The sequence below is a fragment of the Microtus oregoni genome, unplaced genomic scaffold, assembly GCF_018167655.1.
Source record: "Microtus oregoni isolate MIOR12 unplaced genomic scaffold, Mior012 000048F_ref0000485, whole genome shotgun sequence".
NCBI lineage: Eukaryota > Metazoa > Chordata > Mammalia > Rodentia > Cricetidae > Microtus > Microtus oregoni.
Window position 1 is genome coordinate 582,727 of NW_024543222.1, and position 113,692 is coordinate 696,418.

The following is a 113,692-nucleotide window of genomic DNA, read 5'->3' on the forward strand; positions in this document are numbered from 1 at the left end:
AATTTAACCCATCTCCATTAATCTGTGCATCACCACATGACAGTGGCTTAGTGGCTAAAGTTTCGGCATGTCTGTTTTCAGCAGTTCCATGGTGTCTATCTGATTCTGCCTTTCTTTCTCCCAGCATACAGCCTAAGTTTCCCTGCCTAGTTCTGTTCTTCCCTGCCATAGGCTCAAAGCAGTTCTTTAATCATTAACCCATAAAAGCAACACATAGACAGAAGGACTTCCCTCACCAATACTCTTATAAAAAGGGACAGAGAAAAATTGCCTTTATGGCACCTACATATAATAATTCTCTTTCTACTAAGAGATACCAGTAGATCTTTCTCCCAAAGGGAGTGCTCAATAGCCCCACCCTGTGCCAATATTTTGTAAGTCAACCATTGGAAATAATACATAAAAAATTGTCTAAATCTACAATTTACCATTATATGGATGGCATTTAGCTAGCTGATTCAAATGGAGATACCTTAGAAAGCATGTTTGAAGAAGTAAGAAAGATTTACCTAAATGGGGATTATAAATTACTCCTGAAAAAAAAATACAAAGAGGAGGGCTGGAGAGATGGCTCAGCGGTTAAGAGCACTGACTGCTCTTCCAAAAGGTCCTGAGTTCAATTCCCAGCAACCATATGGTGGCTCACAACCATCTGTAATGAAATTTGGCGCCCTCTTCTGGCGTGCGGGCATACATGGAGGCAGAATGTTGTATACATAATAAATAAATCTTTAAAAAAATACAAAGAGGAGATTATATCAATTACCTAGGTTATAAAACAGGTTTACAGAAAATTAGAAGACAAAAATCTCAAATTATGAGAGACTGACTGGAAACAATGACTTTTTTCTTTTTTTAATCATTTTTTATTACTTTATAAATAATACCAATCAAAATTTCCACTTCCTTCCCTCTTCCAACTTCCCTCCTGCTCCCCCACACATCCTCCCTCCTCCCCCTCCAGACATGAGAGAGGGCAAGGTACCCTGCCCTGTGGGAAATTCAAGGCCCTCCACCCTACATCCAGGCTTAGAAAAGTATACATCAAAATAGAATAGTATCCCAAAAGCCAGTACATACAGAAGAGACAAATCCCAGTGCCATTATCATTGGGTTTTCAGTCTGCCCCAATTTTCAGCCACATTCAGAGGGTCCAGTTTGATCCCATGCTCATTCAGTCCCAGTCCAGCTGAATTTGGTGAGCTCCCATTAGCACAGGCACACTGTCTCAGTGGGTGCACCCCTTGTGGTCCTGACTTTCTTGCTAATATTCTCCCTCCTTTTGCTCTTCAACTGAATCTTGGGAGCTCAGTCCAGTGCTCCAGTGTGGGTCTCTGTCTCTATCTCCATCTGTCGCTGGACAAAGTTCTATGGTGATATTCAAGATAGTCATCTGTCTGACTACGGGGCAAGGCCAGTTCAGGCACCCTCTCCTCCACTCCCCAGGGTCCTAGCTGGGGTCATCCCCATGAACTCCTGGGAACCCCTCCAGAGCCAAACCTCTTGCCAACCCCAGAATGGCTCCCTCAATTAAGATATCTCCTTCCCTGCTCCCATATCCATCCTTCCTCCATCTCAACCATCCCACTCCCCCAAGCTCTCCCCAATCCTCCCCTTCTCCCTTCTCTCTCCCTCTCGTCTTTGCCCCACCCCACCCCACCCCCATGCTCCCAAATTTTGCCTGGTGATCTTGTCTGCTTCCAACTTCCAGGAGGATCTATATGTTTTTCTGTGGGTTCACCTTATTACTTAGCTTCTCTAGGATCATGAACTATAGGCTCAATGTCCTTTGTTTATGGCTAGAATCCACTAATGAATGAGTACATACCTAAGCTTTTATGGCTCTCCAGCAGGGTTTATTCCCTGCTGCTGGCTTTCTTTGCCCCATTCCACTCTGCTCCTAAGCCCGCCTTTTCATCTGCGAGGTCTTAATGACTGTCAAAGATTGTTAGGAAACATTTCTAATCTATGACCCACTGTGAAGACAACAAATGATTTAATAATTCATTTAAACCAAACCTTTGATGGTGACAAAGACATAAATAGTCCCAGAAAATTAACAGCTAAAGCTGAGAAAGAATTAACTTTGGTTGAAGAGAAATTACAGGAGGCACATGTGGGTTGGGTGAATCCAAATCTTAATGTCATTCTAGTCATATTGCCTTCCAGAATTTTCCCTACAGGAATTTTAATGCGGAGGGATTATATTAGAATGGATCTTTTTACCACATAAACTGATTAAAAAATTAAAAATTTATGTGGAAAATATCTCTGAATTAATTATAAAATGAAAATTGATACTTCATCAACTAGCAAGAATAGAGTCAGTAGGGATTATAATGCCTTTTACTACTAATGAAATTAAAAAATATGGGAAGACAGTGAACCCTGGCAAAGAGCTTGTGGTAATTTCTTAGGAGAGATTAATAGCAATTATCCCAAAAGTGATAGAATTATCCTTATAAAGAGAATTACTTGGACTCTTCCCTGCATTATACATGACACACCAACAGCAGGAGCTCGTACATTTTATATTGATTCAAATAAATCAGGAAAAAACAGGTTACAGATCAGAAGATTTAACTAAATTGGAACCAATCCTTATAGTTCTGTCCAGAAGGCAGAATTATATGCTATTCTCATGTTACTAAGATTTTAAAGAAGCTCTCAGCATAGTTAATGATTTGTAATATACAGAAAGTTATTTTGCCTATTGAAACCACTGAATTTATACCAGATCATACAGAATTGTCTTCATTATTCATTCAAACTCAAGATATAATCAGGAATAGTCTTTGTCCCATATACATAACACACATCTGACCCCATACAGGTCTACCTGTATGCGAGTACCCCGCATTCAGCACAGTGGGTCAAGTGACCTGAAATCTGACCCCTTGCTGGCTGCTGTCTCAGGGTCACACATTGTTGCTGGATCAAACTCTGCTGACTGCCCAGCCAGGCTCCACACTAGCCCTCCCTCATGAGGCTGTGGTCTGCTCCTGGAGCCAGCAGTTCATAGAGAATCTCGCACAGCTGCTTTTCTATGGACACGCCTCAGATTGGCTTCAAGTACCCTCACACCCTTCCATTTGCCTCCCACCAGGGATCACTGCAGACATTTCCATGACACACAGGCTCCTTCCCCCATCTGAGCCAGCTGTTCTGCTGCGTTCTAATGATTTGTTTGCATTTGCTTATTCCATTGCTCTAGACATCTGCAGAGCACACAGTCTGTGATTTATCTTTTAGCATTCTGCTCTAAAATCAGAATTCAGACTGGCCACGGGTGAATTCACATGTACCATGTACCACTATGCTCCGCTGGATTAGTTTTGTAGGTGGCCCATGACACCTACTGGCAGGTTACAGTTCTTGCACCTAATCCAGCTAATTTAACCACAGGTAGAATTTAATATCCTAAATATAGGAGGCAGAGGCCAGCCTGGTCTACAAGAGCTAGTGCCAGGACAGGAACCAAAAAGCTATGGAGAAACCCTGTCTCGAAAAATAAAAAAAAAATATCCTAAATATAGACCATAAGTGGCTAATTTAAAGGGGCACTTTGTCAGACAATCTCACCGTCCAAGGTTTCCATACCCTCTTTACTTGCACCATGTGCAAGGTTTTACAAGACTTCTATGATGTCCCTTCTACATCACTATTTTTGTTTCTGGGGATTAGTCTTCTACTAAATATTTTTTTTTAAAAAATGGTTTGACAGTAGGGAACAAATGAGGCATTTTTAGAAATGGTGCAGTCTTTTCAGACTAAAACCACACTTTTCAGGAAAGAGGTTGGAAATCTGAAGAAGGATGCAGCCAATTTAACTGACAGTACTCAGTCAACTGAGATACTCTTGGAAATGGTACAGACTAATAGTAATTTATTTAAAGAAAGATTCAGCACTCTGGAGAAGGAAACAGCTGATTTGGCACATAAAAACCAGTCAATGACAATAGATGCTGAAACATTATTTGAGAGAATTCGCACTGTTGAAAGTATTAATCGGACTCTATCAAAGGGGTATGACAGATTGACTGATGGAACGTCTCTCCAGGAAGGTAATATGCATGCTCTAAAGTTTATGTCCAAGGATGAGACATTATCTCTACTGGACAGACTTCATACCTTGGAATCCTCAATGAGGGCATCAGAGCAGAACACTGGACAGGAGCTTCAGACATTACAAAAGGCAGTGGTAAACAGATTTGAAAAGATTGAGGAAATTATCGAATTTGTTGACCAGAAACAAAAGGTACAAAGGCAAAATTTAACTTTGTTGGTACATAAAAATCTCTGTGATAGCTTCCCCAGAGTTCTGCCTGCCTTTCCAGTAATAACCACAGAAAAAGTATGTAGTGCCAAGTACCCTAAGGTTGTCAAATAATATACATGGGAGCAATTGTAGTTGAAAAACTACATTTGTCTTTTGTTAGGGAGATGTCAAAACATGGGCTTTCAGTAGCAAAGCCTCAAGATTGGGCTCAGTTAATCTCAGCAGTCCTAGAAAGTGGACAGCAATTACTTTGGAGATGCTTTTTTAAAAGAGGAGGTAAGAATTTTAGAACAACAAGAAAAAGCAAATGGACTTGAGATTTCCCTAGATCAAATTCTAAGACCTTACTCTGATCCTAAGGATCAAGCTCTTTACGATGACCACACCTCATCCCTATGTAGCACAGCAGCTTTAAAGGCTTGAGACAGGATTCAGGAACTAGGAAAGAGAGTTGAATCATATCTTAGGGTTTAACAGGGTCAGAGAGAACCTTTTAGTGACTTTTTGCAAAGACTAACTAGGGCTGTACAAATAGGGGTAACTGACTCGGCAGCTAGACATATAATAATTGAATCTTTGGCTTAAGAGAATGCCAACATTGAGGGCAAAGGGATCCTGGGGCCTTTAAAGATCACATCAGCACCCATGGATCTTGCATATACCCATGGTCTTGCATACAATGAATGTTGAGACACTTGACTATGGTACTGAAGTGTGAGTAGGAGAAGCAATTTCCAATGGTAAGAGAAGACATCAAAATACCAAATGCTTTAATTGTGGTATAATGGGACATCTGAGAAGGGACTGTAGACAACGGATTCCTAGGAATAATACCTCCTCTGGGAATGGCAGAAATAGGAGGACTCAACCTTCAGGTTTCTATAGGAGGTGTGACGAAGGCCACCATTGGACCAATGAAGATAGACAAGGCAACCCGATACCACTGGGAAACACGTGGGGGGCCTCTCGCAGGCCCCCATGATGAATGTGGTCCGGTTATTCCCAGTGACAGTGGAGAACATGTCTCACCAACAAAATTAAAAAATCCAGTGCCTGCTGTAAAAAGCAATACTGGTCTGAATGATGAGTTTATTTTTTTAATATTTATTTATTTATTATGTATACAATATTCTGTCTGTGTGTGTCTGCAGGCCAGAAGAGGGCACTAAATCTCATTACAGATGGTTGTGAGCCACCATGTGGTTGCTGGGAATTGAACTCATGACCTTTGGAAGAACAGGCAATGCTCTTAACCACTGAGCCATCTCTCCAGCCCCCTGAATGATGAGTTTAAATGTAGAGAATTATTTAAAAAAAAATCCAGTAGGACAGAGGAAATGTATATTTTGGCAGACTTCTATAAACGATCAAAGACCAAAGCTATGAGTTTGTATAAATGGCATTTTAATTGAAGGATTATTAGACACAGACACGGAGTAAGTATCATTACTCCAGAATCTTGGCATTTGAATTGGCCTCTTCAAGAGGTAGATGTTCAGTTCCTGGGAATTGGAATCCAATCTCAGATAAAACAAAGCACAAGATGGGTTGATTGCATAGGGCCAGAAGGGCAAATAGGAAAAATAAGGCCATATATAGTCAATATTGCAGTGAATTTGTGGGGGTAACCTATTGCAGCAATAGAATGCCCTGATTAACATTCCTGCAAAGCCAAAAACGTATATTTCTGAGGAAAATATTAGAAGATATTATAAATGACAGACGCCACCCATTTGGGCTATACAAGAACAAAAAGCAATCGATAAACCTTCAGAGAGGTACCAATAGCCCTACCTTCAAGATGGTTAACTGAGAAAACAGTATGGGTTATGCAGTGGCCTCTAGCTGAGGAAAGTTGCAGGCTTTAGAACAGCTGGTACAAGAGCAACTAGATGCTCGACATATAGAAGAATCTACCAGCCCTTGGAATTCTCCTGTATTTGTTGTTAAAAAGAAATCTGGAAAATGGAGAATGGTGACAGATCTAAGGGCTATCAACAAGGTTATTTAACCTATGGGCCCTCTACAACCTGGAATTCTTCTGCCTTCTCTGTTACCAAAGGCATGGCCTCTCATAGTTATCAATATAAAGGATTGTTTCTTCACTATACCTTTACAAGAAAAGGATAGAGAAAAGTTTGCCTTCACAGTGCTTACTTATAATAATTCTCAGCGTACTAGAAGAGATCAATGGACCGTCCTCCCACAAGGAATGCTCAATAGCCCCGCCCTGTGGCAATACTTTGTCAGCCAGCCATTGGAAATAATTTGTAAGCAATTTCCTAAATCTATAATCTACCATTATATGGATGACATTTTGTTATCTGATTCAAATATAGATACTTTAGAAAGGATGTTTGAAGAAGTAAAGAATGCCTTGCCTAAACGGTGATTACAAATTGCTCCTGAACGGATCTCTGTGAGTTTGAGGTCAGCCTGGTCTACAAAGGGAGCTCCAGGACAGGCTCCAAAGCTACAGAGAGAAACCCTGTCTCGAAAAACAAAAAAAAAAAAAAAACAAAACAAAAAAAAAAAAAAAAACCAACCACAAATTGCTCCTGAAAAGATTCAAAGAGGAGATTCTGTTAATTACATTGGTTACAGATTAGGTTTACAGAAAACTAGAACAGAAAAGGCATAAATTCATAGAGATCAGTTGTGGACTCTTAATGACTTTCAAAGATTATTGGAAGACATTTCCAGTATAAGGCCTGCTGTTGGGATAACACCTGATCTAATAATTCATTTATTTATTTTTTTTATGGTTTTTTTTAATTTATTTATTTATTAAGGATTTCTGCCTCGTCCCCACAACCGCTTCCCATTTCCCTCCCCCTCCCCCGATCAAGTCCCCCCCCCTCATCTGCTCAAAGAGCAATCAGGGTTCCCTGACCTGTGGGAAGCCCAAGGACTGCCCACCTCTATCCAGGTCTCGTAAGGTGAGCGTTCAAACTGCCTAGGCTCCCACAAAGCCAGTACGTGCAGTAGGATCAAAAACCCACTGCAATTGTTCTTGAATTCTCAGTATTCCTCATTGTCCGCTATGTTCAGCTAGTCCGGATTTATCCCATGCTTTTTCAGACCTAGGCCAGCTGGCCTTGGTGAGATCCCAATAGAACATCCCCATTGTCTCAGTGTGTGGGTGCACCCCTCGTGGTCCTGAGTTCCTTGCTCGTGCTCCGTCTCCTTCTGCTCCTGATTTGGACCTTGAGATTTCTGTCCGGTGCTCCCACGTGGGTCTCTGTCTCTGTCTCCTTTCATCGCCTGATGAAGGTTAATATTCCTGAGGATGCCTATGTGTTTGTCTTTGGATTCACCTTATTTAGCTTCTCTAGGAACATGAATTATAGGCTCAATGTCCTTTATTTATGGCTAGAAACCAAATATGAGTGAGTACATCCCATGTTCCTCTTTTTAAACAAAACATCATCTTTAAAAATTCAAGAGACCCTGGATGTTTGGATACTGACAGAAGGAAAATTAGCTAGGCACCAGGGATCATCGAGAAAAAGAATTTTGATTTATGAGATCAGGTAACTGATATATATATATATATATATATATATAATATATATTCATATGTATTTATGGATATATAGAGCTGATTTTAGAGTTCGACAATGGCTCTGTCCTTCTCTCAATCCAAGCATGTTGTTAAAAGAAAAATTCAGAGTTTCTGTCTCATGTCAAGAGCCATATGATTTAGGACAGAAAAAAAAGAATTTAAAAAAAATTTTAAATTCATATCTATTTTTGTCTCTATCTTACTTTTCATTGAATATATATGTCTGTATATGTCTATGTAAATAATGTTTAAGCTTTCCATGATCAACTATAGATTTTCCTACAGATCCTTTTCCTACAGTAATCTTGAAGTTTCCAGGAAGAAGATAGGGCCTCACAGCAACCACTCCACCTAATTGAGATGATGTTGTGATGTAGATAGTGCTAATATAAGACAGCTGATGAAATGGTGCACCTTCTCATATTCTGGCCAGAACTCCAAATGAGAACTTTGAAAAAAGAAAAAAAGAAAAACAAGCAAACAAACAGCAACAACAACAAAAAACCTATTGACTGCTCAGAAATTGTTTGCAATTATACTAGACAGTAATTTTTGGAACTTAATGACCACCTATTTTTTTTTTTTTTTTGGCTTTTCGAGACAGGGTTTCTCTGTAGTTTTGGTGCCTGTCCTGGAACTAGCTCTTGTAGACCAGGCTGGCCTCGAACTCCCAGAGATCTGCCTGCCTCTGCCTCCCGAGTGCTGGGATTAAAGGCGTGCGCCACCTCTGCCCGGCACACCACTTAATTTTTGTAGGACCCCAATAAGAGAACCTCGCCCCCATGACAGCGGGAAGCAATTCTAGAAGGCAACACCCCCTATCCAAAAAAGTTTGTTCATGGTGTTGGGAACACTGTTTAGGGGTTGTTGATTATTACTTGTACTAGATAGAGGGTTGGGGAGAAAACTATGTTTGTTCAAAAAAAAGGGGGGGGATAGTAATAGTGAGTAATAAAGTGAATACTTGTGAGCTATTATTCATGGATAATTTACATTGGTATAGTTTTGTATATTGATACAATTTCAAATTATATTTGTTACTTTTGTTTACATTATTTGTACATATATACAAAGGTATTTTGTCAGATTGCATATTTGCATGTTTCTACCTCGGTTTAGGACATTTTGTATATTTATACAACTTTTAGGGTATATTTTCATAGTATTATAGTTCATGTTTGTTGTACATACAGTCAGATCAATTAGGTTCTTTAGATACATAGAGATTGTATTCTGTCTAGATAGGGAATCTTCAATCACTTCAAGGATCTGTGGAACTTGGTATTTAAATGACTTAGGGTTCTGTTGACATGAAACATGAATGCTTCTGACAGCATCCCCAGAGAATGTTGAGCACAGAAGACACTCCACTTGGAGCTTGTTTTCTTCTTGGCAAAAGTGGTCTTTCAGCAAGGCAATGCCTCAACCACTGATAAGTTACATAGTATCCAGAAATGGATAAGCAGGACTGTCAAATCTTGCCACGATAGGGTAAAATGGTTTTGAAAATTTTCCTGCATCTGAAAATGGTCTGTCAGTTACACTAGGCCTTAGCCAAAGTTGGTTGCTTCAACATTGCAAAATGAGACTTTGGGTGATTGTTCAGGTAGCTGGTTTTTTGGGATCCTAGTCTATTTGGATGCATAACTTCCTAAGCCTGGATGGAAGGGGGAGTGTAGGGATAAGTCCCGCCCCTAAGGGGGCGTGTTCGCCTCGGGCTAATGTTTGCCTATAAGTTTGGCGAGCGTGCTCCCAGCTGCTGCTTCTGCTTTCCTGGTCTCCACGGACGGTGGTTCTGTAAGTCTATTTCTCCATTAAAGCTGTATATATATTTTTACAATCTGTCTGCATTCGCTTACGCCGTTACAGGGGAGGGCCTTGGACTTCCCATAGGACAGAGTACCTGCCCTCTCTTAGGATTGGTAGGGTGTGTGGGGGAGCGGGAGGGAAGTGGGACGAGGGGAAGAAGTGGAAATTTTGATTGGTATTATTTATAAAGTAATAAAAAGTAAATAAACAAAAAAACCCCAAAATACAAAAACAAAACAAAATAACCTCCCCCCAGGAAAGAAAGAAAGAAAGAAAGAAAAAAAGAAAGAAAGAGAGAGAGTGAGTGAGTGTCCGGCTGCTTCTGAGTGGCAAGTCCATGTTGGAGAGGAGGCTGCTCACTCAAGAACAGGAATGGTTTGTTAAGATACTGACAGTCTGTGCTATGCATTTTCTGCTCTTGTATATAAGCAAGTTCTGGAATAAACTCTGGTCTATTTGGCTGCTTGTTTTGACTAACCAGCTGCCGGAGAGACCTCCAGGTTCTATCCTGTGTCTTCTGCCTCAGCTTCTCTCATCTGACTTGAGGATCCCCACTCCAGGAAACCCCGCTGACATTGTGAGAACGGGCTTCTACAACCACCCACCCAGGTGCAGCATTGTCTACAGTGGGCTGGGCCCTTCCATATAATCACTATTCAAGAAAATGTCCCACAAACACATCTGGTCCCAAGAAATACCTAAAGACTGGCATTTAGACATAAACCAGCAAGTCCCCACTCCACTTCTCTCCCCCCCTCCCATGGGAACTTGGGAGTTTATCACTATTTTTATGTCTGGCAAAAAGAGCCTCTGGATCTTCCATTAACATCTATTGAGATGCCTATTAATATATCAAGGTCTATATCAGCTTCTGTGTCCCTTGAATCTGTACTCGACAAGTACCTGTTCTACACTTCTAAGTCCCACACCCCAGTTTACACATTCCCCTCTTCCCAGCTACTTGCTCCTTGGTACCACACCCTCCCCTAAGGCTTGTTTTTCTGGGGGCTGATGAGCGATTGAGAATATCTCAGTTACTTTTCTATTGCTGTGCTAGAACATGGCGTATAAAGGAACAGTTTTACGGGACATATGGGTTCCAGAGGGATGGAGCTTATGATGTTAGAGCCAGGACACAGAGCTGCGGGCTCACATCTTGATGTGACAGCAGGAGGCAGAGAGCACTGCGGATGGAATGGGCTTTTAAAACCTCAAAGTTGCCCCCCCTCCCCCGGTGACCTGCCTCCTCCAAAAGGCCACACTTCCTACTCCTTCCCAGACAGGTCCAACAACCGGGGCCAGGTATTCAAACATAGGAGCCTATGGAGACCATTCTCATCCAAACCCCCAGAGAGGAGGGAGGAGCTCACCAAGGAAAGACAGCAAGGAGCAGAGTAAGGCACAAAGCAGCTCCAGAGAACTGGGGAAGAGTTGGAGAGCTGCAGGGAGGAATGGGAACTTAGATCAGTTGTTAGAAGCCCTGCTTGCCATTCCCAGCACCGCAGAAAGCCAGGCATGGTGGCACACACGTGTATTCCCAGCACCTAAGACATAAGCAAGGGGGGGATGGGGTGGGGGGTGGGGAGGGTGGGGGAGTGGGGGGGATGGAGAGGTGGCTAGGCACACAGACATATGTGCAGGCAGAACACCAGTGCACATGAAATAAAAATATGTTTTTAAATAAGACATATGCAGGAGAATCAAAAGTGCAAGGTCATCCTCACTGCTGTGGAGGTTTGAATGAGAATGGCCCCACAGGCTCACGTGTTTGAATCTGAAGAGCCCTGGAATATGAAAAAAAAGTGTACGCGTGTAGCCTCTACACATATTAGGACTGATAGCCACCTTGACCCTCTGCCCTGCATTCTGCCAGGTAGGAAAAAGACAATTTAAAGGAACCCACGACTATGTAAACATTTTAAACTAACACCCTGTAATCAGAAACTATAAATCCCTGATATCCCCCTCCTCATCTCAGAGGTGCCCAGAGAGTGCTAGCTCAAGAGATGCCCAAAAAATCATAAATTCCAATTTGTACTCTCTGCCTCCTGTATAACGTTTGACTATAAGAAGGAATTTGCAGCCCTCCCTCGTGGCTACAGGGTCAAATAATTCTTGTTAGTCCTAGTTAGGACTACTAGTTAGTTAGAAGCCTTTCTGTCCCCGCTGTGTTTTTGAATAAAGATGTTTCTGGTTTTATAGACTTCTGTGGTCTGTCCCGTTATTTACACAATTCCAGGACCCAAGAAACGCTTTATCTGTCCACACGTGCTAGAACGTAAAGCTTTGGGTTGAGGTGGGGGGTGGGGGGCACGTCTGTGAGATTCCCCAAGTGTGGTTATTCACTAGCGGTGACTACCGCCAGTAACCTAGGTGGACCTCCAGGTGGTGGGTTGGTGATCTCCAGTTTGCATCCTAGAGACCTGTAGACAGCGGTACCTGTAGACTCCCTGATGTCTTTCAGGTCCTTCTGAGGGTGGCCTCGGCTGGTCTAGGTCCTGGACACTGTCCAAGGTGCTGGGAGTCCGGACCTAGGGACTCGCACCTCTTAGAGCTCTCCGTCTCCTCATACTGCTATGGTTGGTGCACTCTGGGAAATCCTGATGAGAAATCGTGTTAGATTCCGAGTGTTGAGGGCTGTGGACTCCAGACCCTGAATTTCCTGCAAACAACTTGTTATGCTTGCAGCTGCTCTGAGCAAAACAACTTGTTTTCCTGTGTTTGTGGCTACTCTGAGCTTGAGACCCTCAGGAGTTCCTGATGGCAGGGGAGTGGTTTCTGGTGGGTTTGGCTGGGGCGTGGCTATCAGTTAAGAATTCCTATATAAGCGGCTCTGGAACACAATAAAGGGACACAGTTGTTTCAAGGATGACCCATGTCTCTGCCTGTGTGTCTTTGTGTGTTTAAATCTCCAGGCCCTTGCCCAGCTCGCGAATGGTCCTGTAGTGCAGGCTCTGCACTACAGGCTTAGTACCGTAGTACACGTAGTAGCATGGACGCTACATCAGAGGGCAATGGGCGCACTGTGGCTGTAGTGGCCTCCCGGAAGACAGGCTAGTTTGGCGCCAACGGGCAGAAATTCGCGCCAGGAAGCGCGCCTGGGAGGCAAAGGGGCGGCGCCGGGCCCTTGATTCAGCACCGGAGCGCCAGAGATTGAGAGACGGCACGGGCTCTGCAGGTGCGAACCAGAGGCTTTCAGGCTCCTGACGGTGATGCGAGGACTAGGATGGGGGTTTCAGGGACACCAAGGGTCCCCAGGGACCGGGATGCAAGGTTCTACTGGGCAGGGGGAGGGTGTCAAGGGCCAAGAGTCCTAGGGGGCGACCCGCGGAGCTTCAGATGCCTTTTCGCTGGGCGCTGGTTATGCTAGGGGAGCCCAAAGCGGTCCCGGGTTTGCAGCTCTGCCCCGGAATCCGCCCTCACCAACTGCAGCCAGAACTTTTAGTAGCCAGGCTCTGCCCAGGGCGCTGACCTTTCCGTGGATCAAGGTTGGAGTCAGGAGGCTGGGGAGGCTCCCTGTCGCTGGAGTCGCAGCTAGCAGTGAGCGGTGAGAACGCGATTGTCCGACTGACCGGTCCAAACCCATCTGCTTTTCTTAGTCTAGTCTCAGGGCGAAGAACCCAGGAAGAGCCGCTTGCTGGCTGAATGGAGAGGCGTTGATACTCGCCGCTCGCTTCTGCGGGGCTGTCGCTAGTCTTAGCTGAAGACCCTAAGGTGCTTCGGAGTTTCCTGAGCAGCACTGGAGAACTGACTTTAGGTGTTTTGACTCAGGATTCACCACCCCCAAAATGTGGTAGGAGATAACTAACCACCCGAAAATACACTTCTAAGGCGTGGTTTCAGATATGAGAAATCCATGGTTTGAGAAGCAAAACTTTCATTTTCTTCTTTTTCTTTTTGGCTTCTTCGAGACCGGGTTTCTCTGTGTTTCCCTGACTGTCCTGGAACTCACTCTGTAGACTAACTAGACTGGTCTCAAAGTTAGAGATCTGCCTGCTTTTGCCTCTGGAGTGTTGGGATTAAAGACCTGTGCCACCACTGCCCAGCTTGTTTTAGTTTTAAGGAAGAGTCCTCTCTAACCCTGTCAGGCCTTGAACTACTAATTGTCCCATCTCTACCTCCCAGGGACTGGGGTTACCAGGACATTGCACTATGTCCAATTTTGTGCACCCCCGATTTAGTGTATAGGTTAAACAAAGCATCTAGAATCGCAGGTCTAACTGTGATCTAGGCAAAGGTGGCTGCCAGGACAGGGGCTGGGAGGAGGGAGGGACCAGCAGCAAGCCCAGGAGGGAGCAGTGGAGTTGGAGCCCACAGGGTTGGCACCTGCCCCTTCAGGGTGGACAATGGCAGCCGTCCCTGAGGGGTGACAGTAATTGTGTGATTGGATTTCTTCCCTTGAGCCACAGGCTCCCGGGTCAAGGACAAGAGCTGAGAGGCTGGTCCCCATCCCTCCCCAGAGTGGCCTGGAGTCAGGGTTCCCACCCTATCCCTGGCCCAAACCACCCGTGTCCTGATTTGCCCTGGTTTGGTGCCCTTTGCTAGGAGCCCTGAGCAGACCTGGGCTGGCCTCGTGCTTCCCAAACTGCTCTCCAGCAAGGCCTCCACCATCATCTTCAGTTGCCTTGGGGTGGGGAGGGGGTGGGGGGGGCGTGAAGGACACAGCAGCAGGGCAGACTTTCTCAGGTGGCTACCAGCCTGTCCTTAGGTCAGGGTCCTCAGCTGGCTGGGGCTCTGCAGAGTGCACTTTCCTCCAGTCCCCTTTCTCTTCACAGCTTCCTTTGAGCTGCCTTCAGCTTTAGTGGTGGACAGTGAAGTGGGGGAGGGGCAGCAGGGGGTTGGGACTTCCTGCTTGAGGGAGGAGCTGGTTAGGGAGGTTTGGTTTTGTTTACTCAGAACCTTCCTGGTCCCAATTCATTTCACTTTCCTAGAAAAATGAAACTGAAGTGGGCGGGAGTCACGTGACAACATTGAGCTTTATATTGTGCTGCCTTAGCCTCACTTCTCTCTGTCCTGCAGGGCTGTGGATAACAGCATGGAGTGTCCTCACTGCAGGCATGTGTCCCGAGAGGAGTCACCCAGGTTCTGTAGCCAGTGTGGAAAGAAACTGTCTCCTACAGCTCCCGTACAAGGTGAGGTGGGGAGAGCACAGTGGGACTCCAGGATGGAGTAGGGTCCCTTCCTTCTCTGGTGGGCTCTAGTGGCTGAGCTTTCCTGAGAACTTGTGTTTTCCTCAGAGCAGGCTGCTCTGGTTCCAGCTACACGTGCCTACAACTTTAAAAGAAAAGTTGGTTTTGGTTTCAGTTCTTGTTGAGAGCCTTTGCCAGGAAGGAGCAGCCACTGTTGAGACAGGGACCCTGAGGATGGAAGCCTTGTCCAGCACTACGTGGTGGGGGGTTAGAGGGGGGTGTTCAAAGTTCAGGATGACCGTGAAGTATCACCAAACTTGTGAGTCACAACCTGTGCCCACCTATCCTCAATAAGCCGATTAAAGGAACCAAATTGCAAGTGGAAAGCAGAGGGGCTGGAGAGATGGCTCAGCAGTTGAGGGCACTGGCTGCTTTTGCATAGGAACCAGGCTGGGTTCCCAGAACCCACAAAGTGGCTACAGCCTCCGGTGACTCCTGTTCCAGAAGATCTGATGGCCTCCACTGATCTCCACAGGGACCAGGCACACCTGTGACAAACAGACATACATGCAGGCAAAACATTCATACAAGAAAAATGTACAATTTTTAGCTGGGTGGTGGTGATGTACGACTTTAATCCCAGCACTTAGCAGGTAGAGGCAGGTGGATCTCTGTGAGTTACAGGTCAGCCTGATCTACAGAGATAGTTTCTGGACAGTTAGGGCTGTTACACCAAGAACCTTGTTTCAGAAAACCAAAAAAACAAACAAATAATACACATACACACACAGAGAGACAATTTTTAAAAATGTTTAAAGAGAAAGTAATGTGTAGGAGGAGGGGTCACTTGTTCTTCCCAGGCGCCCAGCTAGCTTAGACCAGAAGAAATCACACAGAAAACTGTTTTAATTAAAGCACTGCTTGGCCTATTAGCTCTAGCTTCTTATTGGCTAACTCTCATATTAATTTAACCCATTTCTATTTATCTGTATATTGCCAGGTGACAGTGCCTTACTGGCAAAGTTTTGGCAGTCTGACTCTGTTGGTGGCTCCAAAGCATCTCTCTGTGTCTTCCAACTCCCTGAGTTCAGTCTAGTCTCCCCCCCCCCCCCCGCCCCCGCCTACCTAAGTTCTGCCCTATCAACAGGCCAAGGCAGTTTCTTTATTCATTAACCAATAAAAGCAACACATAGACAGAAGGACCTCCTACAGTAAAGAGGCAGAAAAAGGAGATTCATTCAATGTGTCCACACCAGTAAGTGGGAACTTACCCAGTTACATAGTCAGAATCTGAGCCCTGTGCAGCTTGGGCCTGCGGTTCAGGTCTTGCTGGCTTCAGTGTGGAGGGGACCTCGGGGTGCTGCTGTGGCTCCTTGGAGGAGTCCCTGCTCACAGGTTTGCAGTTGGCTGGTTATAGCTAAATATTATCATGAAGGTGAGGGACAAGTTAACATTTATCTTCTGTGATCTGGTGGTCTCCTGTTCTTGTTTTTTATTTTGGGTGAGCATATTGACAGAATATGCCAGCAACCAATGGATTTGCCAGGAGAATGGGGAGGATCCCTTGGTTCCCAAGTGGAGTGCCCACCTTGCCTCCGCTGCTTATCTGACCCCTGAAGACAGATGCTGGCTGCAAAGCTCATTTCCCGTTTCACCCTCCATGCCTTCTCCAGTGCAGAATTTACTGCTAGGTGGTGTCTGCTTTAAGGCCACAGCACAGCCCCTGGCATCCATATATCCAAAGAGTCTGGAATGTTTTGGTAGAAGTTCCATCCATTCCCAAGTGCTCTACCTCTGGGAGTCGCCTCAGTCCTGACTCCACACCCCCCATGCCAGAAAGCCCACCAAACAATGACCCCGGCTCCTCTCTGCTTTGCTGGAAAGACCTCCGGGAGGATTGGTATCCATTAAACCTGGGCTTTTTCTAATTCAGTTTGATTTGGTCTGATTCAGATTATTACATTTGTGGAGAGGTTTATCAGGGTGCAGAAACTTTTCAGGTGGGTGCTGGGTAGTGGAACTTGCTGAGCAAGGCTCTGGTTCTTCCCCTGGATCAGGGAAGACTAGCATCTTTGGGGTGAAGGTTCCTTGTGTTCCTTTGACTTTCAACTGCCTGAGTTTTACTTGAGAAGGTTGGCTACTTTTCTTCTCACTGGCATCCACAGCCCCTGCCCCGCCCCTAGCTCAGCAGAGGTTTGGGGTTCAGGTGTGGGGTTTCCTGCTCCTTTCTCATCCACAGCTTTGCTCCCAGGCTGATGGCTGAATGGGCAGGTGGGTTTACAGCTGGATCTGCTGGCCTCTCAGAAATAGGAGGCCAGGGCCCTCCCATGAGCTTGCCTATTGGTCCTCCTTGTCTCTTAGGTTAGAGAGATGCCAGGTGTGGCTGGTCAGGCTAGCAGGGGTGGGGGAGGTGGGAGACACATTCATCCTGCTCTGTGGGACGATGAGTCAGCAGCTGTGAGAAAGTAGGAGCTGCTCTGTGTGGACTGCAGTCTCTGCAGCGTTTCCCCTTACTTGTATGTGTGAGCATGTGTGTGACTTTGTAAATGTATGTGTGCATAAGTATATATCTGTATGTACACACATGTATATGTATGATGTGTCTTTGTAAATGTATGTGTGCATGTATCTATCTGTGCATGTGTATGTATGCACACGTAAATGTATGTTTATGTCTTTGTAAATCTGTATGTTTTCATGTATATGTCTAAGCATTTGTATATGCACGAGTATATGTATGTATGTGTCTTTGTAATGTATGTGAACAATGTATGCGAATGTGTACATATGCACATGTGTATATGTATGTGTGTGTATGTATTTTCACGTGTATGTTAAAGGAAGAAACTTTCTCTGGACTAAAAGGGGGAGATGTTCGGATAATCTGTACACGGTGTGAAGATGTGTCTCGGTGTTACCTCACCTGCCTAACGCACCTTCTGACTGGTTTACTAAAAAGCTGAATGACTATTAGCTAGACAAGAAAGGACAGACAGGACTTCCAGGAAGAGACAGAAACTCTGGGAAAGTGTACAAGGCATAGGAGATTCACCAGTCAGACACAAAAAAGTTGGATGTAAGGTAATAAAGAGAGGTCATGTAGCAGAATGTAGGTTAATATAAAGGGGTTAATTTAAATTTTAAGAGCTAATTGGGAACAAGTCTCGGCTAAGGTCAAGGTTTCATACATAGTAAGTCTGTGTCATTGTATGGGAACTATGGGTCCAAAGAAAGACCTGTTATATGTGCGTGTTCATGTATGTATGTGCATTTGAGGATTTTTTTAAAAGACGGGATCTCATTGTATAGCCATACCTGGCCTGGCACATAGAGAGATCCTCCCGCCTCTTCTAGGGATTAAAGGAGCATTTTGTCACCTGGCCATTTAGATGATTTTTGCATCAGTCTGTTAGGTAGCATCCTTACTCAACAGAACCTGACTTTCTCCTGTGTCCAGGCACTGGGTGCTCCCGTGGGAACCCGGGCAGTGTGTCCCTGCCTTCCAGATCTGCATGTGGACGGCAGTGAGCAGACAGTGTGAGGAGAAGGGGATTGGTAGGGGCTCAGGGAGGAAGTGGATCCACAGGAGCATGGGGCCTTGGAAGCCGGGCTAAGAGAAGGTTCCAGGCACCCTATGGTGTGAGGCAGAGCCAGAGCTCAGAGACAGCCAGGTTTGAAAGCAAACATTGTAGGTAAAATTCAGACTCAGGTTTGATGTTTGAAGTGAGTGTGTGGGACACAGCTCTGGATCCGTGCGTATCTGATGTCACCAGCTCTGAGACACGTGACTGGACATTGCTGGCCTGAGGACCCCTCAGAGGTCATGTGTGGATTATATTTAGGTGCAGCCATGTCCTTGACCTCTGCCACAGCAGAGAGTAAAACAAAACAAGTGAGTGGCTGGGTGACACAGGGATACAGGACTCATTCGAGGAGAGAAAGGTACTCAAGGGCCTGTGCAGTTATTGTCACAGAATTTGGGGGCTTTGAAGCTGCCTAACCTGTGTGTGTGTGTGGATGTGGGTGGGGCTTCTCTGAGGAGCCAGTGGGAGTCCTCAAGATTAGACATTGGTGCTGGTGTCCTCCTTGTTCTCCACAGCTCTGTGCTTGACTGGGGGAACTGTTTTCAGTTTACCCTGCAGCTTGCAGCCAGACAGGAGTGTTATCGGAGATAAATCACTAATCATAGGGATCCTTATTTACCCATAGGTCACATGAAGGCTGTACCCTGTGTCTGGTTCCTTTGGCATTTTGTGGGTTTTCTAGCTAGTTGTGCTGAAGCTTCTAGGTGTCATCTAACAAGATAGGCAATGCAGGGAGCCCAAGCTATTGCTCAGAAGGGTGTTTGGACTAGGGTGCCCATGTAAAGAAAGATTGCGAGTGTTTGGTGGGGGAAGGGGAACAAATCATGCTACAGGCATCCTGCATGCACTGGGGAATCCACTGGTGTAGACACTGAGAGTGGGTGGGCATCCAGGCCATACAGTTTTGTTTTTCCATCCTATTTGTCCCCTAGTTCTGCAATCTCTGGTCCTGCCCTGTGAGGCTGGGAGCAGATAGAACACACAAGGCCTCAGAGAAGGTGGCTCTCAGGGGATATTGGTGGAGGCAAGGGGTCCTGTTTGCCCTCCCTAGAACTTGCTGCTCTTCCCTGGTGTGATCATACCTTCACTTGCCCCAGCAGATTCTGAGAACAACAATGTCTTCGTGGTGGCTTCATCCTCAGAGGGGAAGACTAAGCAGGGAGAAGCGTGGAAAGAGGAGGAGTCCCCAGGCTCCAGCAAGGAGCTGGAGAACCCAGAGGAGTCTGGGGCCTCCTGGACCATCCAAATGGTGAGCGAATCACACCTGCTTTGCCTGTCTAGATGCTTCTCGCACCCTCTGCTCTGCCTCAAGCTGTTTCCTGATGTGACTTCCTTGGTTCCTGGGGGTGGTTACCTCTCAGTCACTAAACAAAAGAACCAGTGAGTTCTGATCTTATCAGAGGACAGAGAAGACACAGGAGTAAACCCTAGACTCTAGGGTGTGAATACACTCGGAAGAATAGATGTATGATCTCCTCGCAGGGAAAGGAAGAAGTCCAAACCAAAGGCTGTCTATCTGTCACCAGAATAAGTCTTAAAATAACTAGAAAGCCTCAGTATGACAGCACACAGGAAGTGCAGCCTGGGAAAACCGTGGCCTGGGTGTGGCGGTGGCGCTTACCTGTGAGCTCAACTCTCAGAAGGCAGAGGCAGGAAGATGGAGCGTTCAAGGCCAGTCTTGCCAGCCTGGGCCACTGTGAGACTCTGTCTCAACCTCCTCCAAACCAGGTGCCTGTAGCAGCTGGGTGTGGTGATGCCTGTCATGCTGTCATTCCAGTGTTTGGAAAGAGACAGGACGCTGAGTCCAGATCAGCCCCAGCTACATAGTAACAGAAAAGACTTTGTATCAGCATCAAACCAAGCCAAAGGGGCAGTTAGTCTGTATTTATGAATTAGAGGGAAGAAAGTAGCTGAAGGAATCATTGTCAAACACTTGGCAAATTTGTTTTTAAAAACTCAATTTTAAGCTGTGTGTGGCTGCACACCTTTTATTCCAGCACTGGAGAGGCAGACACAGGCAGATCTCTGAGGTCAAGGCCAGCCTGGTTGACAGGGCAAGTTCCAGGAGAGCAAGAGCTGCAAAGTGAGACCTTGTCTCAAAAAACAAGACAAAACAAATAAATCAGTGTGACTGGAGAGATGACTCAGCCCTTAAGTGCAATGGCTGCTGCTCTTCCAGAGGACCCAGGTTCAAATCCCAGGGTGGCTCACAATTGCCTGTAACTCTGTTTCTAGTGAATTGGATACCTCTTCTGGTCTCCATGGGCACAAGGCATACATGTAGCGCACATACATGCATGCAGTAAAAACACCCAATACATAAAATAGTAAAAATAACAATAGTCATAATAAATTAAAATGTAAAACCAACAAAAACCAGACTCCCAGAGGGAATGTTGAAGTGGTCCATGAGCAGCCGGCCACACACGAGGAATTCTTCGTTGTGTAACAGGCAGTTTCTAGCCAGAAAGCACAGAGTCGCAAAGACAATAGGATGGACTATCCAAAATGAGAGAGAACAGTGAAGCTGTTCTAGAGAAATCCCTGTGCTGGAGGTGCAACATAGGGCAGAGTGCAGTCCAGCCAGTATGCACAAGAGCCTGGATTCGAACCAGCACCACAGACAGTGCGCAGTTCTGTCTACCCCAGTGGATAGTTCCCGGATACCAACTATGAAGTGGGTGCCTCTCAGGAAGAGGGGTTGGTGTTGCCTCTGACTAGGTAAGGGGAGGGGCGTGATCTGGTTGGAGCTGCATCTTTCAGCTGATGAGAACGGGAACCTATTCGAGAGAGGTGGTGACCAACAGCACCATGATTGCTGAATCTCACGGAAGTGGTCACTCTAAGATGGACGGGGGGCTGGAGAGAAGAATCTGCTTAGCAGTTAAGAGCACTTGCTGTTTGAGACAGGGTCTCTCTCTGTCTAGCTTTGAAGTCTGTCCTGGAGCTTCTCTGTCGACCAGGCTAGTCAGACTCACAGAGGTCCGTCTCTGCCTCCCGAATGCTGGGATTAAAGGCGTGCGCCACCATCACCCGGCCGACTCCGTCTTTTCTGTGGGTAGCTTCTTTGTGCTAACAGGGTGCTCACTGCTAACTTTCCGCTTCTTCTCGGGCGAGCGGGTTTGTGCATCTTGCAGGAAGGGAAGGCACCAAGTGCCAGGTGCGAGGTGCATTGTGTGGAAGAGCCCTGCTAGCTCTCCCTCCCAGGCTGCTCGATGTAAGGTAGTGGGTGCTGACTGCAGGGGAGGCATTCCATCTGTGTCTGCTGAGAGGCCAGGCTCTGGAGACCTGGCTCGGGTCTTTCTTTGGTGACCTACCTGTCTAGTATCCCTGAAGTATTCCATCGAAGCAGACGAAAGCCCCTGGGACCAGGCCCCAAGCTTGTTTACACTGGACATTGCCTGCCCATCAGTGCACCACGCAGACTTGTTCTGAACACCCTCAGAGCCCTTCCTTAGTGTCCCTGCACCTCCTGCCATTGGTGCCAGACTCTCAGAGATGCTGGAGAGCTGGGTTGGTCCCTGAAGGAAGTGGCCTTCCTGGGCTTTTTCCGAGGTGGAAGCTCCTTTGGATCTTGCAGGAGCAGAGCAGGAGGTAACCCTCCCCTGTATGAAGGTGGTCTTGTCTTAACAGGAAGTGGACCCAGCGGTCTTTGTAGATGCTTCAGGGGACACAGCTGGTGGCCCAGAAGGTGCTCAGTGCTCTCCCAGAAAGAGGAAGAAGAAGGAAACAGCCGGGTTTGAGGTCGTGGATGCTGAGCAGGTAGCTTGAGCACACAGTTGTTGAGTCACACCCCCATGACCCCCAGCATTTGGATGCTGAGTCGCTTCCACACTCCGAGTGCCTGTCTCAGACAGCTGAGGACGGCTGAGGAGCTGAGCTGTCTGTAATAGATTTGCTGAAGGTCCCTGGTAGCTTGTTGTCGGGTCGAGACCATGCGACAGGTCCCCAAACCAACGTGGCTGGTCCTTAGCCATGTGGCGGCTGAATGGTCCCCGGCGAGTGGTGTGGGCGGCTGGTGGGATGCTGTGAGTCTCTGGGACTGCTGGGGACACCAGCACACATGTAGGCAGAATTCTTATACACAAAATAAGAATACAAAGAAGGTGTCAGTGCGATAGGTCTAAGGCATGGTTTGGACCCCCAGCTCCACCTGCTTGAGGTTTTGGACAGAAACCTGGAGGGGAAGAGCTGGGGTATGGAGTCTAAGGGTAAACAAACATCTCTCTGTTTAGAGTAAAAAGAAGAGGAAGAAGAAAAACCAGAGCACCACTTTCTCAGAGGTGGGTTCCTTGCCTTCCATGTTTTCTGGCCTCTGGAGTCTGGATATGCCTTCAAGCCTTGGATCCCAGAACTCAACCTTGGCCCAGAACCAAGTCCAGCAGGCTGGTGTGGGTAGCCAGCCTGGCCAGTCACAGCGCACGGTGACTATGCCAATGGAGAACGGCTGTGTGCATGCTGCAGGCAGCAGCCTCCCTCTGCAGGGTCACAGTGGGACAGGCACAGACAGTGGCATTGGAGGTGGGACTCAGAGGAACCCTGATCCCAGTAACCACACAGAAGTTAAGGGCCTCAGCACTTCTAAAGCTTCAGTGAACAAGGACCTGCCTCAAGAGGGGCACTGTGGCCCAGCTCCTTCTGCCTGCAAAGGTCCCTCTAAGGTTACCCATGCTGTCCAGAGTACCCCATTGCCTGAATCTAAGGGGCAGAAGTCTGGACACAAGGAAGAAGGGCCTGTGGCTGCAGAGCTGGCTGCCTCAGAGGTGAGCCGCTGGGCGTGGTGGCATGGGAGTGGGGGGTGTCCTGCTCCCTGGACAGGGCAGGCAGGGCTCCCCTCTGAGTTACTCACCTTGTGGCTGGTACTGACTGAAGCCACAGACTCAGTGTTCGTTTTATCACTATGACTTAGGGTTTGGGTGATCCGTTTCTTCCAGCCAATTGATGCTACAGTCGAGGCAGCCAATCCAGAGAAGGATGGGAGAGAAAAAAGAGACAGTGGTCAGAAACAGAAACCATCCCCTGTGAGTCCTGCTGCCGCCAAGCACCAACACCAGGTATAGGCTTGACTTGCCAAGAGGTGTCCAGTATGCAGGGCTCCTGTCTGTCTGCCCTGGAGGTCCTTCCTCAGCCCGCCATCTCTCGATGGCTGCCCAGTGTTAATGGTGATGTCGTGTGGGAGGCAGAGCCTGTCTCCATGGAACTCCTATGCTAGACAGAGGCGGGAAGGAAAAAGTTCCCTGAGGAAACAAAGGTCTGATAAGGGTCCTGAGAGAAGGCAGATCCCTCCTCTTGGGTGGCTGGGTGAGACCTGAGGAGATGCTGTGGGAATAGAATCCAGGAGTGAGGGTTTAGCCACAGACACGGAAGGCATGACAGGGAATGGCATGAGCCCAGGCCCTAAGGTAGAATGTGGTGAGCCTGTTCTCAGAGAAAAGGGAAGTTGGGGAGGGATAGAGAGGCTGTGGACAAGGTTGAAGAGAGGCTCCTGCAGGCCATGGTCAGCTGACCAGAAGACTGCCCAGTTCTGAGCAAGGACGGCTGTGGCCCCGGCTGCTGTGAGACCTGTCTTAAGCACTGGGATTTAATTGTTTGCTCTAGGAAGCGAAAGGCAAGATGGCTGATACTGGGAGGAACAGGGGTGAGATTGCGAACACCCCGGCAGAAGACCAGAAGAAGCCAGAAGAGAACAGAAATTACGCAGCTGCTTTGAAAAACCAAAAGGAGCAGAGAAACCAAAAGGCTGCTGCACCAGAGGCTGCAGTGAGGTGGGACGTGGCCTCCTGCAGCGCCTGTGTTACAGCTTTGCCAGAGCCATGCAGCTCCTGTCATGCCCAGCCTGCATCTCTTCTCAGTGCCTTTGGCACGTTCATTTTTGGGAGGACAGCCCTGGGTGGGCCCACCCGGGACACCAGTCCCAAACCTCTTTCCTGTTGGTCCCTGGGTGCCTCACAGTCAGTGTGACCCTAAGGAGCTCTCCTGGATGACTCCTAACCCACCCCACCCCCTCGATCACTAGCACATTGGAGCTGAATGTTCTCCTTACTAGATGGGAAGCGGAGGCAGCCTGCTGGGGGCGCTGTGTCTGAGTCTGAATGCCTGATACTTAGGGGTGTCGACATACATCAGAGAAATAAGCATGGTGTGTGTGCGTGTATGTGCACTTGTGCATGGGTGCTTATTCCTGATGTGTGCACGCACCCCGGCAGCTGGTGTTTCCTTCTCACTCTTCCCAGAACACTTAGCCCAGAGGATGGAGTCACCGTGTACTTCCACGCCATTGTCTCCCGTGTCATTTCATTCAACCCTGACAACCACAGAGTGTGTGTCAGAGGGGGAGAGGGGCTCGGGAAGAAACCCTGGACTGATGCTTGCGAGATGAACTACACCAAGTGAGTGTGTGTGTGGGGGGGCTGGTGCTGTCCTCGTCAGTAGTCATGTGACCAAAGCAGTTGGGCGCACTTTCTTCTTCCTTTTCTTCCTTTACTTTTTTTTTTCTTTTTCTTCTACTGTTTTGGTTTTTGAAATAGAGTCTCACTTTGTAGTCCTGACTGCTTGGACTCATAGTAATCCTCCTGCCTCCTACCATGATTGGTGGAAAATGGGTTGTTTTTTTTTTTTGTTTGTTTATTTTAACGTATTCAGTGTTCTGTATGAATGTCTGCCAGCAGGCCACCAGATCTCACTAATGATGGTTGTGAGTCACCATATGGTTGCTGGGAATTGAACTCAGAACTTCTGGAAGAGCAGCCAGTGCTCTTAATCTCTGAGCCATCTCTCCAGCCTGTTTGTTTGTTTTTTGAGACAGGGATTCTCTGTGTAGCACTGGCTGTCCTGGAACTCGCTCTGTAGACCAGGTTGGCTTTGAACTCACAGATCAGCCGGCCTCTGCCTCATGAAAGCTAGAATTAAAGGCATGAACTACCGCTGCTGATAATGAAGGAATGCTTCAGACACATTCTCCTGCATGCATCCCCCTCCCTCGCATCTTAGTGTGGCTCCTTTGTCTGGGCTCTGGCAGGAAATCGTGTCCTGTTGTAAAAGCACTGTAACCTTGTGGCTATGCTTCACGACATGTGTCCTCTGGTAAATGACATATTATGTTACTCCACAGAGACCTTCGTGAGCTCGGGTCTCTCGTCGAGGGCAGCATGGTCATTCCCAGGCAGAGCCTGAACAAACCCATCCCTTATAAGTATGTCATTCACCATGGTGGAAGTAGCAAGGATTCCGTAGACTACGAATTTATCTATGAGGAGTCAAAGAAGAAAGGCGAGCATGTGAACCGCAGTCTGTTGGTGTATTCTGCCTGCTTGGGCACTGGAGGAGGTAAGCCATCGAGGGGCCTGAGTGGGTCAGCCCAGCTCCTGGGTCTCTGGGTCCTCTGCTTGGCACTGCCTGTCTTTGCCTGGATGCTGAGTAAAGCTGCCTTCGGGAGTGGATTTGACTCAACCTTTTACTGTGTTAATGTTTTTTTTTTTTATTTTTTAAATTTATTTATTTATTAAGGATTTCTGCCTCGTCCCCACAACCGCTTCCCGTTTCCCTCCCCCTCCCCCGATCAAGTCCCCCTCCCTCATCTGCTCTAAGAGCAATCAGGGTTCCCTGACCTGTGGGAAGCCCAAGGACTGCCCACCTCTATCCAGGTCTCGTAAGGTGAGCATTCAAACTGCCTAGGCTCCCACAAAGCCAGTACGTGCAGTAGGATCAAAAACCCACTGCAATTGTTCTTGAATTCTCAGTATTCCTCATTGTCCGCTATGTTCAGCTAGTCCGGATTTTTCCCATGCTTTTTCAGACCTAGGCCAGCTGGCCTTGGTGAGATCCCAATAGAACATCCCCATTGTCTTAGTGTGTGGGTGCACCCCTCGTGGTCCTGAGTTCCTTGCTCGTGCTCCGTCTCCTTCTGCTCCTGATTTGGACCTTGAGATTTCTGTCCGGTGCTCCCGTGTGGGTCTCTGTCTCTGTCTCCTTTCATCGCCTGATGAAGGTTAATATTCCTGAGGATGCCTATGTGTTTGTCTTTGGATTCACCTTATTTAGCTTCTCTAGGAACATGAATTATAGGCTCAATGTCCTTTATTTATGGCTAGAAACCAAATATGAGTGAGTACATCCCATGTTCCTCTTTTTGGGTCTGGCTTACCTCACTCAGGATAGTGTTTTCTATTTCCATCCATTTGTATGCAAAATTCAAGAAGTCCTTGTTTTTTACTGCTGAGTAATACTCTAATATGTATATATTCCATACTTTCTTCATCCATTCTTCCGTTGAAGGGCATCTAGGTTGTTTCCAGGTTCTGGCTATTACAAACAATGCTGCCATGAACATAGTTGAGCATATACTTTTGTTGTATGATAGGGCCTCTCTTGGGTATATTCCCAAGAGTGGTATTGCTGGATCCAGGGGTAGGTTGATCCCGAATTTCCTGAGAAACCGAAACACTGCTTTCCAGAGTGGTTGCACCAGTTTGCATTCCCACCAGCAATGGGTGAGTGTACCCCTTTCTCCACAACCTCTCCAGCAAAGGCTATCATTGGTGTTTTTTATTTTAGCCATTCTGACAGGTGTAAGGTGGTATCTTAAAGTTGTCTTGATTTGCATTTCCCTGATCGCTAAGGAAGTTGAGCATGACCTTAAGTGTCTTTTGGCCATTTGAAGTTCTTCTGTTGAGAATTCTCTGTTCAGATCAGTGCCCCATTTTATAATTGGGTTGATTAGCCTTTTACGGTCTAGTTTCTTGAGTTCTTTATATATTTTGGAGATCAAACCTTTGTCAGTTGCAGGGTTGGTGAAGATCTTCTCCCAGTCAGTGGGTTGTCTTTTTGTCTTAGTGACAGTGTCCTTTGCTTTACAGAAGCTTCTCAGCCTCAGAAAGTCCCATTTATTCAATGATGCCCTTAGTGTCTGTGCTGCTGGGGTTATACATAGGAAGTGGTCTCCTGTGCCCATGTGCTGTAGAGTACTTCCCACTTTCTCTTCTATCAGGTTCAGTGTGTTCGGACTGATATTGAGGTCTTTAATCCATTTGGATTTGAGTTTTGTGCATGGTGATAGATATGGATCTATTTTCATTCTTCTACAGATTGACATCCAGTTTTGCCAGCACCATTTGTTGAAGATGCTCTCTTTTTTCCATTGTATACTTTTAGCTCCTTTATCGAAGATCAGGTGTTCATAGGTTTGTGGGTTAATGTCAGGGTCTTCTATTCGATTCCATTGGTCGACTTCTCTGTTTTTATGCCAATACCAAGCTGTTTTCAATACTGTAGCTCTGTAATAGAGTTTGAAGTCAGGGATGGTAATGCCTCCAGACAATCCTTTATTGTATAAGATTGTTTTGGCTATCCTGGGTTTTTTGTTTTTCCATATAAAGTTGATTATTGTCTTCTCCAGATCTGTGAAGAATTTTGATGGGATTTTGATGGGGATTGCATTGAATCTATAGATTGCTTTTGGTAGAATTGCCATTTTTACTATGTTGGTCCTCCCAATCCAAGAGCAAGGGAGGTCTTTCCATTTTCTGGTGTCTTCTTCAATTTCTTTCTTCAAAGACTTATAGTTCTTGTCAAGTAGATCTTTCACTTCCTTGGTCAGGGTTACCCCAAGGTATTTTATGCTATTTGTGGCTATCGTGAAAGGTGATGCTTCTCTGATTTCCCTCTCTGCTTCCTTATCCTTGGTGTATAGGAAGGCAACTGATTTTTTGGAGTTGATCTTGTATCCTGCCACGTTACTAAAGCCGTTTATCAGCTGTAGGAGTTCTTTGGTAGAATTTTTGGGGTCGCTTATGTACACTATCATATCATCTGCAAATAACGAAAGCTTAACTTCTTCCTTTCCAATACGAATCCCCTTGATCTCCTTATGTTGTCTTATTGCTATTGCTAGAATTTCAAGCACTATATTGAAGAGGTATGGAGAGAGTGGACATCCTTGTCGTGTTCCTGATTTTAGTGGGATGGCTTTGAGTTTTTCTCCGTTTAATTTAATGTTAGCTGTTGGCTTGCTGTAAATAGCTTTTATTATATTTAGGTAGGACCCATGTATCCCTATTCTCTCCAAGACCTTTATCATAAAGGGGTGTTGAATTTTGTCGAATGCTTTTTCAGCATCTAGTGAAATGATCATATGGTTTTTTTCTTTCAGTTTATTTATATGGTGGATTACATTGATAGATTTGCGTATGTTGAACCAGCCCTGCATCTCTGGGATGAAGCCTACTTGATCATAATGGATAATTTTTCTTATGTGTTCTTGGATTCGGTTTGCCAGTATTTTATTGAAAATTTTTGCGTTGATGTTCATGAGTGAGATCGGTCTGTAATTCTCTTTCTTGGTTGGGTCTTTTTGTGGTTTTGGTATCAGGGTAACTGTAGCTTCATAAAAGGAATTTGGCAATGACTCTTCTGATTATATATTGTGAAATACATTAAGGAGTATAGGTATTAGTTCTTCTTGGAAGTTCTGGTAGAATTCTGCATTGAAACCATCTGGTCCTGGGCTTTTTTTCGAAGGGAGATTTTTGATAACCATTTCTAATTCTTCGCGAGAAACCTGTCTATTTAGATCATTCACCTGGTCTTGGTTTAGCTTTGGTATATGGTACTTATTTAAAAAAATGTCCATTTCTTTTGTATTTTCCAGTTTTGTGGCATACAGGCTTTTGTAGTAAGATCTAATGATTCTCTGAATTTCCTCTGTGTCTGTGGTTATGTCCCCCTTTTCATTTCTGATCTTATTTATTTGCGTGTTCTCTCTCTGTCGTTTAATTAGTTTGGATAGGGGTTTGTCGATCTTGTTGATTTTCTCCAAGAACCAGCTTTTTGTTTCATTGATTCTTTGGACTGTTTTCTGGGTTTCTATTTTGTTGATTTCAGCCCTCAGTTTTATTATTTCCAGTCTTCTACTTCTCCTGGGCGCGTCTGCTTCTTTTTTTTCTAGAGCTTTCAGGTGTGTTGTTAAGTCCCCAATGTATGCAATTCTCCGTTTTCTTTAAGTGGGCACTTAGTGCTATGAACTTTCCTCTTAGCACTGCTTTCATCGTGTCCCATAGGTTTGAGTATGTTGTCCCTTTATTTTCATTAAATTCAAGGAAGACTTTAATTTCTTTCTTGATTTCTTCCTTGACCCAGGTGTGGTTCAGTAGTTGACTGTTCAGTTTCCATGAGTTTGTCGGTTTTTTGGGGGCAGCGTGGTTGTTGCCTTCTAACTTTAATCCGTGATGATCTGATAAGACACAGGGGACACTGATATTTTTTTGTATCTGTGGAGGTTTCCTTTGTTTCCGAGTATGTGGTCAATTTTTGAGAAGGTTCCATGAGCTGCAGAGAAGAAGGTATATTCTTTCCTATTTGGGTGGAATGTTCTATAGATGTCTGTTAAGTCCATTTGCTTGATTACCTCCAATAATTCTCTTAATTCTCTATTAGGTTTCTGTCTGATTGACCTGTCCATTGCTGAGAGAGGTGTGTTGAAGTCTCCTACTACTAGTGTGTGTGGTTTGATGTCTGCCTTGAGTTCTAGTAATATTTCTTTTACATAAGTAGGTGCTTTTATATTGGGGGCGTATATATTCAGGATTGAGACGTCCTCCTGATGAATTGTTCCTGTTATGAGTATAAAGTGACCGTCTCGGTCTCTTCTGATTGATTTTAGTTTGAAGTCAGTTTTGTTAGAAATTAGTATGGCCACACCTGCTTTTTTCTTAGGACCATTTGCTTGAAACACCTTTTCCCAACCCTTTACTCTGAGTAGGTGCCTGTCTTTGTGGTTGAGATGTGTTTCTTGCAAACAGCAGAATGTTGGATCCTGTTTTCGAATCCAATCTTTTAGCCTGTGCCTTTTTATAGGTGAATTGAGCCCATTAATATTAAGTGATATTAATGACCAGTGGTTGTTTACTCCGGTTATTCTTATTGCTTTTGGTAGTAGAGATTGTGTGTCTCCCTTCTTTGAGATGTGCTCTTGAAGGGTCATTAGATGCCTGGGTTATTGTAGGCAGTGTTGGCAGTGTTGGATTCCTTGGGTTGCGATTTTCCTTCTATTACTTTCTGTAGGGCTGGATTTGTGGCTACGTATTGTTTAAATTTGTTCTTATCCTGGAATGTCTTGTTTTCTCCATTGATAATGAACGATAGCTTGGCTGGGTATAGTAATTTGGGTTTGCATCCATGGTCTCTTAGCTTCTGCAGAACCTCTATCCAGGACCTTCTGGCTTTCATAGTTTCCATCAAGAAGTCAGGTGTAAGTCTGATCGGTTTACCTTTATAAGTTACTTGTCCTTTTTCTTTTGCAGCTCTTAATATTCTTTCTTTAACCTGTATATTTTGTGTTTTGATTATTATATGGCGAGGAGATGTTTTTCTTTGATCCAGTCTGTTTGGTGTTCTGTATGCTTCTTGAATATTTAAATGAATATCTTTCTTTAAGTTGGGAAAGTTTTCTTCCATAATTTTGTTGAAAATATTTTCTGGGCCTTTGAGCTGTGACTCTTCTCCTTCTTCTATTCCTATTATTCTTAGGTTTGGTTTTTTTATTGTGTCCCATAGTTCCTGAATGTTTTGTGTTGAGAATTTGTTGGCTTTGCTGTTTTCTTTGATCTGTTCGTTTATTTTCTCTATGGTGTCCTCAGCATCTGAGAGTCTTTCTTCTAGCTCTTGTATTCTATTGATTATGCTTGTTTCTGTAGACTCTGCTCGTTGGCCTAGATTTTCCATATCCAGCTGGTCCTCAGTTTGTATTTTCTTCTTTGCCTTCATTTCAGTTTTCAATTCTTGAACTGTTTCCATTACCTGTTTGATGGTTTTTTCTTGGTTTCCCAGGGTATCATGTACGTATTTACTCATTTCTTCAAACTTTTTGTTATACTTCTCATCCATTTCTATAAGGGCATTTTTTACATGTTGTTTAAGGGACTCTATTATCTTCATAAAGTTGATTTTTTCCACTTCTTCTGTGTTAGGTTGTTCAAATACTTCTGTTGTAAGATCATTGGGTTCTGATGTTTTCATGTTGTTTTTCGGATTATTGGGTGAATTCTTGCCTTGGCGCCTGCCCATCTCCTCCTATTGATCCTATCCAATGGGTCCTTTAAAAACCGGATCAGGTTTCCCTGCTGGCCAAGGGCTCCGCTTACAAAATGCCCTCACTCTCTTTTGTGGTTCCTGCTGCAGGCCAAGAACCCTCTCACCCCTCCGAAGGATCTTCAGGACAGGACCAGGCTCCCCTTGTGCCAGTGACCTGGCCAACCAAAGGCCTACCTCTTTGATTCAATTGTAGTAGGGCGATCTGCTCTCCTTATTGCACGCCTGTCCCCGCCACTTGGGTCTGCCGCTGCGCCGGTCCCCGAAAGCCTCTTCCTGTATGCGGTGTTGCTCCGCCGCGTCTGGCCGCCGCTGCTCCGCCGCCTACTGTGTTAATGTTAATGTACAAGGGAAAGTCTCCCATCAGGGAGCTGGATGGAAGGCGCTGTATCAAGGGTTGGTCGGATGGAAGGTGATTGAGGGTGGGGCAGGAGGGGCGGAGGTCTGCTTTGACAGTGACATTTAAAGCGTCTTTTCCATGTTCACGATCTGTCTTCATTCACGTACGCTGCTTATGTAACTCCATTTGGCTGGGGCATTTGGAAGGGCACCTTCATCCCCCTGTGTTCTGCTGTTCGCTGGCCTTGTCCTCCTGGGCTCACAGCGTGATGTCCTTCCATGGAAGGGCCATAGAACTATTGAGGACCTGCACAGGCACCTGCCACAGTTACCTCTTGTCCCTCTGTCAGAGGCAGAGCCCTGAAAGGGTTACTTTCCTCTGTGTGTGTGTGTGTGTGTGTGTGTGTGTGTGTGTGTGTGTGTGTGGTTTAGCTGCTGAAGCAGCTCCAGACCTGTGAGGGGCGGGTGGACTCCTGCCGAGTCTCTTCAGACCGTCCTCCTGCCTTTGCTCAGTGTGGACTTGGTTTTTTCCTGGTACTGAGGGTGGAACCCAGGCTCTCAGCATTGACATAACTTTAGAAGTATTTTAATACATTGATTTGTACATGTGTGTAGTTTCTGCGGGCTTGTTGCTGCTCCCTTTGTGCGATCCCTGTTTCCCAGCAGGGGTAGGAAGACATGGAGGCCACAACACAGACTCCAAGAGATTCCAATGCAGAATTTATTTATTGTAAAAAACGTCAGGGCTTTCCTGGAGTTAGGGAAATTAAGCTGCGGCAGGAATGGTTCTGGTTGGTCCCTTTCAAACTGACGGTCGCTGCTGGTATGGGATTGGCTAGGAGCGCATCATTAGTTACTGCACTTTTGGTCCTCTGATAGGCTGTCCTAGCCAATTTCACTTCCTCACTGCGAGTTTGCATGTGCTTGCTCCTGCTTGTGCTGTTGCCCTGCATCACGTGCGAGTGTGTGTGCGTGTGCGTGTGCACGTGCCATGGCGTGCTTGTGGAGGTCAGAGGACAACCTTCTCAGCTGTGTCAGCAGGGACTCAACTGTCCCACAGCTCCCGTGATTTTGTTTTGGAGACAGGGTGTCTGTAACAGTCCTGCCCATTCTGGAACTTGCTTTGTAGAGCAGACTGGCCTCGAACTCACTGAGATCTGCCAGTCTGTGCCTCCCGAGTGCTGGGATTGAAGGCGTGTGTCACTACCACCCGCCTTTCCCATCATTTTTTTAAGGCCAGGATTTGACTTGTTACCCATGTTGGTCTTTAAAAATTTTAAAGAGAGATTTATTTTTTATTGTATGTTTATGTGTGGGTACCTATATAGTATTTGTAAAAGGAAAATGACCAAGGTCATCAGAGCTAAATCAGGCAATGTGAACCCGGTATTCCTCAGATACCTTAGGATTAATAACCAAGAAGAAGGGTTAGGTCCCCAGAAACCTCAACCTTGGCTCTTTTGAGGTGCTGGCTCAGACCTCGATTGGCTTTGCCAAGTCCATTTGGACAAGGACCACAGAAGTAAACTTCCCTTTGTCCTCTCATCAGGGCCTCTGAGAAAGTTTCTTGTCCTGTCTAAACCCAAGGCTAGCACGCTCCCTGTGATCTACATCCCAGGGCGTTATACATGCTAACAGCCCCCTCCCAGTGATCCCTCCCAGGGCGTTATTCACGCTACCAGCACACTAACAGCCCCGGCTGCACAGGCACCCCTTGTCCTAGCTGATAGAGTGGGCTGATCACCTGGGCTTTCCTTTCTCCCTGCCTCGGGCTGCTCCCCCGACATTTCTGCCTTCTAGGGGAGACCAGGTCTCAGCCATTAGGAGCTCGCCCACATGGGGTGTCATTGTCCCCACAGACTGGCATCAGTATGACGACATAATCTGCATGAAGCCTCCTGGGATGATCCAGAGAATTTTAGATTCCTTCACTGATGTCACAAGAAAGGACCTGGTGAGAGGGAAGATGATTGCCGCTGCGGTCATGCTGGACCGCATCCTCAGTGTCCTCCATCCCTGGAGTGCCATCAACCTACAGAGCTTCATGACCCAGTTCCTGCAGTTTTACTCCGTGGTCCGAGTGCCTATGGTCCATGAAGGACGAGCTAGGCGGCCATGGTCCAGTCTGCAATATAAAGAGAAAGAGGTACCCATTCCCACTGTCACCAGCAGCTCTGGAGTAGACAGGCAGTGTCCCTTGACCAACTAGAGGCTAGGTGACCCCTGGACTCAGTGGGCCAAGTACGGATGGGGGCAGGACGACGTCACGACATCTTTCTGAAAGGTTCCTCTGTGCCCCACCCTCAGCATTGGTCCTGTGCTCTCCCAGAAGGGGTGGGCTCCTCGTTACACCTTACACTGGTGTGGCTGTCCATAGGATGCCTCCTCCTGTACCTCCACCCTGAAGGGCTAGAGACTGAGCATCTGTGCTTCAGTGGTGAAGCCCAGGAGAGAGGCAAGTGAAGCCCTCCCTACCACTTACCTTGGTCCCTGCCACGGTGCCCCAGTCCCTGGCACAGTGCCCAGCAGCTGAATGTCCCCTGCAGAGCTCACACATATTTCCCTCCCGGTACCAGATGAAGGCGCACCTGTGGGAGCATGTGAAAACCCTCTTGGCACCTTTCCTGAAAGGGAAGAGCGGGGACTCTCTGCCTGCCGACTGCCCTGTGAAGAGTGGAATGAAGCTGGGCCTGACCGTCCTTTTCATGGTGGAAGAAGTTGGCTTTGTTGTCCTTAAAAATGACCTGGACACGCTGTGCTACCTCCTCACCCCAAGCACTGGCTCACCAGAAGCTCTTCACAGTGACCTGAGCCCCACCCTCAGCAAACCTCAAAAGTATTTCCTCTTCATTTCTATTTTATGTGTACAGGTGTTTCACATGCACATATGTTTGTATATCGTGTGCATGCCTGGTGCCTACGGAGGCCAGAAGGTGTTAGAGACAGGTGTGAGCCAACCTGTGGCTACCGCAAACAACCTGGGCTCTTCAGGAACATCTCTCCACCCTCCGCACCATTTCTGTTTTGTGTTTGTTTGTTTGTTTTATGACAGTTTCACTACATAGCCCAGGCTGTCCAGACTCGTGAGATTTCTGCCCTCAGCTTGCCGAGTGCTAGATTTGGGGCATGAGCCCCATACCTGCTCATGGAGCTGAGGGTCGAGGTGCCTGTCTGTGGTCCCTGGTATGTGGCAGACCAATGTGGGAGAATCCTCCTGAGCCCATGAATTTGAAGCCAAACTGGGCATCTTGTAGTAAAGGAACACGCCGAGTGCTTCTGTACACGTGTCTCAGCATCTGTGGAAGCCCCAGGGATGTGTTCCCTCCAGCTCTGCCTGTGCCACACAGATTAGAAAGTGTGTTCTCACTATAGGGTCACAGTGAGTTTGGAGGTGACCTCTTTGCACCCAGTGACCTTGCCTTGTGGCGGCTGGTGTGGTTTAGCAGCTCTTACTGGACACTGGCATTTGGCTTGATGTTTTAGACACCCAAGTGATTGATTCAGTTTGTGAAGATACTCCTCAGCTGTGTGGTGTAGACAGAGATGACTCTGGCGGAAATCTGCTGTGGGGAGTCGTGAGGGTCCGCAGGGTGGGGCTGGGATTCCGTATCTTTATTGTGACCCATCTCCTGGTGTGGGCCCTGTCCAGCCACACAGAGTTCCCTGTTCTCTGCAGATGGTGGTCATAGACCCCTGGGGCACCTTCCCCTCACTGACACCTCCGTTCCCTTCTAGATGGCGTGCGTACTTGGCAAGCCTATGCTGCAGGTGCATAGACAAGAGCGTGGACCACTGGCTGGGCATCTTACCCATCCTGCACTACTGCATGCAACTGTCCCCACCCAGGAGGGCCTCTAAGAGCCAGTCCGAGGACACCTGGGCAGGCCTTGAAGGAATCTGCTTCGCACAGTTTCGGGAGAAAGCACCCACTAGGTGAGTTGAATAGCCACACTTACTATGCCAATTCCAGACCCTGAGGCGGTTGACTCTGGGCAGCCAGTCCCCTGTTCTCATTGGAGTCATTTCTTCTTTTTATTTACTAGGGGCTTCGATAACCATGCTGTTGTAATAGGAGAGGCGGGGCTGCGTCCCCAGCACCCCAGCCGCCCCAGCTCCTGGCCGCCTGGCTAGCTTATGCCCCGAAATAACAACACACAAATTGTATTCTTTTAAACACTGCTTGGCCCATTAACTCTAGCCTTTACAGGCTAATTTTCATATTCCGATCAACCCATCTCTAATAATCTGTGTAGCATCAGTCTTACCGGGAAAGATTCAGCATGTCTGACCTGGCAGCTTGCTTCATGGCGTGTGCCCCCAAGAGCTGAGCTATGGCGTCTGTCTGAGGCGTCTTACCTCACTTCCTCTTCCTCCCAGCATTCTGTTCTGTTTACTCCACCCACCTATGTTTTAACCTATGAGGCCAAGCAGTTTCTTTATCACTTAACCAATGACCTTCCTCCATCACCATGCTTCTAACTCTGCCTAATTCTTTCGTGTGTATACATGTAGCTTGGAGGGCAGCCTCCAGTACTCGTCCTTCCTACCAGGTCTCTGCTCTTCTTTTCTGACTATGTATGCCCAGATGACCGGCACATTAATTTTGGGTTATTTTCCTGTCTGGTCTGAATGTCCCATGTCCTCACAGGACCGCTGGGTCACACATGCTGCTACTATGTGTCTTTTGCACGTGTCTGAACTCAGGTCCTCATGTGCACAGGAAGCATTTTTACACAAGCCATCTCCTCGTCCCTGCCTCGCCCAGGTACCTACAACAGACAGCGCTGCTAGAGAGAAGGCTCTGTTGCCGGCCTAAGTAGACCAATTCTGGGAACGTATTTCCACACAGGGCCTCCCCTCTGATAAGAAAGTCTTACCAGAAGTTCTGTAGAAAACTTAGATTCTAGGCATGAAATCTATACTTTTCTTTTTTCTTTTGTTTTTCTCCCTCCCCCACTTCCTCCCTCTCCTCCTTCCCCCACTTCTTCCCTCTCCTTCCCTCACTTCCTCTCCTCCTTCCCTACTTCCTTCCTCTTCTCCTTCCCCTACTTCCTCTTCTCCATCTCCCTTCCTCTTATTCCCTCCCTTTCCCCATATTGGAGAGTTAACCCACAAAATTTTCAACTCCATCCAGCTCTGCCACTGCTCTCAGTGTGGGATGAAGGGGAGCCCCTCGGGGTCTGGAGGAAAAAGTCCGGCAGCCACCCCGCCCTTGCAATCCCTCCCTGCCCTCGCTGTCATTCTACTCCTGACCAACTTTTGTTTCCTGTGGGCGATCACAAACCTCAAATCAGATTGTGCAGCTCCTGCTTCTGTCCCCTCCACGTCAGTTCTGACTGCTGCAGCCTCACCACACCTGTGCTGTCTCCTCAGGAGCAGGGTTCTCCAGTTCATGCAGTCTAAGATGGCCCTGCTGCAGGTGGATGACTTCCTCTTCCGCTCCTGGTTCAGCCTGGTCCCGCTGGAAAGCTTGACTTCCTACTTGGAAAACTCGACAGAATACTTGAGTCTTCTGCCTGCCCGCGTCCTGGATTGTTTTCAAGGGGTTTCATACCGGCTTCGAGGGCTGGGGAAGATCTCTGACCAAAACCTAGAGGTGTGTTGTGGGGATCAGACCAGCAAGTGGTGTCTGAGCAAGAACAGGTTAACCCCTAAGGTGCTGGGAGTGGCCTGTGGGAGAGGGCTCACTTCATGTGTGGGTCTCACCCTCAGGGCCATGAGCAATGAGGGGGTGGGGAAGGACTGAGAGTGAGAGAGAGATTTATCTAGAGGTGGGGAGGTTTATGTAGCCAGGTGTGCTGAGGCTTTTTTAGACAGACGTGGTGACATTTCCTATACAGGCAAAGGCTGACTGGCCTACGTCTACTCTACTTCAGTAAATAGAACTTGGGAAAGTCAATAGCTTTTCTCAGTTCTATTTTAAGTGTTTTACAGTTGTGCTGGGCAGAACTACAAGGCAGTTAGGGTGTGAGGTTGTTCCATAGCTGCTGTCTTCCATCCTTCCTACATGGCTTTAGATATAGAGACTTGTGGATGTTGGCCTGGGAAGATGATCATTTGGTAAAGTGCTTGCCAACAAGCTTGAGGATCTGAGTTCAATCCCCGGAACCACCAAGAAATGCAGGTCACTGTGGCCTGCCCTTTACTCCCCAGGGGGAGTGGCGATGGGCAGATCCTCACAAGCCAGCCTAGTCCAATTGTGATCTCCAAGCCAATGAGAGACACTGCCTCAAAACAGGGTGCACAGCTCCCGATAAGAGCACAGTCTCCACACATGTGTGCTTGTGGTCATGCTCAGAAGACAGCAGTGGGAATTCTGTGCCATGAATTTAATCATGAGAAGCTATTCTTCCCAAGAGCAGCCGTGTTGATGGAAGGAAAGACGAAGCCAGTGTTTGTGTGCACACAGGCGTTTCTGGCTCACTCACAGCGTGATCACACTTCTTCTATTGTCCTAGGATGTCAAGCGGGTCTTTACAATGCTGATTCACCTTGTGGACATTTATGAGACCACGTAAGTAGGAAGGCCAACGGCAGCCTTGGCTTCCACACAGCTCTGGGTGGCATGGTGGCTGCCCCCGCTGGCCTCAGCTTCCCACACGTGCTGTCTCCGTGGGGAGGTGGAAACTAAGCCATGCTTTCCACGCTATTAGGTGACTTGTCCAACTTCAGGTCTGAGATTTTGCCCATGGTCCCTTGCTACATCCCTTCACTGTACCTGTTACATCTGAGTTTGCCTTTAGCAAATCAGATCACAAGACAAATCAAACGTATTACTGTTTCCCTGGCTATGACAAGCACCTGACAAAGGCTGCTGGAGAAGGGTCTGTTGTGACTCAGTGTTGGGCACAGTCCATACTGTCGGGGGTCACAGTCCATACTGTCGGGGGTCACAGTCCATACTGTCGGGGGGCACAGTCCATACTGTCGGGGGGCACAGTCCATACTGTCGGGGAGCACAGTCCATACTGTCAGAGCACAGTCCATACTGTCAGAGCACAGTCCATACTGTCGGGGGGCACAGTCCATACTGTCGGGGGGCACAGTCCATACTGTCGGGGGGCACAGTCCATACTGTCGGGGGGCACAGTCCATACTGTCAGAGCACAGTCCATACTGTCGGGGGGCACAGTCCATACTGTCGGGGGTCACAGTCCATACTGTCGGGGGGCACAGTCCATACTGTTGGGGGGCACAGTCCATACTGTCGGGGGGCACAGTCCATACTGTCGGGGGGCACAGTCCATACTGTCGGGGGGCACAGTCCATACTGTCAGAGCACAGTCCATACTGTCGGGGGGCACAGTCCATACTGTCGTGGGGCACAGTCCGTACAGGTGGAGGGCACAGCTCATACTTTCTAGCATGGTCCATACAGTTGGTTGGGGGGAGGCATAATCTGCCTCCCGAGTGCTGGGATTAAATGTGTGCACCACCACCACTCGGCCTGCTGTTCTTCCAGAGGTCCTGAGTTCAATTCCCAGAACCCACATGGTGGCCTAATTTAACCTTTATTTCCCCCTCCGTCTTCTCATTTGTCAACCATTTCAATGATTTCTCCACCTCTCTTTGTGGATAGGATTCTTGGGGAGACCCTGTTACAGACCTATTTACTTGAGTGTCTGACCCTCCATGAAACTGTCTGCAACATCACAGCCTATGTAAATTTCTATGAGGTTCCTGCCCTGTCGGCTGAGCTTGTCTGTAAAATGCTTCAACTCAAACCCACAGGGGTAAGTGAGATTCGCACATCTGAATACCCAGTACAGCCTGGGATGCTGTATTGGAGAACTCAGCTTTCTGCAGACAGTGAAGCCTGGGATGCTGTATTGGAGAACTCTGCTTTCTGCAGACAGTGCAGCCTGGGATGCTGTACTGGAAGGCATGGGCTTCCTGCAGACAGTGCAGCCTGGGAGACTATATTGGAGGGCATGGGCTTCCTGCAGACAGTGCAGCCTGGGAGACTATATTGGAGGGCATGGGCTTCCTGCAGACAGTGCAGCCTGGGAGACTATATTGGAGAACCCAGCTTCCTGCAGACAGTGCAGCCTGGGAGACTGTATTGGAGAACCCAGCTTCCTGCAGACAGTGCAGCCTGGGAGAGACTGACATACAGACAAAGACACAGAGACAGCACCATGGGCATGGGTGTGGAAATCAGGACACCTTGTGAGAGTCAGTTCTCTCCTTCCCCCACGTGGGTCCTGGGGATCAAACTCAGGTCATCAGACTCGAGGGTGACCTTAGATTCTGTAATCCCTTTCTCGCATGCCCACAGGCTGCCACAGAGGGGCTGGTTGCTACAGATAATGAAGACTTGCTGACAAACATCTTCCAGGGGGTCCTGAGCACCACAAGAAACTGTCTGCACAGCATGTTTAAAAAAAGCATCTTCTATACCAGTCTAGACACTGTCCGCTTTACCTATCCTGAGGAGATGGCGGTAAGGCTTCCTGGGAGCTGTGAAGCTGCCAAAGGCACATGGGTGTGGACATAAGGGACTGGGAGCCATCACTACCGTCCCAAGAGCTGTGACCACGACCTGAAGCCTAGCCACTGTGCTCCTTCTGTACAGAGGGGTCTCGTCAATCGTGGCCGGATGGAAAGTGCTGTCGGCCCTGGCTGGGCCAGGTGATTGGGACAGCAGTGTCAGGAATGCTGCAGGAAGCAGAGGTGGCGGTGGGGGCGTGGGGGTGTGAGGTAGTAGTTGCAGCTGTGAGCCAGATGTGACACTGGAAATGGAGGCAGAGGTGAGAGACCAAGTTCTTTTGTAGGTAAACAGCCAAATGTTCCCTCAGAATGGTGGGAAGCGAAGGTCCTGCAGGTTGGTTGGGTTTGGCCAGTGTGGTTGGTAGTTCTTGTGCTCACATGGACATGCTCCAGAGTCACATGGTATCCCCAGCTACCACGACAGTCGCTGTCCCGAGACTTACAGAGGAGCTAGTGAGCCTGTATGAAATTGGAATTAGCCAGTCGGCTTTCATTTTCAGTCCTGATATTGTGCCTCACTGTGTGAGATATGACCAAGGAGAGGAATCAGGCCGAGCCCTGTGGTCCTCTGTGGCATTTCTGAATGGCCAAAAGTACTCTGTATTTTGAAATGAATACATTGAAGACTTTCAAATTAGCTAATTCTGCATCAGTGCATATGTGGGGTGGGCTAATCTGTACTTGAAATATATTTTATAGAAGGTGAAATACAAAAGTCTTTTGAGGGGATGTTGTTTGGCTCATTTTTTCTTTTTGGGGAGGCTCTTTTTTCTTTATTTGAGACAGGGTTTCTCTATTTAATTCTAACTGTCCTGGAACTCATTATGTAGACCATGTTGGCCTCAAACTCACAGAGATCCTCCTGCCTCTGCTTCCCAAGTGCTGGGAGCTGGGATTAAAGGCATGTGCTACCACACCCAATGGTTGTATTCTTTCATGGGAAAATGGTGGCTATGGCTCAGTAGAAACCAGCTCCATAGCCTTTCATCGGGATTAGGCAGGAGTGCTGAAGGCAGCAGCCAGGTCATCAGGCCAGGATCTTGCTGCATGTGGCATTTTAACCCCAGGAGAAAGAGCATTTTAATAGAGGATTTGGCACATAAGTTCTGCGTGGGTTAGCTTGACCATGATCACAAAACGGTTCTATGAGCCACCTTGACCAGGCTGAATGGCAGCCACACCCTGAGCTGTTTAGTGAGGAGCTGTGGAAAGGTATGGACACTGACCATCAGGGACCTACAAGTTTAGTTTCATGCGGCTCAGTGTAGTTATGTCTCTGCCAAAAAGACATTAATTATGGGATCACAGAAAGTGATATCAAGAGAGCCTTTAAAATGATAGTCATGAATTTTTCAAAGCTGCCAGTGTCATAAACGAAGGAAAGGCGCTTCCCTAGAAAAGAGGACAGGATCCCTCAGTGAAATGTCTAAGCCCTGTCTGGACTGTGGAGCCAGACGGCACAGCACAGCAGAGGGGCAGCTCACAGGTCCTCTCTCCTCTCAAGGAGGGTTCCCAGTGAGTGAGTGCTCTTCAGGGAAAGAGAGGCCTGCCCAGGCATTTTGGAGCAGCTGCTGTGATGTCTATACCTCACCTCCTAGTGGCAGGAAGAGAGAGAGAGAGAACACTGTGTTCAGAATAAAACCCCGGGGCTTTAGTGGAAGGAAGTGTTTCTGTTCTCCCTGCTATCTTGTCTGTTTGAAACTTTTTAGGATAAATATTAGGGGACTCCCTTCTCCAAACAAAGAGTGCTCACACTACTGGGAGGGTGGTGGTGACTTCATGGGCCAGAGTGGGTCATGTTGCCGGACTCACCGCCAGCACAGTTTACCAGTGACATGAAGAGCTGAGAGCCCCACCATTCTTGAGGCTTGGTGCCCTCGCCCTTCACACTGCCATAATGGTTTGCCCCTTTCTTACTGCTCTTGAGACAAGGTCTTCCCGTGGTCTCCAGGCCAGCCCTGAACTCCTGGACTTCAATAGCCCTCCTGCCTCAGTTTCTCAAATACCTAGGACCTCAGACCTGTAACACCGCACCTGCTTGTCCACCTTATTTGTCCATGCTGTGGCATTAAGTCATTGCTGACGTTGTCACTTTTTGATTGTGCAGCTGTGGCGACGGCTGGTGGAAATCGACTTCCCCAGGAAGTATGGCTGGAAGGGGTCGCTGCTGGGAGACTTGGAAGGGAGGCTCAAGCAGGTACATCCCCAATTGTTATGTATGGTACACCTGAGTGCAAGACTGATAATGGTGGTGAGGCAGGGGGTCAGCTATGAGTTTGGATATGTGACTTGGCCACTATCTTTTGACTTCAGAAGAAAGTCGAAGGTCTTGTGTGATACCCTTAGAAGAACAGGGACATGATGGGGACCCCAACCATATACGGGGAAGCACACATGCAGACACCGCACTGGCCACTTATGGAACAGCATCAAAATGAAAAAAAAACTAAAATGCACAGAAAAATGCTCGTTAGTGTGAATGAAGGCTGCTGACATGGAAATCCAACTTTACATGATATGAATGCTTCATTAAAAACTAAGATAGATGCTAGGGAAGCAGAAGGGGAGGAAAATGGCTTATTTCTCAAAATTTACCTGTCCTTCTTTCACAAGCTCCAGTGCTGGTGTTTTGTTTTGGTATTTTTTGGGGGTGTTGTTTTTTATTTATTGTGGGTTTTTTTGTTTTTGAATACAGGATTTTTCTATCTCTTTGGGGCCTATCCTAGAACTTGCTGTGTGGCTCAGACTGGCCTCGTACTTACAGAGATCCGCCTGTCTCTGTCACCCAAGTGTTGAGATTTTTTTTCCTTTTGCAGAGGGTTTGGAACAAAAGACTTTTTAATTTTTGAATATTTGTGACAGATTCTCACTCTGTGTCCCAGGCCAGTCCCAAGCTCCCAGCAATCCTCTTGCCTTGGGCTCTCTAGTGCTGGGACCAGAGCTACATGCCTAGCTACAGAATCTGTTTTCATTAGTTCATTGGATAGTGCGGTCCTTGTAGACGTGCTTAGTGCCTGTGCAGAGAAGCTCTAATCACGGGGTGGTGAAGACACTTGGTTTTTCCCTGGCGTGTAGTAGTGAGGAACCCCACAGCCTTTACATCTCCCTCCTTGAGCACACACAGCCCTCACGCCTCCCTCTCTGTCCGCAGGAGCATCCCCGTTTTCAGATCTCCATCTTCTGTAGCAGTCAGTGGCAGGACCGTGGACTCCATGACAGCGTGGCCAGGAGCTTTGAGAAGTGTGTCATTGAAGCCGTGAGCTCTGCTTGCCAGGTCGCTAGCCTTTCCTTGTGGGCTCACAGGGGTTTTCTGATATGGCCTCCCAAAGGCTGCTGAAGCCTGCTTGTTCTGAGACCCTACAGGGTCTGATCAGCCCCCTTTGTGCCCAGAGCCATGTCCTGAGATCCAGAGTTCTCATCCAACTCCTTGAGAAGCAGTGTGGCTTCCTGTTTCCTGGGTGGTTAAATGCCATGCAACGCCACAATTCCTAGGCTAGGTGTGGTGGCACACACCCCTAACCCCAGTACTCGGGAGACAGAAGCTGGTGGGTCTCTGAGTTCAAGACCAGCCTGGTCTATGTAGTGAGTCAGACCAGCCAGGGTTACATGGTGAGAACCTCCCAGCTGCTCACACAGCCTCGCCCAGCATCTCATAGGCTGAGCCCCAGTCACCCCTGTGAGCACTGCTGCTGGCGGGCTTTAGTTTCTGTTCATCTTCCTGTGCTCTGACGGAGACTGAGAAAAAGATGCGCTTGGGAGAGGCACACTCAGCGTCCTGCTCCCTCTCGCTTCTGCAGGTTCAGCTCTAGCGAGGCCCTTCTTCCATTTGCTTCCCTTCTGAGGTAAAGGTCCCTGCTGAGTGGCCTGAGCACCGTGTCAGAGCTCTGCAGGTCACGTGTGTGATGAGAGGGCTCAAAACAGGTTAAGCTTTCTCCTATTAACGTTTTATTATGTTAGAGTATTGCGCCTCCCCCCCCCCCCCCCGTGTGTGTGTGTGTGTGTGTTGGGTATATTTGTGCCAGGGCACACACGCATGGTGAACAGAGGACATCTTTTGGGGGGCTCGTTCTCTCTTTCCACCACATGGGTCCCAAGAATTGACTCATTGTTGGATTTGGCAGCAGCCACCTTCACCCACTGTGCCATCTCTCTGGACTGAAACAGCACAATTTCTATGACATATTTCTTTGTGTGTGTGGTGCTGAACATCGAAACAGGGTTTTACAGATGCTAGGCAAGCTCTTAGCCATTGACTCATACCCAGTGAGCCTCAGTCAGACCTACAAAGACAGCAGTCCCGGGTCCTCTCCCACAACTCATGCTCATGACCTGTAGTCAGGACATCAAGGGCAATTTTTGAAAAAAAATCATTTAAGGTCTCAAGTAGCCCATGCTGGCCCTGTATTTTATGTGCAGCTGAGGAGGCTGGACAACAACTCTTCTTTCCAAATGCAAAGATTACTGTTATGTACCACTACACACAGTTTTCATGATTCTCTTAATTAGAACAAACTAATAAGAATTATTACATGTTGTTTTTTATTACTCACTTTCTTTATAGTCTCAGACCAGTGTCCTTGAGGGGCTTTCCTGTCAAGATCTGCAGAAATTTGGTACTGTCTTGTCGGCTGTGATAACCAAGTCCTGGCCTAAGCACAACGGGGAGGCTGTGTCAGACATGGATGGGATCCTCAAATACCTGCTCACGTGGCCAGATGTGAGGCAACTCTTCAAACTGTGTGGTATGTGCTGGCAGCTGTGGGGAGCGTGGGGAGGGTGCCCTCTTGGCCTCTGGGAGCAGAACAGGACAGAAGAACAGACCTGACATCTCACTGGTCTGTGCTGATGTGGGAAGCAGCTAGGATGGTGGGACCAGGACCAGGACAGGCATGGGTGTCTTGACAACTAAAGTCCAAGCTGACTGAGAGCTGCTGTGTCCTAGCTGCTCTGCTGCCATCCTGTGCCTGGCACTGCCCCTGACAGTCTAGGGTCTCAGCCTCCAGGAGAAGGGATGTGAAGTGCAGCGTAGACACTGACGGGCTTTGCTCTGCAGATGCCCAGAGCAACAAGAATTATAGTTGGCTGGGGAGATGGCCCACGGGTACAGGGCCTGCTGAGTGGGGAGATGGCCCACGGGTACAGGGCCTGCTGAGTGGGGAGATGGCCCACGGGTACAGGGCCTGCTGAGTGGGGAGATGGCTCATGGGTACAGGGCCTGCTGAGTGGGGAGATGGCCCACGGTGCAGGGCCTGCTGAGTGGGGAGATGGCCCACGGGTACAGGGCCTGCTGAGTGGGGAGATGGCTCATGGGTACAGGGCCTGCTGAGTGGGGAGATGGCCCACGGGTGCAGGGCCTGCTGAGTGGGGAGATGGCCCACGGGTACAGGGCCTGCTGAGTGGGGAGATGGCCCACGGGTACAGGGCCTGCTGAGTGGGGAGATGGCCCAGCGGGTACAGGGCCTGCTGAGTGGGGAGATGGCTCATGGGTACAGGGCCTGCTGAGTGGGGAGATGGCTCATGGGTACAGGGCCTGCTGAGTGGGGAGATGGCCCACGGGTACAGGGCCTGCTGAGTGGGGAGATGGCCCAGCGGGTACAGGGCCTGCTGAGTGGGGAGATGGCCCACGGGTACAGGGCCTGCTGAGTGGGGAGATGGCCCACGGGTGCAGGGCCTGCTGAGTGGGGAGATGGCTCATGGGTACAGGGCCTGCTGAGTGGGGAGATGGCTCATGGGTACAGGGCCTGCTGAGTGGGGAGATGGCCCAGAGGGTAAAGGCCTGCTGAGTGGGGAGATGGCCCATGGGTACAGGGCCTGCTGAGTGGGGAGATGGCCCAGCGGGTACAGGGCCTGCTAAGTGGAGAGATGGCCCAGAGGGTAAAGGCCTGCTGAGTGGGGAGATGGCCCATGGGTACAGGGCCTGCTAAGTGGGGAGATGGCCCACGGGTACAGGGCCTGCTGAGTTTGGAGATGGCCCACTGGGTACAGGGCCTGCTGAGTGGGGAGATGACCCACGGGTACAGGGTCTGCTGAGTGGGAAGATGGCCCAGAGGGGAAAGGCCTGCTGAGTGGGAAGATGGCCCACGGGTACAGGGCCTGCTGAGTGGGGAAATGGCCCACGGGTACAGGGCCTGCTGAGTGGGGAGATGGCCCATTTGGGTACAGGGCCTGCTGAGTGGGAAGATGGCCCACGGGTACAGGGCCTGCTGAGTGGGGAGATGGCCCAGAGGGGAAAGGCCTGCTGAGTGAGGAGATGGCCCAGAGGGGAAAGGCCTGCTGAGTGGGGAGATGGCCCAGTGGGGTAGGGATGGAGTCAGAGGATACCTGTGGCTTCTTGCTACAAGCCGAGCTTCAGGTTCAGAGAGATTTTGGACTGCCTACATGTGCATGCCCACATACCATGTGAGCAAGAGTGTGCATGCACACACGCACAAACACACACACGAGAGGGAGAACTAGACAGGCTCAGGTGGCCTTCAGAGCAGTCCCTTTGAGAGCAGTGCTGACTGACTTACAGAACAGGAAGTCCCAGCTGACCCTCCCAGCACACACAGACCCAAGTGTTATGTCTTCCCCTGAAATCTCTCACGTGTTTTCTGTGAGCTGCTGTGTTTATATCTTGGAGCAGGAATGTGCTGGGTTTGAACTAAAAGCCCCGGCGAGTTTAATGCTCACCTAATGCTCACCAGATCTTTTGATAGCCCAAAAGGGAGCCCCCCTACAGCTTGTGAGGCGTGAGGCCGAAAGTGTGGAATGCTGATGTGGACGCCATTTGTATTTGCTGTTCATGGAAGTATCACAAGTGTGTTTTTTCAATGAATAGGTTTTCTAGAAAAATTCGTCAGCAAACTTGGCTCCCACAGGCTCCTCCAGCAGCCATGCGCTGTTCACATCTGGAATTTGTGTGTCCTTTATCTCGGATGAGCTGTTGAGTGTTGGCACACTAAGTCTCTGGAGTCGTAGGTGCTCTCTAGGCTTCAACACATGCATGACAGCATGTTTGAGGCATCCCAGTGTCGACACAGTGAGCTCACTGCCCCCAGGATCTGAGGCCCTGCTGTTTTACTCCCCTGTGGTTTGTTCTCTAGAAGATCCCTTAGCTGGACCCATAAGTGTGGCCTTAGAGGCGACTTTCATAGCAGTTTGCATTGGAAGCTCCTCCCTGTCTTCTTATTGCTCAGCCACTGAGTTCTGTTTTCATCACAGAAAACTTCATTTACAGAACTACCTGGGCATCTTAACCTGTTCACCTGCCGAATAGCATCTCCGTTGATTCATGTTTTGCTGTTGTTTTTCTGAGACTGAGTCTCTCCTGTGGTCTTGGATGGTCTATAGCCAGCTGTGTAGACCTGGGTGGCCATGAACTAACACATCCGCTTGTCTCTGCCTCTAGAATCCTGTGCCACTGTGCCCAGCTGTTTTATGGATTTACAATGATGGATAAGGCTACTTTGTTTTTGATGATACAGACAATCATTCTGTTTTAATACAAATGTAATGAGAGCAGGAGAGAAATTTTCTGTGGGTTACAAGTAAATGTATTGAAAGTCTTTCCATCTAGACTGATTGTCAGTTCTCACATATTACCCTACAGCGGGACATGGTGGCCAGGATGTGCGGAACCTGAAGCCACACACGAGCATCGGGGATGCCTGGTGGGAATCGAAGGGGTCGGGAGACCCGGGCTCTGAACTATGTGCTCTCCCTCTCATCAGGAAGCAACGAGAAAATCTTAGACAACATCACGGGGGAAGGCAGGCAGCTGATGGCCACGGCTGAGTCTGTGTTCCAAAAGGCTGCAGAGGAACTTGAGGATGGCGCCATCATGATCGGACAGCTGGAGTTGATCCTTGAGCACAAGCGTCAGTTTGTTGACATCTGGAACTTAAGTAAGTGTGAAGTTGAGATACTGGGCTGCTGAGTAGCGTCCAGAGGGAAGAAACTTGGGTATGGCATTTTGTGGGCAGGGCGTGTTCCTGGGCATTGTAACCGCCAGCAGTTCTTGTCAGCACATTGAGAAGCTGTGGTTTATATCTGAGGAGTGTCATGAGCAAGCAGTGGAATGATGGCTGCCAAGTACGTGAATCCACTGTCCTCATAGGCTGGCTGAGCAGGCGTCTTCCTGGTCCCTCCACTGTCCTCACAGGCTGGCTGAGCAGGACTCTTCCTGGTCCCTCCACTGTCCTCACAGGCTGGCTGAGCAGGCGTCTTCCTGGTCCCTCCACTGTCCTCACAGGCTGGCTGAGCAGGCGTCTTCCTGGTCCCTCCACTGTCCTCACAGGCTGGCTGAGCAGGCCTCTTCCTGGTCCCTCCACTGTCCTCACAGGCTGACTGAGCAGGACTCTTCCTGGTCCCTCCACTGTCCTCACAGGCTGGCTGAGCAGGACTCTTCCTGGTCCCTCCACTGTCCTCACAGGCTGACTGAGCAGGCGTCTTCCTGGTCCCTCGTCCTTGCCCAACTGCAGTGTGTGCAGAGCGAGGCAGCAGAAAGCGCTTACATGGAAGACAAGCAGGATTGTGTGAGCGGGTAATTTACTTTTCAGATAGAGTACGGCTGCCACGCCAAGAGAAGGCCTGCGATCTGGAGGACTTGCTGGCCAGGAGAAAGGATGATCTGCTGTTCCTCAAGCGAGAGAATAGACACGTGGAGAGCCTCCTGAGGCAGTTTGGGAGAGTGAAACACCTGGTGGAAGGTGCGCACCCAGGAGTGGTACTGAAGAAGTGTGGGGTCTCAGTGAGGGGCAGAGGAAGTGCAGTGTGATGACGGAGCACAGTAGCAGAGCTGGCGGGGCTTAAAAACAATTTTTAAAAATTTGCATGATATGGGGACGTAAGCATATGTATTTGCGCGTGCATGTCAAGGCCGAGGGTAGATACTAGGAGTCACTCTTGAGACCTCTTTCACCTTATTAATTTTGTTGTTGTTGTTTATTTTTGAGACAGGGCTTGTCTGGGTAACAGCCCTGGCTGTCCTGGAACTCACTTGTTGACAAGCTGAAAGAGATCCCCCTGCCTCTGCCTCTGCGGTGCTGGGACTGAAGCCCTGGACCACCACCACCCTCTCTCACCTCACTCAGTGGGACAGGTCTCTCAGTCAAACCCAGAGCTTGCTGCTGTGTCTAGCCTTGCCAGCCAGTTTGCTCTGGGGATTCTTCCATCCCAGTTTCTCCAGACTAGAAATACAGCCAGGCTGCCTTACCCACCTGACATTTATATGGGTTCCAGTGATCAAAAATTTTTAATCCAAACTCACTTGCCTTTGCCAGAGGGAATCCACATCACCTCTGTATTCCATGTCTGCAAGCATCTCTAACTTTTATGTCCTAGAACTATCCGCTGACACCCATCACAGGTTGTGACTCTCCTGAGATGGGCACCTCATCCTCATTATCACTAGATGAGTGAGCAGCCCTGGGCTCTCCCTTAACCCTGCTGGTGTCATCTGTACCTTTTCCTAAATATGTTCCCATATATATCCCTGCCCTCTGGCCCTGACTCTGCATCTGGCAGACACAGCTTAGCTACCCTCCTGAGAAAGAGGCAGGCGCTCCCTGTCTGAGCGAGTGCGTGTCTGTCTGCTCTAGTTCCAGTGCACTGCCTGGCTGGGAACAGAGGGACATTGTAAGCCACTGCCCTAGGAACAATGCTGTGCTCCGGGCTGTGTCTCTGCTGCAGCTGGGAAGCCTGGGACTGTCCTGGTTACTGCTTCTCTGTTGTGACATGTTTGCCCTCACTGGATGCTCTGTAGGTCAGGCTACCCTTAGATTCACAGAGATCCATCTGCCTCTGTCTCCTGAATTCAAGAATGAAAAGTATGTGTCTGGGCTGTTTCAGATTTAGAGATAAAATTCCTATTTTATAATTTGTTGGGCTTTAGAAGGGAGTGAGAGAGAGTAGGTGCCTGTTTCCCAACTGACCCTTTACCCAGAGTTTACAGTGTTTTCCTCTTTGAGAAAACTGACAACAAAACCAAGGTGGGAGGGAGGAAAGATGTGCATGTTCCACAGAGAAAATGAACCAAGTGGCTGTATCTGAGTTTCTTAGAGAAGCGACCAGGGAACGGGCTAAGGCTGTGTCGGTAGTCGAGCCTTTGTCTAGTGCTGCAAGGCGGTAGGATCTGTCCCCAGTGACAAACAGAGGCCTAGTTCCCCATCCTGGGGCATGTCCACAATCCCAGACATTAGGATGCTGAGGCAGGGGGATAATTAGCTGAAGGCCAGCCTGGCTACATATTCAGACCTTCTTTCCCTTACTGAGAAAGAGAAGTGATGCCAGGCAGTGGTGGCGAGAGGCTGGGGCAGGTGGATCTCTGAGTTCAAGGCCAGTCTGGTCTTCAGGGTGAGTTCTAAGACAGCCAGGGTGACACAGAAACCTGTCTCAAAAAGCGAGAATGGGTGTGTGTGATCAAAGAGAAATTATATGCTACTATCATCGGAGGCTTAACATCCAACCTTTCATTCCTGTTTCCGTAGTGGAGTTTGGATATATTGAGGCAATACACTCTCAAGACCTCAGCAATAAGAGACTCAATGAAGCATTGATAAACCTACCTCACTCATCTCCACACAAAAGGAAGACTCATTACTCCCTGAGCCCTGAGATCCGAGAAATTGCAAGCAAGATAGACTCCCTGAAAGACAGCCACATCTTCCAAGTCTTCTGGCAAGAGACAGCAGAGGCACTTAGTTCTCTGACTCAGGACCCCAGAAAGTTGAAATTATCGCTCTCAGAAGCCTGTGAACGCCTGTACCACCCCTGCTATGAGAAAATCTATAGGCTCTACGAGAACCTCAAGTCAGGAGAGATCACCTTTGCTGAAGTTGATGACATCTTCAAGGACTTTGTAGATAAATATGGTGACCTGACTGTTGACCTAAACTTCATGTGCACTGTGGATCCCCAAGAACAAAAAGGTTGGATCCCAGAGCGTGTGGCGCAGATCAAGGAATACCACAGCCTAAACCAGGCCGTCAGCTCTGCCAAGGTCATTGTTCAGGTCCGAAGCACTTTGGGCGTGACCGGTGACTTCAGTGTTCTTGACAAGTTGTTAAAATTCGTAAGTTGTTTGCTGGCTCTCCTGAGGGGCGAGGACCAAGCTGAAAAATCTTGACAGCCAGGGTTTCTTTCTGTCCTGGGGTGGGGTGGGTGATGGTGATGGTGGAGCTGATGGACGGTTCGGGTGATGGTGGAGCAGATGGACGGTGTGGGTGATGGACGGTGTGGGTGATGGATGGTGTGGGTGATGGACGGTGTGGGTGATGGTGGAACAGATGGATGGTGTGGGTGATGTTGGGGTGATGTAGGAGTCCCCTCTGTGCTGTGATTACCATTAATGAATAAAGAAACTGCCTTGGCCTGTTGATAGGGCAGAACTTAGGTAGGCGGGAAAGACTGGACTTAATGCTGGGAAAAAGACCAAGTGAGCCTTGGTCTTGCTGTGTTTGGTGGCTTCCTGAAGACTAGGCTTGGCCAACCAGTACCGATGCAATCTAAACCTTATCTTCCAGGCAGATTCCTTCGAGGACTTTCGCTATGAGGAACTGAAACAGATCAGCCCAGAGTTCATCCGGGCCAAGAATTTGCTCCAAGACATCAGTGAGCCACGACGCTGCTGCCTGGAGGAACTCTCTCGGCAGAAGGAACTTGTGGACTGGCTGCATGAGGCCCTGGAAGGTATGGCCGGCCCCTTAGGCTTGACAGGGTCCTGCAGGTGGCACCTATGGTTCTCTATGAGGCTCTGATACTTAAGGAAATATATCCCCTGGGTCGCTTGCTGTACAAAGGCCAGGAAAGTTGCTCCTTGCCTTCTCTAGGCAAAGGGGCAGTGGCTGTCTCATTCACTGGGGTTTATTTCACTCAGACAACGTCCCTCAGGCTCTTGTGTAGAAACTTTCCTTTGTCATTTCCTGCATGGTATGACTGCTGGCTGAGAATACCTGAAGGTCATTTAAAATTTTATTTTTATTAATTATTTGGTTTATAATAGTGTTTTTTTCTTCATGTATGTATGTGTGCCACACATGTGCCTGGTGCCTCTGTAGATCTAAAGAGGGTACCATGTCCTCTAGAACTGAAATTAAAATAGGTTGAAAGCCTCAAGGTAGGTTTTGGAAAAGAAACCTGGATCCCTTATAAGACTAATAATTGCTCTTAACCATGAGCCATCTCTCTGGCTTCCCCTCTCTCCACTTAACCTTTTCTTCCAGAAGACAGGACTTGCACAGAGAGATTTTCTATACTTGCTCATGAAGGTTTTCCATGTGTACCTGTTGAGTGGGCAGGAGCCTATGGAGGGTTGTCTCAGTTTCTCTCATTGTCAGCGTCTTCTTTTCCAGCAGAGCCCAGGTCTCTACGTTTGTGTGGTTTAAGTGACGTGGTGTAGTAGATTCAAGGCTATAAGGTGCACAGCAAGCCTAGCATAATGCCTGGGAGACTGTTGTCTGATAAAGGGTAGCTATCTGTCAATAGATTCGCTATTATGTTCCATGTTCTTAGCAAAAGCAGAAAGTGGGTCAAACAATACATTACCTTGGTGCTCAATTATAGCTTCACTTAGGATTTCTGCCCCAAACTCAGCATGGTCACGTGCTGACCTCCCCTCTTTCCTCCCAAGACATCAATGAACTCAAGGTGTTTGTGGACCTGGCCTCCATCTCAGCGGGGGAGAATGACATCGACGTGGACCGGGTGGCCTGTTTCCATGACGCCGTGCAGGGCTACGCCTCCCTGCTGTACAAGATGGACTTGAGCGCAGATTTCTATGAGTTTGTGGATCATCTGCAGGAGCTCTGGAGGGCCCTGGACAATGACCAGCACCTGCCCAGTAAGCTGGTGAGTCGACTCGGGATCCAGTGCAGATATGTTGAGTGACGGGGCCTTGATGAACAAGACAGAGCACAGGGACAAAGCGTGGGTGTGGGGCAGGGTGCGGGGCAACTGTACCCCAGCAAGAGCAGAGGTGGGGGCGACAAGAAAATGGCTTCTCACTCCAGCCTGTTGCCTGCTTCTGTCCCAATAGCAAGATTCTGCCAGAAATTTGGAGTGGCTGAAGACAGTGAAGGAAAGCCACGGGTCTGTGGAGCTCTCGTCTCTGTCCCTGGCCACAGCAATCAACAACAGGGGCATCTATGTTATTAGGGCACCCAAAGGTGGTCAGAAGGTGAGCTGCCCAATCCTGGTGCAGTTTTGCATGGCCCTGTGGTCTTGTTATAAACTCACGGACTTGCACCAGAAGCTAACTTTCTAATGTGTGCTGCCTCCCAGATTTCCCCAGACACCGTCCTACACCTCCTCCTCCCAGAGAACCGTGGTGCCCAGGAGGGGCTGCGCAGCTACTCCACAGAAGAGCTGAGGGAGCTGTTAAATAAGCTCATGCTCATGTCTGGGAAGAGAGACCACAGCAGCAGCACAGAGGTGGAGAAGTTCTCAGAGGTGAGCATTTGGGTTTGTGTCGCTGCCCCGCTGGGTGGCTCTGGCCTCAAGCTGGCCCAGGTGCTTTCCTTACTGAGCTGTAGAAATGTCTGGATTGACACAGAGCTTTGCTCTGATACCCAGATGGTGGTGCTGATGGCTCTGCCGGATGTATGGCACCCCAAACCACAACCCCAGAGAAGTATCTGAAGCAGGGCAGACCCAAGAACAACAGGTCCTCTTCAAGAGCCTCAGAAGGAGCTGTCATGAGCTGTGGAGCTGAGGTGACCGCCCGACAGTTCTATAAATAAACTATCGGGGCTGGAGAGATGGCTCAGCGGTTAAGAGCACTGACTGCTCTTCCAGAGGTCCTGAGTTCAATTCCCAGCAACCACAGGTGGCTCATAACCTCTCTGTAATGAGATCTGGTGCCCCCTTCTGGCCTGCAGGCAGGGTACTGTATACATAAATAAATAAATCTTTAAAAAAAAAAAGAAAGAAACCATCATTTTGCTTCCTGTATGAACTGGCAACTCTGTTGTTGCGCCTGTTGAGGTGGAGGGATCTTGAATTTGAGGCCGGCCTGGGAACATGAGACCCTGCTTTTACACACATAGTCACGACAAACACACACACACACACACACACACACACACACACACGCTTACAAGTGTGCACAGTCCATACATTAACATCCTTTTCTTTCCTTGGACATGGTGGCACATACCTTTAATCCCAGTGCTCAGGAGGCAGAGATGGGGATAGGGCCAATCTGGTTCCATAGGGAACTCAAGGACAATCAGAGCTAAATAGGAAGATTTTTGTGAAAATTGTGCTCCAGTGAGACAGTGACCTGAGTCTAAGATCTTGGACTTGTAAAAGCAGCAGGTTTTGTAGGTTAGTGCGTTGGTAGGTGTGTGTAGGTTAGTGTTTTGATGGGTGTGTGTAGGTTAGTGTGTGGGTGTGTATGTTAGTATGTGGGCAGGTGTGTGTAGATGAGTGTGTCTTCCCTGCAGCCCTGTGCTATGCCTTGACCTCATGACTCCCTTCCCCCAGGTCTTCAGCAGCATGCAGAGGCTTGTGCATGCCTTCATAAACCTGCACTGTACAGGAAACATGCTGTTCAGGTCTTGGACTGCTGAGGTCTACTGCTGCCCCAGGTCGGACATCTCCATCCGCATGGACTTTGGCTTGAAGCTGGTGAGCCAGTTGGCAGAGAGTGGTGACGTCATCGAGCTCCTGGGAGCGCTCTGCAGGCAGATGGAGGACTTCCTAGACCACTGGAAAATAGTAGTCGCCCAGAAGAGAGCCAAACACTTTTACCTCAACTTCTACACAGCTGAGCAGCTGGTCTACCTGAGCAGCGAGCTCAGGAAACCCAGACCCAGCAAAGCTGCCCTCATGATGCTGTCTGTCATCAAAGGCGAATGCACCGTCCATGACATCTTAGAAGCCACCAGATCCTGTCAAAGCGATGTTGCCAGACACTGCCTGAGGCAGGTGGTGGAAAAGCTGCCTCAGCAGCTACCTTCTGAGTCCAGCTTAATGGGCAAGCTTCGGGTTATCATGGAGCAATCCACAGAGTGCATGAGTGCCTTCCTGCCCAACTGTCTGGACCTGGATGCCCTGGGTAGATGCCTGGCTCAGCTGGCCACACTGCGTGACTGTCCTGTGGAGCGGCCACTCCCCAAAGGCCTGCAGGTTGGCCAGCCTAACCTGGTGTTGTGTGGCCACTCTGAGGTGTTGCTGGCCGCACTGGCCATCTATATGCAGGCCCCCAGGCAGCCTCTGCCCACCTTTGATGAGGTGTTGGTCTGCACCCCGGGGACCACAGTCGAGGAGGTGGAGCTATTCCTGCGACGCTGCCTCACGCTGGGCTCCCAGGAGCACAAGCTCTACAGCTTGCTGTTCGCGGACCAGCTGAGCTATGAAGTGGGCTGCCGGGCCGAGGAGCTCTTCCAGAGCCTGTGCGCACAGCGCCACCGTGAAGACTACCAGTTGGTGATGATCTGTGATGCTGCCCGGGAGCACTGCTACCTTCCCTCCACCTTTAGCCAGCACAAAGTCCCCCTGGTGCCCCAGGCCCCACTGCCGGACATCCAGGCCTACCTGGAGAACCATTATCAGGTCCCGAAGCAGACCCTGTCGGCAGCGGCTGTATTCAGAGACCGGATGTGTGTCGGGATCGTGACCTCTGAAAGAGCTGGTGTTGGTAATGAAAGAGTCTGGGGGTGGAGAGGGCCCCTCTACCAGACACTGCCCAATGACGCTTCCTTTTCCGGCAGGGACACTGAGATGAAGCCCTTCTTCAGGGGTCTGCCCCTCCTTAGCTGTAGACCAGTTTCCCTTCTCGCCTAGCTGTGAAAACTGGCAATTCCTGAGAGCCCATTCCCTCTGCTCAGGAGCCTTTCTGCAGTTTTACTTCCTCTGCAAACCCCTGGCCCCTTACGTCCAAGTCGGTTGTGGTTGAGCAGAAACTCTGATCGTCCTTTGGTTGTTGTCTCTTCCTTCATCCCGTCCACTCTTCCCTGAATCACTGTCCTGCTGGGAGAGTTTGTTCCTCCATGCTCTTGCCTTCACTGACTTCGGTGCACCAGCAGTAGCCAGGACAAGGCAAAGTTGGTCAATGGCGGTAGACAGGGAACCCGGAGACTCTAAGGACATGAAGCCAGTTGGCAGCGATGGTGCAGTGCATGCGTTTTGAGTTAAACAGAGAGTAGCTTCCACGACATCTCCGTATTGTCTTCCTCTCCGTCTGGAGACTTGGGGTCTGATTTGCACATGTTCCCCTTGCAGGAAAGTCACTCTACGTGAACAGATTGCACAAAAACCTGAAAATAAAACTAAAAGACAAAAAGGCGCCTCTGAAAACTATTCGCTTGACGGACCCTCACGTGGACGAGAGCCGGGTCCTGAGCTCCCTCCTGCCGTTCCTGGAGAAGGACTCTCAGAAGCAGCCTATGATAGTCCACATTGATGTCAGCACTTCAGTAAGTGTCTGACATCACCTGCCAGTGACTGACACGGGCAGGAGACATGGTTCCTCTCTCCACACACAGTCCTGATCTACGTCATCCTGTCAAGGCTACACCCTCACAGTCCTGTGTCTCCTGCAGGTCCAGACTGGGATTCCAGTCTTTCTTTTCAAACTCCTCATTCTGCAGTACCTAATGGATACAAGCGGGAAAATGTGGCTTCGGAACCCGTGCCATTTATATGTTGTTGAAATCTCACAAGAGCCCTCAGCACAGCCAAAGAGATCTTCTAAACTGGTGAGTACCAGAAAAACAAACACAAAGGTTTGCTGTGGTGATGCACAACTCATCCTGGTTTGTTTCTTGTCAACTTGATACAAGCTTGAGTTATCTGAGAAGGGAGAACCACAGTTGAGAAAATCCCCCTTTTTTTGAAATTTTTAAATTTTTTTTTATTGATATTTATTGAGCTCTACATTTTTCTATCCTCCCCTCAATGCCTCTCCCTTCCCCCTTTCAATCCTCCCCCAAGGTCCCCAAGCTCCCAATTTACTCAGGAGATATTGTCTTTTCTACTTTCTCCTTCCCATATAGATTAGATCTATGTGAGTCTCTCTTAGTGTCTTCATTGTTGTCTAAGTTCTCTGGGATTGTTGTTTGTAGGCTGGCTTTCTTTGCTTTATGTTTAAAAACCACCTTTGGGTGATTACATGTGATAATTGTCTTTCTGTGTCTGGGTTACCTCACTCAAAATAATGTTTTCTAGCTCTATCCATTTTCCTGCAAAATTCAAGCTTTCGTTATTTATTTCTGCTGTGTAGTACTCCATTGTACATTTTCCTTATCCATTCTTCAGCTGAGGGGCGTTTAGGTTGTTTCTGGCTATGACGAACAAAGCTGCTATGAACATAGTTGAGCACATGTCCTTGTGGCACGATTGAGCGTCCTTTGGCTATATACCCAAAAGTGGTATTGCTGGGTCTAGAAGAAGGCTGTTTCCTAATTTTCTGAGAAATCGCGACACTGACTTCCAAAGGGGTTGTACCAGCTTGCATTCCCACCAGCAATGCAGGAGTGTTCCCTTTTCCCCACAACCTCTCCAGCATAAGTTGTCATCAGTGTTTTTGATCTTGGCCATTCTTACAGGTGTAAGCTGGAATCTCAGAGTTGTTTTGACTTCCATTTCTCTGATGACTAAGGATGTTGAGCATTTCCTTAAGTGTCTTTCAGTCATTTTAGATTCACGTGTTGAGAGTTCTATGCTTAGGTATGTACCTCCCCCCCCTTTTTTTTTTACTGGATTATTTGTTCTTTTGATGACCAATTTCCTCAGTTCTTTGTATATTGTGGAGAACAACCCTGTGACCGATTTGGACTTGGTGAGGATCTTTTCCCATTTTGTAGGCTGCCATTTTGTCTTATCAACCGTGTCCTTTGCTTTACAGATGCTTCTCAGTTTCAGGAGGTCCTATTTATTATTTGTTTCTCTCAGTGTCTGTGCTGTTGGTGTTATATTTAAAAGTGATCCCTGTGCTTGCAGGGCATTTTCTTGATTATTGATTGATGTAGCTGGGCCCAGCCCATGAGGGAGTGGGGGAGAGTCCCATCTTAGGCCTGTGCTTCTGAATGGCACAAGGAGACAGACTGAGCAAGCCCTGGAAAGGAAACCAGTGTCCTCCCTAGCTGCTGCTTCAGTTCCTGCGTCCATCTTCCTGTCTTGAGTTCCTGCCCTAACTTTCCTCAGTATGGAGTATAACACTAGAGTTGTAAGATGAAATAAGCCCTTTCCTGACCAAGTATCTTTAGGTCATGGTGTTAATCGCAGCAAAAGAAACTTTAACAAGGCCAGAAATAGGTAACAGGTGTAGTATGAGAGCGGTGGGCTGCGTCCCGCCACCCGGCTAACTTAACCCCCAAAATAACCACATGGAAATTGTATTAATTTAAACACTGCCTCCCCCATTAACTCTAGCCTCTTATTGGCTAATTCTTACATCTTGATTCAATCCATTCCTAATAATCTGTGCAGAAGCACAAGGCCGTGGCTTACCGGGAAAGATTCAGCCTGTCTGATCTGGCGGCTTCATGGTGGCTCTCTCTTGCCTATCTTCTTCCTCTCAGAATTCTGTTCTTTCTACTCTACCCACCAAAGGGCTGCCCTATCAAAAGGCCAAGGCAGCTTCTTTATTCCACCAATGAAAGCAACACAAATAGAGAAGAATCTCCTACACGAAACAGGTTCTTGGGATATTGCTGTAGCAGATATGACCATGTGCTTTGGAGAAAATTATGGTGACATGTGAACTCGAGTCACTGAGTGCTCAGAGCTCAGTAGACTATTTTCTGGGAGCTTGTAAGATTAGCATGCGGATAGTAACACAGACGGTAGAGACCTGACTTGTGCCGTATAGAGGGAAGTAAAGACGCATCAGGGATGTCTGAGTGATGTCTTGATGAAAGCAGCTGTGGTTCTGGTCAGCAGGGACTGAAGAATTGTTAGAAAATGCTTCCTTGGTATGGATGTGTCTTCTAATCCTGTTCTCTAAAACAGCAGCAGGCAAAAGATGCCAGGCTGTGGAGACAGGGGAAATCGTTAAATCCCATGTAGACTTGTAGAGGTAAACACAAAGGCACTTTTTGTTGTGGTGGTTGTTTTTGTTTGTTTGTTTTTTATGTGCATTGGTATTTTGCCATGGGTGTCAGGTCCCCTGGAACTGAAGTTATAGACAGTTGTGAGCTGCCAAGTCGGTGCTGGGAATTGAACCTAGGTCCTCTTGAAGAGCATCTGACCCATCTCTCTCACCCCAACACAAAGGCAGTCTTTGTGTGTGTGTGTGTGTGTGTGTGTGTGTGTGTTTTGATACAGGGTTTCTCTGTAGCTTTGGAGCCTGTCCTGGAACTAGCTCTTGTAGACCAAGTTGGCCTCAAACTCACAGAGATCTGACTGCCTCTGCATCCTGAGTGCTGGAATTAAAGGCGTGCACCACCACTGCCCGGCCACAAAGGCAGTTTTTAACAAACTTGATGACAGTGTGTTTCCTCTTTGCAGAGTGCACGTGGAGCTTTGTCTAGGTTTCTTGACATCTTCCCCAAAGTTACCTGCCATCCTCCCAAGGAAGTGATCGCTATGGAACTGACTCCCAACAGGAGCCACAGGGAACCAGGAATGGACCCACGGGAGTTCAGCAGTGAAGCTTTCCAAAGACCTTACCAGTATTTAAAACAGTTCCACCAAAACCAGAACCTGGACACATTTCAGTACAAAGAAGGCTCCGTGGAAGGCTCCCCTGAGGAGTGCCTGCAGCACTTCCTGATTTACTGTGGCGTGGTCAACCCTTCCTGGGCAGAGCTCCGGAACTTCGCTTGGTTTCTGAACTGTCAGCTCAAGGACTGTGAGGCTTCTGTCTTCTGCAACCCGGATTTTACTGGAGACACACTCAGGGGCTTCAAGCACTTCGTGGTAACCTTCATGATCTTAATGGCGAGAGATTTTGCCACTCCGACTCTCCACACTTCAGACCAAAGCCCCGGTAACCACATGGTCACCATGGATGGAGTTGCTGAAGAAGACCTAGCTCCCTTCTCTCTTCGAAAGAGATGGGAGTCAGAGCCCCATCCCTATGTTTTCTTCAACGGTGACCACATGACCATGACATTCATAGGTTTTCACTTGCAGCCCAACAACAATGGCTATGTTGATGCCATCAATCCCTCAAATGGGAAGGTCATCAAGAAGGATGTCATGACGAAAGAACTATTTGATGGGCTGAAGCTTCAGAGAGTGCCCTTCAATATCAACTTTGACAACCTGCCCAGACATGAGAAGCTTGAAAGGCTCTGCCTGGTACTGGGCATTGAGAAGCCCATTGACCCTGATGAAACGTACGAACTCACAACAGACAATATGCTTAAGATCCTGGCCATTGAGATGCGATTTCGATGTGGGATTCCAGTTATCATCATGGGAGAGACAGGCTGTGGGAAAACCAGGCTCATCAAATTCCTTAGTGACCTCAAGCGTGGTGCTGTTGAGGCAGAAACTCTGAAGTTGGTGAAGGTTCATGGAGGGACAACTCCATCCATGATCTATTCCAAGGTCAAGGATGCTGAGCGCATAGCCTTCTTCAATAAAGTCCAACATGAGCTGGACACCATCTTGTTCTTTGACGAAGCCAACACAACGGAAGCTGTGAGCTGTATCAAAGAGGTCCTGTGTGACAGAGCAGTGGACGGTAAGCGCCTAAAGGCGGACTCTGGCCTGCATGTCATTGCTGCTTGCAACCCTTACCGGAAGCACTCCCAGGAGATGATCCTCCGCCTGGAGTCAGCAGGTTTGGGATACAAGGTGAGTGCAGAGGAGACTGCAGAGAGACTGGGCTCCATCCCGCTGCGGCAGCTGGTCTACCGCGTCCACGCTCTGCCTCCAAGCCTCATTCCTCTGGTGTGGGACTTTGGACAGCTGAATGACTATGCTGAAAATCTCTACATCCGGCAGATCGTGCAGAGAGTGGACTTTGTCACGGAAGACCACACTTCTGTGATTGTGGATGTACTCTCCGCCTCTCAGAGGTTCATGAGGAAGAGGGAGAATGAATGTGGTTTCGTCAGCCTCCGGGATGTGGAGCGCTGTGTCAAAGTTTTCAGATGGTTCCATGACCACAGCGAGATGCTCTTAAACAAGCCCCCTGACTTTCTCCACAAATCCCGTGACAGCAAGCACACCTCTGAGAGAGATCCTGTTCTCTGGTCCCTGGTAATGGCCATTGGGGTGTGTTACCATGCCTCTTTAGAAGAGAAAGCATCCTACCGCAGAGCCATTGGCAGGTGCTTTCCAGAACCATACAATGACAGCAAGGTCATTCTTGATGAGATCACACTTGTACAAGATCTTTTTCTGAAGGGGACACCCATTAAGAAAAACATAGCCAGGAACTTGGCTTTGAAGGAGAATGTCTTCATGATGGTAATCTGCATAGAGCTTAAGATTCCCCTCTTCCTGGTGGGAAAGCCCGGCAGTTCCAAATCCCTTGCCAAGATCATTGTAGCGGACGCCATGCAAGGGCAGTCTGCTGTCTCCGAACTCTTCCGCTGCCTGAAACAGGTCCACCTGGTGTCGTTCCAGTGCAGCCCCCACTCCACCCCACAAGGGATCATCGGCACCTTCAGACAGTGTGCTCGCTTCCAGCAAGGCAAGGACCTACAGCAGTATGTCTCTGTGGTGGTGCTGGATGAGGTCGGACTGGCAGAAGACTCACCCAGAATGCCTCTGAAGACGCTGCACCCCCTGCTGGAAGATGGGTGCATTGACGATGATCCTGCCCCCTACAAAAAAGTGGGCTTTGTTGGCATTTCCAACTGGGCTCTGGATCCTGCCAAGATGAACCGGGGCATTTTTGTGTCACGAGGCAGTCCCAGTGAGAAAGAGCTCATCGAGAGCGCTGAGGGCATCTGCTCTTTGGACAGGCTGGTTCAGGACAGAATCCGAGGGTATTTCGCACCCTTTGCCAAGGCCTATGAAACAGTGTGTCAGACCCAGGACAAGGAATTCTTTGGGCTTCGTGACTATTACAGCCTCATCAAGATGGTCTTCGCCAAAGCCAAAGCTTCCACTCGGGGGCTTTCCCCACAAGACATCGCTCATGCTGTCCTCCGGAACTTCAGTGGGAAGGACAACATCCAGGCACTGGACATCTTTACAGCCAGTCTTCCCGGGGCCAGGTACAAGGAAGACGTCAGCACTGTGGAACTGATCAAGCAGAACATTCACAGCGGTCTGCAGGCGTCCAGCAGGGGGCTGGATGGGGCCGAGTCCCGTTATTTGCTGGTGCTGACCAGGAACTATGTGGCCCTGCAGATCCTGCAGCAGACGCTCTTTGGTGAGGGCCAGCAACCGGAGATCATCTTTGGCTCCAGCTTTCCCCAGGACCAGGAATACACCCAGATCTGCAGGAACATCAACCGGGTGAAGATCTGCATGGAGACGGGAAAGATGGTGGTGCTGCTGAACCTGCAGAACCTGTACGAGAGCCTGTATGATGCTCTCAACCAGTACTATGTCTACCTTGGGGGCCAGAAGTACGTGGACCTTGGCCTGGGTACGCATCGAGTCAAATGTCGAGTCCACACTGACTTCCGCCTCATCGTCATTGAGGAGAAAGATGTGGTGTACCAACAGTTCCCTGTGCCCCTCATCAACCGGCTGGAGAAGCACTACCTGGACATCAACACCGTGCTGGAGGGGTGGCAGAAGGGCATTGTGCGTGAGCTGCAACAGTGGGCCTGTGATTTTGCAGATGTGAAAGCAGACCAGCTCATTGCCAGGCACAAGTACAGTCCTGCAGACGCGTTCATCGGCTACCACTCTGATGCCTGCGCCTCCGTGGTGCTGCAGGCCGTGGAGAGGCAGGGCCCCAGGGACGTGACTGAGGAGCTGTACCGCAAGGTGTCTGAAGAGGCCAAGCTCATCCTGCTGGATTGTGCGACACCAGATGCTGTGGTCCGGCTGCGTGGTTCCACACTGGGCTCATTCACTGCGGAGCGGCTGTCGCGGGACTATTACTCCAAGCAACAACACAACTCCTTCGCAGACTTCCTCCAGGCCCACCTGCGCATGGCCCATCTGGAGGGCCAGGCTGTCTTCACAGAGGTGACCATCTTCCCACAGCCTCACACTCTGCTCTGTCATCCAAGGGTCCTAGATTCCTAGGGTCAGGAACTAAACCCAGATTTACACCAAACTGCAGGGTGACTTATAGGTAGTATGGGTATGCTGACCCTTGGCTCCCTATTATGTTCTGAGCACAGTGGGTAAGTTCAGTGTCCCTGGCCTCACACTGTTCTCTTGTAGGTCAATGTGTGTGGAGCTTAGAAAGGCGGTGTTCAAACAGGGTCAGCACCACAGGAAGTCTACTGTGCACACGATGAGAGGACAGATGTGGCTTTCTTTAAGAGGCACCCCTAGGGCTGGCTGGGCACATGCAAGGACAAAGGGACTGAGATTGAAAACCTCTGCGAGAATTCACTGGTAGAGCTTGAGGCTCCAAGCTGTGAGTTTTGTGTTCTGAGGTTGAGATGATCAGAAAGCTCCTTCAGGGGTCCTCAGTGGCTCTGCTAAGGAACTCGATCCTTCCTGCCAAGAGCAACACTGCAGGTGAATGTCGAGAAGGGCTGTGGCAATGGGACAACAGTGAGGCAGAGACCACCATGGAAGCAGGTCAGTTAACAGCTTCAGGATCAGGATAGTCCCTGCACTCAGGAGGCAGAAGCAGGCAGATCTCTGATTTTCAGGCCGTCCTGGCCTACCAATGTGTTTAAGGACAGCCAGGGGCACACAGAGAACCCTTGTCTTGAAAAAGAAACAAGCAAACAAATGAAGAAATGGCTGGGTGGTTGGAGAGATTGTTCAATGGTGAGGAGCACTGGGTTCTCCTCCAAAGGACCTGGGTTCAATTCCCAGAACCCACATGGCAGCTCACAACCAGCTGTCACTCTAGTTCCAGGGGATTCAGTACCTCCTTCTGACCCCTGCAGCGACCAGACATACAAGGGGTGCACAGAAATACATGCAAGGAAAATACCCATGCACAAGGAGAGACAGACAGACAGACAATGGTTGGGTGCAGACCACAGGCTAATTACTGACTTCATGGAGGGGCAGTGGGCATGGGCATCTGCTGACAGGGCACTCCCAGAGCCCTCCTCACCCTCCTCACTTCCGCAGGCTTTGATTAGCAACACAGGAAGTTTAGGAAGGAGCATCAGGTTTGGATGTGAGGGAATCAGAAGCTCAGGGATCAGGCAAGGAAGTGAGAACTGGGGGCTCAAGTGTCAGCACAGCCTAAGGGATATTTGAGTTTGCGGTGTGGGCACTGAGAACTGCCCTGACAGGAGGAAGAGGCCAGAGGCTAACACCATCTGACAGCAGGATGTCTGTCCTGTGTAGGAAGTGACATTTGTGCTGGGTCCTAAAGAAATCTGAGACTCCCCCAGAAGGGTCCAAACAGGAAGGAGACCAAGCACCTGTCAGGGCACTTCTCTCGGGTGCTGTGAACCCTGTAGCTCCTCGTACCTCACCTGTCTTGTCTCTGGAGAGTCTCTGGGCCTGTGTTCCTCCTGGAAACACATATGCCCACCATGGTGGGGTTCACACTCACGTGTCTGGGCTCTAACAGCAGACGGCCTCCCCTTTGGCTTCTGGCCAACAGTTCGCCCCCTCTTTGCAGATTACGACCTTCTCCAGACTGCTGACCAGTACGGACTGTCAAGACTTGGAGTCTGAGCTGAGAGGACTGGCCTCAAGGCCTGCGGTCCTGTCGCTGCAGCAGTTCGACACTGAATACTCCTTCCTTAAGGAAGTCCGGTGAGGGCCCTGCTAGCTCCACTCTCAGGGACCCAGCCTGGCCTGGTGCCATGGCGGGGCTGTAGTAACTGGCACTGGCCAGTGAACTGAGGGTGGGGGCTTCAGTCTGCAGGGTCACGCCTAGGACTCCCGCTCGGCCTCTCTGTCTCCACTACTCTAGTCCTCGCATAGAGCTTCCCAGCCTGGTCCTCTGTCTCCCAGGAAGCCTTGCTGGCCATTTGGAATTCTGCTGAGTCATCTGCTTACCTCACCAGGGCATCTCTGCATGCCTTTTCTGTGTGGCCCTGGCCTCACCCTCCATCAGGGAATTCCTTTATCCATATGCCGGGACAGGGAACTCACCTGGTAATTCCCTTTCTCCTCCAGCTCTTGCTTAATGAACCCAGCCAGGCGTAAAATCCTTGTCATCCAGACGGACTTTGACGATGGCGACCACGGCGCCCAGCTTGTAGCCTCTGCCAAGTATGTTTTCAGGGTTGTCTAGAAGAAACAACACAGGGAAGCAACACTCCCTCACAACCTCAGAAGAATCTCTCTCTGAAGCACTGCAGTGCCACGAGAAACAGGAATTAACAAGAAAATCCTGTGCAGCAGACGACTATATAAATAAATGAAAACAGCTGGAGGTCTAGGGACTAGTGCATTCCCGTGAGCAAGAGGACCTGAGTTCAATCCCCAGCGCCCACGTAAAGTCTGGGTGTAGCAATGCACACTTGCCGTACCGGTGCCGGGGAGACAGAGCAGATGATCCCTGGGCAAGCTTAGCCTACTCAGAGAGCCCGTGTCCTAGTGAGACTGTCTTGAAATCTCTCCTAAGGACTGATACGTGAGGTTGATCCCTAGGTTCCATGCTCGTGCACACACATGCATGCACATCCACACACACTGCGGGGAGAGCAAAATTGTAAACACAAGTGTAAACAGTAGGCCTTTAATGGGATGTTTAGCAATGGCCTTGAACGACGTTTGCGGTCACTCTAGCCATGGTTTCCAAATGTAATGAATTTATTGTAAGTTCAAAGCAGTAACTGAAGAGACTGTGGGGGGGGATGTGGAAATGGGGTGTGTGTTATGTTTATGGTTTGTACATGTGTATAATGTGTGAGTGTAGTGTGTGGTTCCTGAATGTGTGTGTATTTGGCTCTCTCTTTTTTGATATTTTCAGGGGTTTTTTTTTGATATTTTGACATGGTTTTTCAATGTGACAACGTAGGCTGTCCTCAAACTTCCTTTGTAGACCGAGCTGACCTCAAATTCATAGAGATCTGCCTGCCTCTGCTTCCCCAGAGCTGGGATTAAAGGTGTGCGCCACCACTGCCCAGCAACCTCAATTATGTTCATAAACCAGGTTTCCATCACTGAGCTACAACAGCCCTCTTTTTAATTTTTAAAATAATCATGAGGGCACATGTATGTACATATGTATGTATATGAACCTGGTACCTCCAGAGGCCAAATGAGGGCATTGACTCTCCTGGAGCTGGAGTTGCAGGCAGCAGTAAGCCGCCATGTGGGTGCTGAGCATCAAACCTGGGTCCTCTGGGAGAGCAGCAAGTGCTCTTAACTGCTGTGCCAGCTCTCCAGCCTCTTTTTACTTTTCATTCTGCACCGGGTCTCACAGAGTTGTCCAGGCTAGCCTTGAACTTATAGTCCTCATGATTCAGTCTGAGCAGTGTGACCAGCCTGTGCTACCGGGCCCTGCTTCTAAAGTGTGTGTGTGTGTGTGTGTCCTTTTCAACACTGTGCGCAGGGCTCCTTAGCCTGTGTCACAGCAAAGCAAAGAGTTGAGAGCACACGATTCTATTCAGGAAAGGAAGGGCACTCCTGAGCAGAGGATTCTGGGAAGAGGGGAAGTGAGCCCAAATCATCATGAGGTTGTGAAGTGCATTTTAATCTCCTGACACTGACTGAGATTGCCCGTCAGCTCCCAGGGCACGTGCCAGCTCCTAACACACGTTTGCTTGCCTGGCACTGATTTGTTTGGCTTTTTAAACAGGTATTCCACCATCAATGAAATCAACAAAACTCAAGGAACGAAGGACTTGGTCTTCATTTATTTCATCACAAAACTTTCCCGAGTGGGAAGTGGTACATCGTACGTGGGGTTCCATGGAGGTAGGACCACAGTACCCCAGGACAAGGTTCTCAACAGTGGGTCACATGTCAGATATCCCGCAGATCACATATTTATTTACCTTATGAGTCAAAACAGTAGCATGCTTATAGTTATGAGTAGTAATAAAATAATTTTACGGTTGGCGTCACTATAACATGAAGATCTATATTAAGGGGTCGCCACGTCAGGAAGGTTTACAGCTACTGCTCTAACGTGTATTCCTTTAAGTAGTATTTGAGATGTGGTCCTGTGTCTGGAATTAGAATCTGAATCCCAACAATACTTGTAAGTCAAAGTTAGGTTTCTTTTTCTTTTTTTCTTTTCTTTTTTAAATATTTATTTATTTATTATGTATACAGTGTTAGTTTCCATGTCTGCCACAGGCCAGAAGAGGGCACCAGATCTCATTATAGATGGTTGTTAGCCACCATGTGGTTGCTGGGAATTGAACTCAGGACCTCTGAAAGTACAGTCAGTGTTCTTAACCTCTGAGCCATCTCTCCCGCCCCCACAGTTAGGTTTCCTAACCAGTTACTGAAGCATTATTTTTAGCTGGATATGGTGATTGCACACACTTCTATCCTAGATTTCTGAAGGATGAGGCAGGAGGATTGCAGGTTCAAGACTGGATTACACAGAAAGACTTTGTGTCAAAAACAAACAAAGAAAGAAACGAACCAACTTTGGCACACAGCAATGCCATTAGCATCTCCGTGTCTACGCGGATGAGCACTGTCAGCTGACTCCCACCTTCTGTGATGGAGGAATTCTGAGATCTTACCACGCACTAGCGACAACATGCCAGCTTTTCTCTCATTTCCTGTCAGTTTTCTGCACTGACTCTGGGAGAAATGCTGTCTTCATATCAGTCCCCTGCTTTCTCCTGCTTTAAGAATGTCTATTCCAGAAATGGGAATAAGCAATGGATAATTTCATAGATAATGGAGAGCAGACCTTGCCAGTGCCTCACACGCCTTTACTAATGATGACGAGGTGGCTGTGGTGTCACCCATGGACCCTTTACTAATGATGACGAGGTGGCTGTGGTGTCACCCATGGACCCTTTACTAATGATGACGAGGTGGCTGTGGTGTCACCCATGGACCCTTTACTAATGATGACGAGGTGGCTGCATTGGCACCCATGGACCCTTTACTAATGATGACGAGGTGGCTGCATTGGCACCCATGGACCCTTTACTAATGATGACGAGGTGGCTGCATTGGCACCCATGGGCCCTTTACTAATGATGACGAGGTGGCTGTGGTGTCACCCATGGGCCCTTTACTAATGATGACGAGGTGGCTGTGGTGTCACCCATGGACCCTTTACTAATGATGACGAGGTGACTGTGGTGTCACCCATGGTCCCTTTACTAATGATGACGAGGTTGCTGTGGTGAGATATGCATGAGGAGTCCCAAGCTCACCATGGCACTTTGCAAAAGCTTACTTAACATTTAAAGAGTGCTTAGGTTGATCTTGTCCACAGATCTTGTAGTTTCTCCCATGTCTAGGAACTTAGACTTTGGGGTACTGATGACCCCATCTGCTGAATGTAATTAAAACTCGGGGTGAAGAGCGATTAAGAGTGTCGACTGCTGGTGCAGAGGACCTGGGTGTGATTCCTAGCACGCACACAGCATCAGAGCCGTCTCTATCTCCAGTTCCAAGGGATCTGACAACCTCGTCTGACCTGCAAGGCACACACATGGTGTCCATATCTACTTGTTGGCAAATAATCAATACATAAAATCATTTAATCAATATCACAAAAAAATCTGGGTTAGCCCAGCTGTATGGACCAGAAATAAAGGTACTTTCTGTGAATCTTAACATTCTGAGTTCGATCCCCAGGCTCCACACAGTGCTATGGCACATGCGTGCACACACGTACACATACACATGCACAGAAAAGTAATAATAAAATAAACAAATGGACATAGGGGCCAGGCTGGCATATGTGGCTTGTAATGACGTAAGGGCACAGCTAGGCTACAGAGGGCTCCAGTGACTGTGTTCCTCACAGGGCTGTGGCGGTCTGTACACATCGACGACCTCCGCAGATCCACAATCATGGCCTCAGATGTCACTAAACTGCAGAATGTCACCATCAGCCAGCTGTTCAAGCCAGCGGACAACCCTGAGTGTGAGTCACAAGACAGCCATCTGGGGACATGGTGGAGGTGACAGGGGAAACGTTAGGGGCGGCAGTGCTGTGGTGCTGGACGCAGAGCCACGCTGCTCTTGCAGCCCCGGCCCTCAGAGTTCATAACAAACTGTGGTGCGGCCGAGGGGAAGGCACCCTGAGTGTGCCCACAGCTCGCCAGTCTACTTAGGGTTCCTTTGCCAGCCCTTAGAGGCCTTGCCAGGCTAGGGAGCACCTGGGCAAGAGTTGGAGCTGATAGACAGGCACATGTTCCCTTTACTAGGGCCACCACTACAGATAGGGGCAGGGAAGCCGGGCAAGTCCCAGACCATGTGACACACCCCATTCTGGTCCTCATGGTAACTGGAGCATGTTTGCCTTGCCTTTTGTCTAACAGATGAACCAGAGGAGGCGATGGAGACAGAGACCAGCGAGTCAGGGGAAATGGCAGAGGAAAGAATGGAACTGGAAGGTCCAGAGGAGCCGGAGATGGTATCTGACCCGGGAGGCTATGATGTGAGTATTGCTTTTCCCATTGGCTAAGGGAGCTGCACCTTTGACCTCTCTCCTGGGAGTTATAAGAACCCTGTAGTTATGACTGGGGGAGGGTTAGCCTGGACCCTGTCCTCCTTCCACAGTGGATGTGTCAGTGAATCATTCCCTTCACTAAGTTAGTTCTGTCCCATTCCTCATCCCTGGCTCGCTTGCTAATGTTGGTCATGGAGGGATATGGCTGGTAGGCTGTAGTGCAACTTTTGCCATAATGACCACCAACTGGGGCCACATGGTTGCCAACACAAAACCATCATTTCACATGGGTGCCCTGGCCTTTGTCCAGACTAGAACTGGCAACTAGAAGCCTGTTCTCTTCCTGGGTGTGCACAGGTCCTGGACACCACCAGACTGCTGCGGAGCTGTGTGCAGAGTGCAGTGGGGATGCTCAGGGACCAGAATGAGAGCTGCGCACGCAGCACGAGGAGAGTCACCATTCTTCTTGGCCTCTTAAATGAAGACAACGCACGCAGTGGTGAGTGAGCTCTGCACCCTAGTGCCCCATCTTCCATCTCATGTGGAGAGGGTGACCTTTCAGGCTTCTTGGACTTGGCAGGAGCAGCAGACAATGGTAGAACCCATGGTAATCGGTCAGATTATGTAATAGAACTTTCCCGGCCAAAGGGTGGGCAGCTTTTCTCGTGGGTAAGGAGGGTCAAACCCTATGATGCACCCTACAAACAAGCATGCATGAATTCATCAAATCAATTCCCATCGTCTTCACAGCCTCCTTTTTGCGGGAATCTAAGATGCGCCTCCATGCTCTCCTAAAGAAGCAAGAAGAGAACCAGACTCCCACTCAAAAGCAGTGGGTCACCAGGGAGGCTGCCAATCAGGATGCCCTCCAGGAGGCAGGCACCTTCAGGTACAAGGGTAAAAGAAGCAGGGAGACCTTTGTAGCACTGCAGTGATGTAGTCTGCTGGTGTGACTCTCAGTGATGCACTCCTGCTGGTGTGACTCTCAGTGATGTACTCCTGCTAGTGAGACTCTAGTGATGTAGTCTGCTGGTGTGGCTCTAGTGACGCACTCCTGCTGGTGTGACTCTCAGTGACGCACTCCTGCTGGTGTGATCTAGTGATGTAGTCTGCTGGTGTGACTCTCAGTGATGCACTCCTGCTGGTGTGACTCTAGTGATGCACTCCTGCTGGGGTGACTCTAGTGATGCACTCCTGCTGGTGTGACTCTAGTGACGCACTCCTGCTGGTGTGACTCTAGTGATGCACTCCTGCTGGTGTGACTCTCAGTGATGCACTCCTGCTGGTGTGACTCTAGTGACGCACTCCTGCTGGTGTGACTCTAGTGACGCACTCCTGCTGGTGTGACTCTAGTGACGCACTCCTGCTGGTGTGACTCTAGTGACGCACTCCTGCTGGTGTGACTCTAGTGATGCACTCCTGCTGGTGTGACTCTAGTGACGCCCTCCTGCTGGTGTGACTCTAGTGACGCACTCCTGCTGGTGTGACTCTAGTGATGCACTCCTGCTGGTGTGACTCTAGTGATGCACTCCTGCTGGTGTGACTCTAGTGATGTAGTCTGCTGGTGTGACTCTCAGTGACGCACTCCTGCTGGTGTGACTCTAGTGACGCACTCCTGCTGGTGTGACTCTAGTGACGCACTCCTGCTGGTGTGACTCTAGTGATGCACTCCTGCTGGTGTGACTCTAGTGATGCACTCCTGCTGGTGTGACTCTAGTGATGCACTCCTGCTGGTGTGACTCTAGTGATGCACTCCTGCTGGTTTAACTCTTACACCAAAGATAAGTGCCCAGGTGTTTCTTTCTACACGTCTGAGCAAACTGGAGATGTAAACTGCCTTAAATGAATCTGGACGGTGGCTATACTTGATATTTCTGATCTTTTCTTATTTTCTTCGAAGTTTTTCTGTCATAAAAGTATTGAGGGAGCCAGGCAGTGGTGGTGCACACCTTTACTTCCAGCACTCAGGCAGGCCTCTGTGAGTTTGAGCTCCTCCTGCTCTACACAGCAAGTTCCAGGACAGTCAGGTCTACTCAGAGAAACAGTCTCAAAAAACAAACAATTCAGGGAAACCCCAGCGCATCTATTCTCGGGGGTGTGAGGGTCTTCCACAGAAAGCGATGGTGTCAGAGGCTGTGAGCTGGAGCTGACGCTGATGCTGACAGCGTGAGGTGGCCCTGCTACAGCATCAGGAGCCAGGAGACTACTATATATATGGTCCTTTTCCCACAAAACCGTGACCATTTCCTCTGGACTTGTGAGGGGCTTTGAAAAGATTGTAGTGGGGACTGAGCTACCACTGTAGGTCTTTGGGGGGCCTCAGGCTGTGTCTTCATCTCTACAGACAGTGGTTCCATCTCCCAGGTAGAACCGTGTTGATTGGGGATTACTGGTGTTGCTAACCCTGGTGGTACTGGTTCCACCCTCTGTAACTTTTCTGCTTCAATCATCTCTTCTACCTGTCTTGCCTACTTCCACCTTTTGAAGGAACCTTTAAGAACTAATATCAACGCCAGTTGCATTTCTACTTCCTGTGGCTTATCACCATCTTTTAATATGTTTTAAACATTCCATCTCATCTTTCTGCACCCTGTGTTCTGGAATTGTTTCGTCTCTCGGACTCAGAGCAGAGTGGACGGCCTCAGTTCTCACTGCAGTGCTTACGACGGCTGCTCTCCAGTGCCTGCCCTCGCTCTGCTCACCAGCAGTGTCCCAACATCAGGTTACAGCACCCCATTTAATGTATGTGAAGTTCTCCGGGTGGCGGCCTCACAGCCCGCTCGTCTGTCTGAAATGCAGACTGGCTCGAGCTCACAGCACTGTTCCTTGTTTTGAGCCACAGTCTGTCTGCAGTGAGATCTCCCAGCTCCTGACTGACAGCACACACCTCAGTGTCCTGCCTCATCTCAGCTGCTCCCGTCTTGCCTCCAGCCTTCACCTCACACTGTAATCCTTGTATTGCCTGTCATAGTGTGAGGTGTGTTTGCTAAGCCAAGGGAGGTCTTTGTCCACTGTACGAATATATTCTTCCTCAGCAGGTTTTCATCTCTTCTCTTAACATTCTCTGTATTAGATGCTAACACTAGATACCAGTCTCCAACATTACTTAATAATTGTTTTCCTATAATCTTCTAATTAATTATTGACTTAATCATTCTGTGTAAATGTCTCCTTGGGATGGTGCTGAAGGTTGAACTTAAATCTTGGTTCATGGTAAGCTGGTTCTCGCCATAGATTCACATCATAGTCCTTAGCAGGTCAGCAGCACAGAGTGATGTAGTTAACACCATGTCGTTAACCATGTAACTCGTGCTGTTAACCATGTAACCCATGCTGTTAACCATGTAGTCCATGCTGCTAACCATGTGACCCATGCTGCTAACAGCTGAGCCATCTACAACCACCTTCCCCATTCTTGAAAATACTAGCAAGCTACTGTTATTCCAGCTTTCATGTGGGAACCTCAGGACGAGAATGCAGAGGGAGCAGTAGTGCGTGCCGTGAGTACCTTAACCATAGTGGGTTTCTTCTGCCCCTGCTGTAGGCATGCCCTTTGGAAGAGGATCCAAAATGTGGTCACCTCCTTCATGGCGAGCATGATATCTTACATCGACAGAGATGGCAACCTGGAGCTACTGGCTCAGTCAGATTCTCCAGCCTGGGCCCAAGATCTTTGGATGTTTATTTTCAGAGACATTAAGTTCCTGAACATCCCTCTTGTGGTAAACAACACAGGGTGAGTGGAAGCCTTGCTTTTATGGAGGGGAAGTTGAGAACAGAGCAGCACCGTGCTCTCTCCCCAAGCTAGTGCTGGTACCCTGTGCACCTGCTCAGTGCATCCTGGAGCATCACAGCAGCAGACAATGCTCACAGAAACCCTGAGAGGTCCTGGTCACTCTGCTGTTCCATCTGCCTACTCTGAGGGCACATGTGACGTTCAGTTCACCAGGTTCTATTGTGCACACAGATGCTGAGGTGGCAGAACCTCTGCTTTGCCTTTCCTGTGCTTCTCCCTTCTCCAAGGCCTGACCTGTGGGGCTTGGATTCACAAAAACTTTGGCTCCAAAATGTGGACTATAAAGAAATACATAGAGAAGGGGATATTAAAAATTGTGTGGGTATCATGTGTGTGGGTGCCCATAGAGCTCCAAAGAGAGTATTGGATCCCTGGAGCAGGAGTTACAGACAATTGTGAGCCACTGAATGTGGGTAACAGGAACAGATCAGAGCTCAGGTAGAGCAGAAAGCACCCTTAACTACTGAACCATCTCTCCAGTAATGGAATTCTGAACTGCTGGTGGGAGCACTTGCTTAGAGTACAGCGTGCTGCTGATGTTCATGTAAGAAAGCTTCAAGCTTATGGTCAGACCTCTGCACAGGAGGAGTAGGGGAGGAGGAGGCCACAGAGACTTGGTTCTGCCACAGAATTTTGGGCAACTAACTTGGTTCTTGCTGCCACTTTTCTTCTGTCTGTAAACAAGGGTTTTCCTTGAGTTCATATATAGCAGATTCCCTGACCTGGAAACCTACCTGGAGCTATCCACGAGACCTTAAACAGTAGTCTTTTAATTTTTTTTTAATTTTAAGAATTTATTGTGTGTGTGTGTGTATGCCCATATGTGCACAGGCATGTGCATTAGCACAGCGTATCTTCCTCATTCAGGGCAGACCTCTTGTTAAAGGTTTGTTTTTGTGTGTGTCTGTCTATATCTGTTTACATGGTTGTCATGGAGACCAGAAGAGCCCTTGGAGCTGGAGCTACAGGCAGTTATCATACATGGTGTGGGTGCTGGGAACTGAACTCAGGTCCTCTGGAAGAGCAGCATCTGCTTTTAACTGCTGAGCCATCTCTCCCACGAATCCCTGCTTTTCTGAGAAGTTCTCTCATCTTGAAGCTTACTATTTGGCTAGAGTGGCTGCACAGCCACACCAGGGTCACTCCTCATCTCTGCCTCCCTGCCCTGGAATTTCAAGTGGATGCAACTGCACTCACCTTTTTTAAAGAGGGTGCTAGGGGTCCAAACACAGGACCTCATGCTTGCACACCTTGACTTGACTGAGACATCTCCCATCCCTAACATATCTTCTCCTGCTCCTTGTCGTATGAACTGCTGCCCAGGACCTCACCCATGTAGACAAGTGGCCCATCACAGCCATGCCCCAGTGATAGCCTCTCTCTCTCAGGACTGAAGGCTGCATTGTGCACACTACCTCATGGCTCAAGTAACAACTCACAAACCTCCCTCTCGCTCGCCTTGCTGCAGGTCCTCCATCCTGGTACAGAGCCACATGAACCTGCCCAAGGACGCCTGCAATGCTGTGCCTTTTAGCTGGAGGATCAGGGACTACCTGGAGGAGCTCTGGATGCAGGCTCAGTATATCACAGACACAGAGGGTGAGCTACCCCACAGCAGACTCAAGGCAATGCACAAACATTAACCTGCTCAGCCGGGCACAGGCAGCACACACCTTTAATCCCAGCACTTGAGAGGAAGAGTGGGCGGATCTCTGTGAGTTCGAGGCTAGCCTGGTCTATTTGAGCTAGTTCCTGGACAGGCTCAGAAGCTACAGAGAAACCCTGTCTCAAAAAAAACAAAGTTAAAAAAAGAATTTACCTGCTCAAGACAGGGCAATTTTGGAGGTTTCAGTTTTAACACTCTGGTAGTAGAGCAGCCCCCAGAATGGTGTTTGAAAACCTCTGTTGCAGGGCTGACGAGGTGGCTCAGTGGGCGTAGGCATCTGGCACCAAGCTCCAGATAATCTGAATTCAATCCTTGATATCTGCATGTCAGGAGGAGGGAGCTGATTGGTACAAGTTGTCCTTTGACCTCCACACATGTACTGTGATACATGAATACCTGTGCATGCACACATACATGCACAAATACATGTAACCAGAAATCAAAATTCTGCTGAAAGCAGAAGTCTCCATCCAGGGTCATAAGTCTATAGGTGATGTGACAGGGTAAATCCTTTCGTCACTGTTTGGAAGCATGACAAATGGACCATGTTACCTCAGGGAAGAGTTTGCTTCCAGGACTAGGAAGGATTTTCTCATCTAGGTTCCTGGACAACTCAGGAAATGTCCCCATTGTAGTAATATGAGCGGCGGGGCTCTATCCCCAGCACCCTGGCTGCCTGGCTAGTTTATGCCCTGAAATAATTACACGGACACTGTATTCTTTTAAACACTGCTTGGCCCATTTCTATCTAGCCTCTTCTTGGCTAACTCTCGCACCTGGACTAGCCCATTTCTAGTGTAGCCCACGAGGTGGCTTACCAGGGAGATTCTAGCCTACGTCCATCCTGGGTCAGAGGTTCATCACATGTGTCTGCCCAGGAGCAGGGAGCATGGTGTCTCTGCTCCAGAGCAGAGCTGTTGAGTCTGAGCTCACTTCCTCTTCCTCCCAGCATTCTGTTCTGTTTACTCCTCCCACCTATGTTTTAACGTGTGAGGGCCAGCCACGCAGTCTCTTTATTGCTTAACCAATGAAATCAACAGATTGATATATGACACTCCCACATCAGCCCATCATGGAATTTATCAGAGCAGAGCATCCTCCTCCATGTGGAGCCATCAGGTCCTCCACGTCACACAGCACCTTGCTGTCAAACATTAGGGATCTGGCCATTTTCCTGAAGACAGACCCTCTGCCCCTGCTGGTTCTGAGCAGCTGCGAGCAGAGTCATGATGGAGGAAGGTCATTGGTTAAATAAAAAGAAACTGCTTGGCCCTCATTGGTTAGAAGATAGGTGGGAGGCGTAAACAGAACAAAACGCTGGGAGGAAGAGGAAGTGAGCTCAGACTCCACAGCTCTCCTCTCGGGAGCATATGCCTCAGAGAGATGCCATGCTCCCAGCTCCCAGGCAGACGCACGCTATGAAGCTCCAACCCAGGATGGACATAGCCTAGAATCTTCCCGGTAAGCGCACCTAGCTGTGCTACATAGAATATTAGAAATGGGCTAGTCCAGGTGCGAGAATTAGCCTAGAAGAGGCTACATAGAAATGGGCCAAGCAGTGATTAAATGAATACAGTTTGTGTGTTGTTATTTCGGGCATAAGCTAGCCAGGCAGCCAGGGTGCTGGGGACGCAGCCCCGCCGCCCCTATTTACTACAAAATGTAACGGCGTAAATGAATGCAGACAGAGTGTAAAAAAATATATATCTATAGCTTTAATGTAGAAATAGACTTACAGAACCACCGTTCCTGAGGAGACCAGGAAAGCAGAAGCTAAGGCTGGGAGCACGCTCGCCAAATTTATAGGCAGACATTAGCCCGAGGCGAACACGCCCCCCAAGGGGCGGGACTTATCCCTACAGAGTTGAGGGAAGCAGAGTGATTGTTGGTGTGGCCCCTGACCCCAGCCCCAGGACCAACCTCTGCTAACCCACCTATAACTCTAGACAGACTACAGACCGGGTGTCGCCCATGTTTTCTCCCTGGGCTAGCTTGGCTGTTCGTGACCCAGCCTTAACACTGCTTCTGCCTCTATGTTTTCCCTGGTTTCTGGACAGCAGCCAGGCAGCCAGCGCCACTCTGGGCTCCAGTTCAGCACAGCCACCCCTGCAGCCTGGGTCTCATGGCTCCTTCTTGGGGCAGTGACCTCTTTCTTCCCTAGACTCAGGGTTTCACCCGCTGATGCCACCCTCTGCCTTCTCCTGTAGGGTTATCTAAGAAGTTCGTGGAAATCTTCCAGAAGACTCCCTTGGGCAGGTTTCTGGCTCAGCTCCCTGTGGCACAGCAGCAGGATCTCCTGCAGAGCTACTCGAAGGACTTCCTGCTTTTGACCATGAAAGTGGCTTCAAGGGAGGAGTTAAAGGTAGGTATGGATGATATGGACAGGAGCCCATTCTCACCTCGGCCAGTGTTGCCAGATTAGGACACCGTTAGAGCTATGGGACACTCAGGATCAAACCCCCAGCCTCCACTGTGTCTTCTAGAGGCAACTTTGTATCACTTGAAGGAGTTCTAAGATCTCTCCATAGCTGCCCTCATATTGGCAAACACCTATAATCCCAGATAATCTATAATCTATAATCCCTACATTGCAGAGATAGAGGCAGGAAAACAGCAATTGAAGACCAAAGCAAGTTTAGGAGCACGCTAGGGTACAGGAAACCAATAGTAACAGTAATAATAAAAATAATAATTATAATAAAAATAAAAATAAAATTCCCTGGATTGATGCATTTGACTGCCCCAAACCTTCAAACCTCATTGCGTAGGTATAAATTTGGGAACATACTATAACCTGTAGGGTCAGAGGTTAATGTAGTTCTTCCTAGAATCATTATGGATCAAGCCTTGTTCGATTTGTGAGACTTAATAAACCACCTGCTGATAGAATAAATGTGGATGTCGGGATGGAATGCAGTGTCTAAGACCTTAAAAGAGAAATGGGGGAGCCAGGTGGTGGTGACACCCCTTTAATTCCAGCACCTGGGAGGCAGGGGCTGGGGGATCTCTGCAGTTTGAGATCAGCCTTGGTCTACACAGTGAGTTCCAGGACAGCAAGGGATACATAAAGAAAAAAGAAAATGCCCTACAGACTTGCCTCCAGCCTGATCTTGCAGAGGTGTTTTCTCAACTGAGACTCTCCTCTCCAATGACTCTAGCTGTGTCTAGTTGGCATAAGACTAGTGGGCATACCAGTTTCGAGTGCCATTGAGCGAAATGACCATAAAACTCCACCAGAAAGCAGCCAGGTAGTCATCGTCCTGAAGACACATGAGCTAACAGATTAAATCAACTTTTTTTAAAAACTTGCTTTAGAATACTTAAGATCTTCCACAGAAAAAGCATGTCTTCATAATGTACAACTCTGTACTGAACTGCTTTTGTCTCCAGTTGCTGCAGATGGCCCTGTGGTCCTGTCTCCATGAGCTCCAAGTGACTTCAGGAACGCCTGAGGAAGGGCTCTCCTTGCCCTGGGTGCACCTTGCCTACCAGCACTTCAGGACGCGGCTGCAGAACTTCTCCAGAGTGCTGACTATCCAGCCCCGGGTCCTGAGAAGTCTCGGTGAAGCTGCACAGAAGCCGAGCTGGACTGGGAGTGAAATGGTAGGGGTCCCCCCGGGGAGGGCCAGCTGGGCCTGCCCTCGGTGAGCGCATCCCATCCACCTTGTGAGCAGAGGGCTTATGGAGCCCTGTCCCCATAGGAGGTTCTTTATGGGCCCATCTGCAGTGTGATGGAGGAATAGTTGACAAGCCTGGGCCCACAACACACTGGGAATAAGGATGCAGGAATGTGTTGAATGGTGGTGATGGAGAAGAGGACCCTGCTGGGCAACTGCCAGTTCTCCTTGTTCCAGACACTAGATGCGCTTGCAGCAATGGCCTGTGTTGAAGTCCTGACGGGAGACATCCTGAAGCCGAGTCCCAAGGCCTGGTTACAGATGGTGAAGAATCTGGCCACGCCGCTGGAGCTTGTCTGTTCCAGAGAGTATTTGCGGGGCTGTGGGAACACAACCAGAAACACCGTCCAGGAGGTCAGGTGAGCAGCAAGAGCCTGCTCAGTGCACTCCGTGCTCACCCTGGGACCTTCCAAATCCTACAGCCTGCTGAGAGGGTGGGCAGAGAGACCTCATTGACCTGTCCTTGTGTTGAGTTTGCAGGACCACTGTGTGTTGAGGTATGGAACATGGCTTGGGTCTCCCATGGCCCTGGTGTGGGCAAGAGTGGGGCACTGTCTGGAACAGGGCTGTGCAGGGAAAGAGCCCTCGGACCGCCTCACCTCTAGCTCCAGCCTCTGTTCAGCCGTGCTCTCTCCTCCTGTATCTCTGGCTCCCTGTCAGAGCTCATGGCTAACTCCTTCTTTGACAGAGCCCTGTGGAACCGCATTTTCTCCATTGCGCTCTTTGTGGAGCATGTTCTCCTGGAGACTGAAAGCCAGATTCCCGAGCTGAGTCAGCTGGTAACCAAGCATGTCTTCTTACTAGACAAGGTGAGTGCTGGGCTTCAGTAAGGTCTGCCCGACTCTGAGCAGCATGGAGAGCTGAAACCTCCCTTGACAGTTTCCTCTGGTTGCAGCACTGTTTCCCTAAACCTTACGATTATTCAATAGATTATTCTTTTTTTAATAATTTATTTTTATTTGATGTACATTGGTGTTTCGCCTGAATATGTCTGTGTGAGGGTGTCAGATATCCTGGAACTGGAGATACAGAGGGTTGTGAGCTGCCATGTGGGTGCAAGGAATTGAACCGAAACCTGGTCCTCAGGAAGAGAAGCCAGTGCTATTAACTGCTGAGCCATCTTTCCAGCCTCCTTCTAGAGATTATTCTAAAGCAAAGGTTTGATTCCCCAAAACTAACATTTCTTTTAAAGGTTAGTAATACATACACAGCCAGTCATTACATTATTATTTACAAATCACAATGTCTCATGATATGGAGGTAGGACCCTAAAAGAGAAATAGGGGAGTCAGGTGGTGGTGGTGCTTGCCTTTTTTATTTCAAGCACTGGGGAGGCAGAGGTAGGTGGAGCTATGTGAGTTCAAGGGCAACCTGGCCTACATAGTGAGTTCCAGGATAGTCAGAACTACATAAAGGGTACTGTCTAAAAAAATGAATAGGGAAAAATTCCGAAGTTGGGAATTTTGTGTTTTGGAAAGAAGCACAGTCAGAACTCGGCAGATGGTTCAGTAGAGGACCAGAGTTCAATCCTTGGAACCCACACATAAAAGCCAGATGTGACTTGTACTTGTAATCCCAGCATTGGGAAGGTGGACATCCCTGGGGCTCTCTAGATGGTCATGATTAGTACACTGTCTTTTAACAACGGGGGGTGAGATGAGTGTGGTGATGGCCCCTGAGGTTGTCTGTCCTCCCGTCTCCACACACATGTGGACATGCACAGGTGACAGCTGAGGTTGTCTGTTCTCCAGGCTCCACACACATGTGGACATGCACAGGTGACAGCTGAGGTTGTCTGACTTCCTGTCTCCACACATGTGGACATGCACAGGTGACAGCTGAGGTTCTCTGTCCTCCAGTCTCCACACGTGGACATGCACAGGTGACAGCTGAGGTTGTCTGACTTCCTGTCTCCACACACATGTGGACATGCACAGGTGACAGCTGAGGTCGTCTGTCCTCCAGTCTCCACACATGTGAACATGCACAGGTGACAGCTGAGGTTGTCTGTCCTCCAGGCTCCACACGCATGTGGACATGCACAGGTGACAGCTGAGGTTGTCTGTCCTCCAGGCTCCACACACATGTGGACATGCACAGGTGACAGCTGAGGTTGTCTGTCCTCCAGGCTCCACACACATGTGGACATGCACAGGTGACAGCTGAGGTTCTCTGTCCTCCAGTCTCCACACATGTGGACATGCACAGATGACAGCTGAGGTTCTCTGCCCTCCTGTCTCCACACACATGTGGACATGCACAGGTGACAGCTGAGGTTGTCTGTCCTCTAGTCTCCACACACATGTGGAGATGCACAGGTGACAGCTGAGGTTGTCTGTCCTCCAGTCTCCACACATGTGGACATGCACAGGTGACAGCTGAGGTTCTCTGTCCTCTAGTCTCCACACATGTGGACATGCACAGGTGACAGCTGAGGTTCTCTGTCCTCCCGTCTCCACACACATGTGGACATGCACAGGTGACAGCTTAGGTTGTCTGTCTTCTAGTCTCCACACACATGTGGACATGCACAGGTGACAGCTGAGGCTGTCTGTCCTCCAGTCTCCACACATGTGGACATGCACAGGTGACAGCTGAGGTTCTCTGTCCTCCTGTCTCCACACACATGTGGACATGCACAGGTGACAGCTGAGGTTGTCTGTCTTCTAGTCTCCACACACATGTGGACATGCACAGGTGACAGCTGAGGCTGTCTGTCCTCCAGGCTCCACACATGTGGACATGCACAGGTGACAGCTGAGGTTCTCTGTCCTCCCGTCTCCACACACATGTGGACATGCACAGGTGACAGCTGAGGTTGTCTGTCTTCCCGTCTCCACACACATGTGGACATGCACAGGTGACAGCTGAGGTTGTCTGACTTCCTGTCTCCACACATGTGGACATGCACAGGTGACAGCTGAGGTTGTCTGTCCTCCCGTCTCCACACACATGTGGACATGCACAGGTGACAGCTGAGGTTGTCTGTCTTCTAGTCTCCACACACATGTGGACATGCACAGGTGACAGCTGAGGTTCTCTGTCCTCCACACACATGTGGACATGCACAGGTGACAGCTGAGGTTGTCTGTCCTCCCGTCTCCACACACATGTGGACATGCACAGGTGACAGCTGAGGTTGTCTGACTTCCTGTCTCCACACATGTGGACATGCACAGGTGACAGCTGAGGTTGTCTGTCCTCCAGGCTCCACACACATGTGGACATGCACAGGTGACAGCTGAGGTTGTCTGTCCTCCAGGCTCCACACACATGTGGACATGCACAGGTGACAGCTGAGGTTCTCTGTCCTCCAGTCTCCACACATGTGGACATGCACAGGTGACAGCTGAGGTTCTCTGTCCTCCTGTCTCCACACACATGTGGACATGCACAGGTGACAGCTGAGGTTGTCTGACTTCCTGTCTCCACACACATGTGGACATGCACAGGTGACAGCTGAGGTCGTCTGTCCTCCAGTCTCCACACATGTGGACATGCACAGGTGACAGCTGAGGTTGTCTGTCCTCCAGGCTCCACACACATGTGGACATGCACAGGTGACAGCTGAGGTTGTCTGTCCTCCAGTCTCCACACATGTGGACATGCACAGGTGACAGCTGAGGTTCTCTGTCCTCCTGTCTCCACACACATGTGGACATGCACAGGTGACAGCTGAGGTTGTCTGACTTCCTGTTTCCACACATGTGGACATGCACAGGTGACAGCTGAGGTTCTCTGTCCTCCTGTCTCCACACACATGTGGACATGCACAGGTGACAGCTGAGGTTCTCTGTCCTCCAGGCTCCACACACATGTGGACATGCACAGGTGACAGCTGAGGTTGTCTATCCTCCAGGCTCCACACATGTGGACATGCATATATAAGCACAGTCACAGAAACTAAGAAGACTCTTGGAGAGCAGTTCCACCAAACCTGATAATCCGAGTTATCTGAGTTTATACAGATAGAAAAATAAAATACTGTAATGATTTTTGGTTTTAATTTTTAAAGGCATTTTAAATGTGAGATTGTTTTTTTCTTTGTTTTTTTTTAAGATTTATTTATTTATTATGTATACAACATTCTGCCTCAATGTATGCTTGCACGCCAGAGGAGGGCACCAGATCTCAGTACAGACGGTTGTGAGCCACCATGTGGTTGCTGGGAATTGAACTCAGGACCTCTGGAAGAGCAGTCAGTGCTCTTAACCTCTGAGCCATCTCTCCAGCCCTTTTGTTTTTGTTTTTTTTTTTTTTTTTGAGGCATGGTCTCACTATGTAGCTCTGGGTGTCTTAGAACTCACTATGAAGACCTGGCTGGCCTTGAACTCACCAAGATCTGCCTGCTTTTGCCTCCCAAGTGCTGGAATTAAAGGCAAGCACCACCATGTCTGATCATACTTAATTTATATTTTATGTGCATGGCTTTTCTGTTTTGCCTGCATGCATGTCTGTGTACCATGTGTATGCCTAATACCCAAGGAAGCCAGAGAGAGTGTCAGGTCCTTGGAACTGGGAATACAGGTGGTTGAGATTCAAACCACTGCTCTTAAATGCCAAAACACTTCTCGAGCCCACAAAACTCTCTGAACTTGCTAAGAGAAGCATCACAGGAGCCTAGTGTTGTAGGCACGACATAGTCAGGATGGGACTGCATGTCATCAGTCACTGAGAACATGGTGTTGAGTCTCAGGCCCCCTCACTGCTCACTATTGCCCTTCTCCCTCAGTGTCTTAAAGAGAACTCGGACCTCAAGACCCACAGGCCATTTGTGGCTGTAATGAAGATGCTTTGTGAATGCAAGGACAAAGTCAGCAAGACACTCAGCAGGTGAGCTGTGCAGGACAAGACTCCAAGAGCGAGCTCTTCTACACCTTCACTTGGGGTGGAAGTGAGCGCTCCTTCCAGGCAGTTTTTCTGCTCTGCAACTGATTGTCTTCTTGGTTGTAGGTTTGGTATTCAGCCTTGTCACATCTGCCTGGGAGATGCACAGGACCCTGTCTGTCTGCCTTGCGATCACATATGTTGTCTGCCCTGCATCAAAACCTGGCTCGTCCCGGGGCAAATGATATGCCCCTACTGCTTAACTGACTTGTCAGACCAGTTCTCACCAACTGTTTCCCGGGAACACAGGTAAGACGCCCTTTCTCATAAGCTTCCTTCCTCTCTTTTTCCTATGCGGTCTCTGAAGAAGCCAATCTTCCTTTGGTCAGCTTTCCCTGAGTCCAAGGGCTGGCTTCAGAGAACTCTCAGAAGCAAGCCTTGCTGGACATCTGCCTCAAAATTCCTTTCCCAAATAAGACAGGCACAAACATGGAGCCAGCAAACTCAGGGGAAATAAACCAGAAAGTCATAAATAATATCCTCAAGAGAAAACCAAGCATGTAGTTGTGGCTCGGCATCTTTTAGTGGGGAGGGTTGGAGCAACGCTGGGGATGGAACCCAGAGACTCATGCAGGCTCAGCATGTGCCCGGCCTCTGACCCATACCCTAGCCCTCCTTGTATGTATGTGTTCATGTGGGTGGGTGTCCATGTTTGCAAATGAATGTGAACATGTGTGCACATAGAAACATCAGATTATCTTCTTGATCGCTCTCTACCTCGTCTTTTGGGACCAACACCTCCCTAACCTTCGACTCTGCTTCGCTGACCAGCCAGTGAGCTCTAGGACCCTCCTGCCACTCTCCTCAGAGCCCTACTGCTGAGATGAGAGGTGCAAGGACATCCTTCACCAGTGGCACCATCTGCCCAGATCCTCATCTGTCTTCTTGTTACTCTCTGACTGAGGATGAAGGCAGATGTAGCCCAGATTTCTGGAGATGGACAAGCAGAGGCCTCAGCAGTCCAGACCCTGTTCCCCTCTTCCCCACACTCTAGGACACCCAGCGGTCCAAACACTTACCGTCTTCCTAAAAGCAATACTGACACTGTTACAGGCTAAAGACCATTCTGACCATTGTAACTCATATCATTTATTGATTCCAAACAGAAAAGCTAGCCTAGTTGTAAACCCAGCAGTTAGAAGACTGACGCAGAAGAATGGCCATGAGTTCAAGGTCAAATAAACCTTAAGGCAAAATACTGTGCAACTTCACTCTGCCTGGAAGGGTTGGGAACACACTCTCACAGACATCCCTGTCTGGAAGTGTTGGGAACACACTCTCACAGACATCCCTGTCTGGAAGTGTTGGGAACACACTCTCACAGACATCCCTGTCTGGAAGTGTTGGGAACACACTCTCACAGACATCCCTGTCTGGAAGGGTTGGGAACACACTCTTACAAGTGATTCTTCAACACCCCCCCCCCCCCCCCCGCGCCTAGCAAAGCCATCAAGAAGCATGCCCAGTTCCGGAACATGTGTAACAGCTTCTTCGTGGACCTGGTCTCCACCATGTGCTTCAAAGATGACACCCCTCCTCAGGATAGCGTGATTGACAGCCTGTTGTCCTTGCTCTTCATTCAAGAGGAACTGCTGAGAGACGCTTCCCAAAGTGAGTTGTCTGCTTCCCATAAATGTAAAACCCAGATTTCAGCTCAACTGTATACCGTGATGTGCACCACAGCGCCCTCTCTGGTTGCAGAGCATCGTGAACACACAAAGTCTCTGTCTCCATTTAACGATGTCGTCGACAAGACTCCTGTCATCCGCTCTGTGCTCCTAAAACTGCTTCTCAAGTACAGGTCAGTGGCCCTCATCTGGAGCTTTGATTCCCTTGGCCTTTTGTGACTGTGTCTTGGCTAATTACAGCTGGAAACTGTTATGGTCCGGAGAAGCAGCTTCTGTGTGAGCTCATTTGAAGGCTGTGTGCTTATAGTGAGCAGGGAACTGGAACTGAATCCAGCAGCCAAGGGACAACGCAGGCTTTTACATCTGTATATATAGTACATGTGACCACACCCAAAGTGAATCAGTATCTTAAAGACTATTGGCTCAAGGCGTTCCCACAGTACCCACAGGCCATGGAAGGGCCCAGCAGCAAGTGATACTTATGAAGAAGCCAGGGTGTGCTTCTGGCCCCAGCTCCTATAACCTAACTGTGGGACACGTGGCTTGCTGTCCCCCACTTCCTGTGCTCCACTGAATGTGGCTATGTACGTAGATCAGACGGAGTAGGATACATCCCTTCCTCTGTGCCAGATGTGCTGAGTCAGGGCTGCAGCTATCCAAGTGGCCACATGGTCCCAAGCCCCAACTCTTTCTAGAATCCTATCAAGGCACTCCCAGCCTTTTGGGTGCCTGCAGTGCGTCCTTAAGGCTGCTGTAGACAGTCTGGAGTCGTAGTCCTGGTTCTCTTCACCACTGAGCACACAGAGCTGTGGAAATACAAGTTTCATGCATTTGCTTTCCTACGCCATGACCCTTAAGGGTAAGAACCACTGTTCTGTGGGGCCAGAAGCGCTCATGGACCCCAGGGGCACAGCAGAGCACAGGGGTCACCTTAGAGTCACGTGGAGTTACTCTGAGTTAGGAACCAGCTGCTTGTTTCAGGTTGGTGGAAGAGCAGCTTCAGGAGCACAGAGCTGGGCCCACGGGCATTTTCCTGAGAACAGAGTGATCCTGTCTCAGCTAAACACTATGGTATTTGCTGCCAATAATACAGTTTAAATATTAAGTCAGAATTTAAATTTTAGACATTATGTATCCTCTACCACAAGCTGATCCACTTTCTGTGCAGATCCATGATGATATTAATTAATGACTCTATATTATGGGGTATTTTTTCCCAGGACATTCTACAATAAAAATGTACCAATAGTGCAAGAGTTTACAAATGACCAGTGCTTGGTGTCACAAATCATGTGTACTGTCCCCCCTCACCCAAAGACTCCAGGAATTAGGGATGCAGTTAGACAGAGTGCTTGTTTGGTGCATACTAGGTCTGGGGTTAGAGCTTACAGAGGGTGGGGTATGGGTTTCCCATAAACTGACATAAGCAGGAACCCTGTGTCTCTTTCCACAGCTTCCATGAGGTGAAGGATTACATCCAGAACTACTTGACCCAGATAGAGAACAGAGCATTCCCAACAGAAGATAAAACAGAGCTGTACCTGCTCTTTATCAACTGCCTGGAGGTATGACGGCTGTCTGTAAATGGAGCTTTCTCTCCTGCCTGCTCGTTCCCAAATAACCTTTAAGAGGCTTATATTAATTATAAATATTTAGCCGATGGATCAGGCTCACTACTAACTAGCTCTTAAAGTTAAATTAACCCATTTCTGGGGCTGGAGAGATGGCTCAGTGGTTAAGAGCATTGCCTGCTCTTCCAAAGGTCCTGAGTTCAATTCCCGGCAACCACATGGTGGCTCACAACCATCTGTAATGAGGTCTGGTGCCCTCTTCTGGCCTGCAGACATACACACAGACAGAATATTGTATACATAATAAATAAATAAATAAATATTTTTTTTTTAAATTAACCCATTTCTATTAATCTGTAATTGCCAGGCTTACCAGTACTCTGGCATCTTGCTCCTTGGGCATCTGCTGGCGTCTCTCGGACTCTGCCCTTCTCCTGTATCTCTGCTTGGATTTCCCACCTCACTCTATCCGGCTTGCCAACGGCCAAAGCAGCTTTCTTTACCAGGCAACGAGCGCAACACATATCCACAGCGTACAGAAAGACATCCCAAAGCAGCTGTCCCTGCATTTCTTTTGAAAACTGTGACCCACGCAGTTCATACAGAGAAAGCATTTCTGAAAGCCAACAGGATGCCACTCTAGTCAGTACAACAGAGATGCGTCCTTCTGTGTGACTGCCCTCTACAGTGGGGGTACAGTCGTGAGTTGCCTGATGGTCTGTCAGTACTTCCTATCCCTCAGGGGCCACTGTGGGGCGATAGCACTTAGTGATGTCCAAGTCGTCTTCATTCTGTAAGTGACTCTGAAGTTTGCGCAGCTGAGTTCCAGTGATGTATTTCCCAGGCGGTGACGCATGCACTGCCACTCACTACAAAGGACAAAAGCACCTCAGCCCGGAGTGTAGCACAGAACTGGCCGTGGTTCCCCTCAGCTCATCACTATGGACACTTTCTACCATCCCCATATTAATTTCACCTTTCCCCTTGTAAGTTTGCTTGCTCTCACCCATCTTGCTCTGACACAGACAGGAAGGCTACTTTTCCATGAGTCCCAAAAAGGTGCACTGCTGCTCTCCATGCGACTGCCTTTCCCACGCTCTACACGGGGCTTTGCTGATGCAGACTGACGCCCTACTCTCTGTATCCCTCACCCCTCAGGACTCCATCCATGAGAAGACAAGGGCAGGCTGTAGAAGTCACAAGCGGGACCTGAGAGAGGAAGGCCATTTCCTTAGGACATACTCCCCCGGAAGGCGAGGCCCAGAGCCTGCCAGCACAGCTTCGGTGGAGTACCTGCAGCAGGTGGCCAGAGTCCGCCTCTGCCTTGACCTGGCTGCTGACTTCCTCTCGGAGCTTCAGGGAGGCTCAGGCAAGTGTGCTCTACAGAGATGCTCGACCTCAGAAGTTCGGGATCTATGGAAACCTATTCTTAGGATATTGCTGTCCTCTTCCACAAACCCTGTCCTCTGTGTTCTTCCACCAGGGGGTTGTAAAGAGCAGTCTCGGGGCCTCTGGCTGGCTTTCTGATGTCCTCCCACCGTCCCTCACCTGCTCTCTCCCCAACCCCACAGAGCTGTCTGAAGATAAGCACTGTTTCCTGAAGCATGTTGAGCAGTTCTGCACCCGCGTCCAGAATGATTGGCACCGTGTGTACCTGGTGAGGAAACTCGCAAGTCAGCGAGGGATGGAATTCGTGCAGAGCTTCTCCACCCAGGGCCATCCATGCCAGTGGGTGTTTCCCAGGGGTGTCGTCGAACAGCAGGTGAGGAGCAGGGTCTTGGGCGTGAAGGGCAAGCTTCTCACAGCCCTGTTTGCAGCAGACTCTGCCTGGACTGTGCTGCTCACCTGAACCCTCCCCATCCAGATGGGAAATGGGCATTGCCTCTACTTCAGCATGAGTTAAACCACCCTACAGCAGGGGATATTGGTGTGTGTGTGCGTGCGTGTGTGCGTGTGTGTGTGCACGCGTGTATGTATGTGTGTGTGTGCGTGCGTGTATGTGAAGTTCTGGTGTGTTCAGGTTTGATTTCTCATGTAGCTGGATACAGAGAAGGTAAATGAATGTTTCTGCCCTGACAGAAAACTGTGTCCTTTCTAGCTCTGGCAGCTGGAAGAGAACAGGAAGGCAGAGCTAAGAGCGATGACTGAGACACAAGGCTCTAAGGTCTCACTCTTGTGCCTTTCCTGGAGCACAGAAGTCAGTCCTCACTGTAATATGGCACTAACAATCCTGGTCTTCTTATTTTTATTATCATCATATTCATTCCCACTGGGGCTTAGAAGTGACAAACTTTTTGTCACCTGGGCTCGATGCAATGCTGCGAGTGGATAAAGCAAGCAGCTACAAAGTCCGCACAGGCCCCACCCAGACATCCAGGCTACAGAAGACTCAGATAACTCCAAAGAGAGTCAGCAGGGGTCCCTCTTCAGCCACCTCCATGTTTCGGGGGACCATCTGGTGTTTTTGTCTGTCTAGAGTTCTTTGCAAAATACCTCTCATTATCCCACTGTGATTAACCCTCTGTACTTCTGGGATTGCAGAAGGACGACCCGAGCCAAATGGACCGGTACCTAGTACATGGTGACGAATACAAGGCTCTTCGTGATGCAGTGGGCAAAGCTGTGCTCCAGTGCAAGACCCTGGACATTGGGGCTGCTCTGACGGTAAGATGCGCCTGGACTTCTCTCTGGTACCCTGGATATTAGGGCTGACTGACGGTAAGATGCGTCTGGACTTCTCTCTGGTACCCTGGATATTAGGGCTGACTGACGGTAAGATGCGTCTGGACTTCTCTCTGGTTCCAGGAGGGACTCCCTGGAGGCCTGCATCTTCCTTCACATATGTCAAACAATAGACTGTGCAACTGAGCAGCCCCTAGAGTAACACTGCACTAGCAATCAGATGTGCCTGCCTCCTGCCCTACAAGGGAAGCCTATGGCTGGAACGTGTGTAGTGACACTTGAGCTGGCCTGGCGGTACCGAGACTCTGGTGAGCAGCTGCTCCAGGCTCACTCAGGACTGAAGGAGGCCGGCACTCCTCACAAAGTTCCTCTGGAGAGTCGTGGCTCACACATGCTCCTGACTGCTCTGAGGATGATGCCAGGGTTTTATTCCTACCTTCAAACTGTTCTCTCTGCCTGTGTGAGTCTCTGCTCACTCTGCCATTGTGTTGAGAAGGGAAATCAGACACTGTCTCCGCTTAGGAAACAGTCACCAAGGGGACAAATGCTGGCTGTCTAGCAATGTGCGTGAACCACGGAACCCCAGAGCTGTGGCCAGAAGATGCTCCCCTTCCTCAGATATGTTCAGGGTCAAGGGCCTGAGAAGAGCTATGTGACCTCTGAACCTCACTTGAGGTCTTTGCCTTTGCAGGCCTGCGGAAGCCCCGAAGCCCAGCAGACGGCCTACTTACTGCTGGCCTTGTACAGAGAGGTGGCTTCTATGTACCATTCCCGCAACACCTCCCTCCATCCAAAACCAGAGGTGAGCAGTCCAGCACAGCAGGGCTTTGTGTCTGCAACCTCATCTCTGAGAGGGATTTCTGAATTAAAGTCACAAACACAAATTAGGCCCATAATTCTCTATGATAGAGGTTTTCAACCTTACTTACTAGATGGAAGACCTATTTTCACTTTAACCCAAAGCTTGCAGAATTACAACTAAAATTGAGTTCAAAACTATAAGATAACATGGAACTGTTTCTATGTGAGGTCTCTTCTCTGAGGAACTGTCCTTCAACTGTGATCGTTCATCCACATTTACCTTGATGTTTGCTATTAAAATGTGGATGATAAGGCACAAACCATGAAATTTCAGTGTTGTTCTGTGTTTTCTGCAGTCCTTGGGATGGCACTGTGCATGCTGGGTCTGTGCAGATCACAGCATCTCAGTGGGTCTGTTTTTTTTGTTTCTGTTTTTGAGCCAGGCCATCCTCAAACTCATGAACCTCCTTCCTCTCCTTCCATGTCCAGGGACTACACATGTGCATTATCACACCCATGTACAATGTTGGGGCATGTTGTTTCTTTGCTTTTTGATACAAGGTATCATGGAGTCTGAGCTAGTTTTAAACTTGAACTTCTGATTCTCCTACTTCTGCCTCCCAAAGGCTCACACGTGTACACTGTGCCCAGCCCTACAATGTTGTTTTGAAACATGTTAATGTTAAAACATCTTCCTCATCAGCAATGCGAGGCTATGAAGGAATTCATTGAGGAAAGCAAGATCCTTTCCGCTCCTGACATTGGCTGCTTTGCCAAGTCGCTAGTGGATAATGCTCTGCCCCTGCTGCGGACCAGCTCTGCTCACAGCAGCCTGGAAGGAACAGTGACTGAAATGGCCGTCCATGCTGCAATCATATTCTTGTGCGGACAAAACAGAGTCTTGGCGCCCCTGAGGAACTTGGCCTTCGATCCGGCCAACATGGCAGTAAGATCACTTCAGTTTTCCCTCTGTATCTTCAGGGCTTCGTCCCTGTGGACAGCAAACCTGTGGACTTGGGAACCGTCAAACCCATGTGTTTTATTTTAATCCATCTGCCCACAGTGGGGGTGGGAACTTGGCCTCCCTCTGCTGTCTCCCCGAGACTTCTGAGCATTGTAGTATTCAGATTAGGCTGAAATAAGTGATACAGTCTGGGTAGTCCAACTGTGGCGGTCTTCACACTGGAGAGGCCGCGAGCTCCAGAGCTGCTCAGTTCATGAGGCCTCTGTAGTCCCAACCTGACACTGAAGGCCCAGAGGATTCCTGGGGAGACACTGATGTTGTTTACAGATGGCAGCAGTAGCAACAGGCAGATGAACTCTTCAATAACACATAAGCAGTAGATGAACTTGCCAGCACGATGGGAAGGGAAACAGGCAAAGAACAAAGCTTTCCCAGGACGTCCTCTCACATGGAAAGATGCCACTCACATTTCGTGTGGCTGTTCCCAGTTCAAATAACCTCATTATGAAAATCCCTCATTTGTATGCCCAGCGGTTTATCTCTTAGCTGATTCCAGATCCATCAGACTGAAGCCAAGATTAGCCACCACAGGCATCCCTGATAAATAGTTTTAGGCTGACAAATCAAGGCCTTCCTTGCTCTGGCCCATAGTTCTAAGGCCACATTGTCACTTATCCTGACCTGTCCTGATTTGGTCTTTCAGAATGCTTTCCTCCCAACAATGCCTGAAGACCTGCTGGTTCAAGCCAGGGGCTGGACGGGTCTGGAAGGTGTCCACTGGTACAGTAAGTGTTGGCATTGTGCTCCTCTGAGCACAGATGATCAGCCTGTGACTACACAGGCCTTGGGTTATGCTTGGGGTCCACAGTTGCCTTTGGTGATCTGCAGGACAACAGGGTTATACAGGATCCAAGATCTGCTTGCCATGTGGGCCTTACCCTCTTACATCTGAGTCCAGGCAAGGGGCCTTTTCATCGTGCTTTCCAGAACATTCCATTTGGGAGAAGGGAATTGAAACATTGTGAAACTCATACAAAGACAGCATAATACAGCAGTTTCTGACCCAAAGATAGCTCTTCTGATGTACAGAACTGGAAGGCAAGTCACGTGACAAAAGGCTTTGTGTGAATTTTGATGTTGCTTTGAATAAATAATCTTTTAAAGTATTTGTAACGTTGTGGCCAATAACAATAATAAATTCGAAGAAAAGAAAGGAGGAAAATACTAGCCACCATACTGCCAAGTTAACTACATATGAATCAGGAATCTAATTTCTCTTGGTTTCTAAAACTAAAGTCAGACATTTCTCACTACCACATGCATAATAGCACAGGGCACATGTCAGACGCGGGCTTACAATACACCGGGTAGTTCAGTTCCTACAGACACTCTGAGGTCGTATTATCCTTGGTCAGGATCAGAAGGGCATAGTGGGCCCCAGTGGGTCATGTGGCCCCTTACTAGCTAATGTGTGTCCTATTCTTTTAACAGATTGTCCCAATGGCCATCCGTGCTCTGTAGGAGAGGTGAGTTTTGGTGTTTGGCTGGGTGGAAGGTCAAAATATGCTTCCCCGTTCTGAGAATAGGTGGGGGGGATGAAACCTTGCTCTCTGGTGAACCACAGGCTTGCTCTGAGGACCACTCAGGGAATTCCAATAAGACTGACTGCTGAGGGCTGTTCTCCCATGGTCTTCATGCAGCACCGTGGGCAGGCAGGCTCCACTGGGGGCCTGCTCTATGATTTTCAGGACAGGCAGCAGCATGCTTGGTGTCTGTGCAGTAGATTTTAGTGCCAACACCTACGGGAAGAGGGACAAGCTACAATGTTTCCAGACATTGTCTCAAGGCCATGGACCCCAAAGGGCTGCTGGTTTGCAGTCATGGATTCCTCAGACCGCACAGCAGGGGTCAGGGAATGGGAAAGACATCCAGGAGTAGGCCCATGTAGAAGAAGGAATGTTATCGCCATCAGTGAAAATCCATGTCCACCCTAGGCTCTGTGCTTGCTGAGTACCGGGGCTACCAGGTTAGGGTGACACACGCTTACTAAAGATGAGACATGGAGGTTAAAATCCAGAAGCAATTGCTCACCTTTTCTAAGATTCATATACTTGCTTGTCTGTGAAATGTGGTAGAAAGAGGCTCTTCCCCAGGCTGCTCTGAGCTATGGAGTTCTACACTCTGGAGAACTGTGGCTGCTTTAGTGTGCTATGGGCCATGTCTTGTAGAACATATGCACACCATCTAAGTTTTTTCTGGTTTTCCAAGACAGGGTTTTTCTGGCTTTCCTGAAACTCAATTTTGTAGACCAGGCTGGCCTTGAACTCACAGAGATCTGTCTGCCTCTGCCTCCCAAGTGCTGGGATTAAAGGTGTGCACCATCACCACCCAGCTCCTTTTAACTCTTTTAAGGAGTTAATAAATATTAAGTTTGTAAATATTATGGTTGTATTTAAAAAAAAATAAAATATAAGTCTTGCCTGGCAATGGTAGCGCAAACCTTTAATCCCAGCACTTGGGAGGCAGAGGCATGTGGATCTCTGTGAGTTTAAGGCCAACCTGATCTACAGAATAAGTGCCAGGACAGGCAGTAAAGGGACAAAGAGAAACCCTGTCTAAACAAAAACAAAACAAACAAACTAAAAAATAAATAAAAATAAAAATCTCCCTTGGATATAAAAGATCATGCTGGAAGCAAGTAACAGCCTGAATGTATCCTGGTGTTAGACCCTGAAGCCCTATGATGAGTATACACGACCAGGAAAGGGAAAAAGAGCTGGGTATGAGAAAGCAAATCCCCATTTGCTTAAGTCTGCTTTTGATAAAAAGTCTGCATTTGCCCACGGTTAACATATTACATAGTGTCCACCTTGTCCCCATATCACACCCCCGATATATACACGCACAGATGAAGCAACCCCAGTGACCTCCTATGGCTGAGCAGGGTTGCTACACAGCGGCAGTCATGCATGAAACATTACTGTTCACTCTAGTGCGGCAAGCCAATAGAGCAGAGCTTCTGTCCGGACTGCCAAGCTCCGATTGGAGGCCTCAATCATAATCCACTCCCGGGCTTCCATCCTATCAGGTACGTGAGCTGCTCCTCCTAGTAACTGGCCCTGGGCTTCAGGACTGTTTCTACTCTTTCTCCTAAACTGTCACTCACTTGTGACAGTATCATACGTCTGGATCTATGTAATGCTCGCCACCAGGGCCAAGGTCCCTGTCATCAGGAAACCATAAGGTGCTGTCACTGGTCTTAAACACAGAGGGCCTGCACACTAATACTTGCTAATACAGACATGCTCTGTGGGTCCTTGGGCTTACTCCTTGTAGAGGTTTGTGTCTGTAAGCAGATGTCCTGATTCAGGACAGAGGCTCCAACCAACTGGAACAGGATCTGCCTGTCTCAGCACACGCTGCCTGACTTACACTGGAAACTATCTTAGTTCTCTCTCATCTCCTTCCCACCCACCTGTAGTTTGGGGGTTTAGTTTGGCTTTTATTTTATATTGTTTTGTTTTGCTTTTAACATAAGATCTCATACTTGGCAGTCCTGGTACTTGCTATGTGGCCCAGGCCTGTCTCAGCCTCTTGAGTGCTAGGATTACAGGGAAATGTCACCACACCTGACTTGTTTTTGTTTTTCAAGATGAAGGATGCATAATTGGACTTGTTAAATACTGTCCTGCCCTGGTCTGGTCTAAAACCCTTAATGAAAGTTGTCCCTTCTATAAGGGGGCACAGGAATTAAGGAGAATGACATCTTTCCCGTATGCTTGGCATCATCTAGATCGTCCACAGTGCCTGTCACAGTATGAGCATTGTAGAAAGACTTTTCCTAGTGCACTGTTAGGGAACAGGGACAAGAAAGCAAAGCTGCCTGGCTTTGGTTTATAGTTGCTTGGCTTTGAAAGGACAGAGGGTCTGTTCCAGCAGATGTCACAGTCTAAATAGCAGTCTGCTCCCCAGCTTCTGACACAGTGCAGCTGGTCACACCCTTAGGATTGGTTGGTGGGGCTGATGCAGTCCATATATTCTGGTCCATCTGTGTGGTCAAAGCTTACAATACTCCAGCTGCTCATCTCCAAGACCTAGCAGAGTTCTCCACATGCAATATCTTTGCAACTGAGTGCACACACTGCATCTGCCACCCTCTACACATGATGTGAAATGGTCTGCAGACCTCGGATCCCAGGTTACGACTGGGGAAATGAGAAGAACGTGGAAAATACAAGCATGGGCACAAAATGTCCCCACTCCAGCTGCCCAGAGATGACGCCTGCTTCTGACCTGACGCCTTCTCAGGGATCAGCAGCAGTGGCCATTTCCCGTACCCCTTTAAACTGAGTCCTCGGGGAGTCGGCCAGCCAGAAGGCAGGTCTGAAAAGAAAATGATGCATAGGCAGGTGTCCCAGGCTAGAAAAAGGACTTTCAATGTTGTTGTTTCCTCGGAGCATGGAGCCCTATCTCCCAGTCCTGAGGGTCTGAGATGCTCCTGTAGCTAGGAAGAGCAGCCTCTTTCAATCTCTCCCTTGTCTCTTCTCTTCCTTTCCAGTATTAATGAGGACAGAACACAGACCGGCCACGTGCTGGGCGACTCACAGCCCAGTGGTGAAGCAGTGGCATGTGACCGAGGGCTGTCCCCAGTGGTCTTCATTCTCACCCGGCTACTCACTCACTTGGCTATGCTTGTGGGAGCCACTCAGAATCCCCAGGTACTTGTGATCAGCTGCTACACAGGGGAGGATCCTGCTGTTGTTTCCAGTCAGCCCTTTGCTCATCAGGGTCTGTGAAGTATGAGTGTGTTGTTGGTACCCAATCTGCCAGGTAAAAGAAACCTAACGTCTCCTAGCCTTCTCCACCACAGCATGGACTGGGATGAGTGCTTGTCAGATTATATAATATCCTTTCTTTGCTATTTCCCAGACATAGTCACTCTGTAGCCCTGGCTGTCCTAGAACTCACTCTGTAGACCAGGCTGGCCTCAAAATTACAGAGATCTGTCTATCTCTGCCTCCCAAGTGCTGGGATTATTAATGGCCTGCACAACCACTGCCCAGCAGAATTTTATTTTTTATTAATATTTTTTCACAGTGCTCCAGAAGTCATAGTTCTATTACTGAAGCCCAGTTTATTTGAACTGATACCAACAATTTTCTACATTTCTGAGACTAGAGGTCAGCTATACAGACATGTCAGCACAGATTCACTTTCCAAGTGCAGCATGGGGAAGCTACGGTCATCTGTGCTGCATCTCCCTCACTGTAGCATTAGCCAAGAGGGGGGAAGTTCAAGGTTGAGGCCATCTACTCTCAGACAACACCACAGGCTGCTTTACCTGTTTTTTCCACCTTTGCTGATACATCACACAGAAGCCATGCTGGTGTCCTTCTCTTCCTGGCCTCTCCTGAGCTCACCACCTCCTCTTACACGAAGTGTTCTGAACTTTTGTTTTGTTACTCACAGGCCCTGATCAGAATCATTAAGCCTCAGGTCCAGGACCCACAAGGCTTCCTGCAGCAGCACATCCAGAAAAACCTGGAACAGCTAAACAAGATGCTGGGCAGGAGTGCAGACGAGACTACACATGTGGTACACCTCATCCTGCACTGTTTGCTCCAGGAACGGCACCCCACGTTTGGCCAGGGTAAGCAAAGGGGCAAAGGCTAAGCTGGGCTGAGGGGTCACTTCCCATGGCTCCTGAGCGAGTAAACTAAACTTGAGCTAAGCACAGTAACCTGGAACCCTAGTACTTGGGAAGCTGAGGCAGGAGGATTGTTGTGAATTCGAGACCAGTATGGGCTTCACAGTAAACTTCTTTAATAAACAGAGAGGGGATGGGAGAAAAAGCATAAACTCTTACTGGGGCAGAGAGGCTGCTCTGTTCCCCCATCCATCCACATACCTAAAAAGGACCTCTGACCTCTGCTTCTCAGGACTGTTTACCACAAGTAAAAACCCACTGTGTTGGAGACACGTGTCCTCCAAAGCAGGCGATGTGTGTCCAAGAGTCAGTCACTGTCCTTGCTTCTGCTCATTACTAAAACTTCCATGGCTGTGCGCTAGCCCCAGAGTTGACAGCGCACCGTTTCCATGTACACAGTGCACTCAAGACAAAGCAAGCCTCAAAGTCTACTAGGAAAGGCAGTAAATGTCACTGCAGATGGCATTATTTGTTTTTTTTTATTTTGTTTTGGTTTTATGTTTTGTTTTGATTTTTTTTTTCAGTTTTTCTGTAGCTTTGAAGCCTGTCCTAGAACTAGCTCTTAATAGACCAGGCTGGCCTCATACTCACAGAGATCCGCCTACCTCTGCCTCCCGAGTGCTGGGATTAAAGGCGTGCGCCACCACTGCCCGGCCTCACTGTGCTACTTTATAATAAGGCAGCGACGATAAAAAGTGCCACCTGCAAACAGAGCACTCATTCCTCTGGGCCTCCCTCCCAGTCAGCATTGCAGGGAATTTGTTCCATGGGTTTTAGTTGTCCTGTGATTTCACACAAATGACAGAGTCCTAGAAGGCTCCACCACTCAGGATCTGCACCACCTTCATGGGTCCTGCCTGCTCTGCCTGGTGGTCTGAGGGGTAGTAGCTGGAGTAGCTAATGGTGGCACTGGCCTCTGTCACTGTTCCTGGGCTTGTGATTTTTAGGTTCTGTCCTTAGTACTTTTGTTCAAATGGCTTTGTGGTGGCAGCAATCAGTCAGAGGACATGTCTGAGGTTGAAATGCTGTCACAAAGGTGGGAACAGCAGAGACTGCGTCCGGGACAGTTCACATCCTTAGGGAACTCAGGAAAGGGCTTACTTCCCCCACATAGGACTTTCTAGTGGCAGTTACTTTGTGCTTGCTGTATGCAGGCTGCTACGGCTCTTGTTCTAGAGCAACCCACACGTTCTTATGTTATTTGTAGATGTGTTAAATTTTAATGCAGAACTGTCCACCAAAGCATCCAGAAACAACTGGGAGAAGCATCTTGAAGCTCTAATTCTGCCTGAATTGGAGGTGAGCTGTGACGGTCACTCAGCACTTCTCTAGGATAGGTAGGGGTCTCCCACATATCTGTCGAGCAATCCTTGCCCATCATCCCTGGGGAAGAGCTGCAGGATCCTCTACCTAGGTTCAAATTTCAGTGTCCTCATCCTCCAGCTTTTTATTGTCACTGTAGACAGCAGCACCTGAGGGTGGGGACCAGACATTCTATCCTGTAGAGACCTGCTGGGATGCACAGTAGTCGAGGATGAATGACCCTTCTGTCAGAGGGGAGCAATGCACAGCACAAATAAAGTGAGGAAAGAAAAGCAACAGGTGTGGTCCTCTTCATCCCCTGTGCACAGGGAGGGAACCCCTACAACAGGTACTGTTGGATCACAGCAGAAACCAGCAACGGGACAGGCAAGACAAGGAGGGCAGCCACAGTGAGTTACTAGGTGTCCCAGCCTGTGTGCCTCAGTTGGAAAATTCTGTGCCATTTTCTTCACCCAGCATCTTGACCAAACCTTGGCAGCTGTAAATGCTCTTATCAGCCAAGATGAGCGCATCAGCTCCAACCCCGTGGCCAAAATCATATACAGGGACCCAGCAACCTTCTTGCCTCACTTGCCCCAAAAGAGTGTGGTTCACTGTTCGAAGATTTGGAGCTGCAGGAAGAAAATCACAGTGGAGTACCTGCGGCATATTGTGGAACAGAAAAACGGCAAAGAAACAGTGCCTGTCCTCTGGCGCTTCCTCCAGAAGGTACAAGTGACACCCAGGTGACCTAGCATTTTCTGTGCAGATGATCCCCAGGACCGAATAAACCCTGAACCTTTGTTCAGAATAGTGGTTCCTAGGGTGGAGCTCTGAGCAGAACATGGACAGCAGGAGACTCAAGGAAAGAGGGAGGGAGGTCTTCAGCCCTGGCTTGCAGTCTCAGGCAGTCTGAAGCAGAGTCACATGTAAAATACATAACGAGTTGGTCAGTGGTCACCTGAAGAGAACTTGAGGGCCAGGAGACTACTTGGCCACTCAGCAACAACACTGAAGGTACAGGTCTCGAGCCATGTCTCCTCCTCGTAGCTTGGAGCAGGTGACCATCTGCAGAGCCTGCTCACTGCAAATATTATTAGTATGTAAAATCTTCCTCCCAACCAGTAGACCGTCTAGGCACAGACTGAAGTAGGAATGTGGGCTGGAAGCAGGGTGAAGAGCTATGAGATGCAGTAATCCTGTCTAAGACCCAGAAACACTCGCAGTTCCTGTACCCACTGGGGTCCTCCAGCACAGTGGTCTTTTTATTTCACTGAAGACCAGTGTTTGCAGCCAGCAAGTGATTCAGAAACTTCTGGTGTTCACAGAAGAAATGTCCTCATGTCAACACTGTGACTTCTCTTGGGTAGTTTTCTTTGGATGAGAAGGCTGGGGTCTGAGGCTTTGAAACAATAGCCACCACTAACTGCTGGTAACATGGGCATAAGAAACCAGTTCTTTAGCTTCTCTTTATAGTTTAATAATGATAACTATTAAACATAATAATATACACAGGTAAAGGGGCCTGTGGGGCATTTCTATAGATGCACACAGAACACACTGGTGATGCCCCCTTCTTTGCCAACCTTTCTACCTCTCTCCTCCATCTGCTGCTCCACAGATGGGCTGAGAAAGCGGTTACCTGATCAAATCCCTGTCTTTCTGTCCACATGGAGCGCTCTGAGGTGGTCCCTGGAGATCAGTGGAGTAGAGCAGTGATTGCCATCCTTCCTCTAAGTCAACTTCCCTTAGCCCGTACATATGAGTATCTGGTGCTTATCTTTCTGTATCTGACTTATTTCATTTAATAAAGTGACCTCCTGGGGCAGGAGAGATGAATCAGTCATTGAGAGCACTGGTTGCTCTTCCACAAGATCTGAGTTCAATTCCCAGCACCCATATGGCGGCTCACAACCATCTATAGTGGGATGTGACAACATCTACTGGCGTGCAGACAGCCATGCACAGAGCACTCTTGTACATAAAATACATAAATCTTAAAGACAAATAAATGTAAAGTGACCTCTAAGCCAACTGTATCCATTTTTGTGCTGATGGCAGGACTGTATCCATCCTATGTTCGGAGGTTGCGTGTCCACCTCTGAGACATACACCACACGTTCTCTGCCCATTCATCTGCTGACAGGCATCTGGGCTGAGGCTGTCTTAGCTGTTGTGTGTACTCATGTGACCTCATTTCTGTGAGTGCAGAACCAGAAGAAAGGATATACTGTGTGGTGATTAATGTTTAATTTTTGAGGATGCTCCATACTTTTTGCCATGATAGCTGTTCATATTTATACTCTACTAGCAATGCTAATCCCTTTTCTGCACATCCTGGCCAGCATCTGTCCCTTGCTGTTTTCTCACTCACCTGCTGACTGGGTGAGATGGTTTTCCATCTGACAGGTGCGTTTGGATTCCTGTCCAGAAACCACTCCTTAACCAGCATGTTTCCCTGTTTCTTCTGGAAGTTTTGGGTCCTACAGTTAGTTATTTCGTCTATCCTGGGTTGATGTTTTACTGGATGAGACAGGATGCAGTCTTCAAGGCAGCTTGGTCCCGTTGGATCTTGGTACATAGGTTTGGCTCTGGGTGGGCTGTGTGTAGAACAGTGTAACCCTGCAATCCATTGGGTTCATAGTGAAAGAATGGGGTGGCCCTTACTTGTATTTAAATTCTAAGGTACATCCCTATGTAAGATTTTTATCTTACATAGGGATGTAAGATAAGACCAGATTGGATCAGCAGCACCAATCCCCCACAAAGAATACGTGTCTGACAGCATTTCTTAGATTAATCAGAGGCATCACTATTACCCATCTTCCTTTCTGCAGGAAGCAGAACTGAGGCTGGTGAAATTCTTGCCTGAGATCTTGGCCTTGCAAAGAGATCTAGTGAAACGATTCCAGAACGTTTCAGAAGCAGAGCACAGTTCCATCCGAGGTTTTATTGGCAGTCACCAATCAGGTATGTCTCTGCCCAAGCTCTAAGAAGAAATCAGGACCCTCTGTTTACAGAGGAAGGGACGAGGGCTCTGTTACAGGTGCCATATGTCTTGAGCTTTCAGCATGAGGTGAGGAGACAATAATTCCAGCCAGCTCGGCTGCAGCAGGACAGCACAGAGTTGGTTCTATCCAGAGATCAGAACTTGTACTGTGTGGATCAGAACTAGGCTGTACTGTTGTCATGGTTTTCACCAAATGCTTTACTCAACAGATGGGCTGAGAAAGCTGTACCATGATCGGATCACTGTCTTCCTGTCCACCTGGAACGCACTGAGGCGGTCACTGGAGACCAATGGTGAGTGTCCTCCTCCCCCAGCAGAGTGTCACACAGGATGTGCTGCACACCCTGCTCTGCGTGGAGCTCTGTTACGCCAGCACCACGCAAGCTCTCTAGGTGTCTCCATTTGGAGCCTGTCTTAGTTGGAGTGACAATTGCTGTGATGAAACAGGATGACCAAAAGCAAGTTGAGGCAAAAGGGGTTCATGTGGTTTACTTCTTCCTCAGCACTGCTCATCATCAAAGGAAGTCAAGACAGGAACTTAAGCAGGGCAGAGACCCAGAGGCAGAGCTGATGCAGAGGCCATGGAGGGCTGCTGCTTTACTGCCCTGCTCCCCAAAGCTTCCTTGGCCTTCTTTCTTATTCAATCCAGGACAACCATCCCAAATATGACAGCACCCACAATGGGCTGGGCTCTCCTCCATCCATCACTAATTAAGAAAATGACCTACAGCTGGATCTTATGGAGGCATTTTCTTAATCGAGGCTCCCTCTGGGAATCCAGCTGGTGTCAAGTTGACATAAGACTAGCCAGTACAGGATCTGAGAAGTATGATGGCATTAGAGCCTCCCTCTTCTTGAATCCAAAAACCGGGTTTCAAGAGAATTGGAATCACTGAAAACTTGCCAGCACATCTGGTAGAGGCAAGACGTTAATACCAGGTTCTTGAAGTGTGTCAGCTGGTGGGACTGTATCTGTGAGCCTCTTTCCCTCACCTTGATCAAACAGCATAGAGCAAGCCCTATCTGGCTGCTAAGGAATAACCCTGTCATTTCCAGGTGAGATCAAGCTACCAAAAGATTACTGCAGCTCCGACTTGGATCTGGATGTTGAATTTGAGGTCATCCTTCCACGGCGACGGGGCCTGGGCCTCTGTGCAACTGCCTTGGTCAGCTACTTGATTAGCCTGCACAATCAAATGGTCAACACGGTGCAGAAGTTCTCCACGGAAAACAGCAGGTGTGTGCCCAAGTCAACAGAACTTGGTGCTTGTCCAGCCCTAGGCTTCTGAGCCCCTGCCAACTTCTGCTCTTCCATGGCAGACCCTCCCTTAGCCGCTCTATCCAGAGTCCTGCGCAGACATACAGCTTTCCCCTGCTCAGTTCACAGAGCCCGAAGCAGGGGTGTCTGCATGTGTCTGCTTTTGATATCAATCATGTGTCTTGTGTCCCTCAGCTATTCTGTAGATACCTCTGAGGTTACTGACCTGCATGTCATCCACTACGACGTGGAACGGGACCTGATTCCACTGATTGTCTCCAACTGCCAGTATCAAGTGCAGCAAGGTGGAGAAACCTCACAAGAGTTTGACCTGGAGAAGATCCAGCGGCAGATCAGCAGCCGCTTCCTCCAGGGCAAGCCCAGGCTGACCCTGCAGGTAGGCTGAGCCTCTGCTAGTTATATGCTTGGTGTGTCTGTCATGAGTAAGGGACCCTTATTCATGTTTTGAGGGACACCACAGTGCACTATGAGAGCCAGTCTCTTCTGCTTCATCTCCTTGCCACCCAAAGCATGCATGGTCACAGCTCCATCAGCCTTCCTCCTGTGGTGATCTCAAGGCCTTTGGTACCACCCTCTGAAACTCAGTCTCCCAAAGGCATCCTCTGGTCTCAGTGGACTTAGCCTTCAGTTTTTCTGACATAGTTAAGGACATTACCAAAGAACTCTGCCACTGTTGCGCTGGTCCTCAGCACTCTGTGCCCGGGTACCAGTGTGCCTTCTGTGTCCTCATCCATTAACTGCCATCGCCTGTCATTTTAGCCATCTCTCCTGGCTCCCTGGATCCTCTCTGTATTTGATGCCCAGCATGGCATCCTACTGCCTCCCTTCACCTGGCACAGAAGGCCCTATGGCCTGCCTCCAGCTCAGATTTCCAGTTACCTTAACTCTATTAATTGCCTGCCCTCAGACATAGGATTCCTGCCACCAAGCAACACAGTGGCAGAGCCACATCTCTGTTCCTGATCTGCCGCCTTTCCCAGAAACACCCTGAGTAGCGGGGTCCCTCTGCTGAGGTACTGGGGGACCACTGTGGATTTCACCTCTAAGAACTTCTCTCTTCCAATTTAGGGAATACCCACCCTGGTGTACAGACATGACTGGAACTACGAGCATCTCTTCACGACCATCAAGAACAAAACGGCACAGGTGCTCTTGACAGCCCTTGTCCTTCTCTGGGAGGCTCTATCCAATCCAGATAGCTCCAGCCTCATCCTGTGTCCACTGTGAGCACTAGCGGCTCAGTGTCTTTTCAAGAACCCCAGGACTCCTGTAAGCTGGGCTTACTACACAGGAAGCAGGGCAGCAGTTCACCAAGCTTTTCTGTTCCGTTTACACAGTCATCATGAGGAGCAGATTTCTAGTAACATATCACAGCTGTGTGCGCTGAGGCTAAACAGCCAGAGAACTTAAATGTGTCCCTGCTCATTCCTAGCAAGTCTGAGAGGAAGCTGAATGGCTGTGTCCCCTCATAGGATTGTTTCTGTCTTGTTGATTTTGTTTGTTTTTCGAGGCAGGGTTTCTTGGTACAGGCTTAGCTGTGCTGGAACTAGCTCTGTAGACCAGGCTAGCCTCGAATTCACAGAGATTCATCTGCCTCCTCAGTGTTGGGAATAAAGGTGTGCACTAGCACCGCCTGGCTATAAGCTTTGTCTGAGGTTCAGTGAGTTTGTCTCCATTACTGTGGAATCTGTAGTGCTGCCTGCACTTAGTGTGCACCAAGAATCAGCCATGTGCTTTCTACTCAGCCTGTCCCAGCTGTACCTTGACCTGTGACAAAGGTATACTTTTCCCTGTTGGTGAGAAACAAGATGTCAACCACAACCCTAACCTTGCATTTTGTTCCCCAGAGCCCACTCACCAACTCAGCCATCAGTGCCATCAGAGGACAGCTGCAGTCCTACAGCGATGCCTGTGAAGCCCTGTCTGTCGTAGAAGTCACCCTGGGTTTCCTGAGTACAGCTAGTGGGGATCCTGGCATGGACCTGACTGTGTACATTCAAGATGTCCTACAGATGGGCGATCAGACAGCGCAGATCTTAAAGGTAAGCACCAGTGCTGAGCCTGAAGGAATATCCCAGGAATCCCAGTACCCTGGAGGGTGAAGCAGGAAGATTGCCAGTTCCAGGTCAGCCTGGGCTACAGAGTGAGTTCCAAGTCATAGTATGCTACTAAGCAAGACCTCAAAGCAGAGAGGGGAGTCCTATTGGAAGGCGTTGCATGGGAAATCACATGACCCTCCCAGAAGCTCCAGATTCCTACCTAATTCCACCATGCATCCATGTCAGAAACCCAGAAAGGGGAACATCAAGAGCGTTCCTCACACAACCAGTCCAGCATGCACACAGCACACTCGAGAAGGAGACTGACCATCTAGGCTGTCACCATCTGTGAGCAGTGCAGATCTGCACAATGTGTGATGTCACAACTCTCTGCGGCAGAACTTGGGGACTGTGAGGGGTGGGTCAGCTCCTTTGTGGATGTGACCGTCTCATGACAAGGGAAACAGAATGAGTTCAAGACAGAAGTGGGGGGACGTGCCTATGGTGTGCACTTAGACTCCTTAGTGCACAGGGGTGACACATTGGAGCTTTGGCCTTCCACCGAGGTTCTGCTTTGCTTTCAGGCCTTAAACAGATGTCAGCTGAGACACATCATCGCCCTCTGGCAGCTCCTATCTGCACATAAGTCAGAACAGCGCCTGCGACTGAACAAAGTGAGTCCCACCTCTGCTTTCTGCTGTGGAGGGAGCAGCGAGCACCCAGGTCTTCCCAGGTCTTACTGTACAGCTTGTTGATCCTTCAGGAGCTGTTTCGGGAAATTGATGTCAAGTACAAAGAGGACCTCAGTCCGCAGCACACAAGGCTCCTCAGCACATTCCTAAATGAGGCAGGCTTGGACACCTTCCTCCTGGAGCTCCACGAGATGATCGTGCTGAAACTCAGGGGCCCCCAGGCTGAGAGCGGCTTCAACCCCAATTGGAGGTAATGGCCTTGTACAGCTGCTGGCAGAATGCCCTGCTGTCCAGTGGCTTCCCCTAGACGTGAAGATACTCCCAACTTATCCAAGACCCTTTTCCTGATAATTTTCCTTGCCTTTGCTATTTTGTACCTTTGGTTTGTTTTCAGATTTTTAAGACAGGATTTCTCTGAGTAGCTCTGGGTGTCCTAGAACGCTAGAGTTCTATGGACCAGGCTAGACCCAAACTCAGAGATCCATGTGCCTGTGCCTACAGAGATCTGGGATTGGAGTGTGTGTCCCCCTCATTCCAGGCATCCTTGGTTTTAATTTCTTGCGTTCTCTCTTTGGTTTTAGTCCCTTGTGATTAAAACAAAGCAGGAGGTTCCTGAAATGCCCAGCAGGTTTGCTTGTTGCACACGCTTGGGGACTTGTGTTTAGATCCCTGGAACCCATATTAAAATCTGGGTGTGGCTGCCTATGCCTGCAGCTCCAGCACTGGGGATGTGGGAGGGGAAGACAGAAGGACCCTGGGAACTTGCTGGCCAGCTGGAAAGAAAGTAAGTTCCAGGCTAAGTAAGAGACCCTGTCTCAAGAAATAAGGGGGGAAGTGAGAAAGTAAGACACACAATGCCGTCCTCTGACCACTGAACACACATGCACAGACATGTGCACACATTTACATACCACACAAAGGCAGGCAAACAGGAAGGAAGGCTGGGTTGTAGCTCATCGGTGGACTGTTTGCCTAGGATGCACAGAGCCCTGGGTTCATCCCTCAGTGCTACAGAGATGGAGCATGGTAACACACACCTACAATCCTGGCACTCGGGAGTTAGAAGCAGAAAAATCAGAAGTTCAAGGTCATCGTCAGCTACACAGCAGTTTGGGGCCAATGTGAACCACATGGAAACGACAAACTCATATATTTCCCTTATATCAAGTACTCTTATTATGTCACACAAATATTCACTCTAGAGTTGGTAAAAAGCCAGACCAGTGTGTACAGGCTACAGAACACACATCTCTTCCAAGCATGTCAATACATGGATCCAACACCAGTGTCTCCTCTTATCTGACACCCTGATCTGGAGACACACAGTGGCTGGGCACATTTTACACTCATCATCCATTTGTGAATGACGCCCTTGATCGTTTTTGCTTAACTGGGGACTGTTTATCTCTATTAAATTTTTATTGTATGTGTATGCTGTTTTGCTGCATACGAGCCTGTGCATCACTTTAATGCCTGATTCCCTGGGGAGGTCATAGGATTCTGACCCCCAGGAACTGGTGTTACAGAGATGTGACAAACTCTCTCTTATTCCTTGCTTTCACAGCCTCAGGGACACGCTAGTAAGTTACATGGAGACTAAAGACAGCGATGTCCTTCCAGAAGTGGAATCCCAGTTCCCAGAGGAGATCCTCATGTCCAGCTGCCTCTCAGTGTGGAAAGCGGCTGCCACACGAAAACAGGACCGTCAAGCGAGGTAGAGCAGCTCAGCCTTCAAACCTGGCTGGAGAGGAAGGTCCTCCCTACCTCCCTTCATAGCTCCCAACACAGGCTGTGCCTCTGCGTGAAGAAAACTGGGGGGCACTGCACTGGATTCCAGGCTTACACACACCATACAAGCTTTAGAGAGCCGAGCTGCTTCTGGAACACGCGCCTATCCCAAAACTTCCTCATGTGTGATGATACAAAATTGCCAATCAACTGCCTCTTGTACATTCCAGAAGTACAAAAAAGAGACCACATTCAGGTCATAACCAACTCTGACCCTCTGAAGACTGCCGGCTCTTCCCTCATAGTTCATGGCCAACACTTAACTGCAGAGAGAGTTAAAAAGCACAGGAACAGTCATTTTTTCCTATTCTATTCTATGTGTACAAAAAAGAATTTATTCTTTCTGCGCATGTATAAGAATAAATGTACATGTGCAATATGTACAGAAAGAAAACATTTATTCTTCTTTCTGTACATTTATTCTTCCTTCAAGTCCCTTAAGTTTTAAGTGCTACACACATATTTCTTGGTTTCTAAGATGTATGAAAATTGCCACACTAGCACAAGGAAATCCAAGGTGCTTGTACAAGCTGTAAGGCCATATGAACAAGAGCTAACGCTGACCCTACCATGAGCCACTGCCAAATTGCAAAGGGACAAAGTCAAACACTCACTGAGAACACTGGACTGGGGCAAAAGATGATGAATGAACTGGAGAGCAGGGACGATGGTAGCTGCTGGAGTACTTGCCTCCCATACACAGTGTCCTGGGTTCTCTCCCCAGCACTGCAAATGGGAAAGGGGACAAGGGAAAATGTTTTACAAGCCTTGGTCAGAGGTATCTGGGGGCTGGGACTATGGCTCAGTGGTGGAGCCCTTTTCTACCAAACATGGTACCCTGGAGTTCAATTGCTAGCACAGTTGAAAAGAAAGCTATTCAGGGGATACTGTGGAGAGTTACTGACTGTGTAGCTATCTAATAAGTATTAACATGATCTGAGCTTTCCTGAGCACAAACCAGTTAAAGAGAAGGCGGGAAAAGAGCCCACCCTGATCTCATGCTGTCTTTCTCACTGGACTTGATGCCTCTTTGTGTCACAATCTGCTCTGCTTCCCCTGATCCCTCTGGACTAATCCTATTCCTGGCATGCACCACATAAGAACAGCCGGTGTTCACAGCTGGAGGTCATTCCTTTCACAAAGACAGTAACTTGAACTCAAGGGCCCATGTGCTCTGAGCTGCAGAAATACAGACTGGTGGTCAGGAGCACATCCATGGGCACAGACCACCATCAAAGGTGAATCTGGACCACACCCTGTCCTGAACAACCTGCAGTAACTCATTTCAGACTGTGTTCACAGGAACAGTGATAATCTTACCCCAAACTATGAATTGCGCCTGTCCCCAGATGTCTGCATTCCAAGTTTCCTACTGAATGTATATTTCAGGGTACAGGGCCCATTGAACTTCCTAACTTGGTCTTGGATCTCCGCTGATACCTCAGATTGGGGTTTAACTCGCCCTGGCCAACAGAGGGCAGCTAAGCCCCACACTGTTTCTTGCTGTGAAGGCCTTTTTTTGGCTTTGACCTAGCTAGACATTTTTTGTCATGAAGAATTTTAATTAAGGTATTTCATTTTGTATGCTATGCTTTAAAACCTTAACTGTCTGTACAAAATGCTGTATGTACTGTCTGTGAGCAAAATACACAGATAGCCTGGCAAAAGTGAACTGCCCTATTTTTGTCAGGCCCATTTTAATAAACTTGAGCTTTACTGCTGAGAGTCCTTCTTGTGCCGGGAAGATGGCTCAGTGAGGAAGGACACTCGCTGCCAAGCCTGATGACTCCAGCTGGGACCCTGTCAGAGAAGGAAGGAACTGGTAACTTTAGTATACACACGTGTACACACACACACACACACACACACACACACACAAATTAATTTTTGAATGTTTCAATTCCTGATGGCAGAGTTTACATCTACAGCACACAGACCTTAGCCAGGCTTTTAGAAATGGTTTTGGGTTTCTGTGAATTTCCCCTGCTGTAGTATCCAGTAGGGTTCAGAACAGAAAACCTACAGTCTAGGACATGGGGTGATATTTTTTCCTCGGAGTAAAAGGACTGCAGGACTCCAGTTTATGGCAGAGACCGCACTGCTGTTCTGGTCTCAGAGCATTCTGCTAGAGGAAACCTCACTGGACAGCTCCCAGAAATGGAGATGAGCCCTGACTTCAATGAATCGGGCTTTGGATGAGGAAGATCCATCGGGAATAGCAAATATGGACAGGAAAAGACAAGCAGGAATTCAGACTCTGTGCCTTCCCTAAGCCAGGCTAAGATTTGCCATTTGTTAACTGAAATAGCCATGAGCTACTTCAGCTAAGAGAAAATTCCAGTGTTCTCACCTTGAAGAGGACTCGAGTGACCCAAGTCTGGGTGTCCCCAGCCCACCAGTGGATGAGTAGCAACACTGTAAATGGAGACTAGTCATTGATTTCCCGACTGCCCAGACCAAATAAATACACAGAAACTATATCAATTACAACAGTGCTTGGCCAATGGTTCAAGTGTATTTGTAGCTAGCTAGTTAATATCCTAGCCATTTAGTCTTAATTCCTAGCTAGTTAATCTTAAATCAACCCGTTTCCATTCAGCTATGTATTGCCATGATGGCCTACCAGTAAGGTTCAAGCATCCTTCTACTTAGGCTGCTATATGGCATCTCTTTGACTCTGCCTACTTTCTCTCTATATATATCTCTTAAGATTTCCCATCTGACGTTACTCTGCTAAGCCATTGGCTGAAACAGCTTTATTCATTAGCTAATAAAAGCAACACATTTACAGAAACATCCTGAATCAGAACATCTCTCATGTGGCCCTGGACAGACGTGAGCAAATATCTATTCACCCCAGAAGAGACACTGAGAAAAGACCACAGAAATTACTGCAACATGTCTACCTTAGGGACAGACACATGGGTGACTCAGGTTGCATCACTGAAATGCTCAGCCGGGCTTGAGTAACAAGGTATCAAAGCCCTGCACCCCAAGGCTCACAGCTGTCTGTACAAGTGTCTGCTCCCCCAGCAATTGCATATATAACCTCGGGGACAAGTCTATAGGTCTTGGGACTCTGTGTGCTTTAAGAGCCCAGTGGGTTTCCCCTGAGCCCCCAGTGCCCTTCAGGAGCCAGTGTTCAGTTAGGAGGGAACAGCTCCACAACAGGTGGATAAAGTGTTGAAGGTCAGGCTGCAGAAGCAGCTGCGCCCAGAGGGGTGCTCAGTGGGCAGGAGACGCAAGGCCCTGGTTCTATACCAAGCAGGCAGAGAATAACATGTGTACTGCATTCTGCACTTTCTGCTCCCTCAGCTTGCTAAGTCAACCTGGGCGTGAGCATTCAGGATCCACACACAACTAGAAAAGGAGCACGAGGAATGCGCCTTTCTCCAGACAGCAACACTGGCAACTCACACCCTCTCTGTAGGCACGCTGCACAGCACACTAGTGTTTCATCTGAGCTAGAGTGTGTGGGGGGCGGGTAACGGGACAACGGAGCGCAGCCTCTACAGTGGGGGGGTGGGGGAAGCAGGGCGCAGTCCCTACAGCGGAGTGGGGGACGGGGCGCAGCCCCTACAGTGGTCCCCTGCTCGGGCTGCTCCTGCTGGGCTTCCTTCCCAGGTTGAGGGACCCAGATCGGTGCTCCTTTCAGTCAGCACCTCAGCCACGACCTCCGCAGAACCCACAGCTGCTGCCCCATCTCCCCTGGCAAGGGTGGCTCCCAAACACCAAATGCTTTCCCCGGCCACTCTAACAAAGTCAGGCTGGCGTACCTGGGTACCGGTGCTGGCCCTCCGGCCTGCCAGCTCCATGACGACAGGCCTGCCACTTGACCTCTCCACCCTGCAGCTTCCGCCTCTGCAAAACGCCTTCTGTTCTGTGGGAAGAGAAGACAGGGCGGGTAAATAAAGCATAGTGCCTGCGCTCAGTGAGTCTGGAGGAACCGGGCTTTCTCTCCCCTGGAAACTGCTTTCAAGGTCCTGCCAGTTGTGTTAGAGGAAGCCTTTCCCCAATCACAGACTCAAGTTTGGTCTAACCTCGGCTTTTCTATTTCCCTCGTGAAAGGTATCTTCAGACTACACGACTTAGGTGTACACGTCTGAACTCCCCTGGTGACGGTCAGCCCATGTCACCCCAACCTCAGCTGCTGCCTCACACGCCACCGCACTCCTACCCTGGGACATTTGTGCCTGTTGTCCCCCCTGCCTGCCAAACTCAATCCCTCTCCTTTGATGAATTCTGGTCCTCTCATCCCCCACTACCCTCTCTCATCCCTTCCTCCCCAACTGAAACCCGTCTCCCCAACAAGTCTCCTACTTGCCCGTGTCTTTTGTGTGTGGCTGCTTGCATGAGACGGGGTGGGAGGTTATTTACTGAATCATGGGCAACTTAACAGTGGCCATGCCACTGAAGAAAATGACAATCCATGCCCAAGTCCATGGAGGAGTGGGGCAACCTTCAGGTCCCCTAAGTATCACTTCACACAGGCCACCCCACCTCCAGTTCCAAGTCTTCCCGAGTGTATTTACTATTGTCCCGCACACCAGCACAGCGGCAATGCCCTACCATCTTCTTGTTCCAGCTCATCGCCAGCATCTACCACAATGCAGAAAGAGCAATGAGGAAGCACTGACCTACGAAATAAAACAGGGACCGTCTATATCCAAAGGAAGTGCCTTAGATTTGCTCAGGTTCACCAGACCATAACTAAGCACGAAGTCCCAAGCCCAGCCCTTCCAGCTGGCACCTGCTTACATAGGCTCTTTAACTTGTCTTAAGGAAAACCAACAAAACTGCAGTCCAGAGCCGGAGAGATGATTCAGGAACTAAGGTGTGCACTGCTGTTTCACAGGACCCAAGTTCAAGTCCTAGCACCCATGCCAGGAGGCTCAGTCTCCTGTGACTCCAGCTCCAGGCTCTGGCTCCTTTGGACTCCACAGGCACCTGCACTCATGGCAGACTTCCCCAAATAAAAATAAATCTGTAAAAATCTCCAGTCTGCTGAGCTCATATCATGAAGAGGGAGGGACACACATTACATACGGTTCCGTGTCCTGAACCAACAGAATGGGCATTTGGGTGAAAGACTCTGTACCAGACACAGGAAGCTTATACCCTCAAGTGCCCATCCCGTGGAGAATTAATGGGGCAGAGAAGTGAGGTTAGGAATAGAAAAACTACAGCTCTGCACCAAATCATCAGGCATTAGGCAATTTTGGTTTGTTTTGGGTTGACTCCCTGGGGTGGCTACTCTTGGTTTTCATCTTGACTCTATCTGGAATCAACTAAAACCCAGGCAGCTGGGGAGATCTGTGAGAGATTTCCTTGACTGGATTATCCAAGTCCAGAGAACCACCCTAAATCTGGACCACACCTTCTGGTGACAGCCTACATAAAAGGACAGAGAAGAAGGAAGCTATTCTGTTTGCTTGCTAACCCTCACTCTCCAGGGTCAGTTCTGAATCTCCTTTGTGTATTTTCATTTTATCTGCTCTGTTCCCCTAGAGAACCCTGACCATTCACACCCTGGTCTGGGTCAGCTATTTATGCCAACTCTGGCACAGGACAGCTTCCCTTGCTGCTCTCAGAGACCCCTGTAAGCCCTGCCCCTAGTGACCTCCTGAGGCCAGGCTCCATCCCTAACTGCTCTGCCCTGACCCCTCCAGAGGAAGAGCCTGAGGAGCTCCAAAGGTCAGGCCCTGCTCCCCAGACTTCTCTTACAACCATTCCCAGCTCCTCTAGGGGAGAGAGAGAGAATGGCCAGGCCCCTCCCTACATAAAAATAAAAATCCAACCAATCCCAAAATCGTGATAGCCTCCCACGCCCCCAGAAACCCCTTATAAACCCTGTCTTCTGCTCATATCTCTGTTGCTTTTTACTGGAGCAGAGGCAGCTGCCCTCCTGAGGTTTTCTTCCCCTCCCAATAAATCTCTTACGCGAGATTAGTTGTATATTGTGACTCTGTGGTATTCCTTGGCTCCAGAAAGCCCAGGTTACCCCACTGCAAGTGTTATAGTTCTGCTCAGCCGCCCCCCTCGCCCGTATGCCTGTCGCTGTGGTTCCCTACAACAGCGTCAAACACTTGCATTTGGGTGCTCCCTCCCCCATGGGGCAGTCATTCCCCTCAGACAGTCTGCAAGAGTGTTTTATGTACTTAATTTGTTTTTTCAAGACAGGGTTTCCCTGCGTAGCCCTGGCTGTCCTGGAACTCAACTCTGTAAACCAGGCTGGTCTGAACTCAAGAGACCCCCCCTGCCTCTGCCTCCCCAGCGCTGGAATTAAAGGTGTGCGCCACCCTGGCCAGAGAACCTCGCGTTCCTTGATCTTTTGAATTGTTATTTCGGCCTGAGGGCGCCTTGCAGCCGACATAGCTGGGGAGAATCTACAG

The 113,692-nt window shown here is 48.8% G+C and overlaps 1 protein-coding gene across 1 annotated transcript; it reads left to right on the plus strand.

Moving 5' to 3' along the window:
• The first annotated feature begins 13,160 nt into the window (after positions 1-13,160).
• LOC121436164 (E3 ubiquitin-protein ligase RNF213-like) lies at positions 13,161-108,825 on the plus strand. The gene is given in 68 exon segments (XM_041635871.1): positions 13,161-13,200; positions 14,673-14,785; positions 19,464-19,615; positions 22,602-23,102; positions 23,301-23,420; positions 23,965-24,131; positions 24,609-24,755; positions 25,478-25,692; positions 33,648-33,934; positions 34,365-34,624; positions 35,524-35,721; positions 37,162-37,384; positions 38,247-38,302; positions 39,368-39,521; positions 40,067-40,231; positions 42,386-42,475; positions 43,430-43,552; positions 44,840-45,020; positions 47,991-48,164; positions 48,819-48,968; positions 50,748-51,331; positions 51,783-51,948; positions 52,889-53,106; positions 53,294-53,434; positions 53,539-53,706; positions 54,742-55,897; positions 56,482-56,675; positions 56,802-56,957; positions 59,710-63,306; positions 64,883-65,019; positions 65,386-65,481; positions 67,016-67,134; positions 69,164-69,283; positions 69,690-69,791; positions 70,143-70,310; positions 70,562-70,700; positions 73,356-73,547; positions 75,076-75,206; positions 77,481-77,635; positions 78,664-78,876; positions 79,128-79,309; positions 79,639-79,759; positions 83,683-83,783; positions 83,904-84,086; positions 85,279-85,448; positions 85,539-85,638; positions 86,919-87,030; positions 88,195-88,405; positions 88,608-88,798; positions 89,578-89,700; positions 90,410-90,520; positions 91,223-91,465; positions 92,187-92,268; positions 92,975-93,009; positions 94,477-94,571; positions 96,042-96,201; positions 96,953-97,133; positions 98,398-98,489; positions 98,970-99,221; positions 101,330-101,462; positions 101,712-101,795; positions 102,559-102,739; positions 102,956-103,157; positions 103,850-103,927; positions 104,629-104,823; positions 105,405-105,494; positions 105,584-105,762; positions 107,077-108,825. Coding segments are annotated over 67 exon segments (15,453 nt in total). The 5' UTR covers positions 13,161-13,200; positions 14,673-14,688; the 3' UTR covers positions 107,231-108,825.
• The last annotated feature ends 4,867 nt before the right edge of the window (positions 108,826-113,692 follow it).